Below are 129461 nucleotides of genomic sequence, written 5' to 3' on the forward strand. Positions count from 1 at the left end.
AGCGAGAGTGACTGGCTATTGCTATACTGATTATTCACAAGTTATATTGCTATGCTCGAGTATATAGAGAGGATATTTGTTTCTGAAAAGTCTGTGAGAAGCACTACTGCCAGCTCTGAGCTAAAGATGACAGTTTTCAAATGGGGGCGGGAATAGTGTGGCAAGCTTCTCGACCCCTTTCCTAATAAGGAGAATCAAAGCTTCAAACAGCGCGACTATTTCTATGTTGGCCAATGAAAATATAGCTAAACCTGACTAATCCCCGCCTTTTTGATCAAATAAGGATGTATGGGGCGTGGCAGAACACGTCGAGCCTGCCTACACACCAATAGTATCATTGTAAGGGCGTGGCTTTGAGGGACTCCCGAGCCTTATATAAACAGTGCATTTGGGTGTACGGACTCGCGTTGTTGTTGTATCCCGGTTTGTCTTCTCTGTAGTCTGCGCCCTTCCTCACGCCACACCGAGGCCTCATCAGTCGCGCATTGTGTTATTCCCTGGGCTGTAAACATGTCTCCTACCAGGACGTTTTTCGTGGGTGGAAACTGGAAGATGAACGGCGACAAGAAGTCCCTGGGGGAGTTGATTGACATCTTGAACGCCGCTAAACTTCACGCCGATACCGGTGAGCGATGGCTTGAGATGACTTCTTGCGTGTATTTAACTCTGTGCGACAAACGAGAGCACTATATACCCTCCAGTAGTGTCGTATACGGACACTTCTGGACCATGCAATAGTTCTGTACAATCATGCATAATATGGAGGCGAGTGACCTTTGTGAAATAGAGGACACGCTACAATAAATTAATCAATACTTCCCTTATTGAGGGCAGCATTGGACTTCTCGCTTACAATTGGCTATATTAACATTTATCTGAGTAATGGTCAGTATGTATCCTGCCAATGCTGCTGTGACTCAAATTGCGCAGGAAACATGGGGTGAAAGACGGAGAAATTGGAGGCAGTGAATGTCGGAGAAAGATGGAGGGATGCAAACCAGTGGACAGATTTCCTCTGTGGAGGAGAGTCGCTATTTTGGCTGAACGGATACAGCGAGCGCAGTGAAATCCGCTGTGAGGGAGCTGTGATCTTGAGCCGGTGGCCGTGTGTGAAATGCAGTGCGTGAATAAGGCGGACTGAGTGCAGTTGCTGCGCGGTGACGGCGGGCCGCAGGCGGGCGTGTGTGCCGGGCTGCACGTAGCGGCCAGTCCGCGCCGGTGTCTGCTCTCCGCTCGCAGCGCCCCGGTACTGCCGCCTCTGCCGGGGTCTGTAGGGTAGCAGCCTGTGCTGTGTGCGGGGATAACGGGGGATAACGGCGCTTCTGCAGTGCTTGGGCTACACGGCGACCATGGGGAAAGCGTGGTGACCCAAATTCACTATTGCAGGACAATAATTCGGGTGTTATGAATAGATTAAGAAATGTATGATTTAGTCCAAATGTCAGACTAGGACCAAGTCACTTCAATGGCAGTGAAAGTCCGTTTTGACTTGTGGCATATTCAGACAGGATGCACACGTGCTCTGAAGTGACGGGTTTGTTTGTACATCGCTTAAAGTTGATCCTATAAAGGCATATTTTTCCGATCAATCCCATTTAATCTTTTAGGAGCCCTGATAAGCACACGAGCTATTTAATGTTTGTGAAATTTGCCATTTTAAGTCATGCTATAAATGCCATCTCCTCTGAATAAAACCAGGCAACCGTGATCTAGCACCAATATCCATATTGTGTAGTCCAGTACTTAATCACTGCGCCTATATTTTGGGGTGGCTTTAATTTTACAAGGAAATCTACAACTTGAAATCTTACTACTTTTTTTTTTTTTTTTTTTTACAGTTGAACTTTACTCAAGAGAAAGAAAACAGACATGAACTTTGAACACATTTGGAAATGGTCGGTTAGAAATATTAGCACCGACCTGGCTCTCTAGCTGTATTAGTTTAGACCTGCCACTCTACAGTACAGTGTAGATCCTCCCTCTAGATGCACCTTTTAAGTTCAAGTCTCAATGGAGGTCATACTGCACTTAATCTATAACCCCTGTGGAATGTGCCCAGCTGAGGCCCTAGACCTTCTGTCCTGACCTCTGACCTTTTCTTGAGGTGAAGGGGCATGGTTAAATGTGTGTGGGGTGTGGTGAAGATAAATATAGCAACACTGACCCCAGATACTGTTACTCGGTTAATGTCACTTTGTCTGGGCAGACATGCTCTCTCCTGCCTGAATGTCAACAGGGGTTCAGAGACCAGTGTATATATTAACATAAGGGTATCATTATTTGAGGATACTTGGACATCAGACAGGTTTTTAAAATTGCCTCTGAACTGCCCAGCCATGCTGTTGATGTTGACTCTATGCAATTATTCAGAAACTGCATGGCTGTAATTGGCACCGTTACTTAAATTTAAGTAACAAGCCTGGTTCATCAAATGGACTCTTCTCCTTTGTAAACGGTTTTCTAAATTGAAATCATCCAATGCAATGACTTTTGATAACGTTTAAATCTTATTGTGTACATTTTAAATATTGCCCAGACAATGAAATGGTGTACCTTTTAAATAGGGCCTGATTAAAACTGTGGTTTGATGGGTGGTAGGAGGTGGTTCACCTTCAAATGCGCAAGTGGACCAGATTACCCCTGATAAAGTAATGCATTCCTGATCACTCTTGCATGATGCTGGATTATTTTTCATGTGTTATCCATATGAGATGCATGGCTAACAATGCTGTACAAGTCACCATGGATAAGCCTACTTGATTTGATTAGGAAGTCTTGATTACTGCATTGCCTTAATTTGCAGAGATCTAATTTTGGTAATTTTATATTTCCGGTTTTTTCCAGTGTTGAACAGGTAAATGGAAAATTTAGTTATAAGTTATACTTGTGAAAGACAAATGGGTTAGGTTTAGACTTTGCCCCTAAAGGAAGAACAATCAAAACCTCTTACAATAACTGCTCGGGAGCAACCCTGGATATACAATTATCTGCTGTACTTCAATGCCTGCTCACTACACTTATAGTATTGAAAACCTCTTTTGATGAAATGTACAATTTCATGGCCTTAGCCTAGTTGCCTGTTGTAATATTTTCTTGTTGCTGTGTAGTACGAAGACCAATATCAAACCCTTGCAGACCTGCATGGGGTGATGTGCTTAGTGTAATTTTGATGTAGTTGTGGATCACTGTAATATCCCTTGCAGCACCCTGTGTGAAAGTTAACAAATCCTAGCACTTGAGGACTGGTGATTTTAGTGGTGGTGCAGGTTTTACTGAATTGGTTAATAGTGCAGCAACTCATAAAAGGTATTTTGCTAGTCGGCTGTGAGGTGAAAACTGAAACCATTGATCCAGTTAATTACAGTAAAGCATATCTACACTTTTTAAATTGCAGATGCTTAATAAACTATTTAGAACTTTGTTTAAAATGTATAAAAATCCATCATTCGGTTCTAACCCCAATATAGACTGCTTAATTCAACACTTTTTCCACATGGGTGCAGAAAGGCATTTTCAGTCCAGCTGTAAATCCACACTAATTACACAAACCTTAAATCAATTTGTACTGAGGGACAACTGAATTGAATTCCAACATTTGACAATTAAAAGGCTCCAATTATAGGGCAGGGCTTAATTGGGAAGAAATGTGTTTAAGAGGTGTAAATTGGAAAGTGGGTCATCTGTGAAATCCATTTAGGTCCTTAAAACTTCATGGTTTTAATTGGTCACTTGTATTTGATTTTTATATGCAGACCTAATGTAAAGCAAGGGTCTTCAGTCTGTAACTATTCCGTTTCAGGGCTTGAATTGAAGACCCTTGCTTGGCAGCTCTGTACTGGAAATCTCCAGGGCTGAACCATAGCTGAACTGTAACTCCAGAGTCGATGTGTAGTGCCTAGTCCACAAATGTATTATCCTGTGTAGTCCAGTCAGTTTGCCCTTGTTTACTTCCTGCTCTCTGACTGATGCACTATGCTCAAACTCACTGACCTCTATGTGCATTCTCTGTAACTTGCCAGTAAATCTGTTATCTCCCCCAGATGTGGTTTGTGGTGCTCCCACCATCTATCTCGACTTCACTCGTCAGAAACTTGATGCCAAGATTGGAGTAGCAGCTCAGAACTGTTACAAAGTGGCCAAGGGGGCCTTTACTGGGGAGACCAGGTACTGTACTTTTCTCTTCAGAGTCTGTATTAAGAAGGGCTAAATGCCAGTTGGTATAAGCTGGTTACAAATTACCCTACAGACCCTGCCATTTTGGATTGTCTTGGGTCATAATTGAAAGGAATCAACCCATATCTGAAGCTGTTAGTCTGTAGGATGTGTTAAGTCTTGGGGAAATGTAGTCCAGATGTACTGGTGTTGGTCACATACTTACGCTTGGGTTTTCCCTCCCTCTTAGTCCTGCTATGATCAAGGACTGCGGAGTGAACTGGGTGATCCTGGGACACTCTGAAAGGCGCCATGTTTTTGGGGAGTCCGATGAGGTAAGGTCAGCCATGTGGATTTCTCAACTCTTCATGGAGTTTTCTGGTTTCTGCAGGATTGATTCAACAACTTTATAGACTGGCCAATAGCTTGCATGTACTGTTAAATGGTGTGTATATAAGGTTTACTTTGTCTAATGGGATGCTGTTTCCCCCCTAACAATGCCCTCTGATTGGCTGTCTGGTCCACTCTTTGCAGCTGATTGGTCAGAAGGTGGCTCATTCCCTGGCGGAGGGGCTGGGTGTGATTGCCTGCATTGGGGAGAAGCTGGATGAGAGAGAGGGTGGCATCACAGACAAGGTGGTGTTTGCCCAGACCAAGGTCATTGCAGGTAATTGCCATTCCTGCTAATTGGCACCAATCACTCATTGGTACTGAAGGCAGTAGTTTGTGTAAACTAGCATTGTACTTGTAGAAAATCTCTGCATAAGCCATACAGACCTATCTTGGGGAGCTGGGTTCCCCCCTTTCCTCTCCAGTGTAGTGTAATGTTTTTCTGTTGCAGACAACGTGAAGGACTGGAGTAAAGTGGTTCTGGCATATGAGCCTGTCTGGGCCATCGGAACTGGCAAGACTGCCACGCCCCAGCAGGTACAGTATATTGTATACTGCCCAATAGATTTCTGCAGTATGCCTGTGTGCACTTCAGCCACTACATTTACACTAAATCACACATAGGAGTCCAGTCATAAACTGAAATCTTGAACTTATTAAAATGATCACTAGCCTACAAATTGAACACTTACCAAGTTAATTGCTTATACTAAGAGTGGTGCAACGCTGGATGGTTTTGCATTGACTACAATATGAACTGTTGCTTTTCTTCAGGAACAAATCACTTGAACACAGGGTTTTGTAATGAAGAAATCTTGACATCTGGTGGTTCAGGGAACTACTACATTATAGAACAAATTACATTACCACAACCTTCAAATGTTAAGATGCCAAAATTGCACCTTTCAATTGTCACTATAATTACTTTTTTTTTTTTTTTTTAAATCCATTTACACTTAATTTAAAATGAACTTGGTATTCCTATACAGAATTGCAGAATATGATGGATGTAAATTGAACAGCAGATACTATAGAGGGAGAAACTGTAAGGCTTTGAAATTGCATTTTTAATTCTGTGCAGTGGACCTTTTGCCCATGTTGCTTATGGGCATGCCAGTATGACGGTCTCCACTAATGTAAACCTGAGATGCTTACAGCAGTTTCAGCACACGTGCACGGTTTTCAGAATCCCTGCATGATCACTTGGTTGATGTTGCACTTGGTTCTCTCAGGCTCAGGAGGTCCATGAAAAGCTCAGGCAGTGGCTGAAGACCAATGTCTCTGAGGCTGTGGCCAAGTCTGTGCGCATCATCTATGGAGGTGAGACTTCATTTTAAGAGGAAGCACTTTTGGGAGATGCTACCCTAGCAGAACCCTCAGTGCATCTCTGCCTTTTTAATATATACACGCACGCCTTGGTTACAACGTCTAGCTCCATAGTGTCTCTATGTATAGTTTCTTCTAGAGTCAATGGTCAATCCTCTTTATCCCCTCCCACAGGTTCTGTTACTGGGGCAACCTGCAAGGAGTTGGCCTCCCAGCCAGATGTGGATGGCTTCCTGGTGGGTGGAGCCTCTCTGAAGCCCGAGTTCATTGACATCATCAATGCGAAGCAGTAAGGGAGCAAGTGAAAGGGGATGGAACAGGCCTGGCCCTCAGTAAAGCTGTGTGAAGACACCACTGTGGGACACTGACCCTACCATGACCTCACCTGCCCTGGGATGGTCAATCTGAACGCTGCACTTGGACCCCCTGCCACCTAGCTGCCCCCTGCCCCTTTGCTTATGTGATGTAATTTCCTCTTCCTTTTCAGCCAATGACTGTACTAATGGACTCTGTATAATCAACACTTTACTCATGATGCATACACTGTATTGACCTAGACAAGTGTCTGTAGTTAATCTAACATGGATGCACAATATAGATGTGATGCAACAAATTCAGACCACTGTACAGTGCACTTAGTTTGCACATTGTTCAGTCAGCATTGGCTGTATATGGTTTACTTGGTGCATTTCATAGTGTTGTCTAGGCCTGTTTACAATCTGCACTTGATCTGAATGTTAATTATGGCCTCTCTGTTAAGTGATGTAATGCCCTATGAAGAGTTGATGTAAGCTTGCTTTGGCCACCAATCACTGTAGGGCCCCCCCCCCCCCCTGGTTCTTTCCCATCGGCCTGTCTGCAGTTGGTGTTGCAATGTCTTGGAGGCCTCTGGCTGTAAAGGAAAATAAACCTGGTCTATTAACGGTTCAGACTCTTTAATGTGTCACTTCTTTTGGGGAGAGACCCCCACCCCCCCATTTTTCAGTGACTGGTTTCCATTTTTTTTTTTTTTCTCTTTTGTGTGCATCAGACCTGCTTCTGCAGGGTGAGTACCTTCAGATTATTAAACACTTTTCGGAAAGTTGCCATGTTTCACTCCTCCTGAAAGGACATGTTGCACTCCTGTTTAACAACCCTGGTTATAAAGCAGGACTACATAAGGCTTTAATTACAGTAGCCTATCAATCCAGTGCGAATGCTTCAGACCTAATTTAAAAGAACTGCAATAGTACACCATAACTTAAATTCAGAGGCAGTAGAAGATGTTTATGACAATGGTTACAGCAGGGTTCAATGTGCGTCTCAAATGTAGATACTTAAGGATGTTTAAGTACTGGATTATACGTGTATAATGAGCAATATTACATAAGTATTCCTCCACCCAAGGACATTTTGTAGTGTTACAATCTGGAAATAAAATGGATTGGGATTTTTGGTTACTTTTTTTTCATGCACTATAAACTAAGAAGTGTTGCTGGTGTAAGTATCCCCCCCCCCCCTTTGCTATTACCCTTAAATCAGTGGTGCAGCCAATTGTGTTTAGAAGTCACAATTTGTTGAATATTGTCCATTTGTGTCACATGATCTCAGATTGTTTCTGGAAGGCCCAAGGTTATCAAGCAGCATATCCAAACCACAATATGAATCCGAGAATGTTCTGGAAAAGCAGCAGTCAGGGTTGGACTATAAAAAACAAAACTTTGAACATCCCCCCCAGAGCACAGTTAAATTCATTATTACAAAAAAAATGGAACTAATACAGCACAACCATGATTTTGCCTAGGGAAGGCTGTCCACTGAAAATGATCAAGCAGGCAAGGAGGTTGGTGGTCAGGGAAGCCACCAAGAGGCCAAAGGTCACTCTGAAGGAGCTGTACAGTTCCACAGTGAGGAGGGGAGACCTGTCCATATGTCAGCTATTACCTGGGTGCTCCTCAAAGCTGGACTATATGGAAGAGTAATCTGGAGAAAGCCATTACTGAAAATCCATCACATCAAATCCCATTTGGATTTTGTCATAAGGCATGTGGAAGACACAGCAAACATGTGGCAGAAGGTTCTCTGATTGGATGAGAACAAAATGGAACTTTTTGGCTTAAATGCTGAATGCTATGTGTGGTGCAAACCAACACTGCTCATCTCCCTGAGAACACCATCCCCAGAGTAAAGCATGGTGGTGCAGCATTGTTAGCACAATGGGACGAATGGCCTCCTCTCTTTGTAAACTTTCTTATGTTCATATACACTCACCTAAAGGATTATTAGGAACACCTGTTCAATTTCTCTTTAATGCAATTATCTAACCAACCAATCACATGGCAGTTGCTTCAATGCATTTAGGGGTGTGGTCCTGGTCAAGACAATCTCCAGAACTCCAAACTGAATGTCTGAATGGGAAAGAAAGGTGATTTAAGTAATTTTGAGCGTGGCATGGTTGTTGGTGCCAGACGGGCCGGTCTGAGTATTTCACAATCTGCTCAGTTACTGGGATTTTCACGCACAACCATTTCTAGGGTTTACAAAGAATGGTGTGAAAAGGGAAAAACATCCAGTATGCGGCAGTCCTGTGGGCGAAAATGCCTTGTTGCTGCTAGAGGTCAGAGGAGAATGGGCCGACTGATTCAAGCTGATAGAAGAGCAACTTTGACTGAAATACTGTTACAACCGAGGTATGCAGCAAAGCATTTGTGAAGCCACAACACGTACAACCTTGAGGCGGATGGGCTACAACAGCAGAAGACCCCACCGGGTACCACTCATCTCCACTACAAATAGGAAAAAGAGGCTACAATTTGCACAAGCTCACCAAAATTGGACAGTTGAAGACTGGAAAAATGTTGCCTGGTCTGATGAGTCTCGATTTCTGTTGAGACATTCAGATGGTAGAGTCAGAATTTGGCGTAAACAGAATGAGAACATGGATCCATCATGCCTTGTTACCACTGTGCAGGCTGGTGGTGGTGGTGTAATGGTGTGGGGGATGTTTTCTTGGCACACTTTAGGCCCCTTAGTGCCAATTGGGCATCGTTTAAATGCCACGGCCTACCTGAGCATTGTTTCTGACCATGTCCATCCCTTTATGACCACCATGTACCCATCCTCTGATGGCTACTTCCAGCAGGATAATGCACCATGTCACAAAGGTCGAATCATTTCAAATTGGTTTCTTGAACATGACAATGAGTTCACTGTACTAAACTGGCCCCCACAGTCACCAGATCTCAACCCAATAGAGCATCTTTGGGATGTGGTGGAACGGGAGCTTCGTGCCCTGGATGTGCATCCCACAAATCTCCATCAACTGCAAGATGCTATCCTATCAATATGGGCCAACATTTCTAAAGAATGCTTTCAGCACCTTGTTGAATCAATGCCACGTAGAATTAAGGCAGTTCTGAAGGCGAAAGGGGGTCAAACACAGTATTAGTATGGTGTTCCTAATAATCCTTTAGGTGAGTGTATAAATACGGCTACAACACTCTGGGATACTTAACTTACTCAAATACACTAAATAAATTAATCAAACTTCAATAACATGCGCGGCATCAACTTTTATTTTGTCTGGGATTCGTTTACACAAGACCTTGCCCTGATACGGTAATTAATGGATCATACAATGGTTTTATGAATCGCTGCGTTGTCAAGGTAGAGATGTATTTCTACAGTTGGTAAAGCCTCTATACTAGCATTACCATTGTAGCTAGTAGTAGTGTGTGTATATATATATACACTCACCTAAAGGATTATTAGGAACACCTGTTCAATTTCTCATTAATGCAATTATCTAACCAACCAATCACATGGCAGTTGCTTCAATGCATTTAGGGGTGTGTTCCTGGTCAAGACAATCTCCTGAACTCCAAACTGAATGTCTGAATGGGAAAGAAAGGTGATTTAAGCAATTTTGAGCGTGGCATGGTTGTTGGTGCCAGACGGGCCGGTCTGAGTATTTCACAATCTGCTCAGTTACTGGGATTTTCACGCACAACCATTTCTAGGGTTTACAAAGAATGGTGTGAAAAGGGAAAAACATCCAGTATGCGGCAGTCCTGTGGGCGAAAATGCCTTGTTGATGCTAGAGGTCAGAGGAGAATGGGCCAACTGATTCAAGCTGATAGAAGAGCAACTTTGAATGAAATAACCACTCGTTACAACCGAGGTATGCAGCAAAGCATTTGTGAAGCCACAACACGTACAACCTTGAGGCGGATGGGCTACAACAGCAGAAGATCCCACCGGGTACCACTCATCTCCGCTACAAATAGGAAAAAGAGGCTACAATTTGCACAAGCTCACCAAAATTGGACAGTTGAAGACTGGAAAAATGTTGCCTGGTCTGATGAGTCTCGATTTCTGTTGAGACATTCAGATGGTAGAGTCAGAATTTGGCGTAAACAGAATGAGAACATGGATCCATCATGCCTTGTTACCACTGTGCAGGCTGGTGGTGGTGGTGTAATGGTGTGGGGGATGTTTTCTTGGCACACTTTAGGCCCCTTAGTGCCAATTGGGCATCGTTTAAATGCCACGGCCTACCTGAGCATTGTTTCTGACCATGTCCATCCCTTTATGACCACCATGTACCCATCCTCTGATGGCTACTTCCAGCAGGATAATGCACCATGTCACAAAGGTCGAATTGGTTTCTTGAACATGACAATGAGTTCACTGTACTAAACTGGCCCCCACAGTCACCAGATCTCAACCCAATAGAGCATCTTTGGGATGTGGTGGAACGGGAGCTTCGTGCCCTGGATGTGCATCCCACAAATCTCCATCAACTGCAAGATGCTATCCTATCAATATGGGCCAACATTTCTAAAGAATGCTTTCAGCACCTTGTTGAATCAATGCCACGTAGAATTAAGGCAGTTCTGAAGGCGAAAGGGGGTCAAACACAGTATTAGTATGGTGTTCCTAATAATCCTTTAGGTGAGTGTATAAATACGGCTACAACACTCTGGGATACTTAACTTACTCAAATACACTAAATAAATTAATCAAACTTCAATAACATGCGCGGCATCAACTTTTATTTTGTCTGGGATTCGTTTACACAAGACCTTGCCCTGATACGGTAATTAATGGATCATACAATGGTTTTATGAATCGCTGCGTTGTCAAGGTAGAGATGTATTTCTACAGTTGGTAAAGCCTCTATACTAGCATTACCATTGTAGCTAGTAGTAGTGTGTGTATATATATACACTCACCTAAAGGATTATTAGGAACACCTGTTCAATTTCTCATTAATGCAATTATCTAACCAACCAATCACATGGCAGTTGCTTCAATGCATTTAGGGGTGTGTTCCTGGTCAAGACAATCTCCTGAACTCCAAACTGAATGTCTGAATGGGAAAGAAAGGTGATTTAAGCAATTTTGAGCGTGGCATGGTTGTTGGTGCCAGACGGGCCGGTCTGAGTATTTCACAATCTGCTCAGTTACTGGGATTTTCACGCACAACCATTTCTAGGGTTTACAAAGAATGGTGTGAAAAGGGAAAAACATCCAGTATGCGGCAGTCCTGTGGGCGAAAATGCCTTGTTGATGCTAGAGGTCAGAGGAGAATGGGCCAACTGATTCAAGCTGATAGAAGAGCAACTTTGAATGAAATAACCACTCGTTACAACCGAGGTATGCAGCAAAGCATTTGTGAAGCCACAACACGTACAACCTTGAGGCGGATGGGCTACAACAGCAGAAGATCCCACCGGGTACCACTCATCTCCGCTACAAATAGGAAAAAGAGGCTACAATTTGCACAAGCTCACCAAAATTGGACAGTTGAAGACTGGAAAAATGTTGCCTGGTCTGATGAGTCTCGATTTCTGTTGAGACATTCAGATGGTAGAGTCAGAATTTGGCGTAAACAGAATGAGAACATGGATCCATCATGCCTTGTTACCACTGTGCAGGCTGGTGGTGGTGGTGTAATGGTGTGGGGGATGTTTTCTTGGCACACTTTAGGCCCCTTAGTGCCAATTGGGCATCGTTTAAATGCCACGGCCTACCTGAGCATTGTTTCTGACCATGTCCATCCCTTTATGACCACCATGTACCCATCCTCTGATGGCTACTTCCAGCAGGATAATGCACCATGTCACAAAGGTCGAATTGGTTTCTTGAACATGACAATGAGTTCACTGTACTAAACTGGCCCCCACAGTCACCAGATCTCAACCCAATAGAGCATCTTTGGGATGTGGTGGAACGGGAGCTTCATTCCCTGGATGTGCATCCCACAAATCTCCATCAACTGCAAGATGCTATCCTGTCAATATGGGCCAACATTTCTAAAGAATGCTTTCAGCACCTTGTTGAATCAATGCCACATAGAATTAAGGCAGTTCTGAAGGTGAAAGGGGGTCAAACACAGTATTAGTATGGTGTTCCTAATAATCCTTTAGGTGAGTGTATAATGGGGATGTTTTTCATCAGCAGGGTCTGAGAAACTCGTCAGGATTGAGGGCAAGATGGATGGAGCCAAATATAGGAAAATACTAGAGGAAAACCTGCTTCAGTTAGATCTTTGACTGGGGCGGAGGTTCACCCTTCCAATGATCCTAAAGATAGTGAATACAATTCTGTATAGGGGGGTGAATACATATGCAACTAACACAATTCAGTTTTTTTATGTTTGTTTAACCTTTGTTTCACAATACAAAAAAATGTGCACCTTCAACGTGTTGTGAATGTGGAATCAGTCAAAGGGAGATCATCCGAATTAACTAGATTTCCATTCCATTCCATAACAAAATGTGAAAAAGTCCTTGGGAGGTGTTATGCAATCCACCCTGTTATAGACAATTGACTCAGTTGAAACGCATACAATGCTGTGCCATATTAAAAAACACATATTGTATTAAAATGTGTTTAAAGCCATGAAAATTCCCTACCTGTCTGGAAAATAACTATACTATCGTGTTTAATTTCCTATTACTTTACTTTTTTATACCGGTTAAAGTTCACGAATTTTAATGCCAAGATTAAACTATATTTTCCATTAATTATAATTGAAATTTGTTTTAGCCTACAGTAATTTCCATGACATTTTTTTGTAAATGTAACATTATAATAGTTATAATATAACAGTTATAATATTTAACTGTAATAAATAAAAGTTTAAACAAAAATAATCATCGGTTTTGTATCTCGGTTTCTATCTGTTGAGTTATTATAGGCACAGTATTTCCGTTCCTAGTAAATATGGCCGCCGATTTGAATACTAACACATTCATAAGAAAAATATCTAGTGATTCTATATCTATGGTCCCTGCTTTGCCTTGTTTGCGGAATACACACAAACTCGTCTAACCAACCGTCATCCAGTTCGAGAGAACATTACCCGCCTCTCCTCCTGGCTCCTCCAATAGGAACTGCCGCTGGTGTGTCGCTGTAGAAGTCAACTGCGTGCTTTCCAGCTTCTATTTTGGACATTCTGCAGTCTTTTACAAGGTATTATATATACAATATGAATGTAAATTCCAATTAAACCAACATATCGACCACAATGCATCCCCCGACTCTCTCTGCCATTTTTCTGTACTCTCATTTCGGTGTAAACGAGTAGAAATATGCCGAGGCCTAGTGTTTCCCCCTGAAGCCTGGGGTTAGATTTGATGCGTTCTCAAAGAGGACTGAGCGTTTCTATACAGAAACTGGTAAAACTGAGTGCGGTTATCTTGTATGGAGTCAGTCTGGGTGTATATTAAACTGTAGTGTTATTGTACTGTCCAGTCAGTCAGTGTTAATGTGCTGTAGTGTCCAGTCAGTCAGTGTTAATGTGCTGTAGTGTTCAGTCAGTCAGTGTTAATGTACTGTATTGTCCAGTCAGTCAGTGTTAATGTGCTGTAGTGTCCAGTCAGTCAGTCAGTCAGTGTTAATGTACTGTAGTGTCCAGTCAGTCAGTGTTAATGTACTGTAGTGTCCAGTCGGTCAGTGTTAATGTGCTGTAGTGTCCAGTCAGTCAGTGTTAATGTGCTGTAGTGTCCAGTCAGTCAGTCAGTCAGTGTTAATGTACTGTAGTGTCCAGTCAGTGTTAATGTGCTGTAGTGTCCAGTCAGTCAGTCGGTCAGTGTTAATGTACTGTAGTGTCCAGTCGGTCAGTGTTAATGTGCTGTAGTGTCCAGTCGGTCAGTGTTAATGTGCTGTAGTGTCCAGTCAGTCAGTGTTAATGTACTGTAGTGTCCAGTCGGTCAGTGTTAATGTACTGTAGTGTCCAGTCAGTCAGTGTTAATGTACTGTAGTGTCCAGTCAGTCAGTGTTAATGTACTGTAGTGTCCAGTCAGTCAGTGTTAATGTGCTGTAGTGTCCAGTCAGTCAGTCAGTCAGTGTTAATGTACTGTAGTGTCCAGTCGGTCAGTGTTAATGTGCTGTAGTGTCCAGTCAGTCAGTGTTAATGTGCTGTAGTGTCCAGTCAGTCAGTCGGTCAATGTTAATGTACTGTAGTGTCCAGTCGGTCAGTGTTAATGTACTGTAGTGTCCAGTCGGTCAGTGTTAATGTGCTGTAGTGTCCAGTCAGTCAGTCAGTCAGTGTTAATGTACTGTAGTGTCCAGTCAGTCAGTCAGTGTTAATGTACTGTAGTGTCCAGTCAGTGTTAATGTGCTGTAGTGTCCAGTCAGTCAGTCGGTCAGTGTTAATGTACTGTAGTGTCCAGTCGGTCAGTGTTAATGTACTGTAGTGTCCAGTCGGTCAGTGTTAATGTGCTGTAGTGTCCAGTCAGTCAGTCAGTCAGTGTTAATGTACTGTAGTGTCCAGTCGGTCAGTGTTAATGTACTGTAGTGTCCAGTCGGTCAGTGTTAATGTACTGTAGTGTCCAGTCAGTCAGTGTTAATGTGCTGTAGTGTCCAGTCAGTCAGTCAGTCAGTGTTAATGTGCTGTAGTGTCCAGTCAGTCAGTGTTAATGTGCTGTAGTGTCCAGTCGGTCAGTGTTAATGTGCTGTAGTGTCCAGTCAGTCAGTCGGTCAGTGTTAATGTACTGTAGTGTCCAGTCAGTCAGTGTTAATGTGCTGTAGTGTCCAGTCGGTCAGTGTTAATGTGCTGTAGTGTCAAGTCGGTCAGTGTTAATGTGCTGTAGTGTCCAGTCAGTCAGTCGGTCAGTGTTAATGTGCTGTAGTGTCCAGTCAGTCAGTCGGTCAGTGTTAATGTGCTGTAGTGTCCAGTCAGTCAGTGTTAATGTGCTGTAGTGTCCAGTCAGTCAGTGTTAATGTGCTGTAGTGTCCAGTCAGTCAGTGTTGATGTACAGTGTTGTACTTTACTGTAATTTATGATATAGTCAGTGAAACACTGTATTAAAGTCAATCTGTGAATTAGTCTGTCAGTCAGTCATTTTGTGTCAGTTACCCTCTCTCTCTCTCTCTCTCTCTCTCTCTGTCTCTCAGATGTCGGAGGTGAGGCAGGTGTCGCTGGAGCAGCTGCTGTCTCTGTCGGGGGCTCCCCTGGCCGAGGCCCTGTCTTCCCTGCTGGAGACGCCTGGCCTGTACGTCTTCTCTGACATCCTGGAGCTGCCCAACGTCAGAGAGGTGCTACGAGGCAGCGAGAGATGTGCTGACCGATTTCTCTGTTTGACACATTGGTGCACTGACTTTGTATTATGAAATGTATTATTCATTTGTTTTACGTCACAAAAAATATTAATTGTAATTTATTATTATAATAATTATTTTTAACTGTTATTAAGCCAAGTTATCTTAACTTGCATTGCAAAGTAGATCATAAGGATCATTTTAATTAACAACTTAAATACTGTCTGAGAGGTTATTTATCATGGTTACTTGGAATACAATAGAATGAAAGGTCAACAACTCGCCAGAAAGCAGCTTAAAGGCCAAACTTCCCAGTACATTCAGTATCTTAGTACTTCCCTGCCTAAACAGAGAGCCAGTTGAGATCATGTCTGTTAGTGTGCTTTCTTATGCCGATATGCACATATCAAGTGATTAAGTCTCTTTTGTGTCATTTTTGAGAGTAAATATCTTCTCTTGCAATGAAGGGACGAAAAACATCTTTCTGCTGTTTCTGTGGTCACCAGCAAGAGAATGTAATCTCCTCACCACTGGAGATTTATTCATTACAGCCAAAATTGATAGGATGCTTGTCACTTTTTCAATTACATTTCCTCTAATTTCTTTTAACGTTTCTGGATTAATCCACAGCTGTTTGCACTAACAGTTGAAAAAAAAAAAAAAAAAAGTTGTTGTTGATAAAGTTACAGTTGATCCCAAGGCTTTGAAAGGGCCATTTCCGTCACCTTCTTTCAGAGCCTCTGTTTCAGACTTGTAGAAAGTTCTGCAGGTCTGTCCTGAATGTTGTTAAAAGTGTTGCATTTTCCCAGCATTGCCAACATTCACCAGCTGATCTCTTGTATTAATTTTGAGATTTGAGAGTCATTACCATAGGTTCTGCACTGTGATTGTCCAGGATGGCTTTCTCTGCACCTGAGCAGACAGTCCATTGTGTACGATAGTGTGCACGGTTGCTGCTTTTATTTGCTTGCATTGTGCTGTAACATATTTGTTGCACCATATGCTTGTCGGAGTGGCAGGTCGAGTGTATAAGGGTGTCATTAAATACGCTGTAGATAGTAGCTGAGTCAGTCAGAAGCAGATTGTCTAAACCAATACAATTCTAGTGAAAATTGTACTGTTTGTCTACCTGGCAAAATAGTGTGACCAGATGTCAGCTGAATTGAATGAAATCCTGTGTCGTGCATCTTTTTCAGGAGCCTCCAGAGGATGTCAAGTGATATGAGGTGTATCAGTTTGTTGTTAATGTTGTGGAACATGTAATTCTTGTAATTTACCCCAATGACTGTCTGAACAGAGATGTCATGGCCAGGGGACCGTTCTGGAGAGGCGGAACGTGCACACATATTTTTCAGTGTGATTCATCTGCTTAAAAGTAGTCAGGCCCAGGTGTTCCCCTGATTCCATGCTGTATGATTTAGTCTGTCTGTAAGGGTGTCTGCATAACCTTGCAATGTACCAGGATGAATCTGTATGAACTATCTCTCCCCCTTCCCATCTCCCTCTCTTTCTCAGCTGGAGTCCGGGCCTCACGCTCCAGTTTATCAGCTGCTCAATCTCTTCGCCTATGGGACGTACAGCGACTATAAAGGTCTGTAGTGTCTGCATTTGTCTGTACAGTGAATGTCTGTGTGCCTTGTTTTTGGCAATCTGTACAGTGTGCTTGTTTTTCTGTACTCTGTGTCTCTCTGCAGTGTGTTTTTGTATGAATATTGTCAGTAGGGAATTTGACAGAGCTGAAATCCGCATCCCTCTAATTTGGATTTATTAAATCCATGTAGATGCAGTGTATTTAGTTGTAGGTTGAGAGTCATTTTTTTATTTGTCAGTATTACTGTTAACTCATTTTGCTACTGTTTTTAATACAAAAATGAGAAATGTGTAACAATTTATTTTATTTCAATGACAGGCTGTAAATGTGTTAGAGCTGAAATAAACATCCACTCATAGTTTTCAAATTGAATGTAATGGAGTACATTTATTACTTTTATTTCACTTTTAAAACTGTAACAGTTGCATGAGTCATCAGACAGTCTGAATTAACTGTTCAGAGATGCAAAAAGTAGTTAAACATTGTTTCTTAATTTGTTTAAACAGAGAGTGCACCTATAGGCCGTGTGGACATACAATTCATTATTTGATATGTTTTAAATAAAAAAATAAACAAATGTTACAAATCATACCACAAAACAGAATATATGCAAGTGTCAGATTTTTGCTGAATCAATCAAGTAAACAAACTCAACGCATGTGCGGACCGTCCTGACTGATTTAGCAGACTGGCTTCTTGCATGTATACACTCTATACACTCTCTGTATAGTGTGTTTTTGTACAGAAAGTGTACTAGTACAGTGTCTGTATTAAACATAACTCTCCCTGCTGCTCCCTCAGAGAACGCAGCCACTCTCCCGGAGCTCACTCCAGCCCAGAAGAACAAACTCAGACATCTGTCAATCATTAGCCTAGCTGCCAATCTCAAGGTAAGCAGGGCATGCAGCTGAAAGCCTGCATCTCCCCTGGTGGCGGGGAACCCGGATCCTGAAGGGCTGCAGTCAGTCCTGCTGTTCCTATTGGTCTTTTTAGATTCACACCTGCCTGCAGCCTGGGAAGAGTGCTTAACTGCTTCGATTCAGCAAAGAATAGGTGCAATTAAATTGATAAGAGTTGAGCTAAAACAAAACCCAGAGACACTGCTGCCGCTGCTGGACCAGGTCTCCCACCACTGAGTTAGACACTGCATACCCTCTATGTCTCTGCAATGTGAAGTACATTAGTCTTCAATCACTACTGCTTCTTTATTATCACCCCTTTCACTCTGCTCTAAATATACCCCTCTCTGTGAAGTAGTAATGTACTGTACTGTGCAGGAAATCATTCATTGTTAGCCAGCCAGCTGGTCAGTGCCTCAGCCAATCAACCAATTAATCAATCAATGTTTATTTTGTATAGCGCCCTTCTCAAGCTAGCAACAGAGTGCTTTAAGACTGAAACAATTAATACAAGGTGCTGAAATAAGTAAAACATGATGCACGGAGGAGAGAAAAACTCTCTGCTTAAGGCCTGGGCCTAATGGTTGCTTCCACTCCAGGCAGTATAACTTATCAATCAAGCAGCATGAAGATCAGAATGCTCTTTAAATGGTGCTGGTATCGGTGGTCAATCCTCACCGGCCCTCTAGGGGGGTGGTATCTTAGCCCTCTGGGTTGCGGGGTGCTGTCTCATCAGCCCCCAGGTGGGAGGTGTCTCGTCTAATGCAGGAAGTCAAACAGAGAGATTGTGATCAGCTACGGAGAGTGAGATGCCGGGGATGACAGAGCAGTCATGAGGTCATAAGGATAACATGGGCTGGACTGTGCCACAGTTTCAGGGCCCTATAATACCTCGTTTCCACTAGCCACATTTAGGGGCACCTTCATGTGGCCGGGCTGTAACTGCACCTAAAATTTGCTTTGCAGTGTTTCCACTACATTGTCGTGAGGTACAGCTGCCCTGGGATGTAATTACAGGAAAGGTCAAAACGGATCCTGGGATGCTCGGCATTCTGGGATTTAGTGTTTAAAACTGGAAGCCGAAATACCTTAAACATTAAAGTGCAATACACTTTGGACTGGAAAGTTTTTATAATGTCTAACAGATATTCAAAAGAATAAACCGGGACATATTGAAAACCTATTTATATAACAAATTACTTAAAAATGTTAGTATTTGTTAGAAAATTAAGTGTTAATTTTGATGTATCTGCTCCTGTTTTTGAGCAGCTCTATAAAAAAATAAAATAAACATGTAATACTTCTCCCTGTATCATGATCTGATTTACATTGACAATATAGCTTAAGCATCCTAGATCATTTCCTTATTATGTATCTGTGGGAGAATTAACTGCGGTGCATTATTAAATACAGTGCCCATTAAATCTGTCCCGTGTAGCAACTTAGCATCATGACACATACAGTCACAGCCTATATATGTAGTTTCTTAAGAACAAGTCATACATGTATATACACTCACCTAAAGGATTATTAGGAACACCTGTTCAATTTCTCTTTAATGCAATTATCTAACTAACCAATCACATGGCAGTTGCTTCAATGCATTTAGGGGTGTGGTCCTGGTCAAGACAATCTCCTGAACTCCAAACTGAATGTCTGAATGGGAAAGAAAGGTGATTTAAGCAATTTTGAGCGTGGCATGGTTGTTGGTGCCAGACGGGCCGGTCTGAGTATTTCACAATCTGCTCAGTTACTGGGATTTTCATGCACAACCATTTCTAGGGTTTACAAAGAATGGTGTGAAAAGGGAAAAACATCCAGTATGCGGCAGTCCTGTGGGCGAAAATGCCTCGTTGATGCTAGAGGTCAGAGGAGAATGGGTCGACTGATTCAAGCTGATAGAAGAGCCACTTTGACTGAAATAACCACTCGTTACAACCGAGGTATGCAGCAAAGCATTTGTGAAGCCACAACACGTACAACCTTGAGGCGGATGGGCTACAACAGCAGAAGACCCCACCGGGTACCACTCATCTCCACTACAAATAGGAAAAAGAGGCTACAATTTGCACAAGCTCACCAAAATTGGACAGTTGAAGACTGGAAAAATGTTGCCTGGTCTGATGAGTCTCGATTTCTGTTGAGACATTCAGATGGTAGAGTCAGAATTTGGCGTAAACAGAATGAGAACATGGATCCATCATGCCTTGTTACCACTGTGCAGGCTGGTGGTGGTGGTGTAATGGTGTGGGGGATGTTTTCTTGGCACACTTTAGGCCCCTTAGTGCCAATTGGGCATCGTTTAAATGCCACGGCCTACCTGAGCATTGTTTCTGACCATGTCCATCCCTTTATGACCACCATGTACCCATCCTCTGATGGCTACTTCCAGCAGGATAATGCACCATGTCACAAAGGTCGAATCATTTCAAATTGGTTTCTTGAACATGACAATGAGTTCACTGTACTAAACTGGCCCCCACAGTCACCAGATCTCAACCCAATAGAGCATCTTTGGGATGTGGTGGAACGGGAGCTTCGTGCCCTGGATGTGCATCCCACAAATCTCCATCAACTGCAAGATGCTATCCTATCAATATGGGCCAACATTTCTAAAGAATGCTTTCAGCACCTTGTTGAATCAATGCCACGTAGAATTAAGGCAGTTCTGAAGGCGAAAGGGGGTCAAACACAGTATTAGTATGGTGTTCCTAATAATCCTTTAGGTGAGTGTATAAATACGGCTACAACACTCTGGGATACTTAACTTACTCAAATACACTAAATAAATTAATCAAACTTCAATAACATGCGCGGCATCAACTTTTATTTTGTCTGGGATTCGTTTACACAAGACCTTGCCCTGATACGGTAATTAATGGATCATACAATGGTTTTATGAATCGCTGCGTTGTCAAGGTAGAGATGTATTTCTACAGTTGGTAAAGCCTCTATACTAGCATTACCATTGTAGCTAGTAGTAGTGTGTGTATATATATACACTCACCTAAAGGATTATTAGGAACACCTGTTCAATTTCTCATTAATGCAATTATCTAACCAACCAATCACATGGCAGTTGCTTCAATGCATTTAGGGGTGTGGTCCTGGTCAAGACAATCTCCTGAACTCCAAACTGAATGTCTGAATGGGAAAGAAAGGTGATTTAAGCAATTTTGAGCGTGGCATGGTTGTTGGTGCCAGACGGGCCGGTCTGAGTATTTCACAATCTGCTCAGTTACTGGGATTTTCACGCACAACCATTTCTAGGGTTTACAAAGAATGGTGTGAAAAGGGAAAAACATCCAGTATGTGGCAGTCCTGTGGGCGAAAATGCCTTGTTGATGCTAGAGGTCAGAGGAGAATGGGCCGACTGATTCAAGCTGATAGAAGAGCAACTTTGACTGAAATAACCACTCGTTACAACCGAGGTATGCAGCAAAGCATTTGTGAAGCCACAACACGTACAACCTTGAGGCGGATGGGCTACAACAGCAGAAGACCCCACCGGGTACCACTCATCTCCACTACAAATAGGAAAAAGAGGCTACAATTTGCACAAGCTCACCAAAATTGGACAGTTGAAGACTGGAAAAATGTTGCCTGGTCTGATGAGTCTCGATTTCTGTTGAGACATTCAGATGGTAGAGTCAGAATTTGGCGTAAACAGAATGAGAACATGGATCCATCATGCCTTGTTACCACTGTGCAGGCTGGTGGTGGTGGTGTAATGGTGTGGGGGATGTTTTCTTGGCACACTGTAGGCCCCTTAGTGCCAATTGGGCATCGTTTAAATGCCACGGCCTACCTGAGCATTGTTTCTGACCATGTCCATCCCTTTATGACCACCATGTACCCATCCTCTGATGGCTACTTCCAGCAGGATAATGCACCATGTCACAAAGGTCGAATCATTTCAAATTGGTTTCTTGAGTTCACTGTACTAAACTGGCCCCCACAGTCACCAGATCTCAACCCAATAGAGCATCTTTGGGATGTGGTGGAACGGGAGCTTCGTGCCCTGGATGTGCATCCCACAAATCTCCATCAACTGCAAGATGCTATCCTATCAATATGGGCCAACATTTCTAAAGAATGCTTTCAGCACCTTGTTGAATCTATGCCACGTAGAATTAAGGCAGTTCTGAAGGCAAAAGGGGGTCAAACACAGTATTAGTATGGTGTTCCTAATAATCCTTTAGGTGAGTGTATATATATATAGGGGGGGCAGATCTGTAGTATTTTAAATGCTTGTAAGAGGACTTTCAACTCTTATCCTGTAGCTGAATTAAAGTTAATATTTCTGTTCCCTGACAGTTCATTTCATCCTGTCAGCGTATGGAGAACATGTAGCTTTTTGCATAGATTAGCATCCAACATTGATAGGTAAATAAATCTGTGTGTATGTGCTGTATACTCAATCTCTCTCTCTCTCTCTCTCTCTCTCTCTCTCTCAGTGTCTGCCTTACTCGCTCCTCCTGCAGCAGCTGGAGCTCAGGAACGTGCGTGAGCTGGAGGACTTGCTCATCGAGGCCGTGTACAGCGACACCATCCAGGGCAAACTGGACCAGAGGAACCAGCAGGTGGAGGTGGACTGCAGCGTGGGCCGGGACCTGGGCCGTGCAGAGCTGCCTCACATTGCACAGACCCTGCAGGAGTGGTAATCAATCATGAATGATCGATGATGGATAAGCAATGCTCCCAGCAGCAGCACTGGGCACCACAGTACAGTGCAGTGCAGTGCAGTGTATTATAGTCGAGGGGCCGGTTGCATGAACATAGACTAAGTCTTTGTCTTAGTATAATTATAAGTCCTACTAACGATAGACACTCCGTTAAGTCCATTGCATGAATCAGTCTTTCCTTAGACTGGTCTAAGACTGGTCTTACTTAGTCAATTATGCATACAGGGGTCAGCGTCAGTGTCGCAGTGACTCAGGCAGCACTTTCAATGGAAAGATAGACTTAGTCAGTCTTCATTTTTATGCAACTGACTAACTTGCATAGACTAGTCTAACTGAAATTAAGACCAGTCTAATGGTTTTGACCAGTCTAATATAGTTTTATGCAACCGGCCCCTGGTCATAGTTAATAATTGGAGCTATATGTATGTGTATATAATAGATAGATATATATGTGCAGTACAGTGCATTACAATACCATAATGATCAATAATCAATACTTGGTCACAATAATGAAGAAGAGTGAGAGAGAGTGAGGGCCACAAACTATACATACTCTCACTGATTATCATCTCTCCCTCCCCCCCTCAGGTGCTCAGGCTGTGAGGCGGTGCTCTGTGGCATTGAAGAGCAGGTCACCAGAGCTAACCAGTACAGAGAGAGCCAGCTCAAAGTGAAAGTGCAAGTGGAGACAGAGGTGAGTGGGTCAGGGGTCAAAGGCCATCCTTACTCCATCTCTGCCCCTCCGTTTTGTCAAGTACCGTGTGTATTAAACTCTTTCCCTGCCTCGTCATCAATCTCAGTGCAGTGTTAATGTACTGTAGTGTTCAGTCAGTGAGTCACTGTCTGTATGAACCCAACTCTCTCTCTCTGTAACTCCCCCTCAGGTCTCCAATCTACAGAAAACCCTGAAGGCCAGCTCCTCCTCCTCTTCTGCTGGCCCCGCCCCTGCAGGAGCAGCCACAAATCAGGACCCAGATCAGCCCACTGGGGAGCCACGAGACCCTGCCTCCTCACAGGAGCCACGGCAGCCGGGCAAGAAGAGTTCAAAGGTCAAAGGGTGAGAGAGCCTCTCTCTGGTTTAGGTGTGTTCGTAGACTCTTTCCTAGGGTTTGTATGACTCTCTCAGTGTTGGGAGTGTATTTATATGAATTTTGAAGATTTATATGAATTAGTGTTGATCCCTATGTTAATGTCTGTATTAATCTTTTTAGGAGTGTCTGTAGGGTCTGTATTAGGGTCTGTTTATCTCTGTTAGGATTCTCTCTAGGGTCCATATTTTAATTATTAAACTCTCTCTCTCTCTCTCTCTCATTATCAGTCTTCGTGGAAGTGGCAAGATCTGGTCGAAATCGAACTGAAAGATGCACAGACGGGACAGGACAGACAGTGACAGGAAATGGACTGATAAAGTGAAACTGTAAAACAATAGAGAGAATGACAGACGCTCTGACGTATAGACACACATACACAGTAGACAGAGATGGACAGTTGCACAGAATGAGAGGGAAGTGGTGTAAGATAGGCAGATGGACAGACAGTCACAGTTAGATAATGACAGACTGACATGGATGTCAGTACATGCAGGAATGATCATGAGAAACACAGACAAATGTACACAGACAGACACCAATACACCCGAGCACTTCAAGCAGTTAGAGAGTCAATCATACTCTGTGTCGGAGGGAGGGTTCACACAGAGACAGTGTATTGAAGGTGTGACGGTGTCTGATGGATAGTTCACGTAATGACTGACTGATTCACCGACAGACTGACTGATGCACTGACTGACTGGCTGAGCAAGCGTGTGTGTGTGTGCTAATTTTGCTACTATTGCTATTGTTGTTATTATTGATGCTGTTGGGATTTTAATATTTGTTTTAATGGAGGTGAATTGGGATTGACAATAAAAATGAATAAAATCACAGATCACAAATCTGCCCCAGTCTCCTCCTCTCTCAGTTGGTAACTCTTGCACAAACTCTTACGAAAGGCCCACTCAGGCAAGAGGCAAAACATTAGCAAAGACATACTGCTGCCATCACCCCAGTGACTCACTGCTTGATGGCAACGCCGCATACACCATGGCTGTTCCAGAACCCTCTTTGGGGCAGGCATTATAGAGGTCAGCTAATTGGCAGATTTTAGGTTTTAAATTAGGTGTTTAGGCCATGGTGTTAATGGGTTTGGGGTTTTCTTCCTATCTGTTGGTGTCATATGAAGACCCAGAGCAATACCTGGAACAGCTCGTGGTGCTGGATACAGTTATGGAGATTTATGGAGACACTTAACACTTCAAACAAATGCTCTCCTTTAAGGAAGTAAATTGCATGTATAAATCAATTATATAGCATACATGCAGTGGCCACTGCATTTATTCATACCCCCAATCAAGTGAAATGGAGGAAATTAAAGTGTGCAATCATTTGTTTTGGAAAAAGTTAGTACAAACTTGCACAGCAACATCATATATTTGACAAATAATGGCATGCTTTAAAATCACAATTATTCACGTCCCTGCAGTCAGTGGTTGTGTATACTCCTGACTGATGAAAGCGAGCAGTCTCTTCCTGTGGTCTTGGAAGGTTCTGGCATCTTCTCAGAAGGGATTTCTGACCATGTCTGGCCAAATTCATATTTTCTTCCTGGTAAGGTACCGGTAAGGTACTCAAACTACTTGATTATGTGAAGGGCAATGTGCTTTAACCTGCAATTTACAGACAGCTCTCTAACATTGACCTTGACCATTAAAGCTATTAATGCACTGCTTCTGTGTGAAACCTTTTCTACCCGGTGGAAACTGGTGACCTTTGGAAGTGTCTGTAACAGTTCCAGCAGCTTCATATTAATGTCCAGATAAGAGAAGGTTGATTAGTTGATTATTTTTACAGGATTTTATGCTTGGATACTTTACAGTTTTTTTTTTCCAATTTGTAAAACACATATTACTCTGTGCAGTGTTAATATTAACATTTTCATACGTTAGATAATTTGTGGAAGAAATATTGCACACTTGCATTTTTATAGGTATAAATAATTGTGGATGCCACTGTAAATCATGTAGAATGTGCACATAATGTAAATGTTTCAATTGCCTAGTAGGAACACAGTTTGTCAACAAATATTTAAAAACCAAATGCTAAAAGGTGTTTGCTAAGAGTTTGCAGAAAAATGTCAATCTATGAAAGAGAGGGGTTAACCATCTGACAATGTTTAAAGTGTATAGTCAAATTTAATGCACAGGACATTTTCTTGCATTAAATTGTAAGTGACAATGTGCTGCTTGCGAACAACATTATTATTACGTTATCTTTGTGATATTACAGCATTAATGTTATAATTTAAATATCTTATATACATTTTTTGGTGAATCAGTGCTGTTTTTCTTTACTATTTTGACAAATTATGTGTTCCTACTTGTAAATGTTAACAATTGATTTACACATCGTCAGGAATAATATTTAATAACATGTATTAGTAATAAAGGAATGCACATCCCTTTTAATACATGTTAGTAACTCAGGTCTGAATTCCTTAAATTAACTTAATCAGAGTTTAATTGACATACATCTGTAAAACCTGCCGGATCCTGGCCCCTCGAGGCCTGCAGCTCCTCAGCAATGGTCTCGGTGGTATGTCAGTATCTAGGGCACTATAAATACATGGCTGTGGTGGTGACTGCAGTTGCATTACTCAATAAAGAAGAGATCCCTTCATGAAAACACATGTAAACACAAGTAAATACCTTTATATTGCACATACAACTGCTTAGAATTCTGGAATATGCAGTTCCAATATATTTAATACATTGAAACCATCAGTCTGGTATTCGCTTATTAAGTAACATCGCTCTTTTTAGTATTTTTATTCTCACTAAGTGCAGTTTTAATGTGCTGTAGTGGTCTGTAAGTGTGTCCCGTCTCTCTGCTGTTAATCTTTCTCTCTCCTACCATCTCTCTTTCTCTGAATAAGACATGTATCCCTCTGTCTTTTTTGTATAAATCTCTTGCTGAGAAAATGTCCTCCTCTCTCTTTCTCTTATTTTACCTTTGTCTGTGTCTCACCCCCCCAACTCTCTTTTTCACTCCTCTTTTCTCAGCTTCCCCTACCCTGCTCCCCCTTTCTCCCTTCCCTCTCACATCTTGTTCTCCCTCTCTCTCCCTCTTGCCTTCGGCCTTTCTCTCTATTGCTTTTCTTTTTTTTAAATGTATTAAAGTTAGAGCCTTTCGCTACACCCCCCCCCCCCGTCTACCTCCCTTTTTCCCTCTTTCTCTCTCTCTGTCTCCAGTGAGTGGCAGATAACAGCAGCTGTTTGTGACGCTAATGAAAACGATTAGTTTTCATCAAAGAAGCCGCTAACGAGACAACACAGAGGGAGAGGGGAGGGGAGAGCCAGGAGATAGGGGGAGAGAGAGAATGGAGGGAGAGGACGAAGGAGAAAGGAGGGAGGAAGAAAGAGAGAGAAAGAGAGTAAGCTGGTAATTTTCTCTCTCAGTGTTAATGCACTTTGGAGTCCAGTCAGGCCGTTTGTCTGAAATTTACCCCATCTCTGTGGTTTTTACTTCTAGACTGAATTTACCCCCTCACTATCCGTAATGCAGTGCAGTGTCCAGGCAGTCAGGGCTTCAGTGCTATTGTGTCCAGGCGGTGTTAATGTACGGTCAGTGTCTCAGTCAGTTTCTGTACTGTACTGTTGTAACCCCCCACCCCTCACTCTGTCTCTATATCCCACTCTCACACTCTGCTTGGTCTAAAAACAGCTGTAATTAGTGACGTCTTTCGCTTAATCAGCAATGCAAATTAATTCTAATTCCAGCAATCGCATATTTTCACAGCTGGGAGAGTTTCTTCGCGCTAATTAACTCAGAGGAGAGCAAGCGGCTCTGGGGAGGCTAACGAGGGGGAGAACGGTTAACCCTCCGAGTGCCAAGACGAGAGCGGAGGTGGAAAAGTGAGAATTTGTCGTTGGTATAATTAGTAATGTAGCAGATGCTTTTAAACAAGGAGACTAACAATGCAGACACTTCTCTGTACTGTACAGCTGCTCCGGCTCCTGAAGAGTCACTGACTCCTCTCTACAGCTGCTTTCCAGTCAGGGACTGTACTGTATTGCTGCTGCTACAGTCACTACTGTACTGTACAGTATTATGTAAATGAATGCATGCAATTACACATTCAGTTTGAGAGACATTGATCTGTGCGTAGTTTTGAAGATCCAGACAATGAAACAGTGTGTGTTTGTGAGTTCAAAGTAATAAAGCATGGAAAGATTGAATGTGAAAGTGAGAGGGAACAAAACTAAATTAAGGGCCAGTTTGAGAATAATGGGATGCTGTTTATTTACTTATCCACTGGGGAACCAGGCCCTAAGTGTCATCACAAAGAAACAGCGAGATCTGCACTCTGTAGATACAGTTCTCCACCCAGTGCTGTTGGAAGTGAGAAGAAATTGAATGTGTTAGAATGCAAATAAGCCCTACAAATTTCTTTACAAAATAGTTGACTTGAGTTGAAATCTATGCAAATAAGTTTGCAACGAGGTGGAGAATGTGGCTTGTGTTTCTGTCGAGGATGCAACACATGCAGAGTAAGCTGGTTTGACTGGATATGGGTGAACAATAAATAAAAACTAACTGATGACTGGACTTATTGAGTGTCACTGACACGAACCCCAGACACACAGAAACACAGCTGAACACAAAAGTCTGACAAAGTCTTGAGTTTTATTGTGTTTAGGTCACCACTGTAACACACACACACACACACACTGATCATGTTACACTCAGTACACAGCTGATTAATATAAAGACATGAAAGCCATAGAAAGATAGTCAAATAGGCAAAATCTCCCAGCTAATGTCAAAGAAGTACAACTAAATGAATACAAAATAACAAAGAAGAAGGAGAATACATTTAAACAGCTGGAGGGATATAGAAAATGGAGCCGAAAAAGAAAACAATAATACATGTACATGTACAAAACCTCTATTTAAGCATTAGCATTCTTATGGCCACAAACACTGTTTTCTTACTATTACACTGTTTTCACAAGTAAGTGCTGTATACCATAACACATTCAGTCGGTCAATCAGTCAGTCAGTGAGTGTATGACCGTCAGTGATTCAGTATCAGTCACTAAGTGTATTAATCAGTCAGTCAGTGTATATAAGTGTCTTGTGTTTTCAGTCCTGAACTGAACACACCACCTCCCAGTTTCCTCCTGTGTCCACAGACAGTGAAGCATCAGGCTTAACGACCTCGTTAGTCACGCTCACTAGAATTCTGTTCTTATTGGCATCAGTGTCTCTGAAAAAACTAATTCAAGCCCTGAGGCAATAAAATAAAAGAACAAAGTGAGTAACCTGATTGCAATAAGGTGGCTTAATTCAGATTAAGGCAGGTAAACAAAGATGTACATTAATAATAATTTTTAAAAAGAAGAAGAGAAAACTATGATACGGCAGACAGAAAGAGAGACAGATCTGTAGATGAGTTTAAAAACAGTCCGGAGCATCTCCTTATGGGAGAGGCAGGTAGTGTGGCAACAAACAGGAGCCTCACAGATTGACCACCGGTATTCTGAGAGAGAGAGAGAGACAGAGTGAGAGAGAAGAGCAATATAGTACATAATAGTACAGTACAGACACGCACAGTACAGAGTACATTGCAGTTGTATAATGAAACTACATCTACCCACAATTCTTACCAGTCTATTTGTAGTTTATAGGCTCTTCAGCTGTTCAGAGGGGGCTATGGGATTTGTAGTTTGTTATCTATTGTGGCATTGCAGGAATAAATACACAGGGTTGTATAGTAGACAGACAGACTGACAAGCAACAGAGACAGACATAGAAAGACAGACACACGCGGACAGGGGGCTGGCTGGACTCACCGGTCTCGGTCGAAGGAGGGGGTGCGGGGGATGGCCCCCCCACCGGTGAGTGTCTGCCTGCTGTCCTCCGGGGAGAGGGAGCGCGGGAGCGAGAGAGAGAGGGAAGGCGCGGCGCCCCGGGAGAGAGGAGGAGTGTGCTGGGAGCAGCTGCGGTCATAGCTGAGAGAGCGAGAGTGAGAGGTCTAAGATTAACAGTTACAGTGGGATTTCACAGGTTTATAATGCATTTATCATAAGTATAAGGATGTATAATGTTTACACTGTACAAATTTCACCATTTAGAGACTGGGGTCTGCAAGTGGATTATCATATAAATAAATGATAACAGATCTGTTTTACACCTAGCATGCATAAACACATGACCTACAATTATTGTGGGGCTCATCAGCTATGAAAATCAACTGCCCCCCTCTTGCCCATACACCTGCAAACACATTTCTAGCATCAACGCTGTTCAACTGAACTGACATAAAGAGTATAATACTTCCCAGTACAGCTGTGTGTACAGTCAGAGCTCTGTAGAAACAGGAACTGGGGTCACCACAGGGAAATCAAGTGAGAGTGAAAGCAGGAGGCACTACTCTACAAAACTGCCTGCCCTGCTATAGAGTTGAACCTACTGATACTGACTGACAGATTGAGCGACTGACTGACTCACAGAAACACACACTTACCACAATTTGGCTGTAATGATGGCTGCAGTAAGGATAAGGACAGAGGAGATCGTCACAGTAACGTAGAACTGAGGATCAACTGAGAGAGAAAGGGACAGAAAAAGAGAGAATGAGTGAGAAGAAAGTCAGAATAATTAACCAATCCCAGTGACTTTGATGAACCTAAACATCCACTCTAGTACAGAAACTACATTACCCAGGTCCCTTTGAGCAAGCAACTGTTGCTGAAGCCCTAAAGATGATTAGAGTTGTAGTCCAGCCCTCACACCCATTGAAAACTACAGGCCCTGAAACCAAAGAAGGAGAACAGAGCTGCAGAGAAACTCAACTCCCTACCTTCTTTTTCCTCCCCCTCTGTCTCGTCCTCTCTTTCTCTCTCCCTTGCTCTGTCTCTCTCCTCCAGCTGCAGTTGAGGGTCCGTAGTTGCGGGGCCACCTGGCACGCGGTGATGATGTCGTGGGGTCCGTGCCCCCCCCTTCTCCTCCTCCTCCTCCTCCTCCTCCTCCCCTTGGGTACCAATCCGATGGTGCGTTTCCTGCGCAGACAGGAAGTGACCCGTCTCATCCTCTAGGGGATGGGTGGGGCCCCACAGGACGGCCCAGGGGGCGGTGGGCGTGACCGGTGCTGTGACTGACAGCAGAGGTCCCGCACTCTCGCCTTCCTCACCCCCACCCTCACCTTTGACCTCCGATCCCCAGGCCCGGTCACATGAACCAGGGGGTGTTGCTATGGCAACCAGGAGACAGAGAGCAGACAGTTGGAGCAGGGGGGTAGAGTGTGGCAGAGAGATGGAGCTGAGAGAGAGAGAGAGAGAGAACAAGTGAAAGAGAGAGTGAGGTCAGTCAGTCAGTCACTCAGTCAGTCACTCAGTGTATCAGTCAAGTCATTGTGTCCTCACCATCTCTCCATTGCTTCAGTTTTTCACAAAGGCACTCCTTTTCTGATCTTCATTCTATGAAAGAGAGAGAGGGTTAAAAAAAAAAAAACATGTTTACTGACTGACTGGCCACCACAGTACATTAACACTGTGGAGAAAGCGAGCTGGGGAGGAGGAGGGGTATAGAGAGAGTGAGAGAGATACGAGAGGGGGGGGGATTAATACAGACATGCTGAGAGAATGGACATTACAGCACATAAACATTGCACTGAGAGAGAGAGAGAGAGAGAGAGAGAGAGAGAGAATGAGAGGGGGGAAGGAAGACAGAGGGTATAGAGAACAAGAGAGTGGTTTTTAATACAGATATACTGACTGTCTGCCAGACCAGATATTACAGTACATTAGTATTGCACTGAGAGAGAAGGAAAGAGAGAGAGAAAATTAAACTTGTGCATAATTGATACATAGATTCAATCACACAGACTGGCTGAAGGAAGACTGAACATTGACACACACAGACACACACATGCACACATACAACACACAGACACACTCACAGACACCTGTTCACATTAGAGCACAGCCTGACAGGCAGAAACGACAGACGATACACACATACAGTGATATCATGATAGAAAGACAGACAAATAAAGCATGATTTAGTTAGCACACCAACCTCTTGCTGCAGAACGAGAGACTGAGAGAGAGAGAGGGAGAGATGGAGAGGGACCTAGCATTGGTTGCCTTAGTGACAGAGACACTGAGATAGCTAGAAATGTAGAGAGAGAGAGAGAGAGAGAGAGGGAGGGAGAGGCAGAGGGAAAAGGAGAAGGAGGCAGGGAGGGAGAGATGGAGAGGGAGGGGGTGAGAATCAACAAGAGAGAGAATGAGAGATAGAGGGAGAGACGCATGGAGAGAGTGGGAAAGAGAAACGATAATTATGCTTTTAATGGGTTCAGTTAAACAGACGTTGAGAGAGAGAGATAAAGGGAGGGAGGGGAAGAGAGGGAGAGCGGGAGGAGTGAACAGATTTATAGAGGAGAGAGAAAAAGGGTGGGAGAAATAAAGAGGGAGGGAAATATACATGCAGGAAAGGAGGGAGGGAGAGAGAGACAGGGAGAGAGTGATGTAGGATGGGAAAGAGGGAGATTTAAAAGATGGGTGTCATTAAAATCGTGAAAGGGAAGAGATGAAGTTAGAAAGGAGGGAGAGGTTCAGCTCATAGAGAAAGAGAGAGAGAGATTGACATGACTGAGACAAACATACTGACTGACTGACTGACTGGGCACTACAGTACATTCATGTGCACTGTTAATGTGCTGTAGCGTCCAGTCAGTCAGTGTCTGTTTGATCAGATTCACTGATGTTAAATATACTATTTCACTTCAGTGTGTGATTCAGTGTGTTGGTACACTGTGTGCTGTTGTGTCTCGATTAATGTACAAGCCCAGACTGCAGCCTGTCTCTGTAGTGTCCAGGAAAGAGTGCAGTTTTGCACAGGTTTCAAATTCAGTGTGTTTACAAGGATTTTATTGCTGTAATTACACTTATGTTAAGATTACTTTGAAGATCATTCTAATGTGTTCTAAAGTGCAGCTCTGAAAGCACTCAAGTCTGTGTATCAATCAAACAATTTAATATCCACCTAAACCTACGCTTACATTTGTGAATATATGTGATTTTTGTGTTTTTTTTTAAATATATTCCATTATTAATAAAAACATATGTGGTCCTGTGCAGTGTTGTTAGTATAATTTGTTTTACAGATATATATATATATATATATATATATATATATATATAAGTGCCATTCATGCCAGAGGCATCTCAAAGTGCATTTACAGAGAATTTACATTTCACATTAAACATTAAAAGGGCAGCAGTGTGGAGTGGTGGTTAGGACTCTGAGTGGAGGGTTGTGGGTTCAGTTCTAGGTGAGGGACACTGCTGCTGTACCCTTGAGCAATGAACTGTACCTAGACTGTGCAGGTAAAAACATAGCTGTGTAAATGGGTAATTTTATGTAAAAATCATGGTGATATGATATATTGTAAAAATTGTAAGTCATCCTGGATAAGGGTGTCTACTAACAAATATAATAATAAAATAAAGAGATAATCCATTCAAATATTACAGGATAAATTACAACAAACATTTAATGACATAAAACAACCAGTTGTAAATTTAAATCAAAGTAAAAATGTGTCTTCACCCATCTTTTAGTGTATGAAGTGATGGTGCTGCTTTGATAATCTCGTTGCTCTGTAACCCAACGCAGCCTCTGCTCTTCTTTCGTGTTTAGCTCTTGGGATGCCGTGGAGGCCGCTGTCAGCTGACCTTGGTGCTCTAGTGCAGGCTGATCAGATGTAAGCATCTCTGTTCAATACTCAGGGGCCGTTGCATTCTGTGCTTTGTATGTTAATAAAATAATGTTAAAATCAATCCTAAACCATGATGTCAACACTGGAGATATGGGATCTCTTATTTGCTTTGGTCCAGACTTTGACAGCTGCATTCTGTACCAGCTGTAGTTGCCACAGAGTCTGACTAGTAATATCTCAAAATAGGGCATTAGGGGACATGGGGACAGTTGTAAAATTTTCTGCTGCATTACTCAGAGACTTTGAGCTGGTTACGTCATTTTTTAATACAAACAACTTACATCTGTCTGCTACGATTTCACAGACAGGTTTTTATGTTTTTAGAGCTAACGTGCAGACTGCAATATAGCTTGAAATCCAAGTTTTCCATTATCCATTAAGTGTTTTTCATTGCACTGTATCAGAGTATAAATACATTACATTATTTGTCATTTTGCAGACACTCTTACCCAGGGCAACTTACATTTGTACCCATTTATACAGCTGGGCATTTTACTGGAGCAATCTAAGTGAAGTATCTTGCTCAGGGGTACAACAGCACTTGAACCCACAACCTTCCAGTCATGAATCCAGAGCACTAACCACTACTCCACAGTGCTGCCTATAGACACATACAGTATATGATTTTTTATTTGACTTTGTTTTACTTTGATAATATTTGCAAACTGTTCAGTTTCAACAAATGAAAAGGATACCACGTGCTTTCTGGATTTAAGTCCACCAATGTGTTACAGAAAGACATGTATGATCCTATGCTAATCTAATGGGGACTCAGACCATAATACTAATCAACAAACACAAAAATAAAACACTTTTTTTTGTATGGGGTCAAATGTAACATGTGGACTCCAACCCTGGGAACCATTAATAAACATTGACAATTTTGTGGATTGACGTCAGTCTACCTTGACTGTGACTAAAGAAATGAAGGTGTTACAACTGAGCCCCTGTTACAACTGTCCCCGGTCTCCCCTACAATAATCCAGTCTAGATTAAATAAATGCCTACATTAATTTCTCAGCATCTGAAAAAGTAAGAAATGGCCCGACTGTGGCAATGTTTCTTAAGTGATAAAAAGACACTTTTGTTATTTGTATAATGTGAGATTCAAAGGTTAAAGGAAAATTTGAATCAAATACAACCCCTAGATTTCTCACTTCAGGTTTTATGTTAGATATCTGGATTTCCACATCTATATTTCTAGATTCAGTCTGTTTCTGAAAGTCAATTAATAATACCTACATTTTGTCTTGATTTAACTGCAAAATAAATTGAGAAATCCAACTTTTAATATTAGCAAGACAGTCAAATAAAAAATGTCATTAATGTCACCTGGTTTGACAGAAATATAGATGTGTGTATCATCAGCATAAGAATGATCGTTTACCCCATGTTGCTCAATGATTTCCTCTAATGGCAACATATAAGGACAAAAAAATCAAGGGACCCAGAACAGAGTCCTGTGGCACACCAGCTCATTTTGAAATGGACTGTTGTCTCTTTGTGAGATATGATCTGAACCATTTCAAGATGGTTCCAGACAGACCTACCCACTCTTCAAGATAATCAAGTGAAATGGCCTGGTCCACAGTTCTGAATGCAGCACTCAAATCCAAAAGGACTAACACAGGTACAGCATTTGAATCTGCACAAATAAATAAATGATGCTCTGACGTGGCCTAAATCCAGACCTGAACTTCTCATGGATGATATGATTATATACATATGAGGACCTTAGCTTTGGAATTAATGTTTGAAATGTTAATGTTAAAAAACTAACAATTGAACTATCCAAATTAGATTTCTAAAGTAAATGCCGTACCTGAGCTATCTTGAATGCAGAAGGAAACACCCCTTTGTCGTCGGAAGACCTTACTAGTATTGAAAGCGCGGCAGGGTAGAGGTTTGCACTTTGAATTAAAGATACTTTAATGAACTGCTCAATCCTGCCATCATGGCTCGTCGGTATCTCTGTGAGGAGCTGTGTGTTTTTGCTGCCATCTAGCGGGCATTGTAGATACGTGCGTCACTGCACTCAAGGGTATCTCAGAATGAAGGGCTAACGTACCTATTCATATATGTGTAGAGAGGGGGCTGCATTTTATGTGTGGGTTCAAATAGGAGTTATGTTTTTATTTATTTTTTGTATGTCTATTTTGGTTTAGAACACACAAGCACTGTAGATAGAATAAATATTCACGTCTTTCACCACATCCCTGTGTGAACACCTGTTTTCCTAGACCCCGTCTTACAGAGCATTGTATGTACGCATGTATGTATGACTCGCAGTTGTCAAAAAATACAAACATTTCACAAAACATAATTCAATAATAGTATAACGGGGCTCATAGTCAACATGTGTTACAAGAGCACAAAGATACAATATACTAATATCAATAATAATATGACTAATAACTTCAGTCGAACATGCATCACACTGAAAATGAATATGTACTGTATTGACCTCAATTTAAGGTAAGGTTTGTATAAACAAATGCCATGCGGGTCACTCTCAGAAAGCACTGCAAACTTTGTGATTAAAAACTAAACAAAGCAGAAATAAAGTTTGATCATTGCAGTTTTGTTGGGAATCAAATACATACATTGTCCATCGTTATCACACACCAACTCCTACACCACACAACCACTGCTGCCGACTTCCTGCTTATATGCAATAGTCAGCCAATCAGGGGAGTCCTGCAAGTCAGGTGCTTCCCCCAGAGTCATCCCCCTAAGGCTTCTGGGAGAAGTAATACTGGTCAGGGTGGCTTTTCCTGTCCTGCCCAGCACTGTGCTTCAATATATACAGCTCTGGAAAAAATTAAGAGACCACTTCAAGTTCAGAAATCAATGTTAATTGATCTCTTAATTTTTGCCAGAGCTGTGTAAGCAAGTGTAATACTGTGCCTTTATTTTAATGGCAGGTTATTAGTTGGCTGAAAATACTAAATAAAACAAGCAAAATGAGAAGCTTCTTGGGTGGTTTGTTGTCCTACTGACAAATACTTGTTTTCCTGTTGCAAAACAAGAAAATATGCCAATTCTCTTTAAAACCCCAAACCAAGGGCTCCAGCCATAACTTGTGTGAACATTTTGTAAGGCACTGTCTCTCCTCTGTGGGCCAAAGTGGTGGAGGGAGCTGACTGGGTGCATCACAACTGCATGGTATCATGAACTTTGAGTGCCTCTTTAAGACACCCCTGTTCAGTTTAACACCTGAGGGCCATTCTGATGCTGTCGTGTATTATTCACTGTAGTGTGTAGATGGTGTTTGTACTCTTGTTGTGTAAACTTCAAACATTGCATGTTAGTGATTTTTAAACCATGTGAGTCACCTTAGATAAAGATGTCAGTGAAACAATAATAATGATAATGATATTTTCAAAATGTAATGAAAATGCACAGGAAAAGGTTGCAGTATAAGGAAATTGCATGAATCTGCAGGCGTCCAGTGCAAGTAGGCTACTGAGCAACAGTCATTTTCTGCCAAATAGCCCAGCTGAAGGGAAGATGACTCAGCTCCATTCTGTAGGGATGATATATATCTATAGGGAGAGAGAGACAATATACACACGGATCCTTTAAAAAGTCTACACTCCCTTGAACTTATTAAGCATTTTGTTGTGTCAGTGCCTGAGTCTCATTAATTTAAATGAGGATTTTCAACTTATCTGCACACCACACTTCATAATGTTAAAGGGGAAAATAGTTTATTGTGAAAGAAAATTACACATTAAAAATACAAAACTGAAAAATCATAATTGGATAAGTCTCCACCACCCCTGAGTTCCTTAGATACTTGGTGGAAGAACGTTTGGCAGCAATTTCAGCTGTGAGTCTGTTGGGATCAGTATATATCATCCAGTAGCCTTACCATCCTGCAGCTCAGCAGTAGCAATCCACTGAAGCTAAGCAGGGCTGGGCCTGGTCAGTACTTTGATGGGAGACCTCCTTGGAAAACTAAGGTTGCTGCTGGAAGAGGTGTTGGTGAAACCAGTAGAGGGTGCTCACCCTGTAGTCTGTGTGGATCCCAGTGCCTCAGTACAGTGATGGGGACACTGTGCTGTAAATAAGTGTTGCCATTCAGAAGAGGCTCCTGACTCTCTGTGGTCACTAAAAATCCCAGCACATTTACCTGGGTGTCCTGGTCAAATTTCCAACTACAGCCCTAGTCAATCCCGGATATAATTGGCATTAATCTCTCTGTGGTGAATGTACTGGTGCACTGTGGCTGCTGTACATTGGAGATGATGGACGTAGGACCTCCTAACACGTGAAGTGCTTTGAGTATCTTCGATAGATAATCATCCTTACCCTTATATAGCGCTCTCAAATTTGCACACGTGGATTTTGACATATTTGACCGTTTGTACAAGCTCCATGAAGCCTAGCGGAGCGCAGCAATCAAGTCATTTCCAATTGGATTTAGGTCGGGGCTTCGACTGGGCCACTGAAGGACATTTACCTATTTGGTCCAACTAGCTGTGTTTGCCAGCTGTATTACCAATGCCGAATACAGATGTTAGGACGCAGTATAGTACCCCGCACTACAGGCAGGGGTGCTAGAGAGCACTATAATTAGATCTCACACCAAAAACTACAAGTGTAATACAAATGCTAAAATACAATGTACAGTAGTTAAATAAAACCAGTTAAATCAAACAAAAAAATCGGTAACAGGAACCGTTAAACAAATGTCTCAGGCTGACAGCTTCAAACTAAACGAGAAGCACCTGCCTTTTAAACCTACAAGGTGTTGGAGGAGGAGGAGGGCGGCAAAACAAAATACATCAAATAGAAAATTAACTCATTAAAAAGTGACTATCTAACACAAGCCTAAATATGTAGAATAAAACTAAACCATAAACCGCCGTTTTATTGCATACAAGTAGATCACAGAGATGTTGTCGAGATACTGATCTTCTTCTACTATTATTATTTCTTAGCAGACACCCTTATCCTTACCAATCATCCACACATGCAACTGCAAACTGTCTCTTTTCAATGGCTGTTTATTAATTGCACAATGTTAATCAAAAGCATTAGCATCTGTAATATAATGTAATGACGAACTATGGATCATGCTTTGCACTTTGTATTGCACTTATGTTGTAAGTCGCCCTGGATAAGGGCGTCTGACAAGAAATCATCATCATCATCATCATCATAATCATGCGCATCTAATCAGTTCTTGTCCGTTGCAATTCCCTGAACCGCACGCTCATTGTTTAAGTTTGGTTTGTTGCTCTCCGACTGGCTTTAATAAAGAAACAAGTTATTTATCTGGCCTTGATTGCAAACTCTCTTGCACAATGTCCCTCTGTATCTTCATGCACACCCTGTTGATCCATCTCTGTTTGTTTATGTGCATTTTCAGCCCACTGGTCATCTCGCCCACAGACCCCCTGCCTGTCCTGTCCTCTCCGGCACCAGCGGCCGCGTCTGTCCCCGACACAGAGCACTGCTCTCTCTGGTCAGACCAGCCGTTCATTTCTCTCTTCTCTATATAACAACAAGGATGACGGTGATGATGATGATGATCCAGGCATTACTACACGCACACATCTCTCCCTGTCACTGGGCGGGGAGCAGGAGAGGGGCGGAGGGCTGGGCAGGGGCGGTCCGGGAACAGAGTTCATATCAGCGGCAGCGGCGAGGCGGAGGCGCCGTGAACGTCAAACCCGAGCAGAGAGGGACGGCAGCCGCACCGCATCATCCCATCATCCCATCATCCCATCATCCCACGCCCCGCAGAGCAGCGACACACACGCACATCTCATCCGGAAGTAGGATTCTCCTTCCGCCAGCGAGAAAGATGGCGGCTGCCATGCTGAAAGGTGTAGCGGAGAGCCTAGGCGCCTCGGAGCCGGCGCTGCGGCTGCTCTTGTCGATCCTGGCCGGTGAGTGACACATGAAGGACGGCTCCCACCCCCACGCACCAGCCGCCCGCCCCACGGCCAGACCCCAGCCCGGGCCCACGGGCCGGCTCCCGACACCGAGCTGACCCTCCGAGCGCACTGACACCGTGACACCGTGACACCGTGACACTGGCTGTGCTGACACGCTGACACTGACTATGATGACACCCTGACTGTGCCGACACTCACGCCTGACACGCTGGTGCTGTCGGGACTCCGACTCGCAGACTCCGTGTTATGATTTTGTATTACTGACACAGTGACTGTCCTGACAAGTTTACTACCACACACACTGTACACACACACACACACTGTACACACACACTGTACACACACACACTGTACACACACACACACACACACACAGATAGTGAGTGGAGTTTGCTCTTTGCTCTGACACACCGACAGAGATCCTCTGATTCCGTGTCGCTGACATCGCAAGATCAACATTATCAATGGCACTGACCATACTGTTGCTAACTCTTACTCTGCTGTTGCTACTATTGCTGTTACTACTACTACTACTACTACTACTACTACTACTACTACTAAGACACTAATACTGCTACTGCTAACAGTGCTGCCACTATAATCAATATTTAAACTAGTCTAATACTACTGTTATACTGATGCTACTACTAAGAAGTATTGCTACAGCTCTTGCTCTTAGTATGTATTGTGCATGTACTACTATTATTATTATTGTTACCCTCAATACTACTACTAGTAAAATACATTTAATCACACCACTGCCACAATTGCTACTATGGTTGTACATTGTTACTGTACTGTAAGTCTCATCCCCCTGTCTTATTGCCTTAGTTCCCTGTAATGCAGTGGTTCTCAATTCGGGTCCTGGAGGAGCCCCTACGCTGCTGGTTTTTGTTCCAACCGATCACTCAATTACTTACTTTAATCTTAATTGAACTGGCAATCTCCTTAGTTTTGTTTCATTAAATTGTGAAATAAAAGGTTATTTAATAAGTTATTTATACATTGCTACCAATAATGAAAAGGCTCTGATTTAGGAAATTATTAGTTCAATTAAGGGTTCAATTAAGTAATTGAGAACTCGGTTGGAACAAAAACCAGCAGGTTAGGGGGTCCTCCAGGACCCAGATTGGGAACCACTGCTGTAATGCGATCACAAATTTTGTGTGTATTATTGCAGAGTTCAATTACACAGTCAATGTGTCTGTATTAACCCCACTCTCTCTCTCTCTCTCTCTCTCTCTCTCTCTCTCTGTAAGTGCACTGCTCTCATTATTATTTGTGTGTGTTTTTGCTTTAACTCAATTGATTAAACGTTTCTCTGTCTCTCTCAGGTTATCCCTTCGCTCTCTTCTACAGGCGTTTTCTCTTCTACCGGGAGCCCTCACTCATCCACCTCTTCCACACGCTGAGCGGCCTGGGTCTAGCTGCGTTCAACTTTGGTAAGAGAGAGAAAATAGGGGTTTGAATGGGAGAGGGAGAGGGGAATCGTAGAGAGAATGAACTCAATTTCCTTAAGAGAATACATGTATGTAGAATACTTGTGTGAGAGAAAGTAAGTATGTGGAAGAGAGACCGTGAGAATAACAGTGTGTGAGAGATTTAAGTTTGAGTTTGAATAAACTGTTTGGACAGAGAATGTATGTTTGAGAGATAGAATAATTAGCCATAACCATTAATATCCCAGTTTACTCTACAACCTGTTAGAGGATTCTACATAACACTATATATTTAGAAGTTGTCAGTATAAGCCCATCTTTCACAACCTGGCAAATATTCTGAGTAATATTGAACAACACTTTCCCTTCTACCATGAAACTGGACAGTCGTCCGTTACTGCGTGGTTAATAATCCATGGAAAGGAATTGACTGCTCAGGCCCTTGAAGCCCTGGTCATTGAAGAGGGGGAGAGAGAGATTATTCTGTGTGAGAAAATGTGTGCATTTGTTTTGGAGAATAAGTGTGTGAGAGGGAGAAAAAGAGGCAGTGCATAATGAGGGGAGAAAGGTGGGTGTAGTTTAGTTGAGGGTCTGTTCTGAATTGAATTGAAATTCAGAGGTCTGTTCCAGTTAGTTTGAGCGTGGAATTGATAATGAATCGCTGTGATTCTGAGTTAGTATTTTTAAAGCAGTTTCTGCTTTCTGCTAAGCAACAATACTATTTTATGAAACCATTGCCATTGTGTGCTTAATGTATTTGAAAAACTGTTCTATTCTCAGAGCAGTCAATTATAGTGTGAATGTTCCTTCCTGTTCACCAGGAATTAGAAGAAGCAGAGCATGATGCATATCAGAATTGAATGGTATTTGTTTAAAAAACAACAAATGATTTGATCAGGAGAGAACTCGTATTGAAGCCTTTTGTTGTGATTCTTTATGAATTATCAGCAGATAAACAGTGACATCACTGTATTAATACCCACTAACAACCGCAACAAAAATTATCAAGACTGGTGAATACGACAATGTTATCAGCTATTATTGATTTGTATTGCTGTACAGTGGGACTCAATTTAGTGGTGTAATGTTTGATTTAAAGGCCAATGTCTCTCTTTAAAGGCAACTTTAAAATCCCGCTGTCTCAAATGGAGCTATATAATCACTCTAGAATTAAGTTGTTCTATTAAAACAACAAAAATCAGACCTGGTGTAGTCATGACCAGAAGTCTGTTACACTTGGACAAGCAGTTTCCTTTAAAAATAAATAAATAAAACCCTATTCACACTGAAACAATTGCCAGCATTTTGTTGCCAGCAGGGTCTCTGTGAATGGGTTATTGCCGGCAAATCGTTGCCATCAATTTCCCTGCAACGGGTCTGTGTGAATGGAGCAGGAAAATGATTGCTGGTAAATTCAGCGTCAAGTCCTTGCATGTCGAGGCAGTGCGGAGGTTGAAAATAATATAGTTATGTATGTAGTTATATTTATAATATAGCAATGTCCCCAGAGACGAAAGCCAGAGAGCCATGGATACGCCCTCCATTTTCATTCTGGCCCTCCCCTCCTCAGGGGAGTGCTGACCACTACTATCGGATGCCCAGAAAGGGCAAGAACTCTGGCTCAGGAGATCGCAGTAATGCAAGAAAAACTCGAGAGAACTCACGAGAGGGGTTCTACTCATGGTACTTCCTAGTGCCAAAGAAGGACGGAGGCTTAAGGCCCATTCTCGATCCAAGGAGTCTCAACATGTTTCTGAAGAAAATAAACTTTCGCATGTTGACTGCAAAGCGTATCTTCCAGTTAGTCTGACTGGCCAACTGGTTCACGTTGACAGACCTCAGGGACACCTACTTCCATGTCCCAATCTTCCCAACGCACAGCACATATCTACGCCTTGCCTTCCAAGATTCTGCTTGTTGCAGTTCGGCCTCTCACTGGTGCCCTGCATGGACGCGTGGATGCAGTCCTGGAAAACATGACAGAGGTCATACAACATGACACGATTACACTGGGTTTTTCAGTTCACATGGAGCAGAGCTCTCTTGAACCCATGCATTCGGTGGTGTTCTTGGGAATGCGGTTCAGCTCTATTCTTGTGATGCTTGCAATGCAGAAGACGGACAGTCTGTACAGACAACATGACAGTTGTGGCTCAAATCCATCACAAGAGAGGGCATGCGCTCACCCATACTGCATTGTGTGGTGTGCAAACTTCTTCTGTGGGCCTAATCTACATCAGGGCAATACACCTGCCAGGTGTGTCCAACACAGCGTTGGACCTCCTCTCTTGGAGAGGACCGAACAGCTTGGAATGGAGATTGAGTCCTTAAGAGTAAATCTGGGAGATGTTGGGATGAGCTCAAGTTGACCTCTTGCTACTCGGGCAACGACTCTGTGCCCCTGTGCTGAAAGCAGGAGGGGGTCCCCTGGTGTGGACGCCTTGCTTACCCGTGGCTGTGGGAATTGCTATACGCCTTCCCCACCGCCACTTCCTCCTGATTGCATCCCAGTGTCCGAGACAGTTATGATGGCAAAACAATGACGGCTCACTGTGTGGTGGATGCGATCCGTCTCTCATCTATTAAAATGCAAAGGTTCCCATTCCAGAGCACATCTCGGTTCACTCCACAAGGGGACAGGCCATGTCGTGGGCTCTTTTTCATGGTGCCTCACTGGAAGACCTGTGTAATGCTGCGACATGCTCCAGTCATCAAACTTTCAAAGTTCTACCACCTGAATGTTGCAGACCAGGTGCGCCCCACGCTGAGCACTCGGGTCCTGCAGGCGGCTTGCCCTCAGGCACCGTGAGGCTCTGCTGTGCTTGCCAAGGATGGGAATTGCCTTAAATCAGGTGTCCGGATTTCGCAATAGCTCTGGTATAGTCTTCCCATTAGGTAATGGCTGTCTTTTGACTTGAAAGGGAACGTTAGGTTATTATCATAACCCTGGTTCCCTGAAAAAGAAAGACAACAATTACCCTTCTGGGGGCTCTTGGCTAGATGACCTTCATGATGAAGAAATGGCAGACTGCTACGGTGAGGAGGAGACATTTCACAGGTACAGGGGTGGGACTCTTCCTCCCAGCAGGGCCCCTATTGAGCAGCTTTGGTACAAGTTTTTACATGATTGGCAGGTCATTAAGCTCCTCCCATTTGGTTGTCTTTCTTTTTCAGGGAACCAGGGTTATGATATTAACCTGACATTTTCTGTGTGAATGGCTTCTTGCTGCCAATTTTCCGGCATTGGTGTGAATGGGGTGCAACAGGAAAAAAGCCGGCAAACTTTTACATACATCTCTGTGTAAAGGAGTGTGTCCTGTTTTCCGTTTTGAATGCCTTGAAGCCCAATTTCCATTTGTGTCCCTGGGTGCGTGTGTCCCTGCTGATCTGGAAGAGCTTCTCTGGGTCATCTATGTGGCCCTGTGTTTTCTGTGCCTTTTTTCCCCCTATTAATTCAATAGCTATGCCCTAGATGCCCCTGCAGCCTCCCCAGTTATTGTAATTGAATTCTGAATTAATTAAAATATATATATATATATATATATATATATATATATAGGGTTTGAATAATTAGAAAAAATAAACTAATTATGATTAGAATAAACATTGATAGACCTAAACATGTAGATTTTGTTATCATTTGGCATTTAATTAATACATGCAACAATATACAACTGGTATTCTGTACACTGATGGGTATAATTTTTAATGCACTTGTAATCTATCTGCACAGTCTCAAGTCAAAACCAAAGGCTAAGGTTGGAATCTATTAATTGACCTCCTCCAGTATAAAGTGAAGGGTAAAGAAAATTATGAATGCTGACAAGATGTTATTTTTGCTTTGACAGGCATTTGTTTGTTCTAATATTCCCCAGGGAAAAAATGATAAGCCCAAACTACTAGCGTTTCTTAACAAACATGTAATAAATGAGGGGGCAATTCTACCCCAAATTGCTGATTTGCAGAAGATTACTTTTTTACCATCCCTTTAAATAAATGTTGGTAGCTGCTGTTGCCTAATCAATGCCCCAATGCACATTGAGACTAATTGAGATGATTGAAGGCATGTTGAGATTTATCAATAAGTAGTTTAATTAAGCAAACTCCATGGCTACCTTGCAGGTCACATAAAATGCAGGGCCCTGTTATAATGCACTGTTACAAAAAGTTGTACAGCCGTCTGCAGTACAATGCAGAATGCACACCTTATGCTTTTAATTTATTTTTTTGTTCAGTGCTTCCTCATCGTTGCTCGGTGTTGCTCTTTCACAGATCGGGATTGCCCTAAATGTAGCCAACCGGAGATTTAATTAGAAAGGAGGAACATACAATGTACGTACAGTGGCAAACATATTTTTGTTTTTTCAAATTGAAAAACAATCAACTATTACTGGCAATATATTTATGATATGTCTACAGAACTGGATATAAAAAGTGCTTCCCTTCCCTTTTAAACCACTGAAAGTGAAACTGGAACAATGGGATGGAATTGCATTTGTAATAATTGATCAGCTGAAGGAATTGAATTGAAGGAATTCAAGTGTAGAGTGGATTGAAGAGGTGGACTTGTCTTGAACTCCCTCAATTAGAATATTTACAGTTTTCTCTCTGTGCTGAATCAGGTTTTCAACAATATACTGAAAAGATGCCACTGATGGATACATGTAGTTTAATTTACTATCTATTGCAATAAAAGAGCCATGGAATAACATTTTCAAATGAAGGGGGTTAATACTTTCCACTAAAAAGTGTATAGGGTTTATTATGCCTATATTTTTATTATACAGTGTTTAATATACATGTGATTAGTGATTGTAATACATTAGTGATTGTAATGGATGCATTGTTTAGGCACTGAGTTTTGGAGGTGAGAGATGGAGGGATGAATGAATGGAGGGATGGTGTTTTAATCACTCACTAACATCCTTCTTCCTTTAATTTGGATGCAAACCAAATGGACTGTGCAGAAGGTTTAGTATCTGTGTATCTCTCTTTCTCTCTCTGTTTCTGTTTCCTTGTCTTTCTCTCTTTATCTGTCTCTCTCTATATCTATGTTCCTCTGTCTCTCTCTGTCTGGAGCTGCCTATCTGTCTCTTGCTCTCTTTCTCTGCACCTCACTGTCTTGGTCTTTTCCTATACTTCTGTGTTGGTCTCTCTGTAACTTTGTTTCTCTGTCTTTCTGACTCTAGCCCTGTGTCCCTCTTTTGCTTTTGCTCTGCACCTCACTGCCCATTTCTCCCCCTCTCACTCTCCCTCTCCCTCTCTCCATTCCAACATTTTTTCTGTCTTTCGTTCTCTCTTGCCCCTCCCTGCCCCTCCCCTCTATTGGATTCCACAGCTTGCCCTGACTAACGCTCCTTGAATTATACCAGTGAGACCAGTAGCACGAGTTTTCCCAGAACTCTAATACAGCGGTAGACAATCACTGCAGCACACAGTACAATGTAATATAGTATCGCACAGCACTGTACAGTTTAATATTGCACAATACAATTCAGTATTGTATGGTACAATACAGAACTGCACTACTGTTTAAAACATTTCACATGCCACTGTGTCACTATTTTACGGCCTGTATTAATATCCGTTTTAGGAAGGTCTGTGGAATCCATATCGGGGTCTGTTTTAATCTTTCTTTATGAATTTTCTGTAGCATCGTCATTAGGATCTATGTGTTTGCAGCATCTCTGCAGTCATAATTACAGTGTGTATTAATCACTGTATTATGAGTGTCTCTAGGGTCTGTATTAGGGCCTGTATTCATCTCTATGTTAGAAGTGTCTGTCGGATTTGTATCAGGAACTGTTGTAATCAGTGTTCAGTGTTTGTAGGGACTTTATTAGGGTCTATATCCATCTCTGTGTTAGGAGTGACTGTAGGGTATGCATTCAACTCGTTCTGTCTTTCAGGCTCTCGGATGCATCACTCGGTTGTCTGTGTGATGGTGCAGTTCCTGATGCTGAGGCTCATGGGAAGGACATTGACAGGAGTTGTTAGCAGCTTGCTGTTTCAGATGGTGAGTATTTTTTTTTCTTTTACTTTCTCTTTCTCTCTCTGTCTCTCTCTGTCGGTCTTCTTCATACAGACCGTCATAGCATCCTACAGTCACCAGTGACATCCCCTATTATCATTTGTGGGTAGGGAAAATGAAATGAAGGCAATTTTCACACAGAGACATATAGACATATAGGTTTAGTAGCTGAGGGAGAATAACCTGTCAGTTGGGCTATTTTACCATGACCTCTATATTGAACTATGACCCCTGTGCTGAACTATGACCTTCACTGATCTTTTTTTTTATTGAACTTTGAGCTATACACTGAAATACGTCCTCTCTACTTACCGTTCATCCCTGTATTGAACTTTGACCTCTGACCTATGTAGCTACCCCTGACCTCACACACTTAGGAATGCCGGGCATACTGGCTTGTGAACTAACATTGGGTCACTTTCACCTACAGCCTCAGTCATAAATGTTTAGTTTTCATATTTACCAATTTATGATGTGAAAGTTAGTGTGAAGTACAATAGTTCCCAGTGTACAAAACTTTGAAGGTAGTCTTCTGGTTCCATTCCTTCATAAGTAAATAACTACTAAATGAAAAATAATAACTTTAGTTAAATTGAATAACCTGATAGTGTTGTTAACAGTTTCCTGTTGTATTCTGCAGATACTAATTGCACACCCTTATCCAGGGTGACTAACCATTTCATAGTCAATACAGGATTTTAAATAATTTTTTAACTGGAAAGACATTAACATTATAATCTGGCATTGTTGACATTGTTGCCAAATTGAGTCCAATTGCACTTCAATAAATAAATCTATAAAGACTGATAATTATGCCTGATCTACACTGCACACACTGGACTGTATTTTGTACAAATTAACAATACTGTACATTGCTGTACATTGTGTTTTGCATTTATTGCACTTTACTGTATTATGTAAACCTGTTGAGAAGTGTATTTTGTGACAACTGTAAGTTGCCCTGGGTAAGGGCATCTGATAAATAAATAAATAAATCGTTCAATAAATAAAGGTGAAGTCTCTCCTGATCAAATCAGTAGTATTGCTCAGGTATTTTCTCAATGGCAGGAACGGTGTTACCTGTCAGCTGAGATCAGAAATTAAGTCTGTAATGCAATTAATGTCTCAACACACAATTTCTCCACTATTATTTTCTCATTGTTTATCTTCAAAATGTACAAGTACCCAAAGGCAACACTTAAAAAGGTCTCAAGCCCTAGTCAGTTTAACTGAGAAATGCTTAATTCTATTTTTTTTTTGCATAATCCATAACTGACATGATTGGTGTGGATTGTATTCATACTGTTCCTCCAAAATGAATTTCTAATTTCCATGCCACTGGTGGCCAATTTACATATGAAACCCATCTTTTTTTTCTTTTTCTTTACTGTTTTATAGGACCCGACAGATTTATCAGAGCACCGATAGTATCGGCCGATATTGGTCTTTTCCAGAAATATCTGTATCGGCACATATTCCACCGATAATGCACCGATGTATTTTCTCAAACTATTGGCTAATTTTTTTTTTTTTTTTTCCTTTTTCAAATTACTATAAAATCCTTCATCAGACTTCAGACAATAAATACATTTTTATTTGGTTTTACACTCATTATTATAATTATTTAGCATTATTTTTAACAGTCGGTACATGAAAAAACCTAGATGTCCCTGCATCCTCCCCAGCTATAGTAATTTAATTCACAATCAGTGTGTTTAAAGAAACATAGGGAGACCTAAACATGTAGTCAGAAACATTGCAATCAAATGTAATTGAGCAAATGCACATAACAATATACACCTGGTATTCTGTACAACAAGGGGTATAATTAATTTTGTACAATTTTATCTAATTTATCTTTAGACAACACTCAAAAGTCAACAATAGACGGACATTTATCACCAGAAGAAAACTAAAGGCAGAGATTTGACAGTTATTAATTGACCTCCTCCAGTAAAAACAGAAGTTATGAATGCTTACAACATGCATTTTTTTGCTTTGACACAGAAATCATTTTTGTGGTAATATTCCCCTGAAAATAACAATTCCAAACTGCATTTCTGAACAAACGTAACGTCAACTGAAAAGGGAATATCTACCCCAAATTGCTCATTTGTACAAGAAACACTTGTAGACTCAATATGTTTTGCACATTTTCTATGTTCTCCAAGAACTATCAAATACCTCTGAACTGAAAGTAATATTTGGCAACAATGCCAGATTGTTAATCTTCCGTCTCCGAATTTCTTGTAATCAGCACAGGGTGTTAAATGTTTAAGATCCTCTGAATTTTCATAATGTGACTAGATACAATGACAGGCATACAATGACATTCTTCGAGGTTTACTGCCAAATTCAGTACATTTGACTTGCAATGCCCACATAATAGCCCTGGCCAGCAATATCTGGGCAAATAACACAGGCGGGTTCCTACATTGAAAAAGCATTTATACATTGTTGAAACAGCAACCTACCTTTTAAAAACCACCTGACGGAAACAAACCAACAAGGCTGTACTTTACCCCTAAAGTTGCCCCCAGAGTCATGTATAACCTGATGAAGCACTTTGTTTTCTGCTCCTGAAAATCATTCCAAAAACATCCCTCTTTAAGCAGGATTCATGGAGAAGAAATGCATATTTCACCAAACACTGCAGTGTTAAGAATTTCTTGAAATTGCTTACAGATGTGCAAAGTTCAAAAGTTTGCATTAAAGCTGAAAAATTATTTCCCAATTTAACATGAAAGGCTAAAATATATTTGTCAGTTAATACCTTCTGTAGGTGCTGATAGAAGAGTTTCTTCTGATGTCCAAGTTTTTACAGAAAAGCATCTTTTTCTTAACAGTGGTTCTTAGCCCTGGTCCTGGAAGAGCCCCACTCTGCTGGTTTTTGTTCCAACCGAGCTTTCATATTACTAATTTGCACCCTTAATTTAACTAATTTCATAAATGAGACCATTTTAATTGATTTAAACAGTAGAGGTTTAAAGTTAAGAATAAAACTGTATATCTTATTAGGGAACCTACTTTTTATCAGTTACACAATTTAAAAAAGTCAAATGTAAGCAAATTATTACGGTTGAGAACCACAGCTCCCACAACGCATTGCTCCGACTAAAGTGAAAGTTCCCATGTTAAAGAGGTGGAGTTGACCATCTTGTTTAGATAGAGGGTCTTTGTTATAAACACTACAGTACAATACATTACAATATGAATGTCTATAGTGTGCAGTCCAATCCAACTACAATATGATGCTATAGAGCACAGTACTATAAAGTACAATACAACATAAATGCAAATACAATACAAAATGATCCAAATACAGTACAAGGAATGGGGGAACTGAACTGTAATAACTTCTCTCTCTCTCACTTTTTTTCTTTCTTTCTCTTTCTCCTCCCCCCCCTTCAGATGTACCTGCTCCTGGGTTATTACTACACGGCCACAGATCAGTACGATATTAAGTGGACGATGCCTCACTGTGTGCTCACCCTCAAACTCATCGGTAAACCAGACCCTGCTGCTTGTCTCTGTAGAGCTCCAGGCACCAGGAGGAATCAATGCAATGGCAGTCCAAAGTGTTCACCCTGCCACCTGTTTCCTCTTTGGGCTAAATCAGTGTTTCACCAAAGTGACTAGAGACCGCACTAATCAATGTCTAGTTTAGTGAACAATGTTTATTTGAATAAGTAAATCACCCAATAACATTCTTACCTTCAATGAGTAGTAGTAATAACTGCTACAACAGTTTTGTGACTCTGGAGTATTACAATCCACAAACAAGCTGAGGAATGTTCCACTAACACTATTACACCGAGTAAGAATAGTATTCATTATAATCATAATTATAATGACTCTCTTTCTACCACAGGTCTGGCTTTTGACTACTATGATGGAGGGAAGGAAGTGGTGAGTGTGTAGTTCGGGTGTGCTGATTGGCTGGCTCTATTGATTGACGACTGCTGCTGAAGTGTGCCCATGACCTCACTAATGCGTCTCTCTCTTCAGTCTCATCCCTCTGTGTCCCCCTCCTATACTTTCTCAATGGAAGTGTCTCAGTCTGTGTTGTTTCTCTGGGGCAGTCAGTCAGTCAGTCAGTCTGTCTGTCTGGGTGTGACAGATTGTGTGCATCTGTCAATTTCTCTCTCTGTGTCTATCTGTCAGTCTCTCTCTCTGTGTCTGTTTGTCTCTCTCTCTCGGTCTGATTCTCTCTCTCTCTGTCTGTGCTATCAATTCCAGCCAAAGGAGACACTGAGGTAAAAGTCTAGTGTATTAACCCTCCTTTCCTCCCTCTGTCTCTCTCTCTCTCATTTACTACAAAACCCCGCTGAAAGAACAATTATTTTGTATGTATTGAAAAGCCTAGACTTTACTGACAAGGTGCTATAACAGTTGTCCTCCTATGGACAATTGTATACAAACAGTTCACCTGAAGCGCACGCACACGCAAACACACACAAATCCACACAGACAGACAGACACACAAGTCACACAGATGGACACACACAGGAGTACAGTCATAAATACCCTCATACATAGACAGACCAAGTCAAGCCCATCCCCCTCTCAGCACTGTAGAAGAGGTACAGATCGTGACAGAGTGATAGATATCTAGAAGTCTAGGAAGATAAATGCACACTTATCTGTGCAGTGTTTGTTCAGTGCAGTGCTGACCGTAAATCATGAAGACTATCTGTAACTCTCTCTCTCTCTCTCTCTCTCTCTCTCTCTCTCTCTCTCTGCCCATCGCCCCAACCCTCTTCCCCTCTCAGGCACAGCTGAATGCCGAGCAGAAGCAGGCAGCCCTGCCCAGCCCTCCATCTCTGCTGGAGGTCTATGGCTTCTCCTACTTCTATGGGGGCTTCCTGGTGGGTCCGCAGTTCACCCTGCGCAGCTACCAGAGGCTAATCGCTGGGGAGCTGACGGACAGCCCGGGGCTTCCACCAAACAGGTATGTGCTCTGACACACTCCCACATACTCTCACTCTCACAGACACATTCTTAATTCTTTAACACACACACACATGCACACACCTGCACACATTGTCTTCTACTCTAAATTCTAATTGAACTCACCTGTGGTCAGTTGCATAAACCTGTGAACTGAAGTTCCCCCTTAATTATCCACTTCACTGTTCCTTAAGTTTAAGGCTGTTGTAGAGAATGTCTCTACACTGTAAAGTCAATATATTAGTGAAGTGAAAAACTGCTCTGTTTAATACTCATTAATTACCTAACCCCCCCATGCTCCACTGGCCTCGCTGAGCCCCCACTGATTGACAGTTTTCTGTCCCCCTGTCCACCAGCATCATGCCCGCCGTTAAGAGATTCTCTCTGGGCCTGCTCTGTCTGTCAGTCTACACCATCGGCAGTCCCTACTTCCCAGACAGCTTCTTCTTAACCGAGGAGTATGAGGTGAGTGATGTCATCAATCTACCCACCCTTATCCAGCTGCAGTAAAAAAAATAAATAACTAACAATATAGTAATGCAGTGAGAGAGAGTAGTTCCTCTCCCTGTAGCACAGCTGGGGAATGATCATCACCAGTATCATCATTATAATAAGAAGAATCTGCTGATACCTAGGGTTACATATATTTATCACAAAATTTACACCTTTTACTAAATGTATTACAGTAACTGCAAAAATAAATTCAGTATATTAGTGCTCCTAAAATAGTCCATCATGAAATAGTGTGGGATTTCAATTAACTGTGTCTCATCCAATCCAACAGAAGTAGCACTGTCTTCTGCCATTCTCCACTTGCATTGAACCCTAGGGGGTAAAGAATTGTTATGGATGCATTTGACTTGAGGTAATCTGGTGCCATAGTGGATGAAGAAGATGATGATGATGATTTAATATTATTATTGTCATTCTTAACACTCATGGCAGTGACGGTGCTTTGTGTGTTTGTGTTTCAGGCTCAGCCATTCCTGTATCGGTGTGTGTACATCCTGCTGTGGGGGAAAATCACACTGTATAAATATGTCAGCTGCTGGGTCATTGCGGTCAGTGCTGTCTGTGTGGGGTCTGTGTGGGGTCTGTGTGGGGTCTGTGTGGGGTCTGTGTGGGGTCTGTGTGGGGTCTGTGTATTTAACTGTATATAGTGTGCAAGTGTGTGTGTCTGACTCTCACATATGGCAGGAGCCTGTGTGCTTGTGTGTCTGCGCTCGCATTGGGTGTGAGTCTTCGTGTGCGTCTCTGACTCTCGCCGCTCTCTCAGTGCAGTGCCAGTGTACTGTAGCACTGTATTAACTCAGTCTCTCTGGCCCTGTGTGCAGGAGGGCGTGTGTATCCTGTCTGGGCTGGGCTATAACGGGCATGATGCCAGCGGGGAGGTCCAGTGGGACGCATGTGCCAACATGCGCGTGTGGCAGTACGAGACCACACCCCTGTTCACTGGCACCATCAACGCCTTCAACATCAACACCAACGCCTGGGTGGCCAGGTAGATGGAAAATTTAAATTACAACTAGTCCCAGCAGCCCCTCTCAGGGTGCCTCAGTTGCATCTCCCAGGAGCCTTTGCCCCTCTTCAGTGTGTATTGGTTTGATGCATTATGGGGGCTGCAGTTTGAATTCTTCTCCAGTCCTCTAACCTTACAACACATACTGAGCTTCAACACCTAAAACTACACCTCCCATCAGCACTTGCCATGTTCCAGTTTGTTTCCAATGTCTATGTTACCCTGATGCATGAGGGTAGATCTCTTTTATTGATAGTATTCCATAATCATGAGCTTCTGCCCCTTCTTCAGTGTGTATCTGAATGGCTGTGCTTCCCCGTTGCACTCTGGGACCATCGGACCATCCTGTGCTGTTTTTGCAGACATGTGTTCAAGCGGCTGCGCTTCCTGGGCAGTAAGATGGCGTCTCAGGCCGTCACCCTTCTCTTCCTCGCCCTGTGGCACGGCCTGCACTCTGGCTACCTCCTCTGCTTCTCTTTGGAGTTCATCATCGTCACTGTGGAGAGACAGGTCAGGGCTGGTCTCTTTGTCCCCGTGTTTGTCTGTCAGTGTTTGTCCAGGTCTGTCTCTCTTCCTCTATCTTTCTTCTCAGTGGTTTCTCCCTGAAGTTTGTCGTCATCACCACAGAGACAGTGGTCGGTCACTCTTACCCCTCTCACTGTGTCGGTGTGCAGCAGTTAGTGCGTCTGTCTCTTACTGTGTCTGTCTCTCTCTCTTCTAACTGAAGTCAGCATGCAGGAAGTCGGGTATCTAATCTATCTCATGGTTTAACTTTACCTCTCTTACTTAATCTATCTTTCTCTTTGTCTCTGTGTATCTGACAGTCTCTCTCTCTCTCTCTCTCTCTCTCTCTCTCTCTCTCTCTCTCTCTGATGTGACCCTTCTTGGAGTTCTTTGTCCACTAAGGCCTCATCTCTCCTCTCTCTTCCACTGTCTGTCTGTATGTGTCTCTCTCTCTCTCCCTCTTTCTCTTTCTCTCTCTCTTCCACCTCCCACTCCCCCCTCTCTCTGGTCTGCTTCTTGCTGGCATTCAACACGGACACTACAGAAAGACAGGTAACTACCCACACACAGACTCATTCTCCCTGTCTGTCTATCTGCATCTCTCTTCTTCTCTCTAGAGTTTATCATAACACATGGGTGAATAACCCATCTCTCTCTCTCTCTCTCAGGCCCTGGCCCTGGTGAAGGACAGCCCAGTTCTGACCAGCGTGTCTCAGAATCCAGTTCTGTATCCACTGGTGTACGGAGTCCAGCAGTTCCTGCACTGGCTCTTCATGGGCTATCCCCTCATCCCCTTCTGCCTCTTCACCTACGACAAGTGGCTTCGGGTACGAGGGGTGTGGATGGCGTGGGGGTGTGTGTGAGGATGGGAGGGGAGGGAAGGAGAGTGTTGGAGGAGAAGGGGCATAAATCAAAATGTATGTTCTGACAAGACATGTATTTAAAGCATTTGAAGTTATTGAATCACATTGTATCGCCATCATGACGTTTAGTGGAGTCTCCTTCAGACATGGACCAGCTGCTGTACTGGGAATGATCCAGTAGGAGCTCCTGTCACACTATAGATATTGTTTTGTACACTTTATTTAATTACTATTTAAAGACTATCATTTAATAATTGTAACTAACAAAGGTAATGCTAGCAGACCCCTTCAAAGCCAAGGATCTAGGACCCAAGTGCAGAGTGAAAACAGAGCAGATAGGACAGGTTGGAAAAGGGTAAGGGTCAAGAACTGGCAAAACCGAGCAATTAGGAAAATCCAAGAGTTGTGGTCATGAAAACAGGCAAGAAGTCAAAGAACAGGCAAACGGGAGTAACAAGGGAGATTCCAAGATTCGGGAGTCGAGAGAATAAGCGTGCGCAGGAAGAAACTCTCAGAATTGTTACTGAAAGCAAACGACTTCACACACTGTGGGCAACAAAGGGGTCTATATACTCAGAGCAGAGGGAAGCAGAAAAGAGTGGATTGGTGTGCTGAACGAATGGGAGAAGAGGGTCAATTAAGCTAAATGCACATGGTGCTTAGGAATGTTATGTCAGAGACGGAGCTAGAATACAGGAGGAGATGACCTCTGGTGGCGAACTTGGGAAGTGTGGGGTGAAGACATGACAATAATAAAGTTGCTCACGCTGTTTCTCTCCACCTCTCAGGTGTACTCCTCTGTGTATTTCTGTGGTCATGTCTTCTTCTTGTCCGCCTTCCTGATCATGCCATATCTCCGCCGAGCACTGGTGCCCAAGAAGAGAGAGAGTGAGAAAAAAAAAGAATAGAGGTACAGAGCACACGTCTAGGAGTCAGTATGTCTTTGTGTCTCTTTGTCTCTCTCTGTGTGTTACTCAGTTGGAGTCAGTACGTACTGTCAGTGAAATTGTACATTATTAACCATCTCTCTCTCTCTCTCTCTCTCTCTCTCTCAGGCCACTGAAGCTGCCGTTACTGCGACCAGAATATATTTTTTATGTTTTAATATAAATATATATATAAATCTGTATATTTTTTGTTTGAGGAAGGAAACAAATAATTGAAACAAAAAATGACAAAACGACTCTAAACCGCAGTGCCACTCCCTTGTTATCTCACTGTAATTAGGGTTTTTTAAATGAATACATTTTTAACATTTATACACTGTGTTACCATCAGTTCAGGGACTGCAACCAATGCCACTAAAGCCATCTGTGCACAATATCTTTCACATAGCAGTGTAATAGTTATGTACAGTACTATAGTGTAATACCATGAGAGTGTAGGACAAAGCGATGTAGTTTATCATAGTGTAATATAATCTGCAGTACAGTGCAATGTAGTGTACAATGATGCAATGCAGTACATTAGTGTCATGTAGTATATTGTATAATGCAATAGTGTACTTTATGATACTAAAAGGAAATAGTAAACTACATCACTGTAAAGTACAATCTAGTGTAGTGTTTTATACTACAATACACTGAATTCTAGTGTAGTATAGTGAAAAGAAGTAGATGGTTATATTACAGAACAATCTGATACGGTACAATCTAGTGTATTACTATATTAAAGTGTGATATAATGTAGCAGGGGGCAGTGTTGTAAAATGTAATACAGTGCAGTGTGGTATGTTGTAGTGCAGTACAGCACAGTGCTGGTTTCTTTAGTTTAATATTGTATAGTATACTGAAATACAATCTAACATGGTTTACTGCAATCCAATAAAATATAATACAGTATGTAGTGCCATACAATCCAGTTCAGAACAATATAGTCCAGCACAGTACTTTATAGTCTGTACTGTACTACTTCACTATAATACAGCACTGCAATATTCATCTACACGGTACTGCACTATTGTACTATACTGTATTGTCCTATACTCCGTTGTGGTGTGCTACACTGTTATACAACGCTATGCTCTGCTCTACCTTACTGTTGTGTGCTGCACAATACTGCTATACAAGCCTTGCCAGGACCCCTTCACCTCCACACAGCTGTTCTGCTACAATACAGTGCAGCAGACAGAGAGAAGGATGGAGTGCAGGTTGGACCCAGTCTGCTTGTTGATACAGTGTATAAATACAGAGGTTGTGTGTGTGTCTGTGTGTGTGTCTGTGTGTGTGTCTGTGTGTGTGTCTGGGGACTGGACTGCACTGCACTGCCATCTTTTATTTTAACTTATTAACTTTTAATTGGTTCCAACTGTCCCCAGAAAGCCCCAATTACAATGGACACATTTTCTCTGTACATATTCAGTACACTGATTGAGCCCCTGTACTATACTGTATTGTACATATACACCTGTATTACAGAGACTGTACTGTATATATACACCTGTATTACACTGTACTTTACTATAAATATTCTCCTGTAATACAGATACTGTTTTGTACTATTTATATACAGCTGTAATGCAGAGACGGAACTGTACTGTATATATACATCTGTAATGCACACTTTTTTTATAGCACACTATACACACGCACATGCATACACACACACACACACACACACTCTCTCCACAATTGCCTTCTGTTTCTACTGAATGTTCACAGTGACGTTTTTGTAATGACTTGATAATGACTAATTGGGCAGCATACTAATGGGATCTGTTGGTTTTCTAATTGTTTTAATTGTCTTTTTTAGTTTGTTTGGAGTCTTACGTTTTTTTTTTTGGTTGTTTGTCTTATACCGACCGAAACAGCAGGTCTACATAAGGGATGTATGTATCTTTTTTTTTTTTTTTTTTTTTTTTCCTCTTTTCCCTTTCACTCTCCCTTCACCCCTCATCTCCTCACTCTCTCAATTTCTGACCTTTTCTTCACCTCTCTCATCTCCTGTATCACTCCTTCTCCTTCATTCCCTCCTTTCTCACTCTTCCTGTTTTTCTGAAGACCATTTTTGCCAATATATATATTTTGTGGTTTTTGTTTTGGGGGGGTGTTTTGTTTTTTAGGGGTGTGATGACATTTGTAAATAAGATAGGAAATTCTCACAAAGGAAGTGGCTTAGAAGGGGCGGCGTCAGGACGGCAAACGACGACATGCAAAAAACTCCTGACCAAAACTGCTGCAAGTCACCTCTGACCTCCGCATTGTACTTAATTATAATAATAATAATAATAATAATAATAATAATAAATAATAATTAATAATACATTTGATTCCATTGAGACAGCCCCCCCCCCTCACTCTGTACAGGCACAGCAGGGGAACTGTAACTCACTGTGATGATAAATATATACAATAATACAAATAATATTCATTTTAATAGAGGGATAATAATTAATATTGATTATTGTCCTCACCTGTTTTGCCTTATTGTTACCAAAAGTTGACAAAATTGAAATTGAGAACTTTTTTGAGTTTTTATATTAATAAAATAACTTGATTGTAAAACAATTGTCTACTGTGTGTTAACAGAGAATGACAGACTAGGACCAGTATTGCTATTACTACAGCTATTGTGATTACTTCCACTATTTATATTACTACTGCTACTACTAACACATGTAATACTTCTACACTACTAATACCTGCATTTACATGATTGTAACTGATCCCAGGTCTTGCTAACACTGTTACTCATCGAGTGACTAATTTGACTGATACAGTACAATAACACTGCATCGAGAAAGATGGTTAATAAGTGCACATCAACCATCCACCTGACTGACTGGACACTACAGTACATTAACACTGATTGACTGACTGGACACTACAGCACATTAACACTGACTGACTGACTGACTGGACACTACAGCACATTAACACTGACCGACTGGACACTACAGTACATTAACACTGACTGACTGGACACTACAGTACATTAACACTGATTGACTGACTGGACACTACAGCACATTAACACTGACTGACTGACTGGACACTACAGTACATTAACACTGACTGACTGACTGGACACTACAGTACATTAACACTGACTGACTGACTGGACACTACAGCACATTAACACTGACTGACTGACTGGACACTGCAGTACATTAACACTGACTTACTGGACACTACAGCACATTAACACTGACTGACTGACTGGACACTACAGTACATTAACACTGACTGACTGGACACTACAGTACATTAACACTGACTGACTGACTGGACACTACAGTACATTAACACTGATTGACTGACTGGACACTACAGCACATTAACACTGACTGACTGACTGGACACTGCAGTACATTAACACTGACTGACTGGACACTACAGCACATTAACACTGACTGACTGACTGGACACTACAGTACATTAACACTGACTGACTGACTGGACACTACAGCACATTAACACTGACTGACTGACTGGACACTATAGCACATTAACACTGACTGACTGACTGACTGGACACTACAGGGAATTAATACCAACCAGTTTATGCTTATCAATCCCTTATCCCTTATATCAATCAATCAATCAATCAATTTTTATTTGTATAGCGCCCTTCGCAGGGTAGCCACAGAGTGCTTTACAGACTGGTAAACATACGACAAACGTGCAGTAAAATAAAATACAAAAATAACATAAAATAAAAATATAGACTTGTAAACATTTTACATGATCTAGAATAAAGTGAGTGAACATTTGAGTTAAACCATTTAGGCACGGAGGAGAGAAAAACTAAAAAACTATGGATGGTATGTAGGAGAAAATGAATCTCTGGGGGTCCATGGCTTAGGGCCTAGGCCTATATGAACACTGCACTGGGAGAGGGAAAGAGGAAAATAAGATGGGGGTGTCATATGAGGTAAAGTTGGCTATTTCACTGTGTTTGGAGAAGAGGGGGGACTTTGTATAATCTCTCTACATTCTATCAGTTTTTCTTCATCTCCCTTATGAAATTCTGCAACTCCCTCACTGTCTTGATCTCCATCCTCCTTTTGCAGCTTCTCTGTTTTTCTGTATCTCTCTCTCTGTCTTTTTATTGGGGATGAAAAAGAGAGAGAGAGAGAGAGAGAGAGAGAGGGTGACGTCATTTTGCAGTCTGGAAAGGCTGAGGGGGAGGGAGGGGTGTGAACAGTGGATGGAGTTTGAGTGCATTAGTGTGTCTGTGTGTCGGGCTGTTTGTCATTGTGTCTATCAATTCAAAATCAGTGAAGCTTTATTGGCAAAGTACTGTCAAAGAAATTACAGAAGGGTCCAGTGCTCAAGAACAGGGCAGTGGGGAGCAAGAAATACAGTAAATATACATTTAGGAATTGTACAGATAGTGACAGACATTTACAGAAATGATTTTCAAAGTACAGTGTCTCGTACACTGAATATATGTTTTACATGGGGAGTTTTTTTTTACAAAGTGCTCAATCTGTAGTTGGCTGTGTGTATTATTCACTATCTCTGCTGTTTGTCCCCCTTTCCCAGCGGGACTGCTAGTGTTTTGTCCTTCCTTGGTGAGTTGCAGTCTGGCAATATCGTCTGTAATTGTGTGTACGTAGGTGTCTCTGACTGCAGTGTATTTGGGGCAGTGCAGCAGGAGGTGTGTCTTGTCCTCGGCTTCACCCTGCTCACACTGCCCACACACTATCTGTCTGTCTCTGTCTATAGTGTCTGTCATAGTCTCTCAATGTCTGGCTGTCAGTGTTATCTGTGTGTATGTGTGTAGATTCCCCTATAGTTTCTACAGTATCTAGTTGTCTCTCTCTTTGCAGTGCCTGCTTGTCGGTCTGTGCAATGTGTGTCTTTCAGAGTGTTAGTGTATATCTGGGTCATTGTATCTGCAAGTCTGTTGGACTGTCTGTCTCATCTATCAGTGTCTCTGTCTATCACTGTCAATGTGAGAGAGAAGGGAGGGGGTTAATACAGACACCCTGACTGGACTGGACACTACAATACATTAACACACTGACTGACTGGACTGGACACTAAAGCATAATAACACTGACTGACTGGACACTACAGTACATTAACACTGACTGACTGGACACTACAGCACATTAACACTGACTGGACACTACAGCACATTAACACTGACTGACTGACTGGACACTACAGCACATTAACACTGACTGACTGACTGGACACTACAGTACATTAACACTGACTGACTGACTGGACACTACAGTACATTAACATTGACTGACTGGACACTACAGTACATTAACACTGACTGACTGGACACTACAGCACATTAACACTGACTGACTGGACACTACAGCACATTAACACTGACTGACTGGACACTACAGCACATTGACACTGACTGACTGACTGGACACTACAGCACATTAACACTGACTGACTGACTGGACACTACAGTACATTAACACCAACTGACTGGACACTACAGCACATTAACACCAACTGACTGGACACTACAGCACATTAACACTGAATGACTTACTGGACACTACAGCACATTAACACTGACTGACTGACTGGACACTACAGCACATTAACACTGACTGACTGGACACTACAGCACATTAACACTGACTGACTGGACACTACAGTACATTAACACTGACTGACTGACTGGACACTACAGCACATTAACACTGACTGACTGGACACTACAGCACATTAACACTGACTGACTGGACACTACAGCACATTAACACTGACTGACTGACTGGACACTACAGCACATTAACACTGACTGACTGACTGGACACTACAGCACATTAACACTGACTGGACTGAGAGAGAGTGAGAATGAGAGGGGAGGGAGGGGGTGCTGCTGTGTGAGAGAGAGAGGGAGGGAGAGAGAGAGACGCAGTGTGGGCGGTATAAGTGGTACCTCTCTATAAGCATCTCTCTCGCTGCCTCCATTAACGGCGCGACAGCATCCCGAGGAAAGGCGACAAAGCCGCGACCCGACCACGGTAACGACACCGACACCGACCGCGACCACCCCGCCCAGGCAGCACCCGCATCACCGGGGACAGGCCGGGGAGGAGAGGATTGAAACAGGGTGAGAGAGAGAGAGAGAGAGAGAGAGAGAGAGAGAGAGAGAGAGAGAGAGAGAGAGAGAGAGAGAGAGAGAGAGAGAGAGGAGGGAAGGAAACAGGGAGCGACCGCCCCATCGGATGCTGAGAGAGCAACGGAGGAAGAGAGAGGGATAGACCAAGGATGCCAAATCAACGGTAAGACAATTCTTCGACAAAAACATCGTTTCAGACCGTTATTATTATTATATGATAAACGATACTGCCTAACCGATGTTTTTCTAATTTCATTTGATATATGTATGCTGTACATATGTATCGTGTGTGTGTGTGCATGTAAATGTAGCGAGATTGCTGTTCCAGTTTTGACGGAATGGGAGGCGATTGTATGATATCAGCAGCGCCCTGTCTGTCCGCCTCTGTGGGCTTCAGTCTGCGTGTCTGTCTTTTTTGCCAGTGCTTTCCTGTGCGTGTGTCTGTCTGTCTGTCTGTCTGTCTGTGTGTCCGGGTGCTTATTTACATCGCCGACAGCTGTATCAAAGTGATAGGGTCACCTCTAAACTGGCCGAAAAATCTCGACACAGACTACAACACAGGCCCATGGAAAACTACCAGAAAGTATCCAGATCTGTGATGCCCCTATTTTGATTAGGACATCAGGGGATGGACTGGGTTTATAGTGTGACGGGGCTATAAAGGTTTACTGTGCAATACAACCACACTGCATTTAGTCTCACAAGCAGTGTTCATTTATTCAGTGTTGGTGCTATTTTAGTGACAGTCTCTCTCAAGGCATCTACAATGTCATGTCACCTTTTTCTGATCAATAATAATCATAATCTTAATCATAATTATAATATACTGACTTACCACGGAGAGTGGATCGATGAGGATATGAATCATGTCATTAGTAATAGTGATACTAGTAGGTATATCAGAAGTAGTTTCATAGTAGCAGTAATAGCACTAGTAGTAGTAATAGAAGGAGTAGTGTAATAGTAGCAACAGAAGTGTTAGTAGTAGCAATAGTCAACTAAACTGAAATAGTGCATCAGTGTGACAATGTCCAGTATAGTATAGATCAGACCAGTATAGTATAGATCAGACTAGTATAAACATAAGTACGTTTACTAAATGATAGACCATTCAACCCATTCTAGACTAACTAAATTGTCTGTTACTGAGTGTCCTGAGGGAGTCTAGAGTTTTTTCCAGACCCCCACCACTGTTTGTGTCTCCTGCACTCTCTTCTGAAAGCCTTTCAACACAGTGTTCATGTGTGCACCCAGGTCCTTGTGTCATATTGATCTTGAAGAGGTTCCTCTGGATTGACATGGTCGATACACTTCTTGATTTTGAATACCTGAATCAAGGTTCCCATAGTCCTCTCTGATCCAGGCTAAATGACATGGGGACTTGATTCAGGTATTCAAAATCAAGGAGTGAATCGATCAAGTCCATCCAGAGGAAACTTTTCAAGATGGACAGTGATACAGTAAAATAGAATCAAGTACAATACAGTAAAGTACTGCCCAGTAGTCTAGTTACAGTACAGAATATTCCAGTCCAGTGTCTTACAGTGGAGTACAGTGCTGTCTAGGATAGTCCTAAAAATATTGAGAAAATACATTTAAATGCTTCCAGTGCTCTCTATTGTTATTGCATTTTTAAATTGATAATTACTTTTAAATAATTCTCTGTATCAGTGCATGCATGTATGTTTCATATTTAATACAATGTATGTTGGCTGTATACTTCATACTGTGGCACCCCCCCTCCCCCCATTGCTTAATTAGTCCTATGCTGTATTATACTATAACGCATATCCTCATTGTCTATGAGAACCCTTCACCCAAATCCAGTAGACAGACTGAGCATCTGTGGGAGGATCTGAAACCAGCAAGTGAGCCACACAGAGACCGAATTATCTGACTGCCCTGTACTGAACTGTAACACATTGCATTTTACTTCACTATGCAATATTGCTATGGAAATACATTGTATTGTACTGCACTGCACTGCACTGCACTTTACTGCACTCTTATACATTCTATTGTAGTATACTGTACTGCACTATAATACATTGTAAGTTACTACTAAGTTGTACAATACTGCAATGTAATACAGTCTACGTTTGATGACTCAGCTCCACCCCTCCTCTCTCTCTCTCTCTTTCTCCCTCAGAATCAGAATGAACAGATTCTATGTGCTGCCATTGCTGCTGCTGTCTCTGACTTGGACTGGAGACTGTAACAAGGGTGAGACATATTCATCATCATCATCATCATCAATCTTCTTTTTGAATAGTGAGAATATTAGAAGGATCATTGACTAATGATGGGATCAATAGTAGTAGAAGTAGTAACTTTTACAGTAGCAGATGTAGGTATAATAGCAAGGTTAGAAGTAGCAGCAGAGATTTACTAATAGTAGAAGTTGTAATATCAGCCTTTGGGACTTACTGCCTGGAGGGGAGACAACAAGCAACCATTAGACCTTATACCCCCAGAGGTTTATTTTATCCAAATTGGTAAACCTAATTGTTTAATCTAGGGGTTTTCACTGTGGCTTTTATTTTGCTTAATTAATCAAATCATCTGGAAGTTTGATTTATACATTAGTCTTAAATATTATGTAATATGCAATTGCTGTTAAATACAACAAAAAAAGACATTTCATACACCAGGTTTATTGTAATGTGCAGACAATTGAACATAGTTACTTACATGGTATCAGAAGACACCTTTTGCTTCTTTAAATAGTTGCATTTGAATCCAGCTATAAGAAGCTTTTTCCAAGAAAGCCATGGAAATGTTTAAATCATTAGTTTAAATCTCATATGTGGGAATCACAGTCTAAATATTTAGCTTTGAAAATGTGTTTTAGCTTAAATCTTAAATTCATGTTTCTAAATTATATATTTAGTTTAAATCTAAATGTGAATCTAAAATCTAAACCCAAATCTTAAATCTTAATCACTTGTCCACCCCAGGAAATGCAATGAACAATCCTGCCGGGATGCAGACATGGGGCTCTTATGTGGTGGAGGAAGGGCCAGTACTCTCAGGGTGTCACATTTTGTTGTTCCCCCTTTGGCACACTGGCACACTGGGAAAATCCCAGAACTCTCAATAAAGCAGTCCATCACTGTTCCATTGAACCACTGAACCGGGCTGGTGGCTAATGGTTGTAACCAGCAGTGTTGTGTGTTTCTTGCAGAAGCAAGTGACTAAAACACTCAGAGCTCACCCACATCGCATTCCTCCACAGCACAGAGAAGGCTGACATATCACAAAAGCGTGGGACTCATTTACACATTGGCTAAATACTTATTTAGCAAACCCTAGATTTAGATTTTATCATGTGGATTTAAGCTAAATATATCATTTTTAAACCTACATTTAAGACTGAAGCTGCATATTTATTTAAAAGCTAAATGTTTAATTTGTCAGTCCTAGATTTCAGATTTCAGTGAAGCATGTATTTCAAAGCTAAATTTATAGTTTGCAAAACCAAGGCATTTTGGCATTTATTTGAATCTATATTTAGACTGTAAATATTTAATTTTCAAAACAGAGATAGAACATTTATTTGAGTGTTTATAAAAAATCTATTTTATTTTGTCTCATCAAATTTTATCTTATTTTATTTTATCTTGAAAAACACTAGATTTAAGTTAAATCTGTGAAAAAAACATGTGAAAAACTAAAAGTGTTTTACTTTTGGCACCCCATAAATAACACTTTAAAAACGTATTGAGAAAATAATGTCATACTGTGTAGCTAATTCTCTAAGCAAGCCATTTTCTTGAACTATGAATTATTTCAATGTTGTCTGGCAGTAGTGAACTCCGTGTTGACCAAACTTGCTTTCCCAGTTTGCGTGAATTGTTTATGGTTTAAATTGATACCTACTTGTTCTACTTATTACAATACAAATCGTGTTATTTACACAATTTGCTTAATCTTAGTTGTAGAACATAAATTCTCATACATATCAGTAAAGTTTTATTATTAATAACTCAGAGTCTAGCAGCTGATCTTTGCCATAGTTGTTAAAGCAAGCTTGAATTAAATAAATATTGGTAGAAATGCTGACCAACGTCACCTATCAATGCACATAATGAGAATCACACACAATTCTAATTTGTGTCATTTCAGAATCAACACATTTCTACAGTTTAATTTAGAAACTTAACATGTGAATAACACACTGTAAAAACTGAACAGAAGCCCCAATGATACAACAAATTTGTTGTACTACCATGAAAGGAAAGCACCAAAAATCAAATCTTGAAAATTGCAGTTTTTTTTCCTTAATTTTCAGCAAATGTAAAGTGTTGGGTGTATATTTCCCTGTATCATGTTTGCCACCTTCTTCTGATGTGCCATTTGCTATTTTCCCCAATTTGCTGCATTACATTGGTAGATGCAAAAATGTAGATTTGTTGATCAATGTTTTTTGTACTCGCTCAAAACCCATAGGCATGATTAATTAATCTTTACTAATTGGGACCAACTGGTCTTCGCATAGTGGGATGGTTTACATAACAAAGTAGCAATTCATGCTTTTAATGCATTTAATCCTGGGAAATCATGAGAAACTACATAAATTACAGTTTTTTGTTTTTTAATACAGCAGCTATGTACCGTAACACACTACAGAATCCTGTTAATCTATTTACACAATTAGGTCAGGTTAAATGTATTTATTAAAAGACTTGCAGATTGCATTATTGAATGCTAATATAATAAGATTGTAGGCGTCAATTTGTTTAGGAAAAAAGTGCAACAATGGCCAACCATAGTAAACATGCCTGAGAAATATTTATTATGGTACTACTGTAGTAAAACACAGTAAAGGGATGTATAACCTATAATAAATCACAGTAATACCATTATTAAACACAAATATAAAGGTACTTTTACAAAGGTAAACTTGCATAATGGGTGACAACATGTTAATTGAGGTATTTTGCATTCAATATTTCCCGGTAATGTACATATTATACTACTGTACTTGTGCAATATAAACAAGAGAATGCGGCGGGGGGGCAAGTAATGAACAGGGGTGTTCAGGGGGGGGGGGGAAATATTTTGGGAAAAATATTTTACTGCATAGAAATGGAGGGAGAACAGATATAGAGAGAGAGCAACAGAACAATGTGGGTATTGAGATGTTTTCTATAATCCACTGTGTAATCCTGAAGCCTGATGCACAGATTATTAGTGTAATACTGCATAATCTGGGAGAGAGAGAGAAATGGTTTGAGGGATAGGAGGAGGAGGGGGAGGGGGAGAGAGAGGGAGAGGGAGAGGAGAAGAGATGAGGGGCATGACAGGGGAGAGGGGGGGAGAGATATGACAGAGATGGGGGAGGGAGGATGGCAAAGCTTATGAATGTGGGATTTGGAATTTGCACTCAGAGAGATAAGGGGGGTGGAGAGGATTTGGTGTGGAGAGAGAGAGAGAGAGAGAGAGAGAGAGAGGAGGGTATGATGTGGGTGGAAGTGGTGATTCAATGGAGGGGCAGATGGGAAGAAGATAGAGAGGGAAGCAGAAGGAGAGAGGTTTCTGTAGAAGATTTTGTAGGGGAGAGGGAGCATGGAAAATGGCAAAGTTATATATGTAGGCTATTTCATTTGCTGTTTTAGAGTGGTGAAAGGGGGATAGTGTATTTTTATCTGTGTCTTCATTTTATTACTATAGGATTTTGTAAGAATCTTGTAGCAGCAGCCTTTTACAGACTTTGTCTATACTTCCACATAAGTAAACAGAATACATACATTTACCATCATACCATACCATTATACCATTCATAGAGCCATAGTGAAAACTGTTCACTCTCCTCATTTGAAACAATGTAATTTGGTTGATTCCTTTATTATAATGAGTATTGTTTACCAAACTAGATTGATCAATTGACATAATCTTCTCATCAGTTTCCTGAAACACTGATCCAGCCCAGAGAGAAAACTGTAGATTCTAGCAGCTTGAACTTAGTTAAGGTCTCTTAATATTTGCTTAGCCAACCAGTGTGTGCCTTATGAATTGCTCTCATGTGAGCAGCCTGTTTTTTGTTAATAAATTAGCCCGTAAACACCTCTCTCATTCATTGGTCAGCCAATCATTGTATCTTGTTGCACCCTCAGCCACTGAGAAAGTATCATGTTAGTTGCCTAACCAATAATCATGCCCTTTATTAATCTCACAGAAAATCTCTTAGCAAATTAGTCTGCTCAGCAAATTAGTGTGTCCGCCCTTCTTTTCATCCCAGCCAGTCAGTCAATTTGTTCTGCTCAGTCAATCAGATCATCTTTTGGTATTCAACTCAACCAGGAAGCATTACTCCCTCACTCAGGCATCTTTTCTGTCATTGCTCTCTCACCCAGTCAAGCATATCTCTTGGTACTTTTCTCCACTACTGGTATTGCTTTGTATTAATTGAACAGCCAATCAGCATGTCTCTTCTTGCCTCCAACAGCCAATAAGCACAAGCCATGGATTGAAACCGAGTACCAAGGCATTGTTATGGAGAATGACAACACTGTCTTACTCAACCCCCCGCTGTTTGCTGTGGACAAGGACGCCCCGCTGCATTATGCAGGTACTGAGGGAGAGATGGAGGGAGGGAGGATTGTGTTTTTTATCAGTCAATCAGACGATGTACGAGTCAGTCAGCATATCACTCAGTCAGTCTATAAACCCATTCACTATCCCAGCCCTTCCCTTCCTCTCTCTGCAGGGGAGATCTGTGGGTTCCGGGTCCACAGTGGCAGCGGGTCGGGCTCGGCGCTGTTCGAAGCCGTGGTTCTGGACAAGGCGACAGGGGAGGGGCTGATCCGGGCCAAGCAGCCGCTGGATTGCGAGAGGGAACGGGAGCACACCTTCACCGTGCAGGCCTATGACTGCGGAGAGGGGCCCGACGGGGCCAACAGCAAGAAATCACACAAGTGAGAGACAGAGAGAGGGGGAGAGAAGGGGTGGGGGGCGGGGTGAGGAGATGAAGGGCAGAGAAGGGGAGGAGAGGGAACGGGCAGAGTGGGAGGAGAGAGGGAGTGGGGCAGGGAGAGAGAGAGAGATAGAAGGGTTAAGTGGAGAAAGAAGGGGGAGAGGTGGAGCAGTCAGCTTCTCTTGATAAATGATCACCTATTTGCTCAGTGGAGAGAGAGGGAGAGCACAGAAATGAAGAGATGGAGGGAGAGGCAGAGGATAGCAGATTAGGAGACTCCGTAACTCTTGTTAGTTTCTCATGGAAATTAGTGGAGTATAATGGAGAGAGGAGTCTATGGAGAGAGAGAGAGATGGAGGGAGGGCGTGAGATGGAATTATACTCCATGTGTTTGTTAGGGGTGTCTGTAGGGTGTATATTAGGGTCTGTATCTCTGTGTTAGGGGTGTCTGTAGGGACTGTATTAATCGTACTTCTCTCCCTCTCTGTCCCCTTCACCCTCTCAATCTTCCTCTCCTTTTCACTCCAACCCACCCTGCTGTCATCCACCCACCCATCTCTCTCTCTCTCCCCTGTCCCCTATTTCCCTCTCCCCTCCTCTCAGAGCTACCGTGCACGTGCGTGTGAACGATGTGAACGAGTTCTCACCGGTGTTCGTGGAGCCGCAGTACCGCGTGTCGGCCACCGAGGGGCGCCTGTTCGACCGGCTCCTACGGGTGGAGGCGCTGGATGGGGACTGCTCCCCCCAGTACAGCCAGATCTGCTTCTACGACATCGTCACCCCCAACGTGCCCTTCTCCATCGATAACGATGGTAAGTCCTTAGGAGGTGGAGTGGGTGGGATATATTAGGCAGCAAGTGAACATTTTGTCCTCAAAGTTGATGTGTTAGAAGCAGGAAAAATGGGCAAGTGTAAGGATCTGACGACTTTGACAAGGGCCAAATTGTGATGGCTAGACGACTGGGTCAGAGCATCTCCAAAACTGCAGCTCTTGTGGGGTGTTCCCGGTCTGCAGTGGTCAAAAGTGGTCCAAGGAAGGAAAAGCGGTGAACTGGTGACAGGGTCACGGGCGGCCAAGGCTCACTGATGCACATGGGGAGCGAAGGCTGGCCCGTGTGGTCCGATCCAACAGACAAGCTGCTCAAATTGCTGAAAAAGTGAATGCTGGTTCTGATAGAAAGGTGTCAGAACACACAGTGCATCGCAGTTTGTTGCGTATGGGGCTGCGTAGCCGCAGACCAGTCAGGGTGCCCATGCCGACCCCTGTCCACTGCCGAAAGCACCTACAATGGGCACATGAGCATCAGAACTGGACCACGGAGCAATGGAAGAAGGTGGCCTGGTCTGATGAATCATGAGTTCAAGGTGTTGACTTGGCCTCCAAATTCCCCAGATCTCAATCCAATCGAGCATCTGTGGGATGTGCTGGACAAACAAGTCCAATCCATGGAGGCCCCACCTCGCAACTTACAGGACTTAAAGGATCTGCTGCTAACGTCTTGGTGCCAGATACCACAGCACACCTTCAGAGGTCTAGTGGAGTCCATGCCGCGACGGGTCAGGGCTGTTTTGGGACCTACACAGTATTAGGCAGGTGGTCCTAATGTTATATTGGGACAATGAGGCAAGTGTATTATGGTTGTTTTTGTATATTGAGCCGTTCATATGAAGAAATGTTTTTTAAGGTAACCATGTTTATTGTACATGTCATTCTGATGAGCTTGTAGATTAATTAATTAATCTAATCTAATCTAATCAATTACAAAAATGGGAATGAGAGTTCTTGTATATAGGACTTGTGTTCACACAATTAGCTTCATACGCCTTGTATTCCTTTGTCAATGAGAACTCAGAATAAAGGTGTTGCTATGGTAATGTGTGCGAATGGCAGACCGGGGAGAAAACAGCGAAGCCGAGGAGAGCGCCGTCCGGATGCCGGCGTATGATTCAGCACAGCACTCGAGTATTGTGTGGAAGGTTTTCAGTCAGCCTACTTTTGCACAGTAACCAACCAGGAATAATGTGTCTGTTTCAGACGAGAGATTTCAGATGTTTGGCTGAATTCTGACATTTTGTCAATTCCACATGGGCTGTTTAATATACAAGCAAATCCACTGTTGCATGCATGTATATACCGTATGTACATTAAGGCATTTTGTGGACAAGTCTAATATACATGTGAGAGAGAGTTGCAAGTGCATCGTGTCATAACCGCTGATTGGTCCCATACAGTCACTGTAATATGGACCAATCTGGCAATCAGTCTTCTTTTGTTAAAAAATGATGCTGTCAATCACTGATGCTTTTGAATTTTTATTAATAGAATAAATCAATTCAGTTTTAAAAATATATTCCGCTGGTCCTGGTTAGACAAAGAAGTTGAAGTTCATTTACAAAACAGTGGAGGGAACTCACATTAAAACTGGCGAGAGCATAAAACTAAATCAACAGCCTCGATAAAGCAATTTGCGGCTGGTTTACCGACTATGTGAAGTAGGTCTCGTTCACACAATTGATCATGTGTATGGTTAAACTAATTATATTTTGCCATGATTGTGTATGATGTTAATGATATATGTTTAGGTCTAGGCTTAGATCGCATGTTAAATGTATTAATGGGATCGAAATGTAGGTCAAACAACATTTGCTACATTTTGATTTACCTTATTTATGTATTTTATGTAGTGCATTCATTGTGCCAGTCTTTTCAGTCCATGTACACTAGTCAGTGATTCATTGTGTCAGTGCATCAGTGATTCAGTGTGTCAGCGTGTCAGTGTGCACAGTACTGTATTAACCCCCCTTTTTCTGTGTCTCTCAGGGAACATTAAGAACACAGAGGTGCTGGACTCCCGTGTTCAGAGGCTCCATCGTTTCTCTGTCACTGCGTTCGACTGCGGGAAGAGCCGCGCGGCCGCCGATGCAGAGGTCACTGTGGAGGTCAGGGCATCCTGCAAACCAGGCTGGAGTGGTGAGAACAATCGCCATCAATCACTGATAATCATCGGCTATCAGTCATCAGACATCGTCAGTCATCGATGATCTGTCATCAATATCAATAATCATCAGTCATCAATCATCATCAGTCATCAATGATCTGTCATCAATATCAATAATCATCATCAGTTATCAATAATCTGTCATCAGTATTAATAATCATCAGTCGTCAGTCATCTATAATCATCAGTTATCAATAATTGAAAAATTGCAAGTCATCAATATCAATCATCATCAGTCATCGATTAACATTTATCATCAGTCATCAATGTGGAGAACAAATCAGTACGTGGCGATGAGAGTATTAATCCATATTCAATAATCAATCATTATTGATCCATCATCATTATCATCATCAATGATCCGTAGTCATCAATCATCAATGCTATATAATGATTAATTACTTTTCTGAAATCAACAATAGTCAATCATCAGTCATCAATACGCTGTAATCATTAGTAATCATCAGTAGTATTTTTGCACTTTGTATTGCGCTTATGTTTTGTAAGTCACCCTGGATAAGGGCGTCTGCTAATAAATAAATAATAATAATAATAATAATAATAGTTAAGGCTGGCACAGTTGCTGGTCATGAGAATCTGTACGTTCACAGGATCCTGACAATTCCAATAAAGAATAGTTTAATCCCAGAAAGATGAGAAATGGCTGCTTTCCCTCATAAAGTGTTGAGAGCAGTGAAGTTCAGATAATGCCTGAGCGGTAATACCACACTCACACACAGAAACACACACACACATGCACACCAGAGATGATCAGGAATGTTTGTATCTGGGGAAAAAATGAGAGTTTGCAAAAGTCTTAATGGTAATTAAGAGCTTGGCTGAAAAAAGAACATACTACAACACAAGCACACATACAAACATGGAATACATCAATGATGTAGTATCAGTTAAACTGTCTGTCCCTCGCTCTTTCCCTTTCTCCCCCTCTCTCTGTATGTTTCTATTCCTCCACTCCTTTTTTCTCTCAGGCTGGTCTAAGAGAGTTGAGTACACTCCCGGCTCTGGTAGCGTGCCCCTGTTTCCCACAATGCACCTGGAGACCTGTGAGGAGCCCGTTTGGAACATCCAGGCCACAGTAGAGCTGCAGACCAATCATATCGGCAAGGGCTGCGACCGAGACTCCTACTCCGACAGATCTGTCCGGAGACTGTGTGGTGAGAGATAGGGGGAGAGATTGCAGGGGGAAGAGAGAGGGGAGGGAAGAGGTGGGTTTCGGGGGGGGGGGGGGTGGTATCATCAAGATTTCAGATTGCCAAAGAAGTACAACAGGGAAACAGTCCTGCGGGGGGAGGATGGACAGAGGACGGATTGATAGCAGCGAGTGCTGCACAATAACTCACTGCTCGCCACAGATTGATGGAAGCAGATTGAGCACTCTGGGTCCATGACAATATGTATACTGTGTATGGAACAATTAATCCAAATATATTCTATATTTATATTTCTTATATATTTCTATAACTGCTATGTTTTTGTTCCTTATTGCCTTGTTCCTGAGCACTGGACCTGTGTGCCAGGCAATACTGATATAACTTAGTCATGCCAATTAAGCTTTTTTGACTTTGAATTTGAAGAGAGAGAAGCAGAGGGTAGGCAAGGAGGGAGACAAAATGCAGGTTGTGTTTGCATCACTCTTGATTGGTACCTGAAATTAAAAGGATGTGTAGTGGTTTTAGTAAGTCCCAGTATACACTGATGAAGAAGCAACAAGTATATTACAGAAAACATAAATACAGGTTAACCCGGAGCTCTCCTCTCACATGAAGTGAAGAAAAGAACTAAGGATGTGAGTTGGAGAAGCCTTTTTGTATCTTCAGAGACAATGCGTTACAGTCTCTGTCATTATGTTTACCACATACATAATAATTAACACAGACCTAAGTTTGTTACTGTTGTTGAAGTGATTGATGAGTTGATTGGTGATGGTCAGCATTTGTAGGCAACAGATGTTTTTCAAAGACATTGTTGCGAGTCCTTAACCAAATACCTGTGCCCTAAAACACACAATCTCTATACTGTTAGACTGTTTCAGCTGATTGAATATCCAGAAGACAGTGGTTGAATGAAATCATGAAAAGACAATGCTTGATTGAAGTAACCTCTCGGACAGAATAAATACAAACTGAAACAATGTATACTATAACAACATGAAACAATTAATAATATATACAGAATATAAAGGAAATAATTAAAGTAAATTTTCCCACTACAGATGGAAAGACAGTAGTGTAGGGAGAGAAGGAGAGTCCATAGGGTGTAGATTAGGGTCTGTATGAATTCCAGTGTTAATGTTTTTGTAGTGATCAGTCAGTCCGTGGGTCTGTACTAAAGCCCTGCCTCTTTTCTCTCTCCCCACATCCACCCACTCTCCCTCTCTCGTCTTCTCTATGCCCCTCCTCGCCTCTCCTCCCTCGCACATGTCTCTCTACCTCTCTATCCCTCCATCTCTCCCACCCTCTCTCTCTCTCAGGGGCTGTACGGGGCGAGGTCGACCTTCTCCCGCCTCCGTCCCCTTCGGCCAATTGGACATCTGCCCTGCCCACCCTCCCCTCTCCTGATTCGTCACTGGTCTTCTCCTTCAACAGCTCCGCCCACGTCGCTGAGGTGCCGCCCCGCGCCGTTGCCATGGTGACTGGCGACCACTTCACCCTGCAGCTGTGGATGAAGAGGGGGGGTGGGACTCCCCAGGGCGGCTCGCCCAATCCCGGCAGGGGAGCCAGGAGGGAGGAGGAGACGATCATCTGCAACACTGTGCGGAATGGTCAGTCCAGACTGTCAGTCGCAGCCCGGCCGGGATCAATGATGTATCAGGGTGTCTGTTCATTTGAGCGTATAAGTGTGTGTGTGTGTGTGTGTGTGACTCAGTGTGCATTGTGTGTCATGTATATATAAATGGTACAGTGTAGTGTAATTTAGTATTGTATTCTGTGGTCACACAGTGAGTGTTAATGTGCTGTAGTGTCCAGTCAGTCAGTGTTAATGTACTGTAGTGTCCAGTCAGTCAGTCAGTGTTAATGTGCTGTAGTGTCCAGTCAGTCAGTCAGTGTTAATGTGCTGTAGTGTCCAGTCAGTCAGTCATTGTTAATGTACTGTAGTGTCCAGTCAGTCAGTTCTGTGCTGAATTAATCTCCTCCTCTCTGCCCCTTTTCCAGATGACTCCTTCTCACACTACTCTCTGTCAGTCCACGGCTGCCGTCTGTCTCTGTTGTTCTGGCCTGATCTTGGTGCAGCCCGACCTGTGAAGTTCCTCTGGAAACTGGAGCAGGTACACTGGACTGGACTGGACTATGTTGCGTTGTGTTGCATCAAAACTATATTGTATAGTGTTATAGTGATTCTGTAGTAAACTATGTACCCTATATTCTACTGGGTCTATACTTTGCTATATTGGACTGTACTGTACTGTCTCTATACTTTACTGGTCTGTACTGTGTATAGTTTGAGAGCTGCACTAATGTGTACCATACTGGACTATATTAAACTGTATTGATTTGCATTGTATTATATCGTACTGGACTGGAATATACAAATCTGGAAAAAATGAAGAGACCACTTAACATTAATTTCTGAACTTGGAGTGGTCTCTTATTTTTTTCCAGAGCTGTATATAAATTAGACTAGACGGTACTGTACTTTACTTTGATTGGGTCTTTTCTACAATATACTGTACAGTGAGGGTGTCTGTAGTATACTGTAGTATACCTCTTCTCTCTCTCTCTCTCAGGTGTGTGACGGGGAGTGGCACCACCTGGTGGTCAGTGTGGAGTTCCCGGCTGTTACTCTCTATGTGGACGGAGTGACCTTTGACCCAGCGCTCATCCATGACAACGGCCCCCTGCGGAGCCCCACCCCTCGCCCCCGCCTCACCATCGGAGCCTGTTGGGGTGAGAAACATGATCTTGCTTAATTGAACTACGCCTCCCATGAACCTTTGCACTGTCCTCTCTGTGTGTTAGATTGGCTCTGTTGCCCCAGTGCAGAATATTGGTGTCCCAGTCTCCCCTCCTGTCAGTTGTCATCATACTGAGCTGCTGCATGTAAGATGACGCCTATTGTTGTCTTTTGAGAAAATAAAACTGAACAATAACAACACTGGTTACATTACAATCATTATAATGATAATAATAACTAATACAACTACCACTGGTAATGCGATTACCGTTACTACTGCTGCTGCTGCTGCTGCTGCTATTACAGGTAGAACAGCAATACAATTTTGCGTCATCATTTATATCTCTTTCTGTCCTTCTTTCTCTCTCTCTCAATCTGTCTGTCTACCCCATTACTATCCCTCTCCCTCTTGCTCTCTTCCTTTTTCTCTCTCTTTCTCCCTCATAGTGCCAGAGAATAAGGAGAAAGACCTTGTGAACAACACTATACCAGAGACTGGTGAGTGTGTGTGTGTGTCTCAGTGTGTGTGTGTTTGTATCTGTCTGTGTGTGTTCATATGTTTGTGTTTCTGTGAGTTTTTGTCTCTGTGTGTGTGTTTGTGTCTGTGTGTGTGTCTGTGTGCCTGAAACTTCTTATTGTCTGTCTGCAGGTGTAAGTCTGTTAGTCAGTTAGTTCATCAGTTAGTCAGTCAGTCAGTTAGAAAGTTATTCAGTCTGTCTGTGCATCAGTCTGTCTGCATGCCTGTACTGTAACCCCTCTATCCTCTTTTAGGGCAGTTCCAGGCCCAGTTCCGAGGCCTGCTGGCGGGGGTGACCCTGCGTCCCGGCAGTGTGGAGCCCCACAGTGTGGTGGAGTGTCTGTACGCCTGCAGGGAGGGGCTTGACTTCGGAGACCTGGAGTCACTGGGCTCCGGCATGAAGGTAAGAAAGGGAAGGAGAGGGCGGAAGAGGGAGGAGAAGCGTGTAAATCTCCCAAATAGAGATTAGTCATCTATTGCAACACAGAACCGGAAAATACAGCACAGCACCATACAATATTGTGCAGTACAGCAAAACAACAAGAACACGACAGAGTTCTTTGTATAAACCCCCTCTCTCCTTCAGGTGCACGTGAACCCCTCTCAGTCAGTGCTGGTGCTGGAGGGAGACGATGTTGACAGTTTCAACCGGGCCGTGCAGCAGGTCACCTACAGGAACTCCCTGAGATTCGCCACCCCGGGGGTCCGGCCACTGCGACTGACCACCTCCCTCAGGTACTGTCACTAGCCATGTTTACACAGCCATTTCTGATCCGGAACATTCTGATGCATCGGAACATTTGATCATGATCAGTGGTGTTGCATTTACACTGCCATTTGATCAGGATCAACTTTCAGCCGCCACAGGGGTCCTCCCAAAAGGCACTAGCACACAAGTCCAAACTGCATTAAATTAATATATTAAATTAGTCCTTTATGGCAATATCAAAAACTGTTGTTTTATCTCGTTGCGAATTATTCTAACAAGTAAAACCCAACGCAAGAACTGAAGCATTTAAAATACTTTTTTTTTTGCAATCAAAAATTATACTTACAGCCAAAGCATTTTAAATTAAAATACAATTATGTATTTTTTGCTTAGATAAAGTAACAAGCCATTTAGTGTTAATTTTAACAATATTGTATTTGTAATGATGGTCTCTGATCTGCTCCACTGATGCATGTCTGCCGCCTGCCTTTAAAACGCTTTTAAAAGTCTTTTAGAACACAAATTAAAGTACATAATTATGAAGTAAAACCAACGCACTTGCATATTTTAAATAATAAATAAGTTATTTACAAGCTATTTCGTGTTAGTTTTGACAATATTTTATTCATAATTCGGGCAGTAGGGGAGTGTTCTCCTATCTGCTCCACTGATGTGAAGGCTGTTTGTCTACTGCATGCCTCTAAAACACACACCGCCGCAGTGCATGCTGGGACTTGAGCCGGTCGAGCATTTACACTACCGATGCATTTGATCTGGATCTGTACCATCTCCCTGAGAGGTACATTTGATCCGATCGCCGAGTGTTTACACTGCCATTTCTGATCCGGATCAAATGCATCAGTAGCATCAGAGGCCTACTCTCACTGTCTCTCCATCACTGTCACTGTCACCGTCTCTCCTTCACTGTAGGTGTCACTCCATCATTCTCTCTCTCACCACGAGGGACCAGCCATTGTGACTGACCCCCTCCCTCAGGTGCTATCACTGTCACTCCAGCACTGTCTCTATCAGTGAGGAGTACAGTCTGTCTCAGTCAGTGTGTGTGATATGTATAATATAACCTCCCCCCCTCTTCCTCTCAGCCTGTCTCTGTCACTCAGGTGTCTCAGTGCTGCCTGTCTCTGTGCCCTCCACTGGGGTACATGGTGGTGTTATGTGTACTCTACTATACTGCACTTTACTGACGTACCCCCTCTGTGTCTTTACTGTAAAGTACTGTTTTAACCTCTCTGTCTCTCTGTCTCTCAGGTGTTTCAGTGAGGAGGGCTGTCTTTCTCTGCACCCTCTGGAGGGGTACCTGGTGGTGCTGCAGCCCGACGCTCCCCAGATCTCCCTGTCGGGTGGGGGGCACCTGGCCCGGCCGGCCGCAGATTTCGAGAGCTCAGGCGGGGTGGCCCTGTTCCCCGAGCTGCGCATCACCTGCTCCCTGTCCCACTCTGTCAACACGGCCGCCCAGGGCATGGAGGGAGGCGGTGAGGGTTGCTTTATGTTGGCTATTATTCCGCGGTAACAATCTAATCATTGTCAGTCATCAATCAATCTTTTCATATATATATACATTATTTATTTTTATTTAATATAGGAGGTAGTATGTAACATCATCTGTGTCATGATAAATAAGTACATAAATAAATACATTGTAATAATGGAGGTAAAAGTATTTATTTATTTTGCTTTTCAATGTGGCACAGTATTTGTACCCTAGGGTCAATCATTTATACGAGGTGAGACAGCAAGTTAATGATCTACTAGCTTTCCCTGGTTTGATGTTAAAAGAAAAATCAAAAGACCTACAAATGGAGTCAAGGACAAAATGCATTTAATTGAGCAAACGCACACAAAAATAACCACCTGGTGTTCTGTACACCTTTGGGATTAATTTATTTTGCACAACTTGCAATGAATCTTTTGCCTACATTTAGAAGTCAACAATAGACCAACATTTATTATCAGAAAAACACAGAACGCAAAAGGCTGCAATTGAAGGCTTCCTTCAGTAAAACACATAAGGAAAAAAAAATGAACACAGACGAGATGTTATTTTTGATTTGACGCATTTATTTGTGCAATTTCTAAATAAATGTAATAAGTGTGGGAGCAATTAATGCAGCAAGTCAACTAAGAAGAGAATATCTACCCCAGATTGCTGGTTTGCACAAGATGGAAATTGTACAACTGGTAAAGATGCAAAAGATCAGAATGTTTTGTTTGTTCTCTAAGAACTATTGAATACCTCTGACCTGAAAGTAATATTAGCCGATACAGTTAATTGTCCGATACAGAATTACTCATTGGTGGCACAGGGGTGTTGTGAAATCTTGAAACACATTTCAATATTATAATATCATATTATAATGTATAATATTAAGTTAAATTAAATTAAATTTTAACAGTTTTACAGGTTTTGTCTCCGATAATACCAGATACATGATCAAGGCATACAATTACATTTTTAAGGTTTACTTCCAAATTCAGTACATTTGGCTCATAATGCCACATAATAGCCTGCAAATAATTTTCTGAAAGTAGATAAGCTGGAACCATTAAAAAAGTGTAATCATTGCTCAAGCAGAAAACTGTTTAAAGGACCACCTGACAGAAGCAATCCAACACGAAGGCTGCACTTTACCAATAAAGTTGACACCTGAGCCGTGCAGAACATGATGGGGCTGTTTGGTATTCTGGTGCTGAATATCATTCCAAATACATTGTTACACAGGCTTAGTGGGAAAGGAAATGCACATTTCACCAGACACTGTAATGTACACAATAAAAACACAGTGTAAAAACCTTCCATGACGTTTCTGAAAAACTGACTAATTACTACAACCAGGATCAAAGCAAGAGGAAACCACATGTATTCAAACGGCTCATAACTTGATGTTGTATTTTAACCTTTTGTGGACGAATTATGTGTTCCTACTAGTGCACTGAAACAATAATTAATATATAGATTGTAGGGAATAATATTTAATAACATGTATTATTAAAGGGATGCAGGACTAAATAAATGTCTGTAGCTGACATTGACTTGAGATTGAGATGATTAAAGGAATCGTGAGATTCATAGGTTCGCCTCTGGACTTACATAACATATCAAGCTCCATCTAATATGCATATATATATATGAGTATGTTCTTTGTTCATTTTTGTTCTCTACATTTGGTTATTGTTTCTGGAGTGTAGTTATATGAATGTAATTTTACAGCATTATTTCACAATGTTTTTACATGCCCTGGAGTGTTCGAATTTAGGTTGCAACAACATCATATTGCTCAACATTCACTGTTGCTACAACATTAAAGATGAGATTGTAAGGCAGACAGAGAGTCAGTTATTATATGACATTGTTATTGTCCAGACAGTGGTTCAGTCGTAAGTTGGCCACTCAGTGCCTCTGTATTAACCTCTCCCTCTCACCCACTCCTCTTTCCCTCAGCTCTGATGTCAGATGCCGTGGCCCACACTCTGGATGGCTGTGAGGTGTCACCGGTGGGGGAGGAGCTTGACCCCCACAGGGAGGAGTTAGTGCTGGAGGCGGAGTCCGTGCGGGAGAGGGGGCTGGAGCTCAGCAACACCACGGCATACATCGCCCTGACTGGTCTGTAGCCACTGTATAGAAACCTTTACTGTGTGTGCAAAGATCTCCATGTGTGTGTGTGGACCTGTACTGTGTCTATGGGGGGTATATAGAGCTGTACTGTGTGTATATATACACACACACTGCGTGTCTGGTCTATACTAAGTATATTAGTACAGTCTGTCAGTCCATGTTTCAGTGTGCTGTTTTAACCTCTCTTCCTACTCTCTCTCTGTCTCTCTCTCCCCCTTAATCTCAGGTCCGGAGTCCATCTCTGTGTACGAGGAAGTTCTACGCTCGGTCCGGTACCGCCTGGCCCGTGGCTCAGCACTGTTTGAGAGGCGATTCCGTCTGTCCTGCTCTGAGATGAACGGCCGATACACCAGCAACGAGCTGACTGTGGAGGTAAAGATGGAGTGAGAGAGAGAGAGAGAGAGAGAGGGTGGTGGAAAGGGGGGGAGAGGTGAAGAAGGGGGCAGAGAGATTGACAGGGAGAGGAAGGGAGGAGGACAGAATGAGCATTTATCCTGCTTGTTCTTGATTCTTCTAAGTAATTTAACATTACCGCCGCCATGTGTTGCGAGTTGCACTTTCACATTCCACTACTTTGAGACCAAACCGCTGTACTCTCTAGAGAAACAAAGTCATTTTGTGAAATATACACAACATAATATAGACATTCATGTCTCAAAACAATACAAAAAAATACTTTTTAACCTCCTCTGCTGAACCAGAAACAAAAAAAGTTAATATATTCAGGTATAGAGACATAGTTAGACAAGTACACTTCAGTTCATTAAAAAGAAGGATGGGGAGGGGTGGGGGGAGCGGCAGGAATGGGGAGAATTAAGCAGGGAAATGAATATTAATAATACAATAAGAGACTGACTGACTGGGTTTCCCTATCCTCTTCTCCTTCTGTCTCTCTATCTCCCCAGGTCAATTTCCTGCACTCTCTCGATGGCCTGTCTCATCCCTCTCACCTCCTGGCCTCTCAGCAGTTCCTGCACCCGTCTCACCATTCCGGGGAGCTGGCCGGGCACACACTGCCCAGCGCACACCGCAACTCCGGTACCACCTCTCTCACTGTGTGCCTTGTGCCGAGTCTGACCAGTACTCTGACTGAATATCTTTTACTCAGCAATAAACTGACTGACTGACTGATTTTCTCACTAACTGACTGGTGTAATTTTACTGAGTGATACACCAACTAACTGACCCTCTCTCTCTCCCTCTCCCGCTCAGTGGTTCCAGGTGCAGCCACAGTGATCATCGTAGTGTGTGTGGGATTCCTGGCTCTCATGGTTGTCCTTGGAATTTTCCGAATCCGCTCGATCCATCGCCGTGGTGATGGCCCGAGGGGCGGAGTCAAGGAGGGCAGCAGCGAATGGGACGACTCTGCTCTCACCATCATCGTCAACCCCATGGAGGTACTGTAATAATAATAGTGATCTGTTTTTTTCAGGTATATTATCTTTGTCTCAGTCAGTGTTAATGTGTCCAGTCAGTCAGTCAGTGTTAATGTGCTGTAGTGTCCAGTCAGTCAGTCAGTGTTAATGTACTGTAGTGTCCAGTCAGTCAGTGTTAATGTACTGTAGTGTCCAGTCAGTCAGTCAGTGTTAATGTACTGTAGTGTCCAATCAGTCAGTCAGTGTTAATGTGCTGTAGTGTCCAGTCAGTCAGTCAGTGTTAATGTGCTGTAGTGTCCAGTCAGTCAGTCAGTGTTAATGTACTGTAGTGTCCAGTCAGTCAGTGTTAATGTACTGTAGTGTCCAGTCAGTCAGTCAGTGTTAATGTACTGTAGTGTCCAATCAGTCAGTCAGTGTTAATGTGATGTTTTAACCCTACACTCTCTCTCAGTCCTATGAATCCCGTATGTCCGCGAATGGAGGGATGGAGGCAGAGGGGGAGGAGGAGGAAGAAGGCGAAGAATCTCCAGAATCCCCACCCGGCGATGCCCATGACGACCAACGAATCATCATCAAGAGAGAGGGCCGTGAGCACCCCCCCCGCCGCTACTGACAGCCTGTCGCAGCACAGTGAGGACACTGGGTGACTGCTCTCCGCCATCTTGGCTCAAAGGCCCCATTACTTCAAACAGCCCCGGCTGCGGCCCCAGTTCCAAAATGTTTTCTAACCTCTCCTTCCCTAAATGGCACTGACGAATGAAAACTGGAGCCCTGTGGTGGCCATTTTTACTCTAAATCTGGATGGTTTTCCTGTGATTTAGAGTCAAAATGGTAACAGTTTCCTCAGAAGAAAACTAAAAAATATATATCTGTATTGCTCCTGTGTCAATCAACAAGATGAGTATTAATTGCTTAATTACTGTATTTATGAATGAATTTATTTCTTTTTTACTTGATTGAGTCATTTCATTTTGCTGCTCTTTGAATCACCCCCCCCCCTTCCGTCTTCATAGTACTGTGGAATTAATGGGAGCTGCTTAATTATAATTATCACTTAATTAGCCTGAACTCGGCTCCACTAGGCTGCACAGCCCACACACACTGCACACTATCTAACTGCTCCAGTCCTGCTCCACTATAGCCCCACTTCACAGCTCTATTTTACCTCTACTACACAATCTCTCTGTCACACACCAATACTACTAGTTCTACTGCAAACTCAATTACAAGTCTACGGCACTTCTACTATTTACAATTTCTGTAATACACAGGCTCTCTACCACACACTAACTTGCTAACTACTACAACTTTACTATAGTGCACACAGTGTTTACCACTTACTTGCTAAACAATGCCACTGCACCTCTACTATGCTTCTACTACACACAATCTTCCTACTACACAGTAAATACTACTGCTATTATACCTTTACTACACATGTCCAATACCCACTTTCAAACTGACTACTATTACAATAACTCTACTATACAATCCAACACACTTACTACTACACCCGTATGATAATGCCACAGCATTGTCTCTCGACTATAGTCTCCCTACTAATCACTAAGTATCTAACTACTATTACCACAACTGTACTATATGTCTTATACACACAGTCTCTCTACTACACAATAACTCACTACCACTACAACACTAATACACAATGTAGCTCTGCTAGACACTCAGTCTCTACTACTAACTACATCACTATCTACTACTACTACTAGTACTACTAACGCTCTACTACACAGTAGTATACATTACAGTCTAACACACTACCTTCTCTCTACTACTATTCATTGTCTAACACATTGAATGCTATAGTCTGAAACACTAGCCACTCTACTACTACTACTACACCTTAATTTGAAACTCACTGACTAACTAATACTACACCTCTGCTACAGTCTAGCGCACTGACTGCTACATTTCTACTACAGCCTGGCACACTGACTACTCTACTACTACACTTGCACACTGCCTGACCAACAGCTACTGCACCTCTGCTACACAGTTGCTGCTCAGCCATTACTACTACTTCACTCTTCATCCACGCAGAATGTTTACCCAGTCTCTGGGCGATTTTGATTGTATTGATTTTGTAAATAGTAAAATATTAACGGTCTACTATGATTATAATTATGATTATTATTGCTGAGATGATGATGTATTCTGCTCTTTCTGTCTGTCTCTCTTCTGTCTGTTTGTACTCTCCTCAGTAGAAGTCTCTATTATTATTATTATGATTATTATTATGTTTATTATTATCATTATTATTATTATTATTATTGCCTTTAGCGACAGGGAGCTGCAGTTCCCTTGTGCACAGTGAAGGGATTCTCTCTCTCACAGTATTATTTTGATTATCAGAATTATAATTACATTTATTTATTACTATTACAGTTCAAGCATTTTCTCTCCCAGTTCTGAATCCTCAAAACTAACATTAACAAAAACAACAATACTAATAATAATAATGACAATGATGATAGGACAGTTAGCGTTGCGTGTTTACAGTGTTTCGTGTTTTTCTCATGTACTTGAAGACCACGTGTATCTCTGATCACAGTCTCACTCTCTGATGAATTGTTCTATCCCTCTCCCTTTTAACTCCCTCCTTCTTTCTCTGATTCTCCCTCTACTACCTCTTCCCTTCCCTTCTATTCTCTCCCTCCCTTCCTCTCCCCTCTCTCTCATGCCTTCCACCCCTCAGTCTCCCCCTTCTCTTTATCCCTGCTCCCTCTCTCCCTCTTTGTTGGTGTACAGTAGTTGTATGTGTAACTGATCCTGTGTTCTCCGTGTTATATATGAATTTACAATACTGCTGAAAAAAATGATTAATATTGTTATTACTATTATTGTAATTATGATGATGATGACGATGATGATTATTATTGTAAAACAATTCATAATAAAAGCGATAGAATGATGTTAAAGTAATGCTTCCAGGCACAGATATTTACAGTGTGTTTGTACATACAGTGTGTTATTATTATTAAAAATTACAATTGTTACAATACATCAAATTACTTTTAGATACAATCTAACCCATTTTTACTGGGGCAATCTAGGTACAGTCCCTTGCTTAAGGGTGCAACGGCAGTGCCATACCCCTGGGATTGGAGCCACAACCCTCAGGAGTCCAGAGCTCTGACCGTTACTCCACACTGCTGCAGTAAACCGTGTTTTCAGTGTGTGTGTGTGTGTGTGTGTGTGTGTGTGTGTGTGTGTATATACTGGGACAAACAGGAAAATGGGACCTTTTGCAACTATAATTCCAAGAGCCAGTTCAAAATCTATTACAAATACAGAGGAAATTACAAAGCCCAGAGAAAGGACAGTGGGCATTGGATAGTAGGAGTATAAAAACTATACCACTATTAAAGCACAACAAACAAACCAGACATCTAGACATAAAGAAAGGTACTCAGCACTTAAAATACTGTTTCTTTACAATAACTTAAAACTATTAAATGTATGGTGTCACAATATAAAATTCTGATTGGTGTATATATATATATATATATACATACACCAATCAGCCATAACTTTATGACCACCTCCCTAATATTGTGTAGGTCCCCCTTTTGCCGTCAAAACAGCCCTGACCCATCGTGGCGTGGACTCCACTAGACCTCTGAAGGCGTGCTGTGGTATCTGGCACCAAGACGTTAGCAGCAGATCCCTTAAGTCCTGTAAATTGTGAGGTGGGGCCTCCATGGATTGGACTTGTTTGTCCAGAACATCCCACAGATGCCCGATTGGATTGAGATCTGGGGAATTTGGAGGCCAAGTCAACACCTTGAACTCGTGATACATCAGACCAGGCCACCTTCTTCCATTGCACCGTGGTCCTGTTCTGATGCTCAAGTGCCCATTGTAGGCGCTTTCGGCAGTGGACAGGGGTCAGCATGGGCACCATGACTGGTCTGCTGCTACGCAAACCCATACACAACAAATTGCGATGCACTGTGAGTCTTGACACCTTTCTATCAGAACCAGCATTAACTTTTTCAGCAATTTGAGCTACAGTACCTCGTCTGTTGGATCGGACCACACGGGCCAGCCTTTGCTCCCCACGTGCATCAATGAGCCTTGGCCGCCCATGACCCTGTCACCGGTTCACCGCTTTTCCTTCCTTGGACCACTTTTGATGGGTACTGACCACTCCAGACTGGGAACACCCCACAAGAGCTGCAGTTTTGGAGATGCTCTGACCCAGTCATCTAGCCATCACAATTTGGCCCTTGTCACAGTCGCTCAGATCCTTACGCTGCCCATTTTTCCTGCTTCTAACACATCAACTTTGAGGACAAAATTTTCACTTGCTGCCTAATATATCCCACCCACTGACAGGTGCCATGATAACGAGATTATCAGTGTTATTCACTTCACTTGTCAGTGGTCATAATGTTATGGCTGATCGGTGTATATACACACATATACAAACACAAACACACAAACATACAGTACTGTACAAAAGTTTTAGGCAGGTGTGAAAAAATGCTGTAAAGTAAGAATGCTTTAAAAAAATAGACATGTTAATAGATCATATTTATCAATTAACAAAATGCAAAGTGAGTGAACAGAAGAAAAATCGAAATCAAATCCATATTTGGTGTGACCACCCTTTGCCTTCAAAACAGCATCAATTCTTCTAGGTACACTTGCACACAGTTTTTGAAGGAACTCGGCAGGTAGGTCGGCCCAAACATCTTGGAGAACTAGCCACAGTTCTTCTGTGGATTTAGGCGCCTCAGTTGCTTCTCTCTCTAAATGTAATCCCAGACAGACTCGATGATGTTGAGATCAGGGCTCTGTGGGGGCCATACCATCACTTCCAGGACTCCTTGTTCTTCTTTACGCTGAAGATAGTTCTTAATGAATTTTGCTGTATGTTTGGGGTCGTTGTCATGCTGCAGAATATATTTGGGGCCAATCAGATGCCTCCCTGATGGTATTGCATGATGGATAAGTATCTGCCTGAACTTCTCAGCATTGAGGAGACCATTAGTTCTGACCAAATCCCCAACTCCATTTGCAGAAATGCAGCCCCAAACTTGCAAGGAACCTCCACCATGCTTCACTGTTGCCTCATTCGTGTACCGCTCTCCAGCGGTACTCTTCTGCTACAGACAAATATTTCAGATTTTGACTCATCAGTCCAGAGCACCTGCTGCCATTTTCCTGCACCCCAGTTCCTGTGTTTTCGTGGCTCTTTTGGCTGCAAGTCTTCCATGAAGGCCACTTCTGACCAGACTTCTCCGGACAGTAGATGGGTGTACCAGGGTCCCACTGTTTTCTGCCAATTCTGAGCTGATGGCACTGCTGGACATCTTCCAATTGCGAAGGGAAGTAAGCATGATGTGTCTTTCATCTGCTGCAGTGAGTTTCCTTGGCCGATCACTGCGTCTACGGTCCTCAACGTTGCCCATTTCTTGTGCTTCTTCAAAAGAGCTTGGACAGCACATCTGGAAACCCCTGTCTGCCTTGAAATGTCTGCCTGGGAGAGAGCTTGCTGATACAGTATAACTACCTTGTGTCTTGTTGCTGTGCTCAGTCTTGCCATGGTGTGTGACTTTTGACAGTAAACTGTCTTCAGCAGCCTCACCTTGTTAGCTGAGTTTGGCTGTTCCTCACCCAGTTTTATTCCTCCTACACAGCTGTGTCTGTTTCAGTTAATGATTGTGTTTCAACCTACATATTGAATTGATGATCATTAGCACCTGTTTGGTATAATTGTTTAATCATACACTTGACTATATGCCTACAAAATCCCTGTCTTTGTGCAAGTGTACCTAGAAGAATTGATGCTGTTTTGAAGGCAAAGGGTGGTCACACCAAATATAGATTTGATTTAGATTCTGTTCACTCACTTTACATTTAGTTAATTGATAAATATGATCAATTAACATGTCTATTTTTGAAAGCATTCTTATGTTACAGCATTTTTTCACACCTGCCTAAAAGTTTTGCACAGTACAGTACAGTACAGTATATATATATATATATATATATATATATATATATATATATACAAACACACACACACACACACACTTCCATATATAATATACATACTGTCTGTGTGTATATAATGTGTGTACAGTGTGTCTCTGTGTATTGTGTATACTGTGTGCATACATTGTATGTACAGTATGTGTGTGTTTATGTGTACAGTGGGTTTGTTTGTAGAGTGTGTTATATGTAAAGTGTGTGTGTATGTGTCTGTGTACTGTGTACAGTGTATCTGTGTGTGTGTGTTTTTACAATAAGAAAATCTGACTGCAGTCAGGGTGAGCAGGTTCACAGCAAACACAATCTGTTATATTGCTTCTACATCTGATGAGATGATGGTACACAGAGCAATAGTGATGAAAACAATATTAGTAATAGTAAACAATTATAATACAAAATCGATTTAAACACACGACACACCTTATGTTATTGCTGACCAAACTGCTGACTATACTACAATGTATTATTGCACTTTGTATTACTCTTATATCTTGTAAATCGCATTGGACAAGGGCGTCTGCTAAGAAATAATAATAAATAATAATATACGGATGTCACCAGAACATCTCTTTTAAAAAGCCTCAAATATATTTCCAAAAATAGTGAAATGTTTTACATAATATTGCCACAGAGGACAATGTTTTCAAATATAACAGTATGTCTATTTATATACCACAGCGTGTGTACAAAAATGCAGTGCGTGTATATGAAGTATATCTACTGTATGTGTGTATTAATACATAATTTGTACAGCTGCCCTTAGTGGACGTACCTGGTTTAACAAACACTGACACACAATATTTTACATATACTCAGCATTACTGGATAACAAAATATTGTAATGTATTGTATTCTTAGAGTATATACGTAATGTATAGATGTCGGTGTAATGTACTTTTCATAAGGACTGCACTGTAGTGTACACTATTGTGGAGGCATTGTTTAGATTGCATTTCTGTGACATCATATTATAATAATAATAATAATAATAATAATAATAATAATAATACGGTGTCATTCTGAGAGTAGTGGAATCTGACATGTCCGTGGAAGACGGACGAGATTGTCAGACAATTACGTCAGAGAGACTTTGTTTGTAGGTTGCGTAACGTCATTCTCTAACTCCGTTTACGCCACCGACGTAATCCCTGCCACTTTTCCCTTTCACTGGTCCACCGACGCTACGTAAACCGTGTTCGAGAATCACTAATTCTCGCCCGACAGACCGGAGCGAGCAGCTACGCTACGCCGTTTGCGTAGCACTCCGTCCGCTCTGCAGGGGGTTCCGGCGCAGTGAGCTTACGTGAATTGTGAGGGACCTGAACATATGATTAAATAAAGCGACACACTGTGCGATCTGTAATCACGTCTTTGTAGAAGGACGGAAAGTGATTGATCGAGAGAGTGTGAGTGTGAGAGAGGGAAGGAGAAAGAGCAACACAAACACAGTGGGCGTGATTACCGCGGACACACTGACCGACTGCCCGGGACCGCAGCCATAAACACGGCACTGACACAGAGGACAGGCGTCTTGGCGGACAGGTAACTTATGTTTAGGACGCCGTGTCTGTTTCACATTGTGTTTCTCTGCCAGTATACCGTACATGTTTGGTCTGTCTGTCAGTATGTGTGTGTATATGTATGTATGTGGTTCAGAATAATGTTCACTAACTGGACTGATCGATATTAACCCTGGCGCGCTGCTGCTGTTCAGACTTTGGACTGGACAGTGTGAATACAACAGTGTATGAAGTGTTTGCAGTGTGCAGATTCTGTTTCTTACAGCCCTGCATTTTAATTAGCACTTCTGTACTCACTCACTATTGAACCACACTGTACTATACTGTATTGCATTGCACTGTACTATACTGTATTGCATTGCACTGTACTTTACTGTTTTGCATTGTACTGTACTCTTTATATTGCCCATTGTATAATTTTATATAATGTATTGCAATGCTTCAGCCAAATTACTATGACTACTACTACTAATAAAAATGTACTGTATAGTGTATAAAGTTTATATAGACAGTGTGTCAGTTCAGTGCATTATAATCCTCTCTGTGATTCATTATAATGCTATTTATATCTATGGCCTGCAATGTGATTAGCAAAGGGTCACACTGGCTGTCTTTGTGTCTGTCTGTCTCTGTACAGTGGTTGCATATGTATTCACCCCCAAGTACCTTTGGACATTTTGTAGTGTTACTGGTAGTGAAATTTGGACCTAAAATGGATTTAATTGGGATTTTTTGTCACTGATCTACGTATTTCTAAGTATTACATGTCGATGTTGGGGAAAAAAAAAATCTATTAACTTTATTTCATGAACTACAAATAAAAAACAGAAGTCTTGAATGTGTTAGTTTTCACTCTAAGGATTCTTTCACTCAATGTGCAGTGTCACCTTTGCTATGACGCTGCACTTTGTCTGTGGTGCAGACAGTTTTCTTCAGAAGTTACATAATTAGTTGAATAAAGTTAACCTGTGTGCAATTATAATAATAATAATAATAATATCTCTTAACAGATGCCCTTATCCAGGGCGACATACAGTTGTTACAATATATCACATTGTGGTTAGAGAAGATGCCAAGAGGCCAAAGGTCACTCTGAAGGAGCTGCACAGTTCCACAGCCAGGATGGGAGACCTGTCCATATGTTAGCTATTACATGGGTGCTCCACAAAGCTGGGCTATATGGAAGAGTAGCCTGGAGAAAGCCATTGCTGAAAATCCGACACATCAAATCCATTTGGTTTTTGTCATAAGACACAGCAAACATGTGGCAAAAGGTTTTCTGGTCGGATGAGACCAAATTTTTACTTGAGATTCACATGAGATTCACCTCTCAGCAAGACAATGATCCTAAACACACAGCCAAGGCTACACTGGAGTGGTTTAAAAACAAGAAACTGAATGTCCTAGAGTGGCTCAGTCAAAGCCCAGACCTCAGTCCAATTGAGAATCTGTGGCAAGACTTTAAACTTCCTGTTAACCAATGGTGCCCATACAATTTTGTCTACAAAAATGGGCAAACTTTACAGCAACCAGGTGTTCAAAGCTGGCAGAATTATTTTATTGCGGCCAAAGGTAACATAACAAACTGTAAAAAAGTCCTTAAGGTGTGAATACTTATGCAAACCACTATTCGTCAGTTTAGTGTAGTCTTCTGTGTGTGGGTCTTCTGTGTGTTTGTGTGTCCTGTGTGTATAAAATTCTTTGATCTGTGTCAATGATGTAGTAGTCTTTGTATCTCTTTACAGCTCCTGTCTGGCAATATACTTACACAGTGCTTGCTGTCCCTCTCTGTCTGCAGGTTTCTGTTGTGTTTCTCTGTCTCGCTGTCATCCTGTGTGTGTGTAATAACGATGCGTTCCCTCCCTCTCCACCCCATGATTGATATGGTCTAGGTCAGGTCTTGCCCTGCGATTGGCTGATTGGGGCAGCTAGTCGCCATGGCAATGCGAGAACTTGTGGAGGGGGAGTGCGGGGGAGCCAATCCGCTCATGAAGCTGACGGGTCACATGACCCAGGAGCGGGAGGGCGGAGCCTGGAGACACAGGGCCACACCTACTGTGAGTGACAGAGATTTGGGGAAATGTAGTTTTGTATAGTCGACGTTTACAACATATTGTTTATATATGAATATTGTACTGTCACAATGTATGTTTTAGATCAGGGGTTTTCAAACCAGTCCTGGAGAACCCCCTGCCCTGCTGGTTTTTGTTCCAACCTAGGTCTTAATTACTTAATTGAATGGTATATTGCTTTGTTAGGTCAATTAAGGATTCAATTAAGCAATTAAGACCTCAGTTGGAACAATAACCAGCAGGGCAGGTGGTACTCCAGGACCGGTTTGAAAACCACTGTTTTAGATAAAACCTATCTGTGTTGTTCTCATGAAGTATTACTTCTATTAATATTCTGTCATTTAATCACTCGTTTAACATAATTCCCCCCTCCTCTCTAACTTTCATTCAGATCCCCACTCCTATTGAGATCGCCACAGAAGATGAGGTCAGTATTATTATTATTATTATTATTATTATTATTATTATTATTATTATTATCCTGTGTACTGATGTTATCAGGAGTGGCAATTCCAGTGATATACACTATAGTTAGGGTGTAGCATTTTTATTGACTAGGGTTTGTAACCTGTATTTCAGTCACCAAGAGGCTGATATAGAGTCCTCTTAAGACACTTAAAAAGTGAATCCCATTGCAGCACCTTAATAATTTTATTTTAAGTAATTTTATTACTACAAATTATGTGCAATCACATGCAGTAACAAGGCAGAGTTTATTGTTGATACTTATTTGATTATGCGTCCATTTTATTCAATACCATTACTAACAATCCATCAGTAAATTCAAACATTGACCAGGAACACTATGTTACTTGGAGGAGTTTTGCTTTTTTAAAGAATTTTTCATTTTATATGAAAAATACTGAAATCAGAAAATGCCATAACATACACTCACCTTAAGGATTATTAGGAACACCTGTTCAATTTCTCATTAATGCAATTATCTAACCAACCAATCACATGGCAGTTGCTTCAATGCATTTAGGGGTGTGGTCCTGGTCAAGACAATCTCCTGAACTCCAAACTGAATGTCTGAATGGGAAAGATAGGTGATTTAAGCAATTTTGAGCGTGGCATGGTTGTTGGTGCCAGACGGGCCGGTCTGAGTATTTCACAATCTGCTCAGTTACTGGGATTTTCACGCACAACCATTTCTAGGGTTTACAAAGAATGGTTTGAAAAGGGAAAAACATCCAGTATGCGGCAGTCCTGTGGGCGAAAATGCCTTGTTGATGCTAGAGGTCAGAGGAGAATGGGCCAACTGATTCAAGCTGATAGAAGAGCAACTTTGACTGAAATAACCACTCGTTACAACCGAGGTATGCAGCAAAGCATTTGTGAAGCCACAACACGTACAACCTTGAGGCGGATGGGCTACAACAGCAGAAGACCCCACCGGGTACCACTCATCTCCACTACAAATAGGAAAAAGAGGCTACAATTTGCACAAGCTCACCAAAATTGGACAGTTGAAGACTGGAAAAATGTTGCCTGGTCTGATGAGTCTCGATTTCTGTTGAGACATTCAGATGGTAGAGTCAGAATTTGGCGTAAACACAATGAGAACATGGATCCATCATGCCTTGTTACCACTGTGCAGGCTGGTGGTGGTGGTGTAATGGTGTGGGGGATGTTTTCTTGGCACACTTTAGGCCCCTTAGTGCCAATTGGGCATCGTTTAAATGCCACGGCCTACCTGAGCATTGTTTCTGACCATGTCCATCCCTTTATGACCACCATGTACCCATCCTCTGATGGCTACTTCCAGCAGGATAATGCACCATGTCACAAAGGTCCAATCATTTCAAATTGGTTTCTTGAACATGACAATGAGTTCACTGTACTAAACTGGCCCCCACAGTCACCAGATCTCAACCCAATAGAGCATCTTTGGGATGTGGTGGAACGGGAGCTTCGTGCCCTGGATGTGCATCCCACAAATCTCCATCAACTGCAAAATGCTATCCTATCAATATGGGCCAACATTTCTAAAGAATGCTTTCAGCACCTTGTTGAATCAATGCCACGTAGAATTAAGGCAGTTCTGAAGGCGAAAAGGGGTCAAACACAGTATTAGTATGGTGTTCCTAATAATCCTTTAGGTGAGTGTATGTCAGCTGTACAGTGTATATAACAATGTAAAGTGAAACAATGATACAATTTTGTTTGTAAGGAGCACAGAAATGTCACTTACAGTTTTATGAAAGAGAACATTACATTTTACTATTGAATTAAGCATTGACAGCTTGTTAACCCAGTCTTCTTTCATGGATTGATATTCCTCTGTAAAGAAACACGTTATTTAGCATCCACAGAATTGGTAACAACTTGCAATGTTTTTAATTTTTTTATGTTTTCTGTTAAACTGGGAAATGATTTTAAAACTTTCATCCAAACTTCTTTCCAAGACATCCCACTGCAGTTTTCTTTTGTGTATGGTATTTGTGTATTTCTGATTAAAAATAAGCATCAAAATCTGCATTCAAATCTAACCAAATCCTTCCAGATCCAAACTCCAAACACACACTGGGTCGAATCTCAGAAGGACACACTATGGCGCTGCAGATTATACATTCCTCTTTACTTCTCGTTTATTAATAGATTATATACATACAATATCTGCATTGATTCGGGCTGTAGTAAATGTTCAGTTTCTCAGTAATTTCACTGATGGTTTTAACACTATTTAATTTTAAACTGTTCATTGTGAAATCTATGCTGTGCACTGTTTGTGCTACAGCTTGGTATATATTTATTAATTACTCAAGGGGCAGCTTTATGGGTAGAGTAAAACCTTTCTGTTCAATTTTCAGATTTATGAAATGATTACAAACATTTGTTCATGGGTATGATTAGCATATCTGGAATTATAAGAAAAACAGTTACAACATTAAAATTATCTTCAAATGCATTTAAACACTTCACAATGCCCTGTGCCGGTGATAAGTAACATACAGTGTATGCATTTTGTGTGTTTTTATGACATTAAATGTTGGTCTAATGTTGTTTTTTAAATGTTGTCCAAAGATAAATGGCAGGTTGTGCAAAATAAGTTATTTTTAATTGTTGTCTTTGCTCAATGAAGAAATGTTTTGTTGATGTAGTCTTTTCTTTCAGAGACACATCAGTTAATTGAATTGCACCAAAACAATTTTCATTAGTTTTTCTAATAAAAAATAGTTTTTCTAATTAATCACAGATTTGATTTCTTCATTGTTTCTAAGATTTATGTACTTGGCTACAGTGACACATGTAGGATAACAACTGAAATACGGCTTTCAAACGGCAATTGAGAAAAGACTCTCCAAAGCTAAAAATCAATAATAGTATTAGTAGCGGCAGTAGTTTGCCATATTTGCTGTGACACCCCCCCCCTCTCTCCAGCTGGTCAGTGAGTTCCTGCAGGAACCCCCCCCTCGCCCCCCCCACACCTTCAAGATGGATGACCTGCTAGTGGAGATGCAGCAGATCGACCAGCAGAACTACAGACAGGCCCCACAGAGAGGTACTGCCCCCCTTGTCTCACTCCCTGCCTTTCTCACTCTCTCTACTCCACAGAGTGATATTGTCCTCGTCTCACTCTCCCTACCGTATGGAGATACTGTCTCTCTCTTTCCCTCACTACCTGTCTCAACCAGCAGAACGACAGACAGGCGCTGCAGAGAGGTACTGTCCCCCTGTCTCATTCTCTCTACATCACAGAGAGAAGCTGTCCCTCCATCTCACTTGCTACCTGTCTCACTCTCTCTCCATCCTAGAGGGGTAATGTTCCTCTCCCTGGCTATCTCAATCTCTCGCTCTGTATTCACTGATTGGGTGTTTAGTGTGTCCTGGATAATCATGACAGGCCCTTGTCCCTTCAGCTCCAGGTGTGGCTGATCTGGCTCTCTCTGGCGATTGGGCGGCTGAGTTTCTCTCCACCCCAGACTCTGCCCCCTCCTTGGCACAGGCAGGGCTCAGCGAGACGACGGACGCTGATTGGACCAGAGAATTTATCACTGACACCACAGGTACACTGCAGTCTCCCCGTGTCCCTCTTTCCCTCACTGTCTTATCAGTCAGTTAGTCAGTCGGTATGAATGTTCTTCAGTGTCCATCATTAGTCAATCAGTGTGTATCAAAACCTTATCTCCCTCTCTCTCTCCCCCAGTAGGTGTGTCTGTTTGTCAGTAGGTTTGTGTTTATTAGTGACCAATCAGTATTAATCTTCTCTCTGTCCCCCTCTCCCCCTCTCTCTCTCTCTCTCTCTCAGACCCTGCGGCCCCGGTGCGCTGGGCAGAGGAGTATCTGGAGCAGTCCGAGGAGAAACTGTGGCTAGGAGACCTAGGAGAGAGAGAGCAGGAAAACGAGTGGTAACAGAGGGAAAGATGGGGGAAAGGAACATGGGGAGGGAGATAGAGAGAGAGCAGAAGGAAGTAAAGGGGAGAAGAGGGAGTAGAGGGAGATGGTGGAGTATAATGCAGTACTGTGTAGTATAGATCAGTATTCTGCAGTATAGTGCACAGTACAGTGTTGTATAATACTGTAAAATACATGTCTGTTTACTGTGACACAGTGCAGTGTAATATTGAATGGTGTAATGTGAGCCAATTGAAATTAATAATATATGTACAATTCTGTGTCTCCTCAGGACCCGGGAATATCAAGCCGGGGAGGACCTGCAGAAAACAGCCAATCAGCTGCTGGCCAAGGTCGATGACCCCAAGCTACAGAACACAGAGGTGAGGGAGTGAATCCACACCGTGTCTGTACAGGTCAGAGGTCAGAGGGCACTGTGAGACTGTACTGCAGTAGATACACACACACATACATGTTGTAAAGTATAACACAGTGTAGTAGAGTTTAGTGTAATTGTACTACAGTAGAATATATTATAGTACAGTGAGTTTAGTTCTGCACAAAAGAGTACTTATATCTGGTACAGTACATTAAAGTATGACACAGTGTATTACAGTATATTATGCTACAGTATATTGCAGTATAGTATGTAGTACAGCATGGTACAGTACAGTACATTACAGTGGACTGTGTCTGCTCAGTACAGAACAGTATTATTGACAGGTGTTTTTCAGTACAGTACACTTCAGTATCCTGCAGTAAAGCACTCCGTGTGTCTGGTCAGTATTGTACAGTGTCATATAGAGCAGTGATACAGCGCAGTCTGGTCTGTGCAGTACTCGCTCTCCTCTCTGCTCTCTAACTCTCTGCCCACGCCCTCTCTTGCTCCGCCTCCCTCCCTGTGCTTGAACTCTCTCTCTTGTCCCCCCCCTCGCTCCTGTCGCCTTGCCCCCCCCCGTAGTTTCTGAAGTTCGTTAGGCAGATTGGCGAGGGCTCTGTCGCCATAGAGACCAGCGAGGTGAGAGAGAGAACTGATAGCAGGAAGGCCGCACAGGCAGAGCACTGGGCTACTACCATCGACAAGGTAGGACCCCGACAGATTAGACAGCTGCCCGAGAGAGTGAGAGCGGGAGGGAGGAGAGAAGGAAGAGGGAGGAGGGGAGTGGTGGGAGAGTGTATGTATGTAGAGTATACATTCCAGGCTAATGTATATATTGTAAGACTGTAGATACTGCGGTATATTGTACTGCCTGTAGCGTATATAGTACAGACCATAGCACTGTGATATATAGTACAGAGAGAGGGTGATATAGTATAAACCAAGTCTGGGCAGTTCCAGTCCTTCAGGGGTTAGGTTCGTGTACATTATAGGCTTCTTCCAATCAGTAGCCTTTTAAGACCTGCAAAAAAACAGGGTGATGCTATTAAAGACTTCAGTTAAATGGAAACTGACACGATTCCTAAAATTATGGTTTTGTGTGTCATTACTGGTGCTCTAGTTTATCATTAAGATGTTTGCCACTCTTACAGATCGATTTTGTCATATACATATACAACTTAAAAATATCAAAGCCAGCATGTATGATCCTTCAGGGTTTCACAATTTGATTTTTTTTAATCAAAACTTCCTGGATAGTGGAGAAACTACAAAATCACCAGATTGGTCTTCCCTTTGGCAGCTCGAGTCATTATTATAAGTCAACAGAGTGTTAGCATTTCTTACTTACTTTCTTACTTATATTCTTACTCCTCAATAGTAATTATAGTTTCCATAGACAAAACTAGAAGTTATTAACCTCCATTCCAACAGCAGGAGATGAATGCTCAGTGGAGATGGTTTGTGCAAGTAAACAACCCAAACTTCAAAACATGTAAACAGTCAGTGATCACTTTGTTCACATTCCAACATTGTCAGAACTAGAATCATGCCACTCGCCTGTGCTGGATTGTATGAATAGGCTAAAACCATCACTTCAGGAACCGTGTTTGGTACTGTACTGTAGATCTCCAGGACCAGGTTTTGGGACCCTTGTACAGCTGTTTGTCCTCCCAACCAGCCTCCTCCCCTTCTCACTGCCACCCTTCCCAGTAGCTAAATAGCCAGATTGGCCTGTGCTCAGTCACCATAGAGACCAGCGAGGTGAGGGAGAGAACTGATAGCATGCATTTCATGGAGGCACAGCAGTGGGCTACTAATATTGACAAGGTAGGACCCCTGGGAGGGAGGGAGGGAGAGAGAGAGGGGTGAGAGAGTTGTTGATAGGCTCTTCGTGGCATATTTGTAGTCTACGCTTCTATACAGAGAGAGAGAGAGAGAGAGAGAGAGAGAGAGAGAGATGGCAGTGCTTGTTTAATGAGTGTTTAATCAGTCAGCCACATCTTTTCCTCCCTCTCTTCCTCTACGTCTCCTGCCTGTCTCTCTCCCCCTCTCTCCCTGTGTTTCTGTTCTGCCCCTCCTACTCTTTCCCCACCATGTTTCTCTCTATCCCTCCCTCTCTGTCTCTCAGGTGGCGGTGGAGTCTTGGGTGGATGAGTTCACGGCGGGGGGCACCACACTCTCCTCCGGCCCAGACTTCGAGAAAGCCAAAGCAGCCGTGGAGGTGAGGAGGGAGAACAAAGCCTGTCGTTACAAATGGGTGAACATGGATGGCCACCGCAGTGACCGCTTGGGATTTGTAGTTCTTGACTGTCTACGCTTTGTTGAGGACTACAGTCGCCACTGTTCTCAGGGCAGACACACGTAATCACATTATGGATGGTGGTGTTTCAATTAGTCCATACATTTAAATCTGTGATCCCGAGAATAAATGGATTTAAAGTGTGAAATAGTGTTTGTTTAAAAAACACTGGGACATTCACACTCCTACAATGAATATCGCTTCAACACACAGCTGTATGGTAATTGTAGTCCTTCTTTAATACTGTGCATTTATTCCCGACTCTAGCATTTCCTGAGGACTACAGTCCCCATGGTGCTCGGTGGGCACAGTCCCAGTGAGCGTCCCTGGGGCCGCAGTACCTGCTGGTAAATGTAGTGCTTTGTTGCAGAGTGATGTGGATTTCTGGGAGAAGCTGCAGGCGGAGTGGGAGGAGATGGCGAAGAGGGACGCAGAGGCTCACCCTTGGCTAAGCGAGTATGACGACCTGCTGACATCATCGTACGATAAGGTCTGAACGAGACACTGAGACAGCGAGACTAACTCAGAGACATTGAGACACACTGATATACGGAGACACTGAGAGAGACAAATATACTGAGACATTGAGAGACATGGATATACTGGGACATGGATACACTGAGACGCACAGATATACTGAGAGACAGATGCACTGAGACGCACAGATATACTGAGAGACATGGATGTATGGGGACTCTGACTGAATGACACACTGATTATGCACTGAATGATTAATACACTCCCTGTTTTCATGTCACACTGACTGATCAGTGATACACCGACCGACTGACTGACTGACTGACGGATACACTGATGAATGTTTATGTGCAGTCACCTCCAAAACTATTGGCACCCTTGATAATGATGAGCATAAAAGGCTGTATAAAATTAACACAGGTAATGAGGTTACCTTATGCTCAAAAATATGGGGAAATTACATTATTTTATACTAAGACAGTTGCTCAGAGAAAATGTTTATTGTTTAACCAGTTATATATTTGTTTCCAGTATAATACTTGCGACACACTTATTTTTTGGAAATAAATGTATAATTTGAGAAAAGTGTAATTTTGGTTTATACCCTTGAATCCTTAATGTATTCCACATGTTGGAAATTACAATAAAGCTCATTAGCGGTGTTGTTTATTTTATACAGCCTTTTTTGCTCCTCTTCATCCAGTCCAATCTTTTTGGAGGTGCCTGTCTGTGTTTATGTGTTTGTTTTTGTTACTGTTTATTGTGGCTGTCTCTGTGTGTCTCAAACTGTGCTTATATCTTCCCCTCTCTCTGTCTCAGGGCTATGAGTTTGAGCAGGATAACCCGTACCTGTCTCACCCAGAGCCGCTGGCGGAGGGCCTGAGGCGTCTGGAGAGAGGAGACATCCCCGGGGCGGTGAGGCTGTTCGAGAGCGCGGCCCAGAGGGAGCCCAACAACCACCTGGTACTGAGACTGAGACTGATGCACAATCTGAGACTGAGATCAAATCACATCAAGATTGTATCTCAGATCCATTTATTTTGCATGGATCAACATTGGCCACAGATCTCTGAGTGAGATTCATTTATTTTTTCTTTGGTCTTGGTACCTTCTGATCTGTGAATTGAACACATCTAACAGCTCCATTACGTTTTCTCTTTTCACCTGGAACCTCTTCAGAAACTGTAGATGAATGATCTGCTACGGTCACATACAACACAAATTTCTCCATCAGTTGATTCAACATAAACCTTCATCTAATTTTAATTCTAATTTCAGTGAATCTTTCTATAGGCAACAGAAAAAATATAAATCCAGGATTGAGCCTCATCCACACTGAATCTTGTTATATACGCAATCCACCCTGAGTGGGACACTGAGACACTGACTGACCGATTAAGAGATGCACTGAAACTGAGATTGACCTCTCACTCTTTCTCTGTCCCTCTTAGGCGTGGCAGTATCTGGGGACGTCTCAGGCTGAGAACGAGCAGGAATTCGCTGCTATCAGTGCCCTCCGTAGGTATGTACAACACACACAAAGACACTGTAAAACACCTTCTCTCTCTCGGTATAGTTTTCATGTTTATGTTTTTGTGTTTTGGACAGCTCTGTTTCCAAATCTCCCAGAATACCGTGACAGCACTGTCTTTTTTATTTGTGTGTGCCAGTTTGTTTCAATGGTGAGGCTGTAGTCACTGTCATTACTGTATTAACTCTCTCTCTCTCTCTCTCAGGTGTATCCAGCTAAAGGCTGATAACCTGCAGGCTCTGATGGCTCTGGCAGTGAGCTTCACTAACGAGTCTCTGCACAGACAGGCTTGTGAGACGCTGAGGGACTGGCTCTCCCAGCACCCGCGCTACTGCGCCCTGGTCCAGGCGCACACTAAGCCCCGTGGGGAGGGTGAGGCAGACCGGGACCGGGACCGCTTTGGATCGCTTCTGCCCGAGTAAGAGCATTGTGGTGTCGTTTTTTATTTCAGTCGATAGTTATTTTTCTCCATTCTTATTAAACTAATCTAAGTAACAATTAGGACATTAACATGGTAGCTGTGATTAATTAGAAAATGAGAAACTAATTATACTAATCACTGAGAGATTGTCGAGTGTTGCAACATGGCCACCAATCCACTTAATTTGAACAAATCTGAATGCAGGCTGTAAGGGCAGCCTGTGCACTAAGAGTTTGATATGTAGAACAGGTGGTTTTGGCAAATAAAAGATTTTAGAAAATTCCCATTTATTGCAATATGGCAGCCTATGTCAGTAATTCTAAACACAGCAAAATATCTCAGATATGTTTGTGTGGCACGGTTCATGACTTTAAAGGTACCAGGCACTGGTACATGTTTTAAAGGCTTTAGAAGTTCTATCAGAATAATACAAAAAAATTCAAAAAAAGTTCAACAATTTTGTGGCTCCCAAGCTGCATCTGCAGGTTATGTGTTTCAGTGTCCATTTGTAGTTCACGTTTGTGCAAATTAAGTTATGCAATTGAATTTCAGTAATTTTCCAAAAGATGGTGATAGAGTTCTACAATTTACTGTAAAAGTAGTTTCTCCAATAGGCAACACAGGCAAAACACTTTTGTATCTGGATTAGTTACTGATTATATGTTTTCCGCGTGACTTTATAGTGTGGTAGTTCACAGTTACAGGATATATGGTGCCATGTAGTTCCTTTGTGCCCATTCTGGATGTTTGTTTTTGTATCTCTCGCCTCTGTGCCTAATAGTTTATTTTATACATTATTTATGGTTTATTTATTTACTTATTGTTTTGTTGTTTGTTTATCAATCTGTAAAGCACTCTGTGGCTACCCTGTGAAGGGCACTATACAAATAAATATTGAATGATTGATGGACATGAAGAATTGTACAGTAAAGCAGCTAAAGACTACAAGGATATCAAAAACAAAGACCATACAAGGCAAGCTATCGCCATAGAGCTGGGCATGAATGGTACTGAAGAACTGCATGTTTTCCCTGTGTCTGTGAATGAGGTCAATGCCTTACTGTGCTACTGTACTGTGCCACAGCTCAACCTTGATACCCAGAACAGGGTTTGATGAGAACCAGTGTTTGCCAGCAATTTTGGGCTAATACATCACATGAGGCCACCTAATATAAAACATTACACATATCTTATGTTTGCACATGTTTGACCATATATGGGTCCTCTGCTGGAGCTGTCAGGCAGAAAGAAGCAGACTCACACAGGACAGCATGTGATTCTTGATATCTGTGCTGCCAACATAAAAATGCTTGTGCGTCTTACTGCATTAGATTATTCTGTGGGACGCCCCATGAAAGATCTCCTACAGCTGCTCGTAATAAATTCCTTATATTGACCCCACATCTCTCTCTGTATTATTTTGGATTCTATTTTATGTATTGATGTAGCTAGAATTGTAGAAATGATGGTTAAGCACCAATACACAACAAAAAAGTAACCTACTTTATTTACAAATATATACACTTTAAAATAAATAGTTTAATGTTGAACCATGCACTCTGCTTTAGTGTGCAGCGGTCTATTGAATGAAATGGACAAATTATTAACTTAGTATCAGGAGCCTCTTGCATTGTGCTGTTACTACGTGTGAATGTAATTTGCAGTAATAAAATTATATAGAGATGATTAAGGTAATGCGATGGGATGATTGTTCAATAAGTGGCTTGAAGAGGAGTCTTTATTGCTCTAGTGGTGCTGGAAATACCGGTGACAAATCCCAGTCGAGAAGAACACAACCCCCTATTGATAGCATGTAATTAGTGTGATTACTGAAAGTGATTAATACTGTAGTTTTTGCTACAGAGTGCTTATATAAAAAGGGAATAATCAGTGCAGACAGTAGAAGGAAATGAGACCAACTGATATTTTTAATAATCGATTTTATTATACATTTTCAGGGGAGGGTTGACCAGAAATGTATAAAATGTTTCATCTCAAGTTGTCAAAGTCAATCATAACCCTCTCTTTTGAAAATCACAGTTTGTTTGGTTGTACTTTTGGAAAATAATTAAAGCAAAAAACAACAACATAAAAAGTGAGAATTAAAGTAAAGGTACTGGAATTTGCCAGAAGCTATGAAGCTATACTCACTACCCCTGCCTGCGCACTCTCTCTTTCTGTATCTCTCTCCCCCAGGACCCTGTTCTCGGAGGTGCAGTCTCTGTTCCTGGCGGCGGTGAACTCTGAACCCGGCGAGGTTGACCCCGATGTGCAGTGTGGCCTGGGCGTCCTCTTCAACCTCAGTGGGGAATTTGACAAGGCAGTGGACTGCTTCAACACTGCGCTGTCTGTCAGGCCACAGGTACGTGTGCATAAACACACTGTCCACATAGATACACACTGTAATAAATACACTACGCACTGTATGTAAACTCTGTAGCACTGTCTCATACTGTAGCAAACACACTACAACACTGTGAGCCAGCACCCCGAGGCAGAGGCACAAACAGAATAAAGAAAAGTAAAAATACTTGTATTTACGCAAACAAAACCCGTGGGCCTAAAACAACAAGAAACGGCAAACGTTTCTCCGTGGCCTCTCCAGAGTCTTTCTCTGTACTCTCTCCTGACTAAAAAGGTGTGGTGCTGGTCCTGGGGGATTATTGACTGATTGCCAGCTATGAATGAGACCGCAAAGTACTGCATTGTCATGCTGGCCAATCAGTCAATGAAGCCCCCCAGACCGATACACCAGAAGAGTCTTAGAGTTGTGGGCGGCAGGGTACTTCACCCTGTCACAACACACGCTGAATACTGTCTTTAATGCAGTCTGTATGCACTGTATGCACTGTAACACTGTTTGTATATACAATAATATTTTCTTTATGTACAGTCTGTATACACCAGTGGTTCCCAGCCCTGGTCCTGGGGACTCAGTGTCTTGATAGATTTTATTCCAACAGAGATCTCAATTCCTTAATTGAACAAATAATAGGCCTAATCCGAGTTTATTAATAATTTTAAACAATTAGAGATGTCAAGCTAAATATTACAGTATATAAGGCAGGCTTATTCTCTAATGTTTTGTAAGTTAAACCATTTTAAACGTCGAATGAATCAAATGATAGTCGTTTGGCAATTTACCAGGTGTTCAAAGACCACTTTATTTTATGAACATCTCATTTAAATCTGTGGTGAATGGTAATACTGAAGAACTACTGTATAAAATCAAGTTCTGCATAAGAAAATAGATACATTTGACCTCCAACAAGTGTAAATAAATGCTTTGTAATGTCAGAATATAAAAGCTGTGCAGTCAGCATTGTAAGAACCTAGTAGAGTCACTGCCACCTGATCTCCTATTTCTGCAGCAGGCACTCAGGAGGCTGCTTGAGAATTTGAGCCCAGCACAGCCACTGGTTGCACAACAGCTCGAACCTGGTCGTAGGGACATCCACGTATTTGCACGCAATCGAGTCACCCATAAGTTGTGTAACTGATCGTAGTCAAGTTCACAGTCGTTACTCTGTATTCATCTTTTGTCTCTTCCCCCGTTACACTACCCTTCCATCTCCCCACCTTTCTTCTTTCTCTCTCACTCCCTCTCTGTTCAGGACTATCTGTTGTGGAATAAACTAGGGGCCACTCTGGCCAATGGCAGCCGCTCTGAGGAGGCAGTAGCTGCCTACAGAACAGCGCTGGAACTGCAGCCAGGGTTTATCCGCAGCCGCTACAACCTGGGGATCAGCTGTGTCAACCTGGGGGCCCACAGGTACTGCAGCTGCACGTCCTGTACAGTGAGCTAATGCACTGTGTAATAACTACGGCACGCCCAAGTGTCATTTAGAGAGAACTCGAAATACGGTTAAACCTGTATAACATTGAATTGCAGAGATCTCAAACTATCTCCATTTCAAGAGATCTCAATTTCATTTTGATCTGATAGCTCAAATACAATCTCCAATTCCTCAAATTCTCAAATAGGACAGGACGTCAATTTGCAATATTTTGAAATAGACAGGAAGTCCATACAAAACAGGCAGCGTTTTCACAGGAAGTCAATTCGAGATATCTCAGATTGACTTCCTGTTCTGTTTGAGATACCTTGAATTGCATTTTTGATATCTTGAAATTGAGTTAGAGATATCTGCAATTCAATTTAAGATCTCTAAATGACAATTTGTCTTGCCATAAATAACACGGAACTACTAATGCGCTGATACTAGAACTGTCCGCACTGTACTAATACACTGACAGTGCGCTACTACAGTATTTTTTCACTGTACTAATACACTGTTGTGAGTAATGTATTATACTCACTGTACTAATAAAGTGTAAGAACATTGTGCTCAAATACTGTACTGATACACTTATACCATACTAATATTGTACTATAAACACTGTCCTAATATTGTACAATGTCACACTAGATGAATCACTTTTCAAACTGCAAGAAGCTTTTAATATTATTCCACATAGCCTCTCCCAGTTCAAGCTAGTCTTACATGCAGAGGAAACAAAGCAAATGGTATTTTCAAGATCACAAACTTACTGTCTTCTTTACCACGGATAGTCACTTTATGAGACAAGCCCACAGAAGTGGTATCACTGTACACATTGAACAGCTCACTTGAAAAGCTTATTTTAGGAAAAGGCCTTTTTTTAATTTCAAGCCAGAAAAATCCTTGTTGCTGCCACGTCCCTGCCAATGCTGGATTAGGGTGACATGTTGTATATGAATATCCCAGGCTCTTATTTGCATGTACATTAGATACACTGTGTACCAAGCTGCTTTAGGATTTGTCACAAATTCTACATTCCTGACTCATCGTTGCACAGTATATCAATTAGCAGGAGGGATACCTTTCTCTGTATAATATAACTATAATATAACAGTCTTTCTCTCTCTCTCTCTGTAGGGAGGCCGTAGAGCACTTCCTGGAGGCGCTGTCCCTGCAGCGGGCGGCACAGGAAGGGGCGGGGACGGGTGGGGCGGGGCGGGGTCGCACCGGTGGGGTGGCAGCTATGTCCGAGAACATCTGGTCCACCCTGAGGATGGCATTGAGCATGCTGGGGGAGAGCCAGCTATACGGGGCGGCCGACCAGCGGGACCTCGACACCCTCCTCTCGGCTTTCCACCTCCGCGAGAGAGAGGGAGAGGGGGCGGGGGGGGAGGCGGGGGACTGAGAGAGAGGGGGACGGCAGCGGAGATCGAGTGCGAGTGTGGAGTCACCGGGGGGAGGTGTGGGGCGCAAGGAAGGGGAACTGACTGACTGACTGTGATGCTTTGACTGGTTCATTGGCTGACGGTGATACTATAGACTGACTTATACATGGACTTGCTGACCGGTGGAGGGTGAGTGTATGTGGTGTGTGTCTGTGTGAGGGAGAGAGACTGACTGCGATACATTGACCAATACACTAACTGACTGACTGACTGACTGACTGAGGGCGAGAGAAACTGTGAGAGAAGGAGAGGGTAGGACTCAGAAGGAAGGAAGAGAAAGGGCGGGAGATTGTGTGTGTGAAGGGAATGGGGCTAGAAAAGGGAGCCGAAGAGAGAAACAGGAGGGAGAGAGAGAGAGAAGGACATATTGAGTTAGTGTAAATGTTTTCTGAAACGAGTTAAAGGGAGAGCGAGAGAGGTAAAGCGACAGATATGAGTAATCCCCCCCCCTCTCTCTCTCTCTCTGTTGTACTGTCAGTGTTAGCTGCTCCTGCTCTGTAATATAATTCCATTGTTCTATTGTAAATGTAACCAGGCCTCTGCAATGTAAAATAGACACTGACCCAGGAAATAAACTCTTCAGCTGAACTACAATGGCGGCTGTGACTGATACTGACTTACTGTTACACTGACTGACCGATCGACTCGCAGAGCTACAGTACTCTACAAAACCGTACATTACAGTACTGTACAGTACCATGCACTAATGAAGGGAAGCTGCTGTATGTACAATTAAGATTATTCAGTACTGAAGGGTGTTATTCTGCTGGGACCCATTGTAATGGGGGGGTTTGACTGTATTATCATCATTTTGTATAATTTAAGCAGCTTCCATTTTTTTTACAAAACTAGTGTACAATGTTCTATGCAATACAGAGTTGTACACACATACACAACATTAGTAGGGTATACAAGATCAATAGAAAATGATATATAATAACTTCCTATGGCAAAAGCTTTGTTAAAAATAAAGGAGCAATGAACTGTAAAGTGAATGGCACTGACAGAAACAAAGGTGGGTGCATTTGGTGAAAACAGGAGACAACCTAAAGACCTAATAATACATTACATTTGAATAATTAATATCACATTCCGTAGGTTTTCGTTTAAATATAATCTGCTTAACCCTGTACTATCACAAAGAATCAAATAAACGTGATCCAGTTAACTATTAAGTCTGACTTTACATTGAAACTAGTAGCAATTTAATAATGTTTAAAAGTGAATCTGAGAAAGGGGTGGACGACATTGCGGTCCAAAAGCACCAACTTAGTGTTTCAACTAGTGATGTGCAGTTCGCGAACGATTCATTCTTGAGCGACTCATTTTGGTGACCGATGTGACTCGGATCCGTGACGGATTGACTCGGCTCTTCTGATTCGCTGTGACCCGCCATCGCATCTCCTTCAGTGACTCACTGACTCAGTCCGGCGGATTCGTTCGTCCTGGCGAGTCCTTGAGTGCTTTGAAACTGGAGACCGTGTGCGCCATGTTGGTTCCAAATTCCCTCTTGCTTAGTGCATAAGAAATACATATGTATGAGCCAAAATGGCGTCAATTACATAATCCAGACCGAGTATAGACTACTGTCAGAAAATGAGATTAGACGTTTATGCTAAATTATATACCGTACATAATATGTGTGTGTATTACAGTCCGTATTCATTGGGTACGTCTGCCAAACGAAACAAATTATATATATATATATATATATATATATATATATATATATATATATATATATATATATATATATATATATATATAATAAATCGCAATGAGGTCTGTTTTTGTAATGTTTTATACACATAAAAGTCAAGTCATCTTGAGGTAAATCAACAAAATTACCTATAATAATATTAATATTAATAATAATTGAGATACACCTATGGGCAAGACATTTATGTAATGATATTATTATTTCTTAGCAGACGCCCTTGTCCAAACAATATATTACATTTAATTAGATTAATCGTGTTGGCTAAATAATGTTAATGTCAAATCCAGGCTTTTCCTGGCTTCTGTGGTGTGCAGTGAACGACTCGTTGTTTCCGGTTCAAGTCTGTGTAACCCGTCCTGATTCGGGCTGCATTGGTGCGAGTCACTGAATCAGTGAACGAAATGAATCAAATGAATCGATCACTAAAAAGAATCGAACTGCCATCACTGGTTTAACATGATCGGAGCCAAAATGGCGGCTGTGCTAACCGCGCTAGGCTTTTATGCGCAGGCTCGACAACAACTGGGCGCCTCCCTACTATCGATAGCATCCAATGAACGCCCTCCTCTGCTACGTCTCTTCCTTCCAGCCAATCCGCTTGCCGAAACAGGAACGGTGTAGGCCAGCGATTGGTTGGTTTGAATAAAGCAGGATGCGAGGAGTTCCAAATTCAAAAGTAGCGTGTTGTTGTTTGTGTACTCATGATAGAAGAGAGGGATAGGGAGAACACGACACAGAAAGAAAGAAAGAAAGAAAGAAAGAAAGAAAGAAAGAAAGAAAGAGCAAACATAACAGAGGGTAACACACTCGTCTGAGAACACGAAGAACAGAAGTCGGAAAGAACGGAGAGAACTTATCGAAGGTAAAACTGACCTGCTTTATTATTAAGAACAGTAACAGTGACACTGCATGACATGTGGTTTTAATCTCGCAGTTCCACAGTGACGAGCGTGCATTTTAAACACAACACATACAATACACCACACTAACAATAAAGTGTCATATATTTAATACTGTACAGCACAGACCATTAATGCTGCGCTGAGGGGGAGAGGGATCGAGAGAAAGAAAGCAATCCAGATCTGACTGTAAAGCTGGCAGTCGTCCCTTCTTTGTGATTATATACAGGCTGCTGTACTGGAATGTTTGAATCCCTTTCAATTCAGACACTTTTATTTGATTTCATGTAGTGCAATTTTTGACCAAACCAGACTCGTTGATCAATCTTATATTTTATGTTGGAACATTGTTAAAGCCCAGAGAGAGAACTAAGAAGATGATTGAACTTTGTTTAGCCCTGTGAAGACTACGCTTTGGCCTGACACTAAATAGGAAAAACAGTGGATTTAGTTAGAATATTTCTTTGCATTGATTTCCTTAAACTATCAGTCAACTGTGTTTGCACTGTGTGGTGTAATGTGCAGTACATAAAGCTGTCCAGTGAGTGTGTGTTGCAGTATGTGTAGTCTGTCTGTGGTTGTGGTGTGTGGAGACTCCACACTGCGTTAGTGTTTGTATTGTGTGTGAAGTAACAGTCCAGGGGAGTAATGGACTCTGTCTCCTGTGTGTCAGCAGATCTGTCCACAGAGCCGCACAGACTCTCACTGTTACCATAAAGGTATAAGGTTGAAATTCAGAGGTTACAACATGGGTGCCAGAGAGAGCAAGTGTGCTGTTGAGACCCCCAAAGCAGAGTCCAGGTGCCAGCCAATCAGCAATAAGCATCTCCACACCGCAATGGACCCGAGATCCCCCACTGATGGCATCAACAGAACACCTATACAGGTAACAAAATTCAAATGGCATGATGGGAATGCTCTGGTATTGCCAAAGCTTTAAAAACGTGTTACAAGGACAATAAGACACCGAGTAATACAAATAAATCATAATATAAACCAGAATGTGAAAACACAGACCAACATGGAATTAAACAATAAAACATCGACTGCTTTGTCAGTTCCTACACACTGTCCCTCACATATTTGGCTGCTAGAGGTGCAGTCCGCTCTTCCTCTCCCAGGGGGATGGATGATTCATGTGATCTGGGAGTTTTAACTCTGGTAACAGGATTTCAAATGTAGGGATGTATTTGGCCTGTATGTCTCGGTATTCTGAGCAGGACAACAGTCTCTGTTACGACCTTGTATCTCACAGTCTTCTCTGGTGACCCAGGTTTTTTTCAGTTGCCAGGCTGTACTCACCGAGTCTGTATTTTGTAAAAATGTCTATTTTATTTTTATTGTAGGTATTCTGCTAATTAGATGTTTCTGTTTAGTTCCTGATAGCATTGAAGTTTATGAAAACAAATACAGAACACTTGAACTTTCATTTGCAAGTTAATTTGCATGTAATTGCACTTATCTGCAAAAAGTTAATTATGCATTTAATTTGGTATTTACATATTCTAAAATGAAAGTATTTGTACTTATATTTTAAGTACTAGAAATGTATCCAAACTATTTCAGAAACATCACAAAAGCCGTAGTTCCCTGTGTGACTGTATTTAGTTGGAGGGACGTCACATTTGTGTTGGCGAATTCCCCATATGCAGTCATTGGCAGTCAAATTTAAAATTAAAGTATCTGCATTACAAAATAACTGGGAATTACAGATCACAGATGATCATGCATATCGCAACATTTTAAACATTTGTAACTTTAATTGATATAGAGCACTTTAAAAGCACTTCTGTATTTTCTCACGCAATACTCTTTTGGTTTATTACTGTTATTACAGGTATTATTCAGGTATTTTTGTTGGGCAGTGTTCACCTGTATACTGGAAGAAAATAAACATGACATACTTTAATCCCAGAATACAGTTATAGTGAATAAAATGATACCAGTATATATGATCTATTGCCCAACCCTAATGAGGGAAACCACATCAATGATCAGTGGATTTCTATTACTATTGCTGTTGATTGCAGTGTATCTGTACTGTTGCAGGTGAACGATGTCAAAGGCCAGAGGGTGGGGCTGGCTGAGACCCTGGGCCTGGAAGACGACCCCCGCTCCCCCACGCTTGGTGTCTCCCGCACCCCCATGAAGGATATCACGGCAGGTAGGACTGTACCACCATGGAAGGAAAACGAGGGAGTTGGAGTTGTGTATTTGTAAGTGTTGATGTACTGTGTTGTACGGGCACTCGGCCAGTGTTCACACTTCTCTCTGTCTCAGGCACGGTGACGTCCTTTGTTCGCCGACTGAATGAGCTCTTTGTCGATGACGGAGAGGAGGATGTGAAGAAGCAGGAGGGGGAGGAAACGGGGGCGCACAGTGAATCCAAGCCCCTCCCCTCTGCCTCGGTGTCTGACCTTGGTTTTGAGCCCAGTGTCTACGGCCAGAGTGACCCCTCTGTGACGCTTGCCCTGCTACCTCCAGCCTCCGAACAGAACGCCCTCCCTCCCCAGCCCCACACCTCTACGACTGAGCAGCAGAGCGAGGGCTCTGACCCTATCTCGCAGGCTGACTCTCTCCTGGCCGCTTCAGGTGGGGCTGGGCTAGTTGAAGCCCCTCACAATACACCTAGGATCAGAGAGGCGGACACCGTTGCCACAGCCAGCACCTCCGCAGAGCTCGGGGGGATGAGTGAGACCGCTGAGGACTCCGTAAGCTGGCCCGCAGTGGTGCAATATGACACTATCTCTGACTCCACCCAAATTCACCAGCTGCCCTTGCCTGCATCCCAAACCTGTGACCTGGGGTTGAGTGACTGCCCCACAACACCCCCCCACACTGCCCCCTGTGGTGAGTCCCTTGAGGTTGAGGTGGCCTCCCTTCTTACAAATGAGGGCAGTACTTCCCAATCAGGGCCCATCTCTCCAGCCTGCCCAGACCCCCAAGCTCCTGCCTCCAGTGGGTCCCCGGTCCAGACTGCCTCCAGCAGCCCAGTTCTGAAGAGAAGCCAAACCGCAGCAGACCCCCAGACTGTCGTGTCCCCCTTTCTTCAGCCTCAGTGGCTCCGATCAGGCCTGGAGTGGGGCGTCCCAGGGAGAGGCCGGGGGGGCAAGCAGGCCGCCCCCACCCCCTCCCTCAGTGGGGAGTGTCCCACCCCCGAGAGGAGAGTGAGCAGCCGGGCCGGTGCAAGGCCTGCTGGGAGTCGCGTCAAGGGCCAGAGCGCCCCAGGAAAGAAAGGTGAGAGTGGAGGGTTTTTTTTCATAAGTCGTTTTCATTGTCTTCCTTTCACTGTGTCTCTCTCTGTCTCCCTATCCCTGTGTTATTCTCTCACTTCAAGTCTCACCCTTGCCATTACAGTTGAAGCAGTTTGTCTCAATGTACACAACATTGCAAATACAGCAAAGTAAAGTGGAATACAAACTGGTACAGAGCAATAGAAAATTAACTTTCTCTGTCTCTCGTTCTCTCTCTCTCTCTCTCTCTCTCTCTCTCTCTCTCTCTCAGAGAGGTGTAGTAAGGTCCTGCTCAAAGAGGGTCGCTCTCCACTGCAGATCCTGAAGGAGACAAACTCCCCCCGAGACCGACAGATGGACAGACACCTAGTGGTAACTTTGCAATTCTATTCAACTTACTACTGTGGTTGCTGGGTGGTGGATGGATGCCTTAATTAAAGGAATACTTGGACACAGTGTCTGTCTTTGTCTTAAATCTGTAAAAGCACTCGATTGATTGTACTGGACTGTAGTGAAGTTCAGTTGATGTAGTCATTTTTTATACTATGCTGTATTGATCTCTCTCTCTTCTTCAGATTAAGAAGCAGCTCCCCCTCTTGGCAGCTCTGGACAGACAGGCTGACAGACACAGCCAGGCCGGGACCGTGGGCAAGGAGAACCACCTCAGATGAACATCCAGATGGACAGAGAGGAGGAGGGAGGGGGGTCTCTCACACTAAATATTACACCCCAGTCTTTTTTAAACCCCTTTCTCTCACTCTCTCTGTGTTTTGGAATCTCTATTCATCATTTTTTCTTTCCTTAGTCTGTCAGCCTCTCTGTGTGTTAAAGCTGTGCTGTACATATGTCTACTATATGTGTATGGGTACAGTTGTCAAAGGGCTGTATTTATGGGTTGTGTTACCAAAGCACTTAAATTGTATTCTACGATAATAACACATTCTCTCTCTCTCTCTTTCTGTTTGAATCTCTATTTAATGTGTTGTTTCTCTGTCACTGTCAATCTCTTTGAATCTTTTTCAAATAGATTCTCTGTCTCCCTTTCTTTGTCTAGCTGTGTTTCCTAATGAGTGACTGTCTATTTGAGTGTGATTATCTTCTCTCTGCGTTATTGATTTGAAATTGTGAATAAAATATTTTATTTGATTTTACTGGGCTGTTGGTGTTCACTGTGTGGCGTGTGCCTGTCAGGGTGATACAGGTGTGAGCAGCACATATATTGAGGCTTGTGGTGAACAGTTGCTTGAAGTCGAGCTCAGTGACACAAGATGATACTATTAGGCATAGAGGGACATAGGACAAATATACTCCAGTTTGAAGATAAATTTGTGGGGGGCAGGTGAGTAAAAGTGAGATGCGTCTGTGTCTTTGTGTTTCCGTGGGGTGAGGCGGTATTGGTGGATGTGGAGAGAGTGCTCTTGCTGCAGATGTAGTTATTTGGGGGTCTCGGGGCAAGATCTCATCTGCCTTCTTTTTCGAAAGCCCTAAAACACGATATTGAGGAAAAATGAATCTGTCGACTCTCAATATGTCAGTACTCCACTCCACACTTTACACACTGCTCCCCCCACCCTCTACCGTCTTCACTCAGTTCAATCTCCCGGACAATTCCCGATTCCCTCTCTGACCTGAATCAGTGTCTCCGCAAACTGAAAGGATAAAACTAAAAAATATGGCTAAATTAACATTGTTTTTGTTGTTAACAAATTGTAGAAGAACACTGCATACACTAACTATACAGCAGTGTGTGTTTACTTCTATATAGACATATTGATCTATTGTAATGACAAACGCACACATTCACATATATGTACTTGCATAGACGCACACAAAGACTGACACACAAAAACATGAACCCACTCGCTGACGCATACACACTCACTCAGTCACTGAGACCGGCCGGCACACACTCACTTGAAGGATTCCACAGACGCTGACTTCAATGCAGAATTCTAGTTTTATTGAAAAGTATCTTTATCCTTAAAGTGTGAAAACCCTTCTACAGTGACCACCTTACTGACTGACAGACAGACGGACTGACACTCTGGTCGGAAATGTGTGCAAGGGGGGGGGTGGGGGGTTGATTGATTGTTAACATGACTTAACAAGGAGACCAATTTAAGATCTTAGTGAGATGGACAGAAGAGAGGGAGAATGGAGAAGGTTTGGGAAGAAAAAGGGGGAAATGGATGAAAGAGGGATAGGTGAAGTAAAAGGAGTAATAGAAGCAAGCAGAAAAAGAGAATGAAAGAGGTAGATTGTACCCTGATGGGAGAACAGAGTGATGGCTCTAAAGAGAGAGAAAATGATTCTAATCGAGAGGGCCCAGAGTGCCGTCCTATGGTGGAGGGAGCAGTGGGGAAAACTGCACTTATCTCAGCCCCTCTGCCCTGTCTCCCTCCCTGGCCTTCCTACCACCTGCAAAGAAATGTAGGGGCTATAGTTCACTGATGGAAAGCAACACCCAACAATTCTGACCCCGAACCTAATTTAACTTAGTTCACTAACACCCAGACATCTCACCACCAGCTCAGTCTTCTATAGAGAGCTTCCTATTCACAGTGTCTTTAGTGATAATTATCTTGTCATTATGGATGTGCTTTGATTGCTTTTTATCAATCGCAGTAATGCTAGTTATAATATTATTAACAATAATAAGTACTTGTCTGTCTGTCAGCAAATAAAACTAGTTCATTTGAAATCGGAAATGAAGAACAAAAAAACAAAAAAATGAATAAAGTAATTAACAGACTGTTGTGCCTGCAGAATAAATTAGTAATAAATACATAAATAAATCAAATAAATAGGCAGGCTAAACTGAGTGTGTGCTGGCTTGCTTATTACAAGGGACTGAGAAGAGCTCAGCGGGGACAGACACCAATTTGGCTCCGCCACGGATCCGCCTACCCCTTCAGTTGAAGGCAGTACTTGATCAAATATGACTGCTGATGGGCATCAGTTTCACATATGTTGCACTTTGCATGAGGTTATATATATATATATATATATATATATATATATATATATATATATATTCATATATCTGTAGTGCTACTTTGTTCTAAAATCTAATCAATTCAGTTAGTCAGAGGATACATCAATGAGCCAAATCCAATAGAACGAAGGCATTACTCTAAAATAAATTTGAGATACAAGAACAGTAATTTAATTAGCTTTCTAAAAATAGGACAGCTTGTTAATGATGTATATATATATATATATATATATATATATATATATTTAATACAATACTAATATAAGTAATTGTTGAGTTGTATATATAGTTGCTGATTGGATTCTTATGTGAGAACATATATCTTATCCTATGGAAAGATATTCCTACAGATTTTTATTTCAGCAAATATCACAGTTTCTATTTCTGTTAAGGAGGACAGTGAAAGAGAGAGATAGAGAGAGGAGGAGGAAACAAGTGAGACAAAAACTATTTATCTGTCTGTCTTTGTTAGGATTTGCCCATTATTGCACTACTGTGCATTGTCTTTCTTCTCATAGTCTTTCTCAACTGGTCTTCTGGTCTGGTATTGTTGGGAGGATCAAACAGAAATGTATTCAGACACACAGAAAGACTTGTACATGTACAAACGTCTGTCTACTTGTCTGTCTCTCAGAACGGGCTTTGGTTTTAGAAAACACAGACAGATACACAGATACACTGTTGAGTCAAAGGAACTTCTTTCTCCATCTCTCTCTTTCACCCTCTCCTTCCCCCCTTTCACTCCTTCTCTCCCTCTCTCCTACTCCCCTCTGTTTTTCTCTTTCCACTCTATCTCCCCTCTCTCTCTCCTGGAGGACCCCCTCAGTTCCAGATTTTCAGGAAGCTATCCCAGGATCCTGTGCAGGCAGCCATGCCATCACAGGTCACTCCAATGCAGCTTACACGGTTATCATGACCAGAGAGAACTCCTGAGAGGGAGAGAAAGAGGGAGAGGAGGGGAAGAGGGTGGGAAGGAGGTGGGCAGAGTGAGAAGGAGAGCATATGGGATGAGAGAGAGGGTGGGAGGATTAATACAGCATAAATGCAATACCCAAAATATACTTTAAAGACATTTATAACACAGAGTGCTTCATTCAGACTCTAGCAATGATCCAACACAGAAAGATTAATTCAATAATATAATATAGACCCTGGAAACACTCTTAACACATAGAAAGAATAATGCAGACCCTAATATAAACCCCAGAGAAACTCCTGACACAGAGAAATTAATACTAATCCTACAATAGACCCCAAAGAAAACTCCTAACACAGACACATGACATAAAGACCCTAATACTGACAGGACACAGACACAACCACCACCCCCAACCCCAACCCCCATGCCCGTTTTACTCACCCACTCTCTCGGCCTTCAGGGCGTCCCAGATGTTGCAGTTGAAGTCATCGTACCCGGCCAGGATGAGCCTGCCGCTGCGGGACATGGCAATGGAGGTGATGCCACAGATGATGCTCTCGTGGGAAAAACTAATCAGCTCCTGGTCAGCGCGGAGGTCAAAGAGCTTGCAGGTGGCATCATCTGAGCCTGTGCAGATGGCATTACCATTGGGAAAGAACTGGGGCAGAGAGGGAGACAGAGAGGAGGAGGGAGTTACTACAGACATAGAGGAGCGTCAATGGTGCAGTGGTGAACAGAGACAGTCCCTTTGCATCGATATTAACAGTGTATCAGTCAGTGTTAGTCACTCAGTGTATTAGAGGGTGTCAGTCAGTGTGTCAGTCACTCACGCAGATGGCGTTGATGTCTGATTCGTGCCCAGTGAAGGTCTGCCTGCAGGCTCCCTCCCGGACGTCCCACAGCTTGGCCGAGGAGTCGCAGGCCCCGGAGATGAACAGGTTGAATTCGGGCGAGACAGCCAAGCTCATGCAGTCTCCAGTGTGGCCTGTGAACACTGTCTTCTGCGTGCCTGTCTCAATATCCCATAGAGCGCTGCGAGAAAGTGAGAGAGAGAGGGAGAGAGGGAGAGAGGGAGAGGGGGAGGATTGTGGGGGAGGGGGAGAAAGGGTGGGTGTTATTATTATTATCATTATTATGATGATTATGATGATGATGATGATGATGATGATAATTATCAGCGTTACCAGGTGGTGTCTCCAGAGCTGGTCACGATCTCATTGTCGTTCAGGAAGCGGCAACAGGAGAGGTAGCCTGTAACACATCAGCTGACATCAATTGAAATCAAGAGCATGTAACATCACCTGAAATAATTAAAGACTATGTAAACCTGGATGAGAGAGAGACAGACATTGATAGAGACAGTTATACAACAACAGGTAGAGAGAAAGAGAGAGAGAGAGACACTAATGGTGACAGTGATACAGAGACAGAAACAGAGACATAGAGACAGTTATACAGTGACACACAGAGAGATGCTGATAGAAACACAGTGCAATGGATATCACATTATTGCAGACACAGAGAGAGACAGCAATACAGACACAGAGAGTCTGTCCAACTGCAGACACCGCTGCCATGTCCGCTGACCTGTGTGGCCAGCCAGCTCTCGGCTGACTTTGACATTGCCCTCCCTGGTCTTGAGGTTGTAGATGGAGCACATGTTGTCCAGGCCTCCACATGCCACAAAGTTCCCAGAGGGAGCGTATGAGCATGTCATCACCCACGAGGACTTCAGAGGGATTGCATTCACCTGGGCAGAGAGGGAGAGAGCGAGGGAGTGAGACAGTGGGAGCAGGGGTGCTCCTAGCGTGAACGAAACACCCTTTACTTGTGTGAATGCTGTGCACCACCCCCACACACCATGTGTGAACGAAACACCGCTGGTGCCACCCCAAGATTTTCATTGGCCCCATCTGACCACCCCTATGACAAATGGCTGGGGGCGTCACTGAGTGGGAGAGGAGAAAGGGAGGAGAGAGAGATAGTGGGAGAGGGGGGTGAGAGAGGAGAGGGAGGGTAGTGAGAGAGGAGAGGGAGAGGGAGTATGAATGGAAAGAGAGGTAACAGACTGGAAGAGAGGGAGGGAAAGATGATGGGAGAGAGGGAGGAGAAGAGAAAAGAGGAAGGGAAAGGAATGGGGATGGAGAGGGAGGGAGAGAGGGGGAAGGAAAAGCAAGAGAGGGAAGGTGGAGGGAGGAGAGAGAGAGGCAAGAGAGAGAAGAGAGGGGGAAGGGGAGAGAGGAGCTTACAGACAGACAGACAAATAGACAGTTACCTTATTAGTTGTGTAGCTGTCCCACACAATCAACTTTCCATCCTGTGAGGCACTGACCAACAACCTTAGAGAGACGGAGAAAGAGCAACACACTGTAAAACACTGTACGCACCTATTACACTATATCTGCATCTGGTGAACTTATACATATACAGTTTATCAACCTGTCAATGAGTTTGTCAGATAGTATGTCAGTGTTGAACACTGTTTCAAGGTATTATACAGTATTACAATAATTAGTACAGGTGTACTTACTGTATTTCACAGTACTTGGTACATATAGTTTCATAGGCCGGGTCTGTAGTTAGAGCAGGTGGATATTGATGTAGTCAGGCTCAGTGTTTTACAGTGTTATTCTGGTGTATAAACAGTCGGGTACAGTGTTTTACAGTGTAATTCTGGTGTTTACACTGTCGGGTACAGGCGTATACACGGTTGTACAATGCTTGGATGACAGTACCTGGAGTCGGTGCTCCAGTGCATGGCGTAGATCTTGGCCAGGTGTCCTCTGAGCGTCTTCCTGGTCCTCATCTGGATACGCCCCACTACCTCTGTCCCTGCGACGATGTCCGCCAAGGTCGTGTCGGCCACTGCCTTTCGTGCTTCCTGGTCACCATGGCAACCACAGTATCAGCATCAAAATCATCATCATTTCCATTGGCAAGATTGTCAGTCACCATTATAACTGTCATTGTAGATACTTTAAAACTATAATCAGTCCTGGAATCTTTTGTTTTAATGTAAATGTAATGTATTCATTGTTATGATTTTATCGATTGATATCCCAAATAAAATATTTGATAAAAATGTTATATATATATTATTGTTAATCAGTTGACTGGTCTGTATCTTACAGTGATTTGATTTTTGAGGGTCTCTGCCTCTTTGCGAAGCTGCTCCACTTCTCCCATAGTTGCTAGGTGCTGTCACTGATGATAACGAACAGGAAGTGAGGTCAATGGGAACAAATTTCTAGGAGAAAAGGAGAAAGACATTATTATTATTATTATTATTATTATTATTATTATTATTAGTAGTAGTAGTAGTAGTAGTAGTAGTAGTAGTAGTAGTAGTAATAAAAACAAATTTTCTTAATTTCTAAATCACAGTTCCACTACTTGCCCAATGGAAAACTGTCCCTGCAAAAACCAAGATCATTCCCTCAATTACCAAATGCTTCTTGCATGGTGCACAATTAAGTTTCCTTCTCAAATATTGCAAATCCAAAAACTTCCAAAAAATCATGACTTATGCTCAATTGATTCATAATAATAGATGTTGATTGTTAGCAACAGCTAATATATAGTATTAAAGTGACATAATTGCATCTATAATAGTAATAATCCATCCATCCATCCATCCATCCCTTATCAGTAATCAGTTTAATCCAGTACAGACTCACTGTATTATTCTTATTATTAAGAACATAACATAAGAAAGTTTACAATCGAGAGGAGGCCATTCAACCCATCGTGCTCGTTTGGTGTCCATTAATAACTTAGTGATCCGAGGATCCTATCCAATATTATTGTTATTGTTGTTGTTGTTGATATTATTTCATAGCAGAGACCCTTACCCAGGGCAATTGTTAAAATACCACATAACTTTTTATGCTAACACTGTACAGTGAGGAAGAGGGACATTTTAACACAGACACATGTTCACAAAAACAGAGAGACAGAGAGAGAGAACGAGAGGAAAGCAAACCTCACTGTTCTGAGAATTGTAATAGTTACTTTAGCAATCGAGAAAATCTGTATTGTGACATTGAGCTGCAGTTCCCCTGCTGTGCTTGAAAAGAGGAAGGAGGCACATTTTCTTACTCATAGTTTAGTGTCAAGACATTAAAGAATGAAAAAGCACCTAACAATTGAATACATGTCCATTATTTTCACTCTTATGCTTGTCTCTTTCTCTCTGTCTCTCATTTTCTCCCTCTTTCAGTGTTAATGTATTATTGTGGTCATTCTTTCAGTCAGTGTTCATACACTAGCTCTCAACACACTCTTTCTCTCTGTGATTCTATTATTTGTTTTGCAAAGTGTCTATCTTGCTATTTTACACATTGAAAACTGGACTGACCAGCCCCATAGACACACATCCACACCTACTCTACTTAAATACACTATATACACAAACTAGATACTAATGCACACACACACACTACCTGTCTAATACACGGTTTTACACACACACACAAATTAATACACACACTATACACATATACACACAATATAGACACACCTACACACAAACCTACAACATTTACAGAATTCCTGTACAGACACTATACTAACACACATACTAACTTATGGTACACACACTCAGTGTATCTGTATTATCCCCAATACTCTCTCTCTCTCTCTCTCTCTCTCTCTCTCTCTCTCTCTCTCTCTCTCTCTCTCTCTCTCTCTCTCTCTCTCTCTATCTCTCTCTCTCTCTCTCTCTCTCTCTCTCAGATTTGCTTGCAGATGTAAATATTTTGGTGTTATTGGCCTCTCCTCTCTTCCCCTCTTCCCCTCTGCCCCTTTCCCTGTCTCCCTCCCTTCCCCTCTCTCTTGCTCTGTGATTTCCATAAAGTATGCAAAGTCTAAACTGACCTGGTCACCTGTGCGAACTCGTCTCTCTCTCTCTCTCCCTCCATCTCTTTGCCTGTCTCTCGGTATCTGTGTTGTATTAGACTGCACAGTGCTATAATGTTATACAGCACTCTAAAAGATTGTACTGAAATGTATTTTCTTGTATTGCACTTACTCTAATGAACTCGTTGTACTGTTCTGTATTGTATTGTGCAATTTATACACCAGTATATGTTAATGTAGTGTACTGTATTATAATATAATATTCTATACTGTACTGCATTGTATTGTATTGTGATGTACTGTACTATATTGTGTTGCATTGTACTATGTTACAGAGACGTTTATTGTATTGTATTGATCTATGTTATATCATACTGTATTTCATGCAGGTACATCACATAGACAGGTAGATATATATGTTCTAACATCACTACTACTACTGATAATAATAATAATAATAATAATAATAATAATAATAATAATAACACATTAACAATACTCTCTTACCTTCAAGAGTGATCAACAATTGTTTTCTTTGGTTCTCTCTTTGCTGTCTGCTTTTAATTGTTGTAATCGTTATCTGTCTCTCTATCACTCTATCTCTATCTCACTATCTGTCCGTTTCTCCTTCTTTCTCTGCCTCTGTTTGTATTTCAGTCCTAATCTTGTGACTTCATGAATTTGACTAAAATTTGTTTGAGTTAGAGAGAGAGCGAAGGAGAGCGATAGATGAAGGGAGGGACAGAGGGAGGAGAGAGAGAGAGAGAGAGAGAGAGAGAGAGAGAGAGAAGAAAGGGAGAATCAGATTTTTCTTTCTTTCTTTCTTTCTTTCTTTCTTTCTTTCTTTCTTTCTTTCTTTCTTTCTTTCAGTATTTGCCCTTGTACCACTGGCTTGACAGATGAAAAAATATATAAATCTTTACAAATAAACAGAGATAAACAGATAGATAGATAGATAGATAGTAGTAGTAGTAGTAGTAGTAGCAGCAGGAATAGTAGTGGCAGTATCACAAGAAGTAATGGTAGTAGGAGTAGTAGACATGGTAGCAATTAGAGTCAGTAACTATAAAATACAGTAAATAAAACAGTATATATGTATAACATATAAGAGATCTAAGTTAATATATACTCTGAGAGAGAGGTTAAAATGCTTATGTTTGGGATTGGGGCAGAGTTCATAAAGATTTACTGTCTGACTGGACACTGCTGTTCATAATAATAATAATAATAATAATAATAATAATAATAATAATAATAATTATTATTATTATTATTATTATCATTATTATTATTATTATTATTATTATTCAGATAGAGAGAGAAAGGAGGGGTAATACAGAAACTGATTGACTGACTGGACAGTACAGTACATTAACACACTGGGGGGTGAGAGGTGAGAGGTGAGAGGTGAGAGAAAGGGAGGGGGGAGGGGGGAGCATTAATCCCCAGCTGGGGGATTTAGGGAGGGAATCCGTTTGGCTAAAACACTGACTGATCCGATTAGTGAGAAAGACTGACTGCTCTTTAACATGGGATCAGAGAGGGAGGGAGAGAGGAAGAGAGAGAGAGCTTGCTATAGTCACACACTGACTGACTTCACATTCAGCCACGAGAGAGGAGATTACTATACATACACACTAACCGACTGACAGGACACTATAGTGCATTAACACTAAGTCCGAAGAAGAGGGGAATAGAGAGAGAGAGAGAGGCTAATACAGACACAGTAACTGGACACTACAGTACATTATAACACTGCTTTGAGAGAGAGGGGGAGAGAGAGAGAGAGAGAGTCTAAAATAAAGTATTTGTACATCGTAGTAAGGCCACTTTTACTTGCAAACAACATTTCCCATGACCCTTTGCTTCTGCCCTGTGTGCTGTGTGAAGCACGCTCAGTCCTGATCTGCTCTGGTGACCACTAAACTACATTTACCATTAGCCTCTGCGCCTCTCACATTAGAAAGTCACTGAATCTGATTTACAATTGCATTAACAGTAAGGATGTATTATTCTTTTTTTCTTAATTTCTTTCCCTTTCTTTCATTCATGCTATAGTTCCTTGTACTGCATTGTACTAAACTTTATTTGATAGTACTGTTTGTATTAAACTGCCTTGTAGTAGTTTAACGGCACCGTCCTGCAGTCTGTGGTACTACAGCTGTAAGGTGATGCATTGTAGAGGATTATAATGCACTGGACCCTGTATTGTACTGCTGTGTTCTCTACCTTCTGGTACTGAAGTGTGCAGTGCTATATTGTATTTGTCTGTATGCTCTCCCTCTTGTATCACAAGACTTTTTGTCATTTGTCATTTTGGTTAAACACAGAGCTTTATTATTATTATTATAACAACAATGATGCCAGTGAACTATGAAAAAGTAAACAGAACCCAGCTTACCTTCAGTCCTGAACAAGTAGTAAACTCTTTACGCTTCTCCCTTTGTTCCCCTTCCTTTTCCCCCCAAACTTCTCTTTCTTTCTTCTCCTTGGCAACACTCTCCCTCCCTCACTCTTTCTCAATCTTCAGCTCAGAATGAAGCTGCCCAGTGAATTCTCCGTCTCTCTCTCTCTCTCTCTTTCTCCCCTCTTGTCCCACGATGAACAGATGAGAGCGGGGGATTGGGAGGGATGAAGGGAGATCAGCAATGAAGGGATAAACGGAGGGATGGAGGGAGGGGGAGAGAGAGAAAAAGAGATAGATAGATAGATAGAGAGAGAGAGAGAGAGAGAGAGAGAGAGAGAGAGAGAGAGAGAGAGAGAGAGAAGAGGTAAAGAGATTACTTAGAAATCAGGTTATAGGGTCAAATGACACCAAGGGGTAAAAGAGAGAGAGATAGAGAGAGAAAATGCAATGGCAAGACAAAGAGGGATGGGGGGAATGAGAAAAATAGGCCATAGAGGGCAAAAATGGGAAAGGGATAGGGAATGGAGAAAGAGAGAAGGATGGAGGGAGAGTAATCGAGACAGAGAGGGATATATAAAATGGTTCCAACTTTTATAATAGAAAGTATTCAAATCCTTTTCGAAGGAACAAAATGTTAGTTTCAGCCCAGAGAGAAAACAGGGTTTAAGACCGACCTACAGCTCTATGGAGTCTAAAGATTACCCACTGTCTTACACCCTATACACTATTTACTAGTTACTATTTACACCCTGTCTTAACTTGAAATATTTATTTTACTCTTTGAGCTAAAACCATGTTTCCACAAACTACTGACACTGAAATGACGCCCCTGCTCAGTCAGAGGAGTTTACGGAACAATATTTACAACACAAAACTAATCACAGGAGTACATTGTTTCTGTCGTTGTTACTGGGTGGGGGGTGTGTGGAAGGAGAGTGCGAGAGTTTGTCAGCAGTAACAAGTTCAGCAGAATTAATTAGCTCAGTGTTAATTGGATATCCGGCCCGGGAAGAATCTCATTAAAGACTCAGTGCATTGACATAATGACTGCGTCACCGAAACACTGACAGAGATAGAGAGAGAGAGGGAGGGAGGGTTGGGCTGTAGGTCAGGCTGTTAGGTTAATACAGATGCATTTAGTGAACACTACAAATATTCAACACTGATCTGAGAGAGAGAGGTGGGGTAAATATAGTGCAAAGAGAGAGGAAAAAGTGACAGAGGTAGGAGAAAGGGAGAGAGAGACATTGGGGTTAATATAGTGTAGACAAAAAGACTGACTGGAAATTATTTTATGGTACATTAACACTCCTGTGCAAGATGGAGAGAGAGGATATCTCCAGTCTGGGCTATATACTATACTGTATTCAGACAGTGCTCTATATTTTACTGTGGATCCTACCTAACACAGTACGATATTGTACAGTATAAATCAATACAGCGTAATAAATTGCTGTAAAGTACAATAAAGTACAGTATATTGTAATATAATGCAATACATTAACATAAAATAGTACAGGGATGTTGTATTACAGTTCATAAGGAATGGTAATAGTACCTTATGTCTTCATTGGATATGGAAGATGAAAGGGAAAGATGGGGAGGAGAGAGAGAGAGAGAGAGAGAGAGAGAGAGAGAGAGAGAGAAATGGATGTCTATATAAGGTTAAATGGCTGTAGTCAGTGTATTCAAGTAAACACTGATTTAAAATCTGACAGATGGACTGACTTAATGATACAATGACTGATTCCTGTTTTGTCAACTTTGGAAATAATTCTAATTTTAGAGATTACAGTGAGAGAGCGAGAGAAGGAGTGAAGGAAAGAGAGAGACTGCAGTACATTAACCCTGTATTGAGAGAGGGACAGAGAAAAGGGGAGAGATAAGGGGGGGATGGAAAAACAGACAGAGAGACAGAAATGAGAGAAAGAGTTGCAGAGGAAGGAAAATAGCTAGATAGAAAAAAATCCATAGTTATTAGCGTCTATGATAAGTATCCCCCTCCTTCATTTGAAACAGTGTTGTTTAGTGATTATTTTAGTGTAATAAGTATTTTTCATTAAACTCTGCTTTTAGGAAAATGGTGAAACACTAATTCAGGCCAGGGAGAAAACTATAAAGATGAACTGAAATTAAGACAGGTAAAAACTTTAGACTGCTGCTCCACAGAAGTGCTTGTATAATGTTAACCCCCTCCGATCTGATGCAGTGCAAATGTGTTCATATATAGATTATGACTTTTAAAGATCCATATTCCAGAGATTATAATTTAATGAATAAACACATTCCCCCATTAGACACTCAATCATAATCTAGTCTGAGTGACTGTCCGTCTGTATTAACCCCCCCCTCTATCTCTCTCTTTCTCTTTATCCCCAAATCCTGCTCCCTCGACTGCTCTGTCTCCAACACACCCATTGTGATCTCTCCATCTCTCCCTCATCAGTGGTAACGCAGTGTCCAGGCTGACAGTCATGGTTATGTACGCTGGTGTCCAGTCAGTCAGTGTGGGGTGGGCAGGCTGGTGGGGGGTCTGTTTTGAACTAGTTTGTGATTTGAAAGTGGATTGTGGGGGGAGCAACCTCAGCATTGACAGTGGGGGGGAGATGTCTCGTTTAATTAATCGTAGTATTTGAAACAGTATTTCCCCTGGAGTTAGTATTGGGGCTATTGTTGTTTTACCATTAACAAAATGCTTGAACATTTGTTTGAGTAAAGGATGTTTGGAAGTCAAAGTCTCTCTCTCTCTCTCTCTCTCTCTCTCTCTCTCTCTCTCTCTCTCTCTCTCTTCTCTTGCTCTAATCTTAATGAACTTTGACAGAAGCAGGCTAACGAACTTCCTAATGAGTTTAAGATAATGAGGTCACAGGACGGAGACTAACACAGAGGTTTATAAATACACAGAGAGGGAGAAAGGGATGGAGTTAATGAATTGTATGTGTTATTATTTGTATTATTCATAGTGTTGAGGGAGAGAGGGGGGGTTAATGCAGTGCCAACACACTGACTGCACACTACAATCCATTAACACAGCGCTGAGAGAGAGAGAGAGAGAGAGAGAGAGAGAGAGAGAGAGAGAACAGAGCTGTATTTATCCAAAGATTAAAAATGCCTTTTAGTAAAAATTAAATTGCTAAACAGAGAGAGAGAGGGGGGGGGTGGGGGAGAGGGAGTGATTGACTGAAGTTTATCAAACATCAACACTGAGTGGACATTACAGTACTTTAGCATTGACTGAATGCACACTACACTATGTAAGAATGAAACAGAACCTGGAACTGCCAGTAAGAACCTGTAAAGTGCCCGTAAAATGTCAAACCGTGAAAATATTGTTACTGTAAACATTCCATTACACTACTTTACAATCTTGTAAAAGCAAGATTATTAGTGCTGTATATACACCGATCAGCCATAACATTATGATCACTGACAGGTGAAGTGAATAACACTGATAATCTCGTTATCATGGCACCTGTCAGTGGGTGGGATATATGAGGCAGCAAGTGAACATTTTGTCCTCAAAGTTGATGTATTAGAAGCAGGAAAAATGGGCAAGTGTAAGGATCTGAGCGACTTTGACAAGGGCCAGATTGTGATGGCTAGAAGACTGGGTCAGAGCATCTCCAAAACTGCAGCTCTTGTGGGGTGTTCCCGGTCTGCAGTGGTCAGTACCTATCAAAAGTGGTCCAAGGAAGGAAAAGTGGTGAACTGGCAACAGGGTCACGGGCGGCCAAGGCTCATTGATGCACGTGGGGAGTGAAGGCTGAACCGTTTGGTCCGATCCAACAGATGAGCTGCTGTTGCTCAAATTGCTGAAAAAGTGAATGCTGGTTCTGATAGAAAGGAGTCAGAACACACAGTGCATCGCAGTTTGTTGCGTATGGGGCTGCGTAGCCACAGACCAGTCAGGGTGCCCATGCTGACCCCTGTCCACTGCCGAAAGCGCCTACAATGGGCACGTGAGCATCAGAACTGGACCATGGAGCAGTGGAAGAAGGTGGCCTGGTCTGATGAATCACGAGTTCAAGGTGTTGACTTGGCCTCCAAATTCCCCAGATCTCAATCTGATCGAGCATCTGTAGGATGTGCTGGACAAACAAGTCCGATCCATGGAGGCCCCACCTCACAACTTACAGGACTTAAAGGATCTGCTGCTAACGTCTTGGTGCCAGATACCACAGCACACCTTCAGAGGTCTAGTGGAGTCCATGCCTCGACGGGTCAGGGCTGTTTTGGTGGCCAAAGGGGGACCTACACAATATTAGGCAGGTGGTCATAATGTTATGGCTGATTGGTGTATATACACTGGCCAGTTTTAGAGCCTTTTAAATTTAGAGGCTTTATTACCTCATTATATTTCCACTGAACAATTGCAACAGATTTCACAGATCTTAATAAGAATAGTTTTGAAAAACCCGATCTAAAATAACATTGTGTAGCCCGAGACTGGTGCTAATTTGGGTCTGTGAAACCAGGCCATATTGTTGGCACAATTTGTGCTGGTTGGGATTCAAACCTACAGTGAGGGAAAAAAGTATTTGATCCCCTGCTGATTTTGTACGTTTGCCCACTGACAAAGAAATGATCAGTCTATAATTTTAATGGTAGGTGTATTTTAACAGTGAGAGACAGAATAACAACAAAAAAATCCAGACAAACGCATTTCAAAAAAGTTATAAATTGATTTGCATGTTAATGAGGGAAAAAAGTATTTGATCAGCAAGATTTCTGGCTCCCAGGTGTCTTTTATACAGGTAACGAGCTGAGATTAGGAGCACTCTCTTAAAGGGAGTGCTCCTAATCCCAGCTCGTTACCTGTATAAAAGACACCTGTCCACAGAAGCAATCAATCAATCAGATTCCAAACTCTCCACCATGGCCAAGACCAAAGAGCTGTCCAAGGTTGTCAGGGACAAGATTGTAGACCTACACAAGGCTGGAATGGGCTACAAGACCAACGCCAAGCAGCTTGGTGAGAAGGTGACAACAGTTTGATTATTCGCAAATGGAAGAAACACAAAATAACTGTCAGTCTCCCTCGGTCTGGGGCTCCATGCAAGATCTCACCTCGTGGAGTTTCAATGATCATGAGAACGGTGAGGAATCAGCCCAGAACTACACGGGAGGATCTTGTTAATGATCTCAAGGCAGCTGGGACCATAGTCACCAAGAAAACAATTGGTAACACACTACGCCGTGAAGGACTGAAATCCTGCAGCACCCGCAAGGTCCCCCTGCTCAAGAAAGCACATGTACAGGCCCGTCTGAAATTTGCCAATGAACATCTGAATGATTCAGAGGAGAACTGGGTGAAAGTGTTGTGGTCAGATGATACCAAAATCGAGCTCTTTGGCATGGTTTGTTTGGAGGAGGAGGAATGCTGCCTATGACCCCAAGAACACCATCCCCACCGTCAAACATGGAGGTGGAAACATTATGCTTTGGGGGTGTTTTTCTGCTAAGGGGACAGGACAACTGCACCGCATCAAAGGGACGATGGACGGGGCCATGTACCGTCAAATCTTGGGTGAGAACCTCCTTCCCTCAGCCAGGGCATTGAAAATGGGTCGTGGATGGGTATTCCAGCATGACAATGACCCAAAACACACAGCCAAGGCAACAAAGGAGTGGCTCAAGAAGAAGCACATTAAGGTCCTGGAGTGGCCTAGCCAGTCTCCAGACCTTAATCCCATAGAAAATCTGTGGAGGGAGCTGAAGGTTCGAGTTGCCATACGTCAGCCTCGAAACCTTAATGACTTGGAGAGGATCTGCAAAGAGGAGTGGGACAAAATCCCTCCTGAGATGTGTGCAAACCTGGTGGCCAACTACAAGAAACGTCTGACCTCTGTGGTTGCCAACAAGGGTTTTGCCACCAAGTACTAAGTCGAAGGGGTCAAATACTTATTTCCCTCATTAACATGCAAATCAATTTATAACTTTTTTGAAATGCGTTTTTCTGGATTTTTTTGCTGTTATTCTGTCTCTCACTGTTAAAATACACCTACCATTAAAATTATAGACTGATCATTTCTTTGTCAGTGGGCAAATGTACAGAATCAGCAGGGGATCAAATACCTTTTTCCCTCACTATAAAAGCTTTCATATTACAAATGTGTGTGAAGCCCTCTGACACCTTATACCAGCCTGTGGCACCAGGGAAGGTTTTCCATGTATTTTGTGATTTAGCCATTTCTGCATACTGTGAACTACATTCTTGATTTTGTGATTGAAGTCATATGGTCAAATGCACCATGTTGTGGAAGTTCAATATTTTGCTGAGTTTCGAGACTAGACCAATATACATGGAAAACAACTGGCTTTCCGTAATTAAAAACATTAACATTGCTGCTAAATGCTTACTTTCTTACTAGACTGGGTGTCATAAAAATTTGGTCAGTTTACAGTAACAAACCTTACAAACATCAGGTGGTA

General features: G+C 42.2%; 8 protein-coding genes and 1 long non-coding RNA gene across 13 annotated transcripts; 6 read left to right on the forward strand and 3 right to left on the reverse strand.

Annotated features, from left to right (window-relative positions):
- The first annotated feature begins 387 nt into the window (after window positions 1–387).
- Window positions 388–6795, forward strand: tpi1b (triosephosphate isomerase 1b). Its single transcript, XM_066712268.1, has 7 exons — window positions 388–625; window positions 4041–4164; window positions 4403–4487; window positions 4687–4819; window positions 4994–5079; window positions 5775–5862; window positions 6043–6795. Exons 1-7 carry the CDS (start codon window positions 511–513, stop codon window positions 6159–6161), a joined length of 750 nt encoding a protein of 249 aa, XP_066568365.1. The 5' UTR covers window positions 388–510; the 3' UTR covers window positions 6162–6795.
- Window positions 6796–13195: 6400 nt separating this feature from the next.
- On the forward strand, window positions 13196–24508 carry cops7a (COP9 constitutive photomorphogenic homolog subunit 7A). 2 transcript variants are annotated; one of them, XM_066712252.1, is made up of 8 exons: window positions 13196–13326; window positions 15253–15393; window positions 16912–16987; window positions 17789–17877; window positions 22344–22546; window positions 23160–23265; window positions 23456–23653; window positions 23890–24508. In XM_066712252.1, the coding sequence occupies exons 2-7, from the start codon at window positions 15253–15255 to the stop codon at window positions 23630–23632; spliced, it is 792 nt and encodes a 263-aa protein (XP_066568349.1). In that variant the 5' UTR covers window positions 13196–13326; the 3' UTR covers window positions 23633–23653; window positions 23890–24508. The 2 variants fall into 2 exon arrangements, with proteins under 2 accessions (XP_066568349.1, XP_066568341.1); XM_066712244.1 differs by having other exon boundaries at window positions 23456–23628.
- A 3764-nt stretch (window positions 24509–28272) lies between these two features.
- On the reverse strand, window positions 28273–32642 carry pianp (PILR alpha associated neural protein). Its single transcript, XM_066712269.1, has 6 exons — window positions 31688–32642; window positions 31033–31086; window positions 30471–30928; window positions 30135–30213; window positions 29461–29619; window positions 28273–29147 (listed from the first exon to the last, which is right to left on the reverse strand). The coding sequence occupies exons 2-6, from the start codon at window positions 31041–31043 to the stop codon at window positions 29126–29128; spliced, it is 729 nt and encodes a 242-aa protein (XP_066568366.1). The 5' UTR covers window positions 31044–31086; window positions 31688–32642; the 3' UTR covers window positions 28273–29125.
- A 6417-nt stretch (window positions 32643–39059) lies between these two features.
- Window positions 39060–58113, forward strand: lpcat3 (lysophosphatidylcholine acyltransferase 3). The gene is made up of 13 exons (XM_066712161.1): window positions 39060–39292; window positions 40636–40743; window positions 46650–46756; window positions 50183–50276; window positions 50643–50680; window positions 51544–51722; window positions 52078–52186; window positions 52696–52782; window positions 53056–53222; window positions 53603–53750; window positions 54413–54571; window positions 55396–55517; window positions 55663–58113. Exons 1-12 carry the CDS (start codon window positions 39208–39210, stop codon window positions 55513–55515), a joined length of 1401 nt encoding a protein of 466 aa, XP_066568258.1. The 5' UTR covers window positions 39060–39207; the 3' UTR covers window positions 55516–55517; window positions 55663–58113.
- Window positions 58114–61468: 3355 nt separating this feature from the next.
- clstn3 (calsyntenin 3) lies at window positions 61469–84653 on the forward strand. Its single transcript, XM_066711782.1, has 19 exons — window positions 61469–61814; window positions 63801–63874; window positions 68100–68222; window positions 68361–68568; window positions 69171–69379; window positions 71389–71538; window positions 72556–72741; window positions 74058–74348; window positions 74740–74852; window positions 75312–75471; window positions 75926–75976; window positions 76250–76398; window positions 76582–76730; window positions 77974–78197; window positions 80165–80326; window positions 80565–80710; window positions 81244–81376; window positions 81551–81735; window positions 82166–84653. The coding sequence occupies exons 1-19, from the start codon at window positions 61801–61803 to the stop codon at window positions 82325–82327; spliced, it is 2889 nt and encodes a 962-aa protein (XP_066567879.1). The 5' UTR covers window positions 61469–61800; the 3' UTR covers window positions 82328–84653.
- Window positions 80586–91134, reverse strand: LOC136755926 (uncharacterized). Its single transcript, XR_010818038.1, has 3 exons — window positions 91024–91134; window positions 81525–81738; window positions 80586–80702 (listed from the first exon to the last, which is right to left on the reverse strand). It is a non-coding gene; the product is annotated as an uncharacterized LOC136755926 (long non-coding RNA).
- On the forward strand, window positions 89000–106593 carry pex5 (peroxisomal biogenesis factor 5). 2 transcript variants are annotated; one of them, XM_066711971.1, is made up of 16 exons: window positions 89000–89277; window positions 91148–91312; window positions 91719–91754; window positions 94712–94832; window positions 95191–95337; window positions 95580–95679; window positions 95958–96048; window positions 96627–96749; window positions 98173–98265; window positions 98714–98833; window positions 99640–99783; window positions 100272–100342; window positions 100557–100769; window positions 102969–103134; window positions 104387–104544; window positions 105692–106593. In XM_066711971.1, the coding sequence occupies exons 2-16, from the start codon at window positions 91193–91195 to the stop codon at window positions 105957–105959; spliced, it is 1971 nt and encodes a 656-aa protein (XP_066568068.1). In that variant the 5' UTR covers window positions 89000–89277; window positions 91148–91192; the 3' UTR covers window positions 105960–106593. The 2 variants fall into 2 exon arrangements, with proteins under 2 accessions (XP_066568068.1, XP_066568077.1); XM_066711980.1 differs by lacking the exon at window positions 96627–96749.
- A 1763-nt stretch (window positions 106594–108356) lies between these two features.
- cdca3 (cell division cycle associated 3) lies at window positions 108357–113002 on the forward strand. 2 transcript variants are annotated; one of them, XM_066712148.1, is made up of 6 exons: window positions 108357–108581; window positions 109292–109504; window positions 110668–110782; window positions 110899–111855; window positions 112123–112223; window positions 112427–113002. In XM_066712148.1, exons 2-6 carry the CDS (start codon window positions 109367–109369, stop codon window positions 112520–112522), a joined length of 1407 nt encoding a protein of 468 aa, XP_066568245.1. In that variant the 5' UTR covers window positions 108357–108581; window positions 109292–109366; the 3' UTR covers window positions 112523–113002. The 2 variants fall into 2 exon arrangements, with proteins under 2 accessions (XP_066568245.1, XP_066568236.1); XM_066712139.1 differs by having other exon boundaries at window positions 108361–108581; window positions 109295–109504.
- Window positions 113003–113789: 787 nt separating this feature from the next.
- Window positions 113790–123280, reverse strand: gnb3a (guanine nucleotide binding protein (G protein), beta polypeptide 3a). 2 transcript variants are annotated; one of them, XM_066712221.1, is made up of 9 exons: window positions 123024–123280; window positions 118895–119012; window positions 118501–118646; window positions 118041–118104; window positions 117353–117515; window positions 116950–117016; window positions 116596–116797; window positions 116207–116423; window positions 113790–115775 (listed from the first exon to the last, which is right to left on the reverse strand). In XM_066712221.1, the coding sequence occupies exons 2-9, from the start codon at window positions 118949–118951 to the stop codon at window positions 115669–115671; spliced, it is 1023 nt and encodes a 340-aa protein (XP_066568318.1). In that variant the 5' UTR covers window positions 118952–119012; window positions 123024–123280; the 3' UTR covers window positions 113790–115668. The 2 variants fall into 2 exon arrangements, with proteins under 2 accessions (XP_066568318.1, XP_066568327.1); XM_066712230.1 differs by lacking the exon at window positions 123024–123280 and adding an exon at window positions 121130–121316.
- Between the last annotated feature and the right edge of the window lie 6181 nt (window positions 123281–129461).

This window comes from Amia ocellicauda, chromosome 1 (genome assembly GCF_036373705.1).
Source record: "Amia ocellicauda isolate fAmiCal2 chromosome 1, fAmiCal2.hap1, whole genome shotgun sequence".
NCBI classification, from domain to species: Eukaryota; Metazoa; Chordata; class Actinopteri; order Amiiformes; family Amiidae; genus Amia; species Amia ocellicauda.

What these genes read in the sequence shown, in the direction of transcription:
- cops7a (XM_066712244.1), top strand. Translation starts at nt 15,253, where the DNA reads ATGTCGGAGGTGAGGCAGGTGTCGCTGGAGCAGCTGCTGTCTCTGTCG. An exon ending in AGCTGCCCAACGTCAGAGAG is followed by an intron (nt 15,394 to 16,911) that starts GTGCTACGAGGC and finishes TCTCTTTCTCAG; the next exon opens with CTGGAGTCCGGGCCTCACGC. An exon ending in GCACAGACCCTGCAGGAGTG is followed by an intron (nt 22,547 to 23,159) that starts GTAATCAATCAT and finishes TCCCCCCCTCAG; the next exon opens with GTGCTCAGGCTGTGAGGCGG.
- pianp (XM_066712269.1), bottom strand. An exon ending in ATCATTACAGCCAAATTGTG is followed by an intron (nt 29,620 to 30,134) that starts GTAAGTGTGTGT and finishes TCGCTCTCTCAG; the next exon opens with CTATGACCGCAGCTGCTCCC. An exon ending in CCCTCCTTCGACCGAGACCG is followed by an intron (nt 29,148 to 29,460) that starts GTGAGTCCAGCC and finishes TCTCTCTCTCAG; the next exon opens with AATACCGGTGGTCAATCTGT.
- lpcat3 (XM_066712161.1), top strand. Translation starts at nt 39,208, where the DNA reads ATGGCGGCTGCCATGCTGAAAGGTGTAGCGGAGAGCCTAGGCGCCTCG. An exon ending in GCAGCTTGCTGTTTCAGATG is followed by an intron (nt 46,757 to 50,182) that starts GTGAGTATTTTT and finishes CCCCCCCTTCAG; the next exon opens with ATGTACCTGCTCCTGGGTTA. An exon ending in CCGGGGCTTCCACCAAACAG is followed by an intron (nt 51,723 to 52,077) that starts GTATGTGCTCTG and finishes CCTGTCCACCAG; the next exon opens with CATCATGCCCGCCGTTAAGA.
- pex5 (XM_066711971.1), top strand. Translation starts at nt 91,193, where the DNA reads ATGGCAATGCGAGAACTTGTGGAGGGGGAGTGCGGGGGAGCCAATCCG. An exon ending in AGATCGCCACAGAAGATGAG is followed by an intron (nt 91,755 to 94,711) that starts GTCAGTATTATT and finishes CCCTCTCTCCAG; the next exon opens with CTGGTCAGTGAGTTCCTGCA. An exon ending in GTCAACCTGGGGGCCCACAG is followed by an intron (nt 104,545 to 105,691) that starts GTACTGCAGCTG and finishes CTCTCTCTGTAG; the next exon opens with GGAGGCCGTAGAGCACTTCC.
- tpi1b (XM_066712268.1), top strand. Translation starts at nt 511, where the DNA reads ATGTCTCCTACCAGGACGTTTTTCGTGGGTGGAAACTGGAAGATGAAC. An exon ending in GCCTTTACTGGGGAGACCAG is followed by an intron (nt 4,165 to 4,402) that starts GTACTGTACTTT and finishes CCTCCCTCTTAG; the next exon opens with TCCTGCTATGATCAAGGACT. An exon ending in TGTGCGCATCATCTATGGAG is followed by an intron (nt 5,863 to 6,042) that starts GTGAGACTTCAT and finishes CCCCTCCCACAG; the next exon opens with GTTCTGTTACTGGGGCAACC.
- cdca3 (XM_066712148.1), top strand. Translation starts at nt 109,367, where the DNA reads ATGGGTGCCAGAGAGAGCAAGTGTGCTGTTGAGACCCCCAAAGCAGAG. An exon ending in TCAACAGAACACCTATACAG is followed by an intron (nt 109,505 to 110,667) that starts GTAACAAAATTC and finishes GTACTGTTGCAG; the next exon opens with GTGAACGATGTCAAAGGCCA. An exon ending in AGATGGACAGACACCTAGTG is followed by an intron (nt 112,224 to 112,426) that starts GTAACTTTGCAA and finishes TCTCTTCTTCAG; the next exon opens with ATTAAGAAGCAGCTCCCCCT.
- clstn3 (XM_066711782.1), top strand. An exon ending in GACTGGAGACTGTAACAAGG is followed by an intron (nt 63,875 to 68,099) that starts GTGAGACATATT and finishes TGCCTCCAACAG; the next exon opens with CCAATAAGCACAAGCCATGG. An exon ending in CGACTGACCACCTCCCTCAG is followed by an intron (nt 76,731 to 77,973) that starts GTACTGTCACTA and finishes TCTGTCTCTCAG; the next exon opens with GTGTTTCAGTGAGGAGGGCT.
- gnb3a (XM_066712221.1), bottom strand. Translation starts at nt 118,951, where the DNA reads ATGGGAGAAGTGGAGCAGCTTCGCAAAGAGGCAGAGACCCTCAAAAAT. An exon ending in ACAGCTACACAACTAATAAG is followed by an intron (nt 117,516 to 118,040) that starts GTAACTGTCTAT and finishes CTCTCTGCCCAG; the next exon opens with GTGAATGCAATCCCTCTGAA. An exon ending in AGAGCTGGCTGGCCACACAG is followed by an intron (nt 117,017 to 117,352) that starts GTCAGCGGACAT and finishes GATGTGTTACAG; the next exon opens with GCTACCTCTCCTGTTGCCGC.